The sequence below is a fragment of the Talpa europaea genome (genome assembly GCF_964194135.1).
Source record: "Talpa europaea genome assembly, chromosome: 16".
In the NCBI taxonomy this organism is placed as follows: Eukaryota; Metazoa; Chordata; class Mammalia; order Eulipotyphla; family Talpidae; genus Talpa; species Talpa europaea.
Window position 1 is genome coordinate 1,087,528 of NC_140084.1, and position 137,682 is coordinate 1,225,209.

General features: G+C 65.6%; 4 protein-coding genes across 4 annotated transcripts; 1 reads left to right on the forward strand and 3 right to left on the reverse strand.

The window, feature by feature from the left end:
• Window positions 1-29,556: 29,556 nt before the first annotated feature.
• On the reverse strand, window positions 29,557-30,546 carry FOXL1 (forkhead box L1; the record flags this gene model as incomplete). The annotated part of the gene is made up of 1 exon (XM_084256776.1): window positions 29,557-30,546. One exon carries the CDS (start codon window positions 30,544-30,546, stop codon window positions 29,557-29,559), a length of 990 nt encoding a protein of 329 aa, XP_084112902.1.
• An 8,015-nt stretch (window positions 30,547-38,561) lies between these two features.
• On the reverse strand, window positions 38,562-40,046 carry FOXC2 (forkhead box C2; the record flags this gene model as incomplete). Its single annotated transcript, XM_084257749.1, has 1 exon — window positions 38,562-40,046. The coding sequence occupies one exon, from the start codon at window positions 40,044-40,046 to the stop codon at window positions 38,562-38,564; it is 1,485 nt and encodes a 494-aa protein (XP_084113875.1).
• A 9,869-nt stretch (window positions 40,047-49,915) lies between these two features.
• On the forward strand, window positions 49,916-58,339 carry MTHFSD (methenyltetrahydrofolate synthetase domain containing; the record flags this gene model as incomplete). Its single annotated transcript, XM_084257951.1, has 7 exons — window positions 49,916-50,014; window positions 51,179-51,292; window positions 52,646-52,759; window positions 54,475-54,565; window positions 55,504-55,616; window positions 55,779-55,904; window positions 57,764-58,339. Exons 1-7 carry the CDS (start codon window positions 49,952-49,954, stop codon window positions 58,337-58,339), a joined length of 1,197 nt encoding a protein of 398 aa, XP_084114077.1. The 5' UTR covers window positions 49,916-49,951.
• A 13,827-nt stretch (window positions 58,340-72,166) lies between these two features.
• FOXF1 (forkhead box F1) lies at window positions 72,167-74,720 on the reverse strand (the record flags this gene model as incomplete). The annotated part of the gene is made up of 2 exons (XM_084257753.1): window positions 72,167-72,327; window positions 73,718-74,720. The coding sequence occupies 2 exons, from the start codon at window positions 74,718-74,720 to the stop codon at window positions 72,167-72,169; spliced, it is 1,164 nt and encodes a 387-aa protein (XP_084113879.1).
• Window positions 74,721-137,682: the final 62,962 nt, after the last annotated feature.

Below are 137,682 nucleotides of genomic sequence, written 5' to 3' on the forward strand. Positions count from 1 at the left end.
GACGTGAGTGCTGTGCCGAGGACAGAGATCTGACCCTGGATGCCACAGGGGACCCTGGGCCCGCCTGGATGCAGGTGGTGGGCAACAACTTGCCACACCTCTTGGGTGGTCTGAGGCCTGAGCAGCCATGGAGCCCACGCCCTCAGGAGCAAACCCCACATTGGAGTGGGGAGCTGGGTGTACCTGGCTGCCGACCCCTTGGTGGGACATCCTAAGGTGTCGCCTCCTGAGTCACCATCTGCCCCGGGACAGCACAGAGGCCACAGTGGTAAGCTGTTCCCGAAGGGAACCTGAGGGCTTTCCTTGCTCCCCACATATGCCCACGGCCACATCACAGCCTGGCTGCAGCCTCACGGCCACGTCACAGGCGGCTACAGCCCTGCCGCTGGCCAAGACCACGTCACAGCCTGGCTGCAGCCCCGCAGGCAGACCCACAGCCATGTCACAGCCGGCTGCAGCCCCGCGGGCAGGCCACACACAGTCTCTCCACGTGCCCGCCCTGCTGCTTCCTGCGGCGCTCCCTGCCCTGCAAAGCCTAGCACTCAGCAGGGGTGAAGAGGTGACCTGGAGCTACATGAAAGCTGGCACAGCAAGCCCAGGACCCCCAGATGCTGCTGCGAAGGCCTGCATGTGCCAAAAGCAGGCCACCGGCCTACCCAGACGGGCACCCCCCATCACGGCCCGAGCCCCACACGCCTGCAGGGCCCAGAGCCCCATCCCCATCCCTCCTTCCACCGCTGAGCCCGGAGCCGGCGTCCCTGGACGGGGTTCAAACATCTTTACATTTTTATCAGCTTTTAAAAAATGGAAGTTAAAAGTCTAATGGGATTGCCGAGCAGAGATTGAGCGGTTCCAGGGGAGGAAGTAATACAGGATAAAAAGGGGGTGTTTGGTTTCAAAGGCTTCGAAGGGAAAGTTGGAGGAAGCGTGTGTCTAGAAAGCGCTCGCGCTCCGAGTGCAGGCTCGATTGTGGATACCTGGTCAGAAAGAGAAGGGGAATGTCAAGTGCAACAAGAAAGCAGGCTGCCTGCGGGCTTCCACGCGGGAGGAGTGCGCTGCTCATCCTCACGGACGCGGAGGCCGGGCGCCAGCGGCACACGTGGGCGGGCGGCCATGCTCAGCCTCAGCCGCGCCGCGCAGGGCCTTTCCACCTCTTTTGGAAAGTCAGCTGAAGGGCTGGGGGCCTTCGGGGTCTCTGGCTGGGAGCGAATGTTCTGTCTTCTCTGCCTCGTTGCTTGACAGGAGAGTGGGGGGCACCGGGCAGGACCTGCCGTCTCCGGTTTCCAGGCTCCGTGCGCCTTTCATCTCTGAGCCCCGGCCCCTGGGCTTGGGGGGCCTTGAGGCAGTGAGACGCTCGCGGCGGCTGGCCCGGGCCTGCTAATTCTGGCCTCTCCCCCGGGAGCCTTCCTGCAATCAGACAGAAACGCCTTCCTCCTCCTTCCTGAGTGTGACACACAACAGGGACGTTTCTGTCCTACTTGATGTGCTGCGCGGCGCTGTCGTTCCTGCAGACCGGTTCCCTGGCGGGGCGGAATGCAGACTAATCCCCGTGCTGAGTGGCCCCGTGTCCCGAGCTGGACACGGCCCATGTGCAGACCGGCCTCGGCGGGCGGGGGCCACGCGGAGCTGCCAGGCACGGAGCGCTGGCAGAAGATGGTGAGCGCTGACCTGCATTTTTAAAAATCCTACAGATATGGCAGTAATGGTCACAGTAATGAAAACAGACTGAAAAATGTGCCAGTCGCTACCTGCCAGCGCCGAGCTGCGGGTCTCACGCAGGGTGGGCGGCTCATCCCCAGGGGGCACACGCAGGCCTGGCCAGCAGGCCGGGCCCACCCGGGGAGGGGTTGGAATCACCCTCTCCTGTGAAAACAACTACAGAGATGCCGCGGCTCCTGGAAGGTCGAGAAGCTTCTCTGGCTCCACAGCCCAGGACTTCCGGGCAGTCGAGATCTCAGGCTGGTGCCGCTGAGGGGCCAGAGCAGGAGGCGGGGGGGTGCGTCTGGGTGGGCTCGACCTCCCAAACCATGACGTGGGAACCGGGACCTGGTGAAATTCCCTGGAGGACTTTTCCTGCTGGGGGAGAGGGCCGAGGCCCAGGGCAGAGGAGCTCGGGGACTCCAACGCGAGAAATTGGGAACCCCGCGACCCGGGCAGCATGGACACTGAAAGCCCCCCAGAAGCGATCAAAGAGAGGCCAGGCCGAGCCAGGCCAGACCCCGTAAAAAGCCCCATGGCACAAACAAGGGCGTCAGCGCCAACTCCCAGCCCTGCGGGAAGCCAACCCAGAGCGTGCCCTTGCAGCAGGCAGGTACCAGCTGAGGCGGGGCGGCGGCCACCGTGGGTGCCCCAGGGTTAAGTGGGCCACGCGCGCCACCACACCAGCACCCCCGCCAGGTGCCACCGGTCCCGGGGTGTGAGCCTGGCGGTCCCGACCGCCCCCGCCAACCCCGCCCGCCGGGAGCCCGAGCGGCCCAGGTCAGGACCCTCCAAGAAAGGCGCAGCGGGAGGGGGAGGGGCGTGAGACACCCTCAGCCCCAAACCAGCCCCCCGACCCCCCACCACCCCCGCCGCGGCAGGGTCAGCGAGACGCGGGCAAAGGCCAGGCCCGGCACCAGGTCAGCAGCCGCGGACCAGGCGACACCCGCGCCGGGAGCATCTCCACACGCCGGGGGCATCTCCTCGCTGGAGGACAGACGGGGCGAGCAGGACGGAGCAGGAACGGAACTGCCGACGGCCGGCGCGCGGCACAGTGAGGCGAGGTCCCGGGCCGGAGGCCGACAGCGAGCGTCACACCGAGGCCGAGCCGGAGGAGCCCAGCGGCCATCCCGGGGGAGCCAGACGGTGCTTAAGCGGGACCGGGCGGCAGAGGAAAGAGCTGCGGCGGGAGGAGAGGCGACCACAACGCTTGGAAGAAGAACGCGCGTCCAGACCAAGGGAGATGGGGAAACTACGAGACCCACCGGCCTCACGTAGAGGAGGAAACCCGAGACGCCGCGGGCTCCCGGAAGCGGAAGGAGAGGAAACAGGAGCAGAAACATTATTCAAAACTGAGAACTTCCCAGACCTCCAGGAGGAGTTAGACGCGGGAGCCCGGCGGGCGCCCGGATGCTCGTGCGGACAGACCCACGCCGGTGCCGGCCCAGCGACACGAGAGACAGCGACGGCGCGGCGGGACGCCGGGAAAACATGGCACACGGCGCCGCGTCAGGGTCCCCCCGGACGTCAGCCCGGCTCTCCAGGCGCGGCGAGGGGCAGCACGCCCGGAAGACACGCGCTCTCAGCCGAGCACTCCCCGGCCCGCGGGGCCGTCCGTGAAGCCCGGAGGGGCCGGGCGGGTCCCCCAGACGTGCGGCAGCGAACGAGTCCGGCACGCCAGCCCGCTTTCCAGGTCCGGCTCGAGGAGCTTCTCCACAGGGAACGAAAACCTGAACCGCCTCAGCCGCGGACGAGCGCGCGGCCCAGCCCCAGGTGCGGGGGGGTGGGGGGCAGAACCAGCAGCGCCCAGTGCCGGGGAGCAGGCCCAGGCATCGGGACCCCACCGCGGGGACCCTGGGAGGCCCCCGGCGCCCGCCAACCCCGTGCCCAGAAGAAGCCCAGGGAGCGGACGCGAGGCAGATGCCCGTCTGGGCCCAGGGCTGCGGGGCCGGCAGCCCACTTTCCCGGCCGAGGCACAGGGTTCTGCTCACGAGGGGAGGTGGGCTCCACTGGACATGCCCCGGGGCTGCCCCCCGAGTCCCAGGTGCCCCAGGGTCCACTCCGCACCCCAGGACACGAGGCTCCCCTGAACTGCGCGTCTCCACAGGTGGCCAGCAGCGGGGAGCGCTCCCTCGCAGGCAGATGGGGAAGTTTGCAGCCACACCTGCACCTGAGGGTGCAAGCGCCTCGCTCCCTGCCTCCCACGGTATGGACCCCCGCGGCCGAGGCGTGAGCGGTGTCGCCCCTCACGCAGAGCTCCCAATCATGTCTGGAGGCAGCTTCTCCCCCCAGGAATGCTCTGTCCCGAGAGCAGCTCGACGCAGAGACCCAGGGGCGGAGAGCAGGGGCTGGCCACAGAGAAACCTGGCCGACGGCGGTCACCAGGCGGCCCAGGCGAAGGTCACCAGCACCTCGTGTGGCTGAGGCGCCTCCCTGAGATCCACACCCAGCGGGGACACAGCACTCACACCTCTGTGAACTGCCAGGGCCGCGCCAAGGCAGGAGAGCTGGAGGGCTCGTGGCGCCCTGTGCAGGATGCGTGACGGCGACTCGGGCCCCGGGGCTGGGCAGGGAAGGGGCTTTGTGGGAGACGGGCTGGACCCAGAGGCCCGGGTCAGCCAGCGGTGGCGCGCGGCGCCGGCTTCTTACTGTTGAAAAGGGGCCGTCAGTCCAGGGGTGACGTGGGGGGTGAAGGGCACGTGGGGGTTCTCTGCGCCAGCTCCGCTCCAGACGTGGCGCCTCAACACGAAGGCAGCCCCGGCCCCTCGGCCAGGGAGGAGCGGCGCACGCGCTTCTCTGCTGGACAACTTGGCGCACGCCTCCTTCCCTTCTCCGACGCCTGCTCCCGGCCACCCCAGCCCTGAGCCCCGAGCCCCAAGCCACAGCCGGCCCCTCGGCCCAGGAGATCAGACCCCGGGGCTAGCACAGCCCGCCGCCGAGCCCCCAGCTGGCACCGCGCGTGCCCACAGGAAGTCATCGACCTTTGATTTAACCCACAAAATGGGCGATTTTACCAGCTGCGAACTTAAACCATCTCCATCAATTTTAAATCAAACAAGGAGCAGCAACATGCTCCCTGGGGAAAGGACTCGGACCCCGAACCACATGATGACGATGCAGCATGGATATATTCGGGGTGTAGACGGAAGAGATTTAAACGGGGTCTCCCCTGCTCCGGCTTCAGCCACTCCTCAGGAGTCTCCACCCCTCTCTGCCTCGTGCACCCGACGGCATTGAGATCACACGACTGGCGCTTAGAAAAGAACACTTACCTGCCCAGGCACTGCACTGCTGGGGACATGGCCCAGAGGAACTGAAAAGCAGTTCGCGCATGAACATTCAAAGCAACAACATTCACAATTGCCGAGCAGCGGAAACAAGTCGAATGTGCAGCAACCTGGGAGTGGATGAGATGCAGCCACGTGGTGGAATATTACGCAGCCACGAAAGCAACCAAAGCATTGGCACAGCTGCACCCCGGATGCGGCGCGCAAACATTGCGCCGACTGATCCTTTAAATTGACGGGTTTTGTTTTGTGAATTTCACCCTCCCTGTAAGGAATTTCTATCAATATTTTTAAATATGTGATAAAACCAAAATAACAGTCCTTCACAGTGGTGTCTCGTTGACATCAAACAATCGAGACCAAGCTAGTCAAGGGCTAAAACTTCTCGGTGCACAGACGTTGCCTGTCCAGTGTCCCGCCGCCCTGCTGCTGCGTGGAACCACCCCGAAACGTAGGGACCTCAAGCAATGACGACATTTGTTTTACTCACCAGCCTGCACGTCCAGCGGGCACCGAGCGGCATCTCTGCACTCACTCACGGGTCTGCAGGGTGGAGGGCAGGCCCACCAGCAGGTCCTCTGTCCCCCCAGGCACTGGTGGGGGACAGCAGCGTGGACGCCAAGCGCAAGCCCGGGAGCAGCGCACCTGCCGTGGCCATTTCCGGCAGGGCCTGGCTGCCCGTTGGACCGCCTTTCCCGACGCGGCCTCGCCCTCAAGCTGTGGCTCCCGGCAGTCTCGGGTGCGCGGGCACAAGAGCGGGGAGGGGGCGTCCCCGGGGATGAGAGGGGAGCCGCAGGGTCTCGCCGGCATGTGCTGCCAGCAGGAGGCAGAGCAAGAGGAAACTGACGCGGTTCGGGGTCCGAGCTGGGGGCGGCCCTGGGCTTTCACCACGGACGTAGCCGCAACATCCCCACTCTCTCCCCGAAGGAGCCTTGGAAACGTCCAGCAAACGCCCCACCGTCCACAGCAGCCTGCCCGTCACAGCGGCCATGGGCCACGGGCCCCGGGGACGTCTCTCAGCCGCCAACTGGGGACAGACTCAGCTGCAGACGCCCGTGTCGCCCCCCAGGCCACTCTCTCTTCCGGAGGGAGTCGGGGGAGACAGCGTCTATCCAAAGCCGCCTGCGTTCAACGCAGCTTCTGGGTCTGGGATGGAAGCTGCTTCCTCCAAGGCCAGGCGTCCTCTCAACAGGCCGAGGGGAAGCGGGTAATGACGCTGCTCCCCAATTTCTGTGACCTCACCGGCGGGACCCTACCCGTCGCCGGGCCGGGACAGGAGGGCGGTGGTGTCGCGCGCCGCCATGCGAGGGCCGAACCTCGGGGACGCAGGAGCCGCCCCGCCGCCTGCTCACCGTGAAGGCCGGCCCCTGGGCCCTCGCGCCAGGCTCGCTGCAGGCTGTGCCCACGCCGAGCCCCTCAGCACCCAGGCACCAGCAGGGCGGCCGCACCGCGGGCTGGAAGGCGCCTTCGGGCCGCTTGAGCACAGAAGCCGCCGGATGGCCACGGTGGAAAGGAAAATGGTGACGGCCGTTGCGGTCCGTGCCGCCCTCCCCTGCGCCGCAGAGCGTCGTCCGGCCAGGGCCAGCTCACCGGCGGCTCCCGAGAGGTCCGAGGCGCTCCCCGGGGCCTGCTTGGCTTCACCGTGTCCGCGCCACAGCGGGTCCGGCCGACGCGGGGCGTGGTGGGGGACGGGCCGGCGACACGGAGCCGGAGCACATCCTGGGCCTTCAGTCCCCACTCGGCACCCGGGGCCTCTGTCCCCAGCCCCTCCTGGGGGGGGTCCTTGCTTCCCGGCTGGGCCCTGGAGCTGGGTGGGGCCTCCAGAAGACGGCGCGGGAGGCCCCGCGGTCCCGGCCGGCCCCCTCCTCCCCCTCCTCCGGCGCGAGCGCCCCGGCCAGGCCCTGGGTCTCTCCTCACCCGCGCGGTCCCTTGCCGGGCGGTGGCGCCGTGGACGCCAGGTCATCCGTCTGGGCCGGCTTCTCCGTTTCTGCCTGCGGGCTGCACCCGGCTGCCCGGGGCGGCGGCGGCAGGCGGGCGGCGCGAGGGGTGAGGCAGGACGCGCCAGGTGAGCCCGGGGTTCGGCGGAGGCGCCAGGTGTGCAGTTCTGCGTCAGGGGCTGCGGGAGGAGGGGCCGGCGCGGGGGAGGCCGGGAGGCCGGGGCCAGGCCAGAGCGCGGCACGTCCCCCTCCTTGGGTCTGTGAGCCGCCTTCCTCTGCTGGAAAATGGAGGCTAAGTTGCCTGCTCCCACCTTAGCCCCGGGGCTCCCCTCGGGTGACTCTGTAGGTAAATAAAAAGTATCAGGCTTTCCTGCCCTCCCGCCATTAGGAGAGTTGATGGAACCCTGCGGGCCTGACCGCATGCCCCACGGCGGCACCTGGAGCAGGGTGTGGGCGTGCGTAAGTGGGTGCACCTGGGCTGAGAGACGCGAGAGGAAAGCAGAGAAGCCGAGACCACCAGAGAAGGCCGGAGAGCCCAGAACGAGGGCAGACTTGCTGGGGGCTGGGAGGCCTGCCACTGTACCCGGCACCCCTGCCTGCGGTGCACCCAGTAAAATCCCAATAAAAGCCCAAGATTCCCGCTTCCCCCATCTGATGGAATCATGGAAAACCCGCACTGTGCCCTTCCTGCCGCTACACTCTAACCCCAAGTCAGGGCCTCCCTGGGGGCGCAGGGTTAAGCTGCCCGCAGCCTGCAGCACCAGTTTTGTAACAGGGTGGTCCCCAGGAAAGGGGGAGGTTCCCTGCCCCACCCAAGGGAGGGTGGAGCTGAGCAGGGAGAGGAGAAGCTGCAGAAGAGACTGAGGAAGGAGCAGGATGGAGCCAGGAGACCTGGAGGAGGCGCGTGGAGCCTAGAGACACGTGAAGAAACTGCACTTGTTTTCGGTCGTGGACTGGGTGACACAGATGTGGGTGAGACCCGTGGGGAGGTGACCATGGCAGCTTTTATCTGGATGTTGATTTTGCTCTTTTCCTTCCGGGCTTGTCCGGTTGTTTGTGACCCTTTTCTGTGGGTCCCCACTGGAAGATGCTTTAGACTTGTGGCAGGCTTTGGGGCCTTGCTCTGGGCCGATCCCATATGGATGGACTTTTACCCACGAGGGGACGGGTCACTTTGGGTGCTTCATTCAGAAACTAGACTCTTTGCCTTTCCTGTATTGTTTCCTAGTTGTATTAAAGATCCTTCCCCTTAAAGTCTCCTATGTTTTGTGCTGATGCGGCGGATGGCAGAACCCATGTAGAACAGGCAGGTTTGCGGGGTTTGGGCTGCCCCTCTCCCTGTCCTATAACAGTTTGACCCCGGCCAGGGAGCTGGCCGCAGGGCGCAGCAGACTCTCCTGTCTCCCGCTGCTCCCCTCAGCAGTGTGTGTCAGTGGATCCCCACTCTGGGGATCCCTTCTGCTCCCCACTCTGTCTCTGATGAGTCCTCTCACCCGCCCTGCCTACACCCCAGTTCTTGTGCATAAATAAATCTTTAAAAAAAAAACAAACCTAAGTCAGATGTTCATGTTCCTGCTCAAAACCCCCACAGCTGCCGCTTCACCCTGGGCAGGACACTGCAGGGTCCTGTAGACCCCGGTTCCCCCTGCCACCCCCCAAGCTCCTCGGCTCCATGCCCACACCACGGCAGCCCAGAGCTGCAGCCCACTGCCAGCCCAGGACCTTGGCACTAGCCCCCCTCCCCACGCCCTCCGCGTGCCCCTCGCATCCAGCTCACGCACCCTCTCCCGAAAGGCTGCGTGACTGCTCTGTCAGACGCCGCAGGCCCCTCAGCCTGCTGCTGCTCAGAGCTTCTCCGCTGCTGGCCATGGCGATGCCCGCGCCGCCCACTGCCTGCGAGCCGGAGTCACCGATAACCGTCAGATCCGCGTTTGTGGGGCGAATCCCACCCCACGCCCCGGGGACGCTCTGAAGGTGGAACTTGTACTGTGGAACATGGGGGTCTTGGCTGGTGCCCCCCAAGTGGTTTTTCACGGGAGAAGCTGTGGGCGGCCAGGCCCGGTGTCCGCCATGACGTGACAGAGGCGCGAGGTCCACACGAGGGCGGGCTTGGCACGTGACCACAGGCGCTTGAAATCACCTGCCGGGAGGGCCGGGGCCTCGCCAAGTGCCACCCCCCACCGCCCGTCTCAGGTTCCGGCTCCGGCTCAGGCCCCCACCCCGGAGCAGCCCGGCCCCTGGGGCGCAGCTGTAGGTGGGGGGCCAGGCGGAAACACTCCGGTCAGCACCCAGAGTGGAAAGAGAAGCGGGCAGCTGTGAGGGACGCCCTGAGTGCGGATGGGAGTTTTCTACTCCTGACGGCCCCTGCGGGCGGGGGGCAGCTCCCCAACCCCGTGGCCACAGGGGCCCACATGCCCCAGACTGCACGCTGGGGGCTCCCAGCTGAGCCCCGGCCCCACAGCGCCTCCATCCCCCAGAGGGGCACGAGCAGCCGGAGCGCCCCCGCAGGCCCCAGAGCCCGCGCATCCAGGCACCGCCCCCCCCAGCCCCGACCGCCGAGGCGCAGTCCTGAAGCCAAGCTCCCCGGGGAGCGTCCACACCCGAGGCGGCCTGCAGGGTAAGTGGAGGGTCAGGCTTTTCCACCCTCCCGCCCGCGAGATGGCAGGGGAGCCCCGTGAGAGTGGAGACTGGCCGGGGCTGGGGCCTCCCGGCCTCCCGGCGCCCCTGCCTGTGCGTACCCGGGAAAATCCCAGCAACGGCCTGCAAACGCCACGAAGGGCTCCGGGGCGCCTCCTTTGCCCGTCTGCTCGGGTCCCAGAGCCCCTGCTCCGTTCCATGCCGCCGCGCACAGCCGGCGCGGGCCCTGGCGGGGGCTGATGCCGCACCCCGCGGAGATGGTCTGTGCCCTCCCGGGAGCCTCGGGTGCCTCCTCTGCCGTGGGCGCCACCCCGGCCTTGCCCCAGCAGCCACCACCGATGGCTTTTGCTTCTTCTAGAATCCCCAGGAAGCGCTGCCCGCGGTGGGCAGTGGCGCCCGCCGTCCTGCAGCCACAGAACCGTCGTCACTTATAGCAACTGTCACCGCAGAGGAGGGTCCCCCCAGACTCTGCTTTGGGGGGGTTTCCAACTGGGGGCTGTTAACAAATAAGCCAGCCTGGGCATGTGAACACCAGCCTGTGTGGAAACATCCTCCGTGTCCCTGGTGATGCCTGGCCTGAGGCGCGGACGGGCTCTTGCTCTCGCTTGGTGAGAAGTTGTCGAGCTGCCCCACGTCTCGCTCTGCCCACATGTCTTCAGGGTTGTGCCGGGGGCCAGCTCCCCCAGGGCCGCGGCCTGATCCCCTGGGATTGCACCGTGCCCTGTGAGCAACATGTCGGACCCTCGGGGTCTGAGCTTTCAGCAGAGCCCCTGTGCCTACCTGGCTCCAAGGGCGCCAGACGTTCGTCCACCCGAGCCAGTTACTCCATAAACCCACAAGGACCTTTCTTTCGGGCAGGGAGGGGAGTTCCGGGGTGGCAGGCCCAAGGGACGTGTGCAGCGAGCCCTGGGCCCAGATCCCTGCCCTCCCGACAACGGGCTGCGTGGCCCTGAGCAGGTCATGCAGCCTCTCTGCGCCCCAGGAGCCTTATCGATGAAAGGCTGTGGATCCACTGAAGCCCACTGCCGAGGAGCAGCGGGGAGACAGGAGAGGTCTGCTGTGCCATGTGGGTAGCTCCCTACCCACATGGGCCGTGACCGAACTCAGGCCCAGGCCACAGTGGCTGGTGGTAGCTTGACAGTGCTGAGACTCAACCCCTGCGCCACCAGGGAGGTCTCCACTCTGTCTCTGGTGGATCCTCTCACACACACACACACACACCCCCGGCACCTCTGGCCTACACCCCAGGCCTTGTATGCATAAATAAATAAAAATAAATATTAAAAAAAATAAAAGGGAGGGGCAGGCCAGCTGTGCCATGACCCACATGGAGACGCAGCGGACGCTCAGTCACTGTGGCCGGAGTGACCAGACCTCATTCCCTGGTGGCGAGGGGAGCGGCCACGCGGGCTAGTTGATCAGTGCGGGGAGCAGGGGTCATGAGCTGACCTCCAGGCGCCACCCCACCCCATCTTGCTCTGCCAGGATCCCAGGATGTTCCCAACAGATAGGGTTATGGGGGGTGGGGGTGCAGAGTGTCAGACCGCTTGGCAACCCCCTTCCATGAGGCGCTGGGCTGGGGGTGGCCTCTGACATCTAACTGAATTGGAAGGGGGGGGCTCTCCAATGAGCTTGAGCAGCCCTGGTGCAGCTCCAGCCTCCTCTTCAGGGGTTCCTGACCCTGGAGGGGCGGCAAGCCCCAGCGGCACAGCTTGGGAATCCGCACTGATCTGGGGTCTGGCGTGGAGGGCTTGGTTGAGCCCCAGGCTGCATTTCTCTCAAGCCCCAGGCGGTGCTGCTGGCACAGACCCCGTGTGACCATCGAGGTTTTAAACCCTGGCTAAACGGAAGGATTTCCTGGGGAGCTTGCGGCCTCCATCAGGGGCGACAGGCTGTGAGTGTCTCGGGCCCAGGAGCCCTGAGGGGGATCTGACCGCTGCGAGAGGCGCATTCCAGAGGCTCACTTGACAGTCGGCAGCTTTGACCCACAACTGCGGGGCCCTGGACCAGATGCTCTGCTCTCAGCCTGCTCCCCAACTGTGTGCGCGGGGGTGCTGTGTGTCCTGCGGCCTGGACGGGGCTTTGGACTCGGCCAGGGCAGCAGAGATCAGGGGACCACAGTTTTCATTCATCTGGGTGGAGAAGAGGACCCTGTTTGGGGCACGCGGAGGGTCAGAGAGAGGAACAGGGACTCGGGACTCGTGCCCGCCCCACCGTGGCTGCGCTGGGCCTGGTAGAGAGGGACGTCGTGGCCCCAGGGCCCAGGGGGCCCTGCTCTGCCCTGCCCGTCCCCCTCCTGGGGGCCCCAGAGGCTTATCTAGGAAGACGATGGGTCTGCAGGACAGCCAGCTCCTCCCAAGCTCTGGAGTCAGAAGACGGCCTCCGAGTCCAGCCTGCGGTGTGGCCTGGGGCAGTGGCTTAACCTCCCTGGGCCCCTTGACCCGCAGGGACCAGGACTGAAAAGGAAGCTCCGCTGTTGTCGGCTCAAGGAGGCACTGCGCGTCCACACAAAGGTGGTTCTTTTGAACGGCGCTGGCTTTCGTGAGACGCGTGAAGGAACAGGCCTGGCAGGGACGGTCGGCACTAGGAGAAATTGAAAGGAAAACAGCTTCACCTTTTCGGAAAACACCCAAAGGCCTCAGGGGAGATCTGTTTCCAGCTGCGACAACACTGCCCCACACCTAGAGCGGGCAGAAAGGGCAGTGCTCCCAACAGAGCCCCGAAAACCGCCTCGGGCTGTTGGTGCAGAGATGGGCTCCTGCCTCCAGGAAGTCTGTGATCCTGTCTGACCAGACCTGGGGGGTTCCCGGGCCCAGGATTGTTGGGACGCGGCCCCACCGTGTCCCTGCTGCGAGACACGCTGCGTGCCTGACAGCCCCGCTGGGCGGTGGGCCGGGCCGGGCTGTTGGCGCCAGGACGGTGAGTGCTGAAATCTCGAGACGGGCTCTATCAGATGGTGCCGCTGCCAGCCCTGGGCCGCGTGCACCGAGCACATCCCAGCAGCCGCGGCAGAGATGGGCGGGCAGCTAGGACAGCCGTCAGCCGGGGAGCTGGTCAGGCGGGCCCTCAGGCTGGAGGAGGCGTCCCCCAGGTGAGTCAGCATGAGTGGTGGGAAGGAGCCCCGGACAGGGCGGAAGGCTCCAATTCTGATCATGTCCCTGGCCCGGGGATGAAAAATCAGGCAAGGAATGGAAAGTGGAGGCCTGTGGTGAGCACACATGCAGCTTGCCAGCGCCCCGACCAGAATAGGTGGATGGGCAGAGACAGAAGTGCTAGGTGGATGGCTAGACAGACAGAGAGCCGGGTGGACAGACAGAAGGACAGATATGATCAACAGGTTAGGCAGACGGATGGACGAACACACATGATGCAGACCAGGTGGACGGATGGGTGGGTGGGTGGGTGGACACCTGCCATTTGGATGACCCAGCAGGCCGACTTGACGGATGGACAGAGAAGCAGACAGACAGGAAGCTGGGCAGCTGCATCATCAGAAGGCGACAGGGGGAGCGGGCGGGTAGATAAAGTCACAGGTGACGTAGATGTGGACACAGGTGGAGACCGTGGTGTAGACAGACTTAGAAACAGACGTCTGTCCTGTCTTCCTCCCCTTCCGTGCCTCTCGGTGGCCTTGTGTTATTTTTGCTCGTGCTCCTGATCCTGCTTCCTTGTCAGCTCCCTGCAGGTTTCAGGTGCATCTGGTTTCTCCTTCCGGCTGAAGGGCTCCTGTCCACGGCTCCTGCAAGCGAGGGCTGTGTTGATACACTCCAAGGGCTCTTGTTTGTCTGGAAAAGTCTTTATCTCTCCATCGCGCTTGAGCGGTGACTGTGCAGAGTGAAGTGTTCTTGGCTGCCAGTTTTTAACTCTTGGACTCTGTGAACAAAGTGGCAGCTGCCAGAGGGCAGGGGAGGCCGGCAGGGAGAGGGCCCACTTGGCCGAGGTGTGGGGCTCTGGGCTTCTGCGGCGGGGCTGGCAGCGGGGGTGGGTGCATTCACCCGGCGTGGGGCTGTTTTCCCAATGACCACGCAGATAGAGTGAAGACTTGCGGGGGGCTGGGAGGCCTGCGGGCCTCCGGCCCCCCAGCACCCCTGCCTGCCGTGTACCTGGTAATCCCAATAAAAGCCTGCAAAACCACTGAGGACTCCAACTCCTCCTTGACCCGGTCTGCTGGGTCAGAAAACCTGCCCTGTGTCCTTCCTGCCCCTACGCCGTCACGCGGGGAAGAGGATCGCAAGCAAGAAGTGCAGGAGAGTTCGCCTCCTGCCCGACGGCTGTGTCCGTGTGCCCGGGACGTCCCACGAGTGGGCCGGAAGCGGCTCTTTGGGCGAGCGCCAGGGCACAGTCGGGCCCAGCCCGCCCACACTCAGCCGGCCGGCTCTGCTCATGTCAGGGCGTCTGCTCTGGCCACTTGCTGGACAGCGTGTCTGAACCCCGGGCGGCGAGGTTTGTGAGTCCCCTCAGGACCAAGGGGTTCGAGGCCCCAGGGACCCGCGGCCAGGAAGCGGCAGGGCCAGGGAGCGCCTGCCCGGGTCTCAGCTCCAGCGCCCTCCTGGCCACCACGCGCCACGCGCAGCAGGAAGCCCCAGGGCCTCGCCAGCTCCGCTCCGGGACCGCCGAGTCAGGATGGGAAGCGCCTACTCCGCGTGTCCGCGGGCGGCGTCAGCTGCGCCTGGGCGGGGCGGGGCGGGGCCCGCAGGCAGACGAGCCTGTAGTGGCCACTGCTCTCGCCCAGGTGCGTTTCATTCTCGCGAGTCGACTGTTGGTTAGTCAGTGGAGGCCGGCGAGGGAGGAGGCCGGGGCGTTCACAACACACCGCCAGCCCTGCAGCTGCCCCAGGCGAGGCCCGCGGGGGTGGGAGCTGCAGGCAGTGCCGCGGCGGGGACGGGTGGGGTGGCGGGGTCCTGAGGCAGGCGCGAGGCAGCAGGGGCGGGGCCGTCCCGTGGGCCCCCTTCATCTCGGCCAGTGGGCGCCAGGTGCCATCCTCTGGGCTCAGCGGAGACCAGAGATCAGGTGGGTCACAGGGGTGAGGACTTGGAGGCTGTGAGCCTGGCAGGTGAGGGGGGTTCATTGCGCACCCACACACTCGCTGCATGGGCTGAGCTCCCGCCGCGGGCCGCCGTCTGGGGTATAACGCCCCCTCAGAGAGGAGACCTGGGGGAGAAGGCCTGGAGGGGCAGGACGCGGCGGCAGGGCCTGCCTGCGCTCAGACATGCGGCCAGCAGCTCCTCCTCTGCTTGCTCGCAGCCCCCCACCCTGCCCCGTGCTCTGGCCAGCAGCACCTGGATCAGGGTCCCAACCCGCCGGTGCCCAGGTTGGAGCCTCCGGCTCTGCGCGCGCACGAGACGTGGAGGTCTCCGGGCCCTTGTCAAAGGGCGGACTGCGGGATGCCGGGCGAGGGCTTTGTTCCTCGAGGATGCTCAGGCCCTGTGCGTGCACACGAGGCGAGAGCTGCCGGGACAGGGCGACTGCAGGGAGCGCCAGCCCACGGGGAGGCGATGGGGAGAGATGGGGCGTCCTCACGAAGGGGGGATGCCGCCCCACGCCGGGGGGGGGGGGAACCGCGCTGCAGCAGGGCCCAGGAGCCTGGCGTGACTCGGAGGGGCCGGCCCAGGGCACAACCGTGAGCGCAAGGGAGGCGGCCGCAGCAGACGGGTAGGCAGGGCCCGCTGGCCGGAGCTCAGGCCGGGGCACTGCTGGGGGCTCAGGGGCCCTGCAGGGACGCCCCTGCTTTCCAGGGCACGGGGTGTCTGTTTACTGCCTCTGGCTTCGTCCCACGAAACCCGTTTTCTGCCCTGGAGGCACCGAGGCAGGGGAATCGAAGAGTCTGAATTATGGCCATTTCCTCGTTGTGTTTGTTTGTCCTTTTAATTTCATGCCGAGGATCACTTTGAAGCAAACTGGGTCAGGCTCTGAGTGGAACTACAAAGTCCCAGCGAAAACTATTTTTTTAAGAGCCTTGACTAATCAGAGAGACATATCATGTCTCCACAAACGCAGCGAAGACTGCACAATAAATCTTCTCTTCAGTGGAAAAACACGGGGAGATGAAGGGCCGCTGGTGACAGCGGGCGGGCGGCGGCTTCCTTGGGGAGGGGCGCTGCCGGGAAAGGGCCAGGGAGCTTTCTGGGTGGTGGGACAGCCCGATCACCTGAGGGGGAGGTGCACGCGGAGCGAGCCCCCGCCTGGGGCTTCTGTGCTTCCCGAAGCACGAGCTGCGGCCCTGGAAGTGTCCCCGGCGCCAAGGCCCGAAAGGCCAGGAAAGAGGCAGAAGAGGGCCCGGGGAGAGCCGCCGAGGGGCGCAGACCAGACGTCCCGTGCTGAGCGTGGACTGAGCCCCCCCCCCCCCCGCCGCGGGCCAGCCCCCGTGCCCCCCTCACTCCACAGCGGGCGGCAGGAGCCCCAGGCTCCAGGGCCTCCGAGCGGCACAGCGGGGGGACCGCAGCGGAGCTGGAGGCGCAGGCTGAGCTGCGGAACGGGCCTCCCCACGGCCGGAGCTCAGCAGACAGCGCCCAGCACACCCGCCCCTGAGCCATGTTCTCGAGGGGTGGACGAGCCGCCCCGAGAGACAGTCAGTGTGGGGACAGCCAGCCAGGCCATGGCGACGCACGGCGCAGCGGGATGCCTCCCCGGAGAAGTCGCCGCGCCCGGCACAGGCACCTGCCCTCCAAAGGAGAGCGTGCGGGCGCAGACGCTGACTGGCCCAGAGTCACCTGCCCAGGCTGGACCCGGTGCAGGGTGCAGGGTGGAGCCCAAGGCAAGTAAGTGCTGGAGCACCCCTGGCCGCCAGCCAGGCCATCTCTAGTCCCGCCAGCAAAGATGGTGGCTGCCTCTCTCCTTTCACCCAGCCCCGCTGCCTGCATCTCTTCGTTTTAAAGCTCCAGAGGGATGTGGGGGGTCAAGAGGGGAGGAACACCAGCTGGCAGGGAGGGGAGGGAAGACACGCGTCTTCAGGAGCACGGAGGAGACGGTGGACGCGCCGGCGTCATCACCGCGGTGACCCTGCACATCCACATCCGCCCTCTCTGCTCCCGGCTGCAAACAGGGCAGCGGGCGGGGGGCAGGGCCCAGGCAGGATGAGGAGACAGCGAGGCCGGGCCACCTCCCCGCCGGGCCACTCCCGGAGCGCGGTGCTCACCACGGACGCCGGCCCGTGAATAGTCCCCTCTGTGTCCACTCACGCTTTTCATTTTAAAATGTCTCAAGGGGCCTCCCTGGTGGCGCAAGCGGTTAAGACGTAACCTATGAAGCAGTCCGCAGCTCCGCGGCACAAGTTCAAGCCCCCACCGGGGAGCTGCCCACAGGGCGCAGCAGACCTCTCCTGCCTCCCCGCTGCTCCCCTCAGCAGTGGATTTCAGTCAGTCTGCCTGTCCTGCTCCCCACTCTGTCTCTGGGGAATCCTCTCACCCCCCCCAACACCTCCAGCCTGTACCCCAGTTCTTCTATGCATAAATAAATAAATCTTTAAAATGTCTCAAGGAAACTTTAAGGGTGCAGCCCACAGAGAACTGGCACCTCCATCACTAGCTGAGATACCAAAAGCAAAGCCTCGAGGCCAGCACACTGACTGGGGCGGCGAGCAGGCCGTGGGGCTCAGGGAAGCCCACGCTTCCAGGCCACTGGTAACCTCCAGGCTTGTGATCAGGGCCGGGCTCTTTGAAGAGTCCCCATGTTTGAGGGGAGGCTAAGTGGTCAAGGCCGGATGACCCTGGGCCCAGGTAGCTTCAGTGCGTGTAGCAGCTTGCGGCGTGGGGAGCTGCAGGCGGGCGTCTGAGGCGCGTGTTTGTGTTTTAAACCTCACTATAAAGTTCGCCATAATCCAGACTTTAAGCAGATCATTAGTTCCTCCATACGGGCCTCGGCACGGAGCCCGCATGGCGTCTGCCAGGTGCCCCTCGGGCAGAGCCATGGGCGAGGCCCGGGTGGGGTGGCGGTCCTGAGGCACGGGGTTCCCCGGTCTCCCAGGGGGGCCTCACAGGCTCTGAGAGGCAGATCTAGGCCGTGTCACAGCCGCTGAGAACTCACAGCTCTGGTTGTCAACCGAATGCGAGCCGCGCTTCTGCTGGAGCTGGTTCAGGCTTGGCAAGAGGCAGCATCTCGTTTCAAAGCCGGGAAGGGGAGACTTTAAAAGACTCAAAACCCAACTCTGAAAGCTCCTCGGACCTCAAATAGCTTTTCTGAAACAAGGTTTGGATGAGTTAAGAGCAAATGAATCAGAAACATATGGATTAAATTCCCCTTCAAATCCACATGGGTTTAGAAATGAAGGGGAACGGGACTTGGCAAATACCTTTTCGGTTTTATCAAACCCCAGGCATTTTAAAAACAGCGTGAGATGGTCAGCAAATCCCAGATGCAGCGAGTACGGCTCACGCTGATTGTGGGGTGAAGGAAAGGGCCCCGCTGAACGGGCGGCGAGGCTGGGGGCCCCCAGCAAGGCACACGGCTGCTCCTTCCAGGTCAGGCCCCAGGGCCGAAAGCCAGGCCTGCGGTGCCGGTGGCCCTGAGGCCCGAAGCAAAGGGCAGCACCCTGTTTTGTTCTGCCCCCGCTCCTGGTTCCCCCAAAGGCAGTCAAGGACCCCTCTATCGCCCGACATAGGACCCCTGCCTCTGGCTCCGGACAAAAGCAGAGGCCGGTTCTGAGAATCAGGCCTGGACACTAGTGGGGAGTCGGTGGCCACGGTCTGTGAGGGCCTGAGCCCCGCGCAGAGGCAGGAGCGTGACAGCGGAGTGGCGCCGGCCCTCACAGACCAGCTGCCTCTGCGGGCTCTGCGGGCCAGCGAAGGGCTGAGTCCAGAGGGCACGGGGTGGGGCCGGCCAGCAGCCCGAGCCCCCAGGCCACGCAGGCTGCCCCATGGCCGCCAGGCCTGAGTGTCCTTGCGGAGGGCGTCCTGCAGTGCTGTGAGGACGTCGGGGGCCAGCCCCGCTCCAGAGAGCACCCACTCTCCTCCTGGCTGCCTCGGGGGGCTGGGGGCCCACGTTTCCTGAGAAGCTGCCCATGATGGTGAGCGTGGCGGCAGAGGCGGGCTCTAGGGCCAGCCACCGCCAGCCCTGCACACAGACCTGTGAGGGGCCGGGCTCGCTCCCCAGTCTCCCCGTGGCCCCCGGCTCGCCTGTGAAATGGGGGTCATGGTGGCTCCCGGCGCAGGCGCCGACGCAGACTCAACCGGTCTCTACACGTGGGGCTCTGGCGGGGGCTGGCGCAGGAGGCTGTGCCTACGCTGGCTGCGTGAGTGGGTGCGGAGAGGTGACCTCATCCCACTTCCCCCTCTGCACCACCTCGGCACTCACAGCCCACCGGAGGGAAGACACGGCCGAGGCACTGCGAGGCAGGACTTGCTGATGAGCAGCAGAGCCAGATCTCCAGTCCAGATAGGGCTGGGTCCAGGGCCACCTCAGCCCCGGGCGCCTCTCCTCCCAGGTGCCCGACTTGGCAGGCAGAGGACAGGCTGGCTGGCAGCCCGGTTGCAGCCCACGGTCAGCTCCGTGCAGCAAACAAGCCTCGCCAGTCACGGCTGAGCACAGGCCAAGGGACGAGGGTGAGGCCCGCACCGGGCCCACTCGGCCACCTCCCCTGCTCATGTCCAGCAAGAGCTCGCCTGGCCCCTGCGCCTGCAGGACGGGGCCACGTCAGCCCCTCCCTGGTGGACTTGGGGAAACCAGTGACAGGAGGCTGTGAAGCCCCCCGAGGGAGCCTGGCAGAGCACCAGCCCCACTGCTGTGGATGCACCACCGCGCTGCTGCCCACGACTCCCGCCCTTGCCTGCAGAGGCGCCCACGGCCGTGACACCATGACCCAGCCTCAGGGCTTGGCTGCCTCCTGCGCCTCAACTCTGTGGTGATCCCAAGTGCCCAGGGCGGTGACGGGGCCTGGCCAGAGCCTCTCTGCCCGGGATGCAGAGAGCTGCGGGGTGGGCGGGCGGGGTCAGCTCAGCACTAGGTCTGCCTCGGGGCAGCCAGGCCTCCCGCAGCCCCTCGTGTGGCACAAATGGCTGCCCCGAGCGCCCTTCTGGATCTGACACTGGACACAAGACTGATGTCCCCAAAGATGACGCCAACAAGAGCTGGCGATGCCCTGGCCCAGCCTGGCGGATGCAGACGTCTGCCTCGGTCCAGCTGCTTCTCCAGCCCCGTGGCCCCGTGGGGAACCGGGCCTCCACGGAGACCCCGCCTGCTCGCCTGGGCCACGCTGAGCCAGGAGAGCGGTGCCCCACGGTGCGGGGCCGCAGAGGGCACACCTCCACAGGCGCTCGGGCGGCACGGCCGCCCGCACCCAGGCCCTGAGACGCCGCGCGGCTCTCAGCGCTGCGCTGTCCACGGGAGCCGCTCGGCCGGGCCTCGCCGAGGGGCATCTGCGGGAGCGGGGTTCCGCTTAGCACAGCGCCTGCTGCCCCTGCTTCTTTCCTCGGCGCCTGCGTGCGCGTTCTCCTTGGCTCCCCCGGAGAAGAGGAACAGATGCCTTTTGAAGTTTTTATTGATGAACGAGCCGCTATAAATAACCTCGCGGCAGCCGCCCCATCTCGGCAGTTTGCTCTGGGGTCCTGGCAGCCGAGGGAGGGGGCGGCTCACGGCAGCGCGTCATGAAACGGCGCGCCGGGCTCCGTGCTGTTCAACGTAATCTTTACAGATGTGAAAGCAGAAATACAACTGTTTTAACAGCTATTATTACATATTGCTCGGCTAACGAAAACAGAGACTCGGGGCGCTCGGAGACGCCGCTGGGGGGATGCGCGCGGCGCGGAGCAGAGAGCAGGGGTGGCGGCCGGCCGGGGGCGCGGTGGGGGCGGGCTCTGGCCCAGAGTCCCCTCTGCCTCCCAGCGTCGCCCACACACACATATATCACCACACGCAGACACATGCTACCACACACAGACACATACAACCACACACAGACACACAGGCATACACAGGCATACACACACATATACAACCACACACAGACACACACAGGCACACATACAGACACACACAACCCCACAGGCACACATACAGACACACACAACCACACACAGACACACACAGGCATACACAGGCACACACACACACATATACAACCACGCACAGACACATACAACCACACAGACACACACAGGCACACACAGGCACACACACACATATACAACCACACACAGACACATACAACCACAGACACACACAGGCACACACAGGCACACACACACATATACAACCACACACAGACACATACAACCACACAGACACACACAGACACACACAGACACACAAACAACCGCACACCCACACAACCATACAGCCACAGACATACAGCCACAAACACACACAACCATACACACAGTCACACACACACAGCCACACACACACAGCCACACACAATCCCAGCCGCGCACACACACTCGCAGCCGCGAGCATGTGGCCGCACCGAGCGGCGAGGCCCGCGCAGAATTCCCGGCGCTGGAGCTGGAGGACTTTCCTGCTTCTCACAGCCGCCTCCGGCCCCTCCCGCCGCCACCGCCCGGCCTCCAGCGCACCCTTCTCACCGAGGGGATGGGCCACCCCGCTGGAAACCCCGGGACTCCAGAGGTCGCCCCTGCCCCTGGGAGGAGGCAGAGGTGAAAGGGGCCCCTGGGCCTCGTCCGCAGCGGTGTGGGTGTGGGGCCGTCCCCCTCTCGGAGTCTGTGGGAGGCCCCTGCTGCTCCGGTGAGCGTGTTTCTCAGGCGCTGCGGCCCACACCCCTGCGCTGCGGCCCACACCCCTGCGCTGCGGCCCACACCCCTGCGCTGCGGCCCACACCCCTGCCCTCCAGCCCCGGAGCCAGGAGCCCCCACTTGACCCTCCTCTGCGTAATGTCATGCCTTGGGGAGTTCACGCGCCTGCTCCCCGCTGGGGTTCCCGCCAGTGAAACCGGGCGATGGCCCGAGTGCTGGCCCGTCTGGGAAGGGACGGGATTGGACAGAGAGAAGTCAAAACATTTATTTTAAAAGCTCAGTTGGAGACTGTGGCTTACGGCCGCGGTGAGGGACAGACGAGCCCGCTAGCCAGGGACGGCTCCGGCCCCGCCGCCCCCACACAGCTGGAAAGTGTGTGACCCGAAGGGGTTCGTGCCAGGGGAAAGCGCCAGGCTGGTCCCCGGGTCCAGGTTAATTCTAACCACGCCACCAGTTGTTCAAGCCCCACAGGCTGCCCCTGGGCTGAGTGCGGGGAGGGCCGGGGAGCAAGCCCACGGGGAGACACCCCAGGGGGTGAGGCGCCTTCAGGAGAGGATGCGTCCCTCCGCGAAGACCGCACACTCCCAGCGCTGGGGCTGGCTGTGCTGAGTCCAGGGGGAGACTCAGGCATCAAGGAAAAGGGGACCCCCGCTGCCTCTGGGGATGCTGCTGGGTGCTTTTTCTATAGGGAAAAAGCAGAGCAATAAAAACTGGTATAACCTCAGCTCTCACAGAGTCCACGCCTAGTGGGGGGCCCGAGGGGCCAGGGGTGACTGGCCGCAGCTGGGAGAAGCGGGGAGAGACTGCAGGGCTGCCCGGGGGTGAGCAAGACAGCGGCGCCCAGGCCCACCGGATCCGCGCCCCCGCATGTGGAGGCGCGTGCATCGAGTGTCGGGTGCCTAAGCCAAACACACAGCGGGGTTCAAAGTCTTTGAGGGCTATGGAAAGTGCGAAGCCGCCCAGCGCCCCATATACCCTGCTACCTGTTGAAATGACTCTGCCGGCTAGTGGGGCAGATAACAGTGTGACTAAAACTGACCTGGGCTTCCTTTTGTAACGTGGCCGCTAAAAGTGCAGCCACTCTCCGGCTCACAGGCTAGGCTGCCGGGCGCCCTGACAGAGCGGCCCCCCGGGGCTCTGTGCTTGGACGCCCAGAGTGGGGAAAGGGACAGAAATGCGGCTCCTTCCCTTGGGTCTCAAGGCGGAGGTGATAAGGTCCCCCCCTGGGTGCTGTGGCCGCTCGCCCGTGGAGACCGAGCCTGCGCCGCGCGGTGCTCAACAGCACCCGGCCTCAGCGCGCTGTGCGCCAGCACCGCCCAGTGGGGACAGCCTGCCCCAGCGGAGACCCCTGCCAGGGGCGGCCAGCCCCGGGGTGGGGGGCTTGCAGGCAGGCCTCCGGAGGGTGCTGGGGGGGCGGGCGCGGCGCGGGGCGCACACAGACAGGCTGCGGTTTGAGCCCGGCCTTCCTCACCGCGCGCAGTGGACAGGGCCTCGGCCAACCCGACCTCTCACGCAGCCAGGGAAGACGGGCGCAGCCCCCAGGCCCATGAAAGGGCGAAATAGGAGGGTGCGCGCCGGCCCCGGCCCCCAGCGGTGGGAGGAGAGGGAAGACGGCCTGGAGGCCCGTCCGCAGCCATGCGGCCCCAAACAGACGCTTCCGTCTCTTCATGCCAAGCGGCTTTTCTAAACAATCCAGGCTCTTGACCTCAGCCTTCCCTTACTGGCACTGAAACCGCCGGCCCCCAAACCCAGCTGCACACTACAATCGCGGGGAGGTTTCCAGAAGGCCATCCGGGAGGGGCCCAGGGTAAGTCGTCTTTGGAGACCCCTGAGGACCCCAGGGTGAGGCCGGCAGAGACCCACAGCCTAACGCAGCCGACCCCGCGGGGCACAGGCGGCCGGCAGCCGCGCCCGGCGGCTCCAGGTAGGCAAATAGGTAGAGAGTGGACGATGCTGGACAGACAGGTGAGTGTGATCAATGACTGGTGGGCAGCTGGACAGCCGAGAGCGGGGTGGAGGACCGTGACAGACACAGGCCTCTTCTCCACTCTCCTTCCGTGGCAGACCGTGAGCAGTTAAAGCAAAAGGACGGTGTCTCACAGGCGTGCCTGTGCCCTGTGCTCCAGAAGGCGCTGCGCAGGGCTCTGGGGTGGTGGTGGTGATGCTAGTGGAGGTGACACTGCTGGTGAAGACGATGGCGGCGGTGAGGATGGTGATAGTGACGATGGCGATGGTGGTGACAGTGGTTGGGGTAGCACCGACGAAGCAAAAACCCACAAAAATCAAAACATATTACAAAAACGCACTCATAAAACGTACCGGAAATGACCTTTGGGGACACCGGTCCCGCTCTCGGAGCAGGCGGCTGCGGGTGACGAGACCACGCGTGCGTTCTCTCTTTAAGACTTTTTCAAGTGTCCCGCGTTTCTCACACGAAATCATAGAAAGCCCCCGGGTGGGTGTCTGAGCGGAGGGCACCCCCACCCGGCAGAGCGGACACAGAGGCCCCGGCGGAGAGTCTGTCTGACCCAGGGAAACTGCTGGGGCGCGGAGACGAGAGGGCGTGAGGAGCAACTGCTTCCTCCGCTCGGTGGCCTCAGGAGCCGCTGCGCGTGTACCGCGGCCCGCGGGCTCTGTCCTGCCTGCAGACCAGCCTCGCCCGGGGCTTGTACAAACACACGGGTCAGGCCCCACCACGGCCAATCCGACTTAGGGACCAGGGCTCGGGCCTGGGGGTACAAGGGTTCCAGGTCATCCCAGATGAGCCCCCTCCTGAGTGGGCTCCCATCTCCGTGGGGTCTCAAGGAACACCCGAAACAACGAGCAGAGAGCAAAAGTGAACCACTGGCTGAGGAAGAGATGCATTGCTCTTGAGCCCCACCTCCTCACGGCCCTCACTCAGAGCCCGTGTCCAGCGCCCCCAGGCCACGCTCCACCTGGACCCGGCCCAGCGAAGCCAAGGAGAAGTGGCCTCTGCACAGGCACCTCGGAGATCCCGTGGGTTCCGACCTAGACCACCCCGCAAGCAGGTGACGCGAATGTGGGGTGTCCCAGCGCACAGGAGGCTGTGCTCACACCCCGCTGTGGTCTGCGAAGGGCGCCACAGCGCCACGCTGAAGAGAGCGCGCTACGTACGGGCCGGGCCAGAGCGGGTCTTCAACACTGTCCGGCCAAGGCGCGCCCACCTGAGCCAGCAGCACCTGGCGGGCGCCTCTTACTGGAGGAGGGTCTTGGAGGAAACCGGGAGTCTGGGGAGTGCAGGGAACGGGGTGCGCCCACGCTGGCCCCTGGAGCCCAAACATGAATTATTCATCGCCCACCCCCGGTGCTCACTCAAAGTCCAAAAATGTGGGAAAGTTTATTTATTTCTCCAAAACATTCCTGATTTGTAATGTGCTTTCTAAAAATGTTCTAGCTGACCAGCCCCTGCTATATTTAGCTGCAGCATTTAAGAGAAACGTTCCTGACGCTTTATATGGCAGACTGTGAAAGGCGAGCTTGAGGAAAAGCTGCTTTCCGGCCGGTCTCTCCCCTGGAGAGGGGGAGCTCCGCGGCCTGCGGGCCTGGGGCGGGAAGAAAGGAAGGCCTGCAGCCTTCAGGGGGGCTGGGTGGTGCCAAGGAGGAGCCCCCCGAGTGCCTGGGCCTGGAGACAAAGCAAGGGAAGGCCCAAGGGGCTTTGCCTCCAAGGGGATGGGCCCGTCTGGGGAGTCCCTGCCTCCCCTCCCCCCGCCCCCCCACCCCGCCCCTTGCGGGCCCTGCTTTGGTTGTTGGTTTCACGTTCAAGGGCTGGAGCATCTAAGGAGAGGGCACCCTGAGGTGAAAGTGGACCCCAGCGCCCGGGGCTCCTCTGTCGCCTCCAGCATGGCCAGGGACAGCCCCGACGGCTCCCATTTTGTTCCAGAACTAGCAAGTCACAAACGCGCTCCCCAGCCGGCGGAGTTTGGGCCCAGGGCAGGCCTGCGCAGCGGGAGCCGCCGATGCCCTGTCTGTCTCCTTCCTCCTCACTCGACTGTCTCTGACAAGGGCCGGGACAGGCCTCCAACCTCCGTCCCTCAGAGAGGACGGCCAGGCGCGGTTCCAGCCCTTTGAGCTCTCTTCTTGCCACCGCCGTGGGCCGGGACACTGAGGCCAGGGAGCTGGGCTCTTGGCAGAGGCCACACAGCAAGGGCAGGGGTGCCAGCCTCTGCCTGGGACCTGCACTCACACCCAGGCTGATGGTCCCTCCCCACGTCCACCGGGACATCAAGTTACTGACAGGCCATGAGTCACAGCGTGGGGGACAGGGCACGTGCCCGACGGCTGCAGCATCAGGCTGGCGCAGAGGGCGCAGCCCCCAGCACGAGGTTGCCCATCACAGCCCAGGCCTGGCCCTGGGGGGCAGTGGCTAGTGAGGGTCTGGCCTGTCAGAGGCCACAGGCGGGACCCAGGGTCCGTGGCACTTTCGTCATGCTCACGTCATGCCGTGCTGCAAAGGACCTGATGACCTTGAGCGGGTGCTGCCAGGGTGCCACCCCCTGCACTCCAGGGGTCAGAGCTCCCTCCACCCTCCCAGGAGGGCGTTGCCCAGGGCCAACACACCAGGCAGGTCCCACCCCTGGACAGGGCCGGAGGGCTCTCTCACCAGCCCGGGTGCCCATCCCGGAGGGCCGTTCAGTATCTGCCCATTGGACGCTACCCAGGGGTGCCCTCACTGAGGGACACGCCCCGTGCAGTGGGCCACAGCTCCTGCGATCACTGAGCCCTGTCCAGTCTCAAGGGTGTGGTGGCAGGGCCTGGGCAAGTCAGCGGAACCAGACCCCGCCTTCGTGGGGCCTCAGCTCAGTCTCGAGAGCCCGGGCCCCTGGAGGCCAGATGCACCGGTGTTGTCCAGGGCTTGAAAGGCGTGGCCAGGGAGCTAGCGCCCTCCTGCCCCTGTGTGTTCTCAGCCCCTGGCTCCCTGCAGGGCCCCCGAGGGACCCCACGGCTTGGGTTCCCTGTAGCTGGATGTCCAGCTCCGGACTGTGGCTGCATCCACACTTGCCCACACTCACTCTGGGGCGCCCTTCATCTGACTCTCCACCAAGGCCTTGTCCGGAGGTCCAGCTAATGGCCTTCTGTTTCCCACTAGGACCCCGATTCTGGCGTGAGAAAAGGGGGTTGGGACTAAATCTTTGCCCCATTGCTCCCCCCACTGCCCTCCCTCCTTACTGCCAAGATAAAGACACCCGAGCTGCACCCCAAAACAGGTCCTCACCCCCAGCCACCAAGCAGGGGGCTCACTGAATCATGCCCTTGGTTTCACTGGCTGCCACGGCATACGCCTGGGCCTGAAGCCCGCTCTGGCCTACGCGCCACATGTTTGGTTTGCTAGTGTGACTGGCATTTGGAAGCCATTGGAAAGCCCCCCCCACCCCCGCCAGTTCAGCCCACACCCCACCACTCCCTATTGCCCCACTCCAGGTCACTCTACACACTGATGGTGCGTGTCTGGCCCTGCAGACCCCGGTTGGGGACTCGGGTAGGACAGCCCGTAGGGACAGACGCCTGGTATCTGGCATATTTGTAAAACTGCTTGGAACTTAGATGAATAGAATTTTACATTTCCAACAAACGCGTGTTCTTTCTTTCTGCAAATGAGCTCTGTGCACGGCCATGTGTACCTGTGACTCTCGAACAACCTCTCCTCTGTGGAAGCAAGATGACCCGCCGTGAGAGAGGCCGTGGCTCCCAGGCTGACGTCACCACGTCCGGCACGAGGCTCCCTTTCAGCTGTAACAATAACACCATGTGCGGCCGGTTCTTCAGCCCACACGTGGATACACTGACCACACCATGTGAGGCCACAGGGACTACACGTGGCTTCCTGATGGTCAGCGACACGTGACGAACGGAAACACATCCTCCTCAGACCCGGCGGACATTTGAGACCTGGGAGGCCATCAGCGCCCACGGGAGCCTCTGCAGAGCGCTCTGACCTCGTGGGGTTGGGGAGGGGGTGGCGGGAGCTGCTCCTTCCACAGCCCAGGGGGGTCCCTGCACAGCCCAGGGGGGTCCCTGCAGTAATGCAACATAAAACCCAAAACTGTGCCTGGCTCAGAGCACCCAGAGACACAAGCGTGGCAAAGTGTGAACACCGGGGTGGTCTGACAGGGTTCAGCACTGCAGTTGAGTCTGTCTCCTCAATATGCAAAGAAACATGACTGTCCGTGAAGCCGTGTGTACAGACACACACATACCCACGTGCAGATGCGTGTCCACGCTCACACATGCACGCTGCACACACAGACCAGCAGCCCTGCACCTCCACGTGCCCCGCGGACCAGACGCCAGTTCACGTGAGTGTGTGTGTGTGTGTGTGTGTCTACATGTGCGCATGTGTGTGTGCATGTGTGTGTGTGTGAGCTGACAGCAGCCCAAAGAGCATTCCTAGGAGACAGATGAGAGCACAGATTCGCTCCTCAGGCTGTCTCAGAGGAAAGTGAAAACATCCTATTTGGCAGAATTTTCCTTTCCCCTTCTGGCCGTCAGGCAGCACCCAGGACTGTCTGGAGGGCCTCTGCCCCTGCACTGCCCTCTGTGCTGACCCTCCCTCACAAGCCAAAGCCCCGAGATGTCAGGGGCTGATGTGCACGCCCAGTTTCTGCTCCCCGTGGCGCCCGCTGCCACCCCAGCCATGCATCGAGCCAGTCCCGAGGTGGTGCCAAACCAACTTTATTCACAGAGGCTGAGCAACTGGTGGCTGCACAGCCGGTGACAGCCATCGCCCTCAGCCTGCGTCTCGGTGGGGTCCCATCAGGTCCCTGAAGCCAGGAGGCGCTGGGCCCACGCGCTCCGGCCAGGGCGCAGACCTACGTCACTGCGTCCCTCCGTGAGGAACATGGCGGCAGGGCCGCAGCTCCCGGCTCTGAGGAGGGGCCAGGAAGTCAGCTCTGCCACTAGTAAATGAGTGTGAGCGCCCAACCGGCCTTCCCGGCACAGCAGCCCCAGGTCTCCGGCGTCCAAGTGTGTGCTCATCCGTCTGCATGTCCTGAAACTGTTTCAAAAGTCACCCGGAAGCCCTGCTCGGGAAGCCATGGCCGAGTACGCAGTCTTCCCACAGACAAAGTCAGAGTGACCTTGAGGTTATCAGATTGCAGCACCCCCAAGACAACCCAGACAGAGATACCCTAAGATGTTAGAGGCGCGACCCCGAAGTTCCAAGCGCGCTGGGCCGTGGAGACCTGGAGTGTCCTCACAGATGCGTGTGGCGACCCAGCGCCCTCCTGGGGCTTCCCGGCAGGGCTTTGGGAGCCGGGTTTGTCAGGAAGCCCCGCCACAGGGCCCGGTGTTCTTGGGGCCCGGGGAGGGGGGTCCAGCACGCGCCCACAGACCCTGGCTCTGCAGCAGTCTCTGTCTCCCGCGGTCCGCTCGCTTCGCCCAGCCTCCTCGGCTACCAGGAACCCTCCACTGCGCAGTTCCGGAAATCGGAGCAACAGTCACACCTGGCTCTGGGACAACAAGGCACTCGGCCCTCTCGCTCGCCTGAGACACCCCCCAGCACGCACGCTTCCGTGTCCCCTGAAAACTGATTCCTTAAAACAACAGCCGGAGGCGATAGCGGCCACCGGGCGCGAGTGTGCCAGGGAGCACTCGGCGCTGCCAGGGGGCTGCCATGGCCTTGTGAGCACACGTCGCTGCACAGACGCCCGCGGCCGGAAAACGGGGGCCCCACGCCAGCCAGACACAGCCCTCTGCGGAGGCCGTACAGAGAACGAGAGACTTCTCTTCCCTCTAAAGCACAAGCGTGGTTTTCAGGTTTCACCCGGACGTTGGCGGTGAGTCCGCACCAGCCCCTACGTGTCCCAGAGAACCTGCAAGAGGGTCCCCCTCGTGTGGCCACGGCTGGACTTCGGGGCAAACAGCGTGGACGCCCCTCACCCCACGGCTCAGGGCCAAGGCCTGGGGCCCAGGACAGCTCCGGCAGCTCCCGGCCGGCTGCGTGTGTTCCAGGCCGGCCGGGCCGCCTGGGTGGGCACGCAGGTCCCGCGGTGGGTAGCGGAAGATCAGGCAGCTGGGCTGACCCAGGGTCAAGGAACTCGGCTGCTGGCCTGGCGGCAGGAGGTCTGGGGTGCCTGGAACCAGCCGCAGGCAGGGTCTTTAACTCCCCAAGCTCCCTCCGGGTGGGGAAGTTCACTGGGGCCTCCGCCCTCGCCCTCCTCGCAGAAGCTGGCGACACTTTCCAGGATGCCGGGGCGCAGAGGAAAACAGTGTCTTTGGAAAAACTGCGCGGCCCCCGCCCGGGAGCCCAGGTCCCTCTGAAGAAGCGGGGACCCTGCAGGAGGCGGCGGGGCCCCGGGCTTACTGGAAGCGCAGCACGGCCTCGGGGAGCTGCAGCGGGAAGTAGGACAGGAGAGGGAGCCCCAGCTGGTAGAAGCCGCCCGGCACGTGCGGGTCGAGCATCAGCGAGGCGTGGAAGGGTGGAAGGAGGCTGGAGGTGCCGGCCAGAAGCGAGGTGCCCCGGCAGCTGGCCCCCAGGAGGTCGCCCCCCGCAGCTGTCTTGCGGCCCTGCGCCCCCGCCAGGATGCTGTCTATGCTGAAGCTCTTGGCCTTGTCGGAACTCTTCGGGGAGCGGCGAGAGACGGGGCGCGGCGGGGGCCCGGGGCCATTCACTGTGCGCGCCGGCTGGCCCGAGGCTGCGGCCGCTGCGCTCGGGGAGGCTTCCTCCAGGGCCCCGGGCCGCGGCCAGGGGAGGGGCGCCGGGGGAGAGGAGCCTGCCTGGAGCGGCGAGGGGTGCGCGGGGGCTCCCTCCTGGCAGGTGTGGGTGGGGGGGCCGGGGGGCCCGCCCCGGCTCCCCGCCTCCGGCTCCTGCAGCTCCGCGCGCACCCGCTTGGCCTCGGGGGGCCCGGGGCCCGGCCTGGGCTTCCTCTTGCGGCGCCGGTAGTTGCCGTTCTCGAACATATCCAGGCAGCGCGGGTCCAGCGTCCAGTAGCTGCCCTTGCCGGGCCGCCCCTTCTCGCGCGGCACCTTGACGAAGCAGTCGTTGAGCGAGAGGTTGTGCCGGATGCTGTTCTGCCAGCCCTGGCGGTTGTCGTGGTAGAAGGGGAAGCGCTCCATGATGAACTGGTAGATGCCGTTGAGCGTCACCCTCTGCTCCGGCGCGTCCTGGATCGCCATGGCGATGAGCGCGATGTAGCTGTAGGGCGGCTTCTGGGGCGGCTCCGCCCGGCCGGCCGCGGCCAGCGCTGCGGGCGCGAAGGCCAGGGGCAGCCCGGGGCGCTCGGGCCCGTACAGGTAGAGCATGGGCGGGGCGGCCAGCGCCGGCAGCCGGGGGCTGAAGAGGTGGCTCATGGCGAGGGGCGCTCGGGGTTCGCGCGACCTGGCCACGGGCGCCTTGGGGACTGCGCCCCGCGCCGCAGGGGCCGCCTGGGGAGCCTCCGCCTGCCCTGCTGCTCTCCCCTGCAGCTCCGCGCTCTGTCCCTTCCTCGTGGCTTTAAAAATGTTAAATAATTGTTGTAAGTTTGCTATTATATGTTGACTTAGTGCTGGAAAATAAATTGTCTATGATAAACAGTCGTTGTGTTCTCAGCCCACCCACATTAATTAAAATTTCATTGCCGAAAAACTCCAAGCTTTTCCCTCCACGTGTCTTCTCGACACCAGCCAATCCGTTTCGGGGCTAGTTCTTCATTTGTTTATAGAATTAGTCTGTTGATAAGTCCGCCCACCCAAGTTGAATCAAGCTGTGTTTATTTGGAAAAATTTCCGGGCACCCAATATATAAACGCACTGATCTGATGTTTGAAATATCACGTCCACCCCTTGACGCTGTGAGCACACCCAGTCAGCCGGCAGGATGTCGGCGGGGTGGCTCTGCGCCGGCCTGCTGGGCCAGGAAGGAGCGGTGGCGCGGGGGTGCCTCTGACCTGGGGGATCCCCGTAATTCTGGGGCCGCCCCGCAAAATGTCTTTCCTTGGCCGAGGCTTGAAATGAGAAGTGACGATGGCATGGGTAAAACGCCTGGAGGTCTTTGCGAGTTTTGGGGGGGAGGGGGGGCTAGCCAAGGGGGTTGAGCGCCTGGTAAGGGGAGGACGCAGCCTCTGGGACGGTCCTCCCGGGGCCTGCAGGAGCTGGTGCTCTCTAAGGGCGCAGTATCCCTCAGGGCAAGCCTCCCCCTGGGGGCTCGGCTGGACGGGAACTCCGAGCGCACACACAGGCTCAGGGGAGCCGAGAGAGCGTGGGGTCCCGGTCCACAGCTGAGTGGAGGGAACTTCCGAAATCAACCCTTCGGGAGAGCTCAAGGGGAGAAGCAGGGTCCCCGCGCGGGGCTGAGGCTGCGAGCAGGAACGCCATAAAAGGGGAGCTTGGCAGCTGCCCCGAGAGCTGGTATTTGTGGATGCGGGTCTCTTGCTTTATATTCTGCGCTTTCCTGTTTATAACCAGGAGGGGTTATAACAACTTTACAAGTGCACGCAGCTGGCCCGTGATTACATTAAGCATTTGGGAAGCCTGCTTGTTCCCCCACCCGCTGGGCTGTAAGCAGCCCCCCACCGGAGGCTCATGCTGCATGGAGCCACGTCAAGGTTTGGACCACACGATGCCAGTTCAGAGGAGGTGTCTCTCCCCGGCCCGCAGCGCTGGGGAAGGGGGGCGATAGCGTGACTCGGTCCTGTTTACAACCTCTGCTGAGCATTTCTCAAAAGGATAAAAAACGCTGGGGATAACTGCATCAGTGCTTCATTGAGTGAGTGCTGCAGGGACGCCAGTGGGAAGAGGGAGGGCGAGGACAGCAGGTGGGTGCAGAAAGGCTAGGACAGCCCCAGGGTGGAGGGAGAGGCGCTGCCCACCCTGGGGGGTCAGGGGGGTGGGCTGGCCGCGACAGGGTCACAGGACAGCAGCTCCCAAGGACTGCTGGCAAGGGCTGGGCACCCGCCCCAAAGGGAAAAGCCGGGAGAACCCCGCTCCAAAATGGGGAAGTCATTGCTGTGCTGGGGGAGTGCCCGAGGCGCCCGTGCACTGCAGGGGTCTGGTGAGTTAGAAATACCTGAGGAGTCTCCCTCTGGGTCGGAAAACCGGTTTGGGCCCCGGAAAACCGGTTTGGGCCCCGGTGAGGTGTGAGCGCAGGGGCGCGGGGACGCCGCGAGCCTCGCTTAGGCAAATGGTCCAGCGCCGCCTGGCCCCAGCCTGGGGCTCGGGGTGCCCTGGGGCTGGAGCAGGCCGGGGCTGTCCTCTCCCGGATCCCCGGCTCTCACTGGAGCCCTTTTTGACCCTAGGATGGAGAAGATCCCCAGCGCCACGCCCTTGGCCCGTGTGTCCTGCAGACCCGGGGTCATCCAAGCTCTGCGGACCCACAGGCTCAAGTTGGGGTCCAGCTGTGCCCCCAGCCTGGGCCGGTTCCAACAGCCCCGGAGCGAGAGACGGCGGCGCCGGCACCCACCCGCGCGAGCGCGCCCCCGCCCCAAGCCGCCCGCAGCGCCCCGGCGCGCAGCCCGGCGAGCACCCGGCTCTGGCGGGCGGCGGGGCGCGCGCGGCTTATAAGCGCTGGGGCTCAGCCCGGCCCGCGCCCCGACAGCAACAGGCAGCGCCCGAAGTGGGCCCGGGCCGGAGTGGGCGGGGGCGCGAGGCCCTGGGCGGGGCCCGGCGCCGCGGGGAGAGGCCCCGGCGCGGCTCGGCCGCGGTCTGGGCGCGCGTCCCCGCGAGGGCCGGGGGTGCCCGCGGCGGAACTCGGGCACGGTGCCCTGCCCCGCTGCGGCGCGCCGGCCCGGCCCCGGTGCCCGGCGAGGAGCGCAGGACTCGGGCCCGGGAGGCGCGCGCAAGGGGGGCCCCGCGCCGGGCAGATTTCCGGGGAGCGCAGGGAGCTCCCCGCGCTTCCGCGCCCCATGCGCCCTCGTGCGGAGGCTCCGTCCGCCGAGGACGCGCCGGGGCCGGGGCCGGGGCCGGGGCCGGGGCCGGGGCCGGGGCCGGGGCCGGGGCCGGGGCCGGGGCCGGGGAGGGGCGGGCGGGGGCTCTGAGAGGGCCCCGCGGGCTCAAGTCTCCAGCGCCTTCTGCGGAGCCCGCGCGCCTCCCTCCCGGCCGCGGCCGCGGGAGCGCCCCAGACCCCGCGGGGTGCGCCGGGGAGGGGCGGGGGGAGACGCCCAGCGGCAGCCGGCTCCAGACTCGCCGCGGGTGAGGACAAGCGCCCGTCCCTGAGCCCCGCGGGGAGCTGTGCGGGCAGCACCGCCGGGCACGAACCTCCTACCCGGGGCCCCGGGAAGAAAGGCCGAGACGCGCTGCTCCCCCGCCTCCCCGCTGGGGCGCAGCCCCTTGCGTCCCGGGAGGGGAGAGCAGGGCGGGGGTTGACAGGGAGCCGCCCTCGGGGGCTGGGCGGCTCCGGTGAGGGCCGCGGGCAGACGCTGTGGCTGTGCGGCCACCGGCTCCTGCGCTGGGGCCCAGCGGCTGCCTTCGTGACAACCACCTGCCCGGGACGCGAGTGAGGACAGCCCGGGCCACAGAGGCCGGCGCTGCCGCGCGTGGGCCCGTCCCGTGGGCCCTCCCAGGGCAAACGCTCCCTCGTGGGAGCCCGACGGCCACTGTCAGAAGCAAATCTGTCCCCCGCCCTGCCACGCTGACGGGAGGGCGCGGGAGGCTACGGGGAGCGCAGGGGCCTCGCTCCACCCCCAGCTTCCGAGCCCCGATGCGCCCTGCCCTCCTCACCGCCCTGTCATGGCCAGGGGCAGACCCGCCCGGTTTACAGATGGCGAAGCCAAGGCTGGGCACCGAGCAGCCCAGCAGGCAGCGCAGAAAGACGGGCTCCTCCCCAGCTGGCCCAGGCAGCAGCCGGCTCTGGCACGTCTGGGCGGCACCGGGAGAGGGGAGGGTGCAGGCAACCCCAGATCTCACACCCCCGGCTGTAACACAGAAGACCCCCTTCTCTCACCCCTCCTCTCCTGGGTGGGGTCCTTCAGCAGGGAATCTGGGGGTCGGGGAGGAACCGGAAAGGTGAGGTCACTGGCACCCGCTGCAGCCTGGGGAGCAGTGGGGGGGGGGGCATGTTCCAAATTGCTGAGTGCTTCCTAGATCCCCTGTGCTCAGAAATGCCGCGCAGGGCAGATGCGGTGCGGGCCTCCCCCCACACCAGTGTCCCCTGATCTCTGCTGGTAGGGGAGACCCGAGAACCCCTTCTCCTGTTACCCAGCTCTCCGGTCCTAACAGCCACCGAGTCCTTCCAGGGACCAGGGTTGTCTTGGTACCGCTGGTTCCTTGACCCCCAAGGTGACCCTATTCAAGGATCCTGTTGCTCTTCAGTTGACAAACGGACCAGGGTTTATGGTGGCCTGGAGGCAAGGGAACCCCGTGGGCCTGTCTGTAAAAGCTGAGTCAGAGCCTGAGGATTCAGCTTAGAGAGCCAGCTCCCCACTGGGGAGTCCCTGATAAAAACCACAGGAAGGCAGAGCGCCCCAGACTGAAAGGTACTGGCCAGCACCCAGGGCCAGTGGGCCTGGGGTCTACAGGGCCCCCAGCCTGAGTGGGCAGAGGCAGCACCAAGTTGTACCCCAGGCCCTGGGAGGGGGGAGGCCCCCCAGGGCTCCCCAGCCCCACTCCCTTCGAGGCTCTGGGATGCCAGCCCTCTCCAGTTCCCGGGGCTGAAGCACCAGGAAGTCCCCGCTCCAGCACCCCGAAGGCCAGAGCCAGAGGCCCTCTCCACTCCACGCAGCCTGACGTCCCGCCCGCCCGCCCGCCGCCTCAGCCAGGCGAGGGCTGCGCCAGGTCCTCTCAGGCAGTGGCTGTCCCCAGCCTTCCCCAAACTCCCAAGAAACTTTCCACCCCTCCTCACATGCCGATGTCAGAAAGCAAACATCTCAAATGCCTTGGCGAGCCCAGGCCTCGGGAGTTAGGCCGGGAGAATGCGCGAATTCTCTCAAAGTTTGGGAAAGCATTTCAAGTATGTGGCGCCAAGGGCAGCTTGACCCTGCGTCCAGCTCACCTAGGGGCCGGCCACGCAGGCGGCCTGCGCCCAAGGCACCCCCGTCACCCAGGGGCACACCCAGGACCACGCAGGCACCCGCCCGAGGCGCTGCCAGGCGCTGCCCCGGCTGGAGAGGGACACCTTCTCTCCGCCCTCCCCCCAGCCCTTGGGCTGCGGTTATGACTGAAGTCCCTGGGGCGCCCTGACCCACCCACGACCTCGGTTTGCATTTGGGGTGGGGGGAAGGTGAGAGGAGGGAGCATCCTCCACCAGGATGCTTTTCAGGGGACCTGGAAACGCAGCTGTGTTCTGAGCACAGCTTACAAGCCTCTCCTGGGCCCGGAGGCGACCCCCAGGCAGTCTCTGGGTGACAGGGAGGAGACGGACCCCCATGGATTGGTGAGCCAGGTCCGAAGCTCCCAGGACCCGGGGCTTCTCCAAGACCGGACCCCAGCGTTGGCGGCACGAGAGCAGCGAGGGCAGGCGTGGGCTGCTGGGGGGCCTGGCCCCCGCCTAGCCACTTCCCAGGTGAAAAGCCTGCTGTCCACGCAGGACTCGGCTCTTCCGGCCCGAGCACAGCGCTCTGCACGCGGGGGCAGCAGGTTTGCCCGCTTTGAGCCTCTGGGGACGGACCACCAGGCAGAGCAGCCAGGCAGGGTGAGAGGCCTGCTCTGAGCCCCCGGGGCTGACCAGAGGCAGGGCCACCGCCACCACAGCCTCGCCCGGGCCCCGAAGCTGCGGGACACTTGCTGGTCAAGGGGTCTCTCCAGAGGTGAGATCTGTCAAAACCGGACCCCTTTCGGGATGCAGCCCCCCCAGCTAGGTCCTCTGGCACCCGCCGCCCGCTGGCCCGGCCCGGGAAGTCTCTGCCTGCTGTTGGGGTTGCTTTCACTTTATTTGCAGTGGTTTGGGGAACTGCCGAGAGCATCTTCTTGGGTCGGGAGGAGCAGGCCGCCCCCCCCCCCACAGGGCCTCAGGCACACTGCAGTCGGGCAGAGAGCGCCAGACTGGCCCTGCAGCCCGGACGGGGTGTTCCAGCCCCTCCATCCCGGCTCCTTCCCTCTCCCCGAAGGGCCTCTGAGCCGGGAAGCGAGGGGCAGCCTCGACTCCCACTGGCCAGTCTTTGCCTGAGCAGCCCAGGACGGTGGCCAAGCCTTGTCCGAACCAGCCGGGGGGTCGCCTAGCCACCCCCCCCCCAGGACCAGACCCCGGGAGCCTCTGGGGTTGCTGCAGGTCCGGCGCTTATCGGTTTCTACCGCGGCGCGCCAGGACCCCTTGCAGCAGGGAAGCCAGTGGTGGAAGAGTCCCAAAGCACCCGGCCTGACGCCCCTCTCTCAGCCCCAAGGCCAGCGCTCCCCCGCATGGCCTCCACGGGGTGGGGCCTTCTCAGGAGTGAGGGTCTCACCCCGCTGAGGCTCCCTGCCGAGCTTCGGGAGGACGGGGCAGCAACCGGGAAGGCGAAAGCCAGGGACCACCCCTCTTCGGCTGTGGAAACAGCGGGCAGCAGGAGCAGAGGGGCCCCGGCCAGTGCCGGGCACCTGGTTCTGCAGCTCCGAGAAGGCCCGGCTCCCGCGGCTGGTCTGGCTGCACCTGGTGGCGCCCGGGGCCTGCTGAACACCAAGCCCCGAACACCAAGCCCCGGCCCGCCGGCTTGGGAAAGGAGGGACGCGCGCGTCTCTGTCTCAACCCCGGGCACCGCCGTGCCGCACCTATGGGAGACGCGCTTATGCCCAAGCCTCACCCTTTGCTGCTTCGGCGCTGCCAAGGAAAGGCGCGGCCAGAAACAGCACATGGCGGGAGGCCACACCACCAGCCGGCAAAATCGCCTTTGGGGACGTGATCAGCGCCTGAAACGGGAGGTTCGCAGGGATCTTCACCTGCCACCGTGGGAATCTCACTCCCAACTGGGAGCTCCGGCCCCCAAATTGGCCGCAGAGACCAGCAGGGGAGTTGCGGTTTCAGCGGGCGGGAGGGAACGGGCAGTAAAGCCAACGCCTCCCCCTACATCGCAGGCGGGTCGGCCAGTGTCACCGGCCAGCGTCACCGTGAAACATTTGAAAGAACCATCTAAATTAAGAAAAATAACCCCCCCTACCAAATACACCCCCGCCTAGGTCTTGGAGGGGGGGGGGTCTTGCGTTCTGAACACGCCGCAAGGTATTTTTGACGGCCAGTCGGGCCTTAACCTATTTTCACTGCAGTAGGAGAAAAAATTGGAAACCAAATCAAGATGTGAAGAGCCCTGAAGTCCACCGCTGACCGGTCCCCGCCAGGGACGGGCGTGAGACGGGACCAAACCGCCCATCCCTGCTGGACCTTCGCCGGCCCCGGTCCAGTGTGGTTCTGGAAAACCATCCAGCGGGCAAAGAAGCCCGCGTGGTAGGAAAGGGAGGGACGGCAGAGCCGCCCGGTTTGCTCTCTCCCCTTCACCCCGAGGCCAGGACCGGGGCTGCTGGACATGGAGGTGGACGCGCTGTTCACTTTGACAACTGCCGTGTTTTCCGCATTGAGCAAAATGCGCGCCGCCGCCCGTGAGGCTGCAGGGGCCTCCAGGCAGGGCCGGGGGCGCAGCGGCGGGGTGGGCGCGCGAATGAACTGCAGGCCTTTTCTGTCACTCCCAGGGCAAGGGCGCCTCGCGGGCGGGCAGCCACGGGCCTGTGGGCCTCTGCGCGCTCACCCCCCTGGCAGCAAAAATAATCAAAACAGGTGGGCCTGTAAACACGCCTCGTTTTTTCAAAAAACGCAAGAAAGCAAAGACGCTGGTGGACCCGGGGCAGGAAAACAGCAGGGGTTTATTCTACGGAAGGCACAACCAGGAGGGCCGGGGAGGACTCGGCGGCGAGGGGGGGTGCGCACGGCTGGGTTTTTTTTCTCCTGCTGGGAATGCCCTGGGCGGGGTCTATACAAAACCATCCCGCTTGGTAAATAAGAAGCATCAGACACTTGACTTCTTCACCCTCCTTCGGCAACAAAAAATAAATTACTCTCTTGGCTTGGAAGGCCCCGCCGGGCGCACGTCTGTCCCGGGCGCACAGAGGTGTCCGCGCTCGACTGGGCAGCCAGAGCTCGGGCGAGAAGAGAAGCGATCGATCCAGTGACCTCAACTTTAAATATTATATTAACGGCTCTGAACAGCGAGGGCGCGGCCGGCTCGGCACCCCGGTGGTTGGCACAGGCGCGGGGAGCGCTCAGGCCCCCGGGCCCCGGGGCGGGCCGCAGAGTCTCCGCGGGCGCGCGGCGGGGTTCGGTCCATTACTGAACCCCGAACCTCCCAGCGGTGGGGAAGCGGCGTCGCGGGAGGGGCTGTGGAACCCGCGGCCGTGCGCTTGGGTCGCCCGGCCCGGGGCGGCTTGTCGGGGCGACCTGCGGCCCCCGGGCCCGGCGGGCTCTCGGTCCTCCGGCCCCGGCGCGGCCCGCGGGGTCAGTACTTGGTGCAGTCGTAGGAGTAGGGGGCGGCGGGGCGGTAGAGCGCGGGCGCGCCCCGGTAGGGCAGCTGACAGCTCGCGCCGCCGCTCGCCTGGGGCTCCCCGAGGCCCGCGCCGTCCGCGCCCAGCCGGTGGGAGCCGAACACGTCGCGGACACCGGGGAAAGTCTGCTGCGGGGCCGCGAACGTGTGGCCGGGGAGGTGGCTCAGGTCCCCGCCGTGGCCGAGGTACCAGGAGGCCGCGGGGGCCCCGGGCGGCGGCGCCGGCGCGGGCGGCGGGGCGGGCGCGGGCGCGGGCGCGGGCGGGTGGTGGCCGCCGAGGGGCTGGTGGTGGTGGCCCGCGGCGGCGGCGGCGAGCGCGCCCTCCTGGCCCGCGGCGAGGCCGAGGGCGCCCAGGGGCGAGGCGGGGCCGCCCGGGTGGTCCGAGAGGGCCTCGTCCAGCGCGGGCGGGACGCACACGCGCGCGGGCCGCTCGGCGCCGGTGTAGAGGCTCAGGGCGCGCACGCTGCACTGGTAGCCGCCCGCGGCCCCGGGCTCCAGGCCCTGCGCGCACGGCGGGCCGTAGGCGGCGGGCGGCGCGGCGGCGTAGGGCAGCGCCAGCGGCGGCACCGCCAGCCCCGCGCGCCCCGCCGCGGGGCCCAGCTCGCCGCCGGCCGGGGACGCGCGCAGCGCCATGAGGGTCTCCACGCTGAAGCCGGGCGCGCCCGCGGGCGGCTCGGGCCGCGCGCCGTCGGGGGAGCCCGCGGGCGTGGACGCGGCGCTGGGCGGGCTGGCGCGCCGCGCGCTCTCGGGGCTCAGCGCCTCCACCTTGGCGACCGCGGGCAGCGCGGGCGACGGCGCCTCGCTCTTGACCACCACCTTCTTCTCGGCCTCCCGGGGGGCGTCCGCGAGGCGGGGCCCGGCCGGGGCGCCCTTGGCCGCGGCGGGGGGCGGCTCCCGGAGGGGCGCGCGCTCCTCCTTGCCCCTGGGCACGTCCTTCTTCTTGAAGCGCCGGCGCCGGCGCAGGAAGCTGCCGTTCTCGAACATGTTGTAGGAGTCCGGGTCCAGCGTCCAGTAGCTGCCCTTGCCCGGCTTCTTGTCGTCGCGCGGCACCTTGACGAAGCACTCGTTGAGCGAGAGGTTGTGCCGGATGCTGTTCTGCCAGCCCTGGCGGTTCTCGCGGTAGAAGGGGAAGCGCTCCATGATGAACTGGTAGATGCCGCTGAGCGTCACCCGCTTCTCGGGCGCGTGCTGGATCGCCATGGTGATGAGCGCGATGTAGCTGTAGGGCGGCTTCACCAGGTCCTTGGGCGCGGCGGGCGGGGGCGCGGGGTAGGGCGCGTAGGGGCGGCCCGCGCCGTAGTGCTCGGCGGCGCCCGCGTACACGCCCACGGGCCCGGGCGCGCCGCCGTAGGCGCCCGGCGCGCGGTAGTAGCCCTGCTCGCCCAGGTAGGGCACGACGCCCAGCGCGCCGGGGTCGGGCACGGAGTAGCGCGCCTGCATGCTGTCCGGGCGCGGCGGCGCCGGCGCTCAGCGGGCCGGGCGGGCCAGCATCCCGGGGCGCCGTGGGATGTGGGGACCCGCGGAGCCCGGCCCGCGCGCGGCGGGGCGCTCTCCCGGGCCGGCGAGTCGGCGGCCCCGCGGGCCAGCGAGCCGGGGCGCGCGGCGGCCGCCCAGCGAGCCCGGGGAGGAGGCGCGTCCCGCTCGGCGCCGGGAGCAGCTCCGAGGGCCGCGCGCCGAGGCCGGCTTTTAGCCGCGGCCCCGCCCCGCCCGCCGGCCAATCGCGGCGCCCGGCCCGGCGCTAGGACCCCGCGCGGCCCCGCGAGGGCGCGTCCCGCAGGGGGGCTCCGGGCACGCGCGCCGTGGGCCGCGTCCCCGCAGGCCCCCCGCGACGGCGGCGCGCGGGCCTCTGGGGTCCGCTTCTCCGGGCGCGCCGCGCGCGGCCTTGCGGGGTGGCCGGGAGCGCGAGGGGTCCGCGCCCCGCCGTCCCCGAGGCGAACCCCCCCGACTCGCGCGCCCGCAAGGTGGGGCACACGCGGCCATCCTGGCGGGCGGGGCCGGGGTTCCCGCAGCTGCCCGAGTTCCCGTGCCCCGGGCGCCCGGCCTCGCGCTCCCGCCACAGCCCCCGGGGGTCTCTGCGGGGCTTCGGGCCTCCCGGGCTTTCGGGTCGCCGGGCTTGGGGTGCATCAGGTCGCCGGGCTTGGGGTGCAGCGAGTCGGGCCCCGGGGCTCCACGGAGCACGGGTCTGCGAGGCAAACTTTTGCGGACACCCCCAGAAGTCGTGCTCGGCTCCGGGGCGCGCCCCCGCGCCTCCCCCGGGCCCCACGTCCCTCCGCGGCTGCGCCCACGGCCGCGCCGCCCCCAGGACGCGGTGCTGCCGCGGGGCCTGCGGGGCCGGGCGCGCGGGGCCGGGGCGCGGACACGACGCCCCCACGTCGGCCTCCTTTGCCCCGGCTCCCCCCAGCAGGCGCGGGGCGCGGGGCGCGGATCCGGGGTGCCGGCGTCGCCCCCGACGCGCGCGAAAGCAGCGCGTGCTCCCGGCGTGCGCGCCCCCCGCGTCCCCACGTCCCCGGGCTCTCGGGGCGCGCTCTGGTTTTCCTCCCGCTCGAAGTAACGCCCGGCACCAGCCCTCGCGCTCGGCCGCCCGGGGGACCCTGCCCCGCGCCCCGAGCCGGCGGCCGCGCGCAGACCCGGGCGCACCCCCGGAGGGAGCCGGCGGGCGCAGCAGCCTCGGCGGAGCGGGAGAAGGTGAGCGGGACTCTGTCCCCCCCCGCCCCGGGGCCGGGTCCTGGGCCCGGTTCGGCGGAGACGCGCCCGGGGATGGACCGCACGGCCGCGGCCCGCCTTCCACCGCCGGGCGCGGAGTGGGGCCCCGAGGGCCCGCGCGCCCCGGGAAGGCGAGCGCGGACGGGGGACGCGGCCGGCGCCCGACCCGCGCCGCTGGCGCCCCCTGGCGGCCCCCGCGGCGCGGCGCGACCCTGGCGGAGGCCCGGGGGGGCCCGAAAGGCGACGTCCCGCGGAGCTGCGCGCGGCGCCCGGGTCCGCTGGAAAGCAGGGGTGACCCGACGCCGCGGCTGGGGCGCAGGACGTGCCCTCTGGGAGACTCGCGGAGATGCCGGGCAAGTAAAACCCGGCCCCGGCGGCAGAAGTCCGTGGAGGAAAACCCAGAAGGATCCCGCCCCGGGGCCGCGGAGCAAGCGGCTCCCCCAGGGGTCCCGCCAGCGCCTTCCTGCCCGAGGGCGGGGGGGGGGGGGCTCGGGGCCCTCCCCAGAGCTCCGTGAACCGGCTGCGGCGGCCCGGCTGTGGAAGAGGGGGGCTGTCCGAGGCACCCCTGGGCCATTCTGCCTCCGCAGCAGGAGGGAGCGAGGGCCGGGCCAGGAGCCATGTCCCCCCTGGCTCTGGCCCACCTGCCTGCTGCCTCCAAATGCTCCCTCTGGCTCCGGCGCCCGGGCTGTAGGGAGGGGCCGCACGGGGCGCTCCAGGCCTCCCGGAGCCCGCGGCACCGCAGGACACGGTCCCAGCACAGCGGGTGCCTGCTGCAGGCTCGGCAACCGGCCCCCAGAGAGTCTCCTTTCCAGAAGCGGCCAGGACAGCTGCCGGCCCAGCCTGGCCCAGGGGTGAAGGTGACGACCCGCGGGAGGCAGTATCAGCAGGCTGGAAGGTCACACAACCGACGGGTCGGTCTCTGGGCCCCAAGTGCCCTGCCACGAGTGGGCACGACACAGATGCCCGGTTCAGCGACATGCAGGGAGCTGGAGGGCGGTGGGCGCAGGCCGGAGAGGCAGGCCGGCGGCTCATCAGCTCCGCGGGAGAGAGAGGTGCCGCCACACAGGCTGCCTCCATGACAGGCGCAGCCAACAAGACCCCGACAACCAGGGCCGGCCGGGGCAGAGGGGGTGGAGCGGGGCTGCTGCCGCCCCACGGAAGGCGCCTGGACCTACCTCGGAAAACTGAGCACGAAGGGCCCGGTACCCGGCAAGCCCAGTCCGGCGCCTGCCTGGAGGACAGGGCCCCAGCAGCTCCAGAGCGACAGGCCGGGAGCCGGAAGCCACCGAGGCCGCGGCTGGAGGGCGGGAAGGGAAGAGGGGCCCGTCGACCGCGGGCGACGCTCGGCCAGGGGAGAGACAGGGGCCCCGCCACGCAGGGAGCAGGTCAGATGGGCAGGGTGGACACCGGGTCGTCCCATCTGCGCGCAAACCGCAGCTCCACAGGACGGCCTGGCGAGACGGAGCCGGCTCTGACCTAGAGGACGCCGGCCACTCCGGGCGCCTCTGACGCCGGGTCAGTGGGGAAAATAAAGTGGTCGGACGGCGCCCCCAAGGGCCTGCCGGCGCCAGGGCGGATGACACGCAGGGGCCTTGGAGGAGGAGGGGGTTAAGTGACCAGAAGGGCATCCGAGGGCCCGGGACGTGGCCTCCTCGCCTTGGGGCCCGGTGACGGCACCATCCTGTGCCAGGTGGCAGTCCTGCAGTGTGACGCCGGACGTGGTCGGTGCGAACACGTCCTTGTTGTCGGGAGGAGCCGTCAAAATATTCCGAGCTGTGACTCACTATCTCTGCGACTCTTGAAAGTCTGACCAAAGGGGGGGCGGGGGGGGTGGGCTGTGAGTACACCCCAGGCCCCGGCGAGGGCGCTGCGCCTGCAGTTCTTCTGGAAGCCTGACAGTTTCCCAAATTAAAAAAAAAAAGGAAAAATAATTCAAAATTACAATTAGAAAAAGGGAGGACACCTTGGTTACTCTGAGCATTGCAGAAGGGACCTGAGGCCAAGCTGCCACCCTTCCCTGGGTGACCTCATGCAAGTCCCCTCCCCCTTTGTTCTAGACGTTTCTGAAATGTGACCCTGCACAGCCACGGAGCGTGTCCCGGAACCGAGGCTGTTAACCAGAGCGCGGCGGCTGGCGCGGGAGCTCACCACCTCCCCATCCCAGCAAGGCCACAGGCTCCAAGGCCAAGGGGCCGAAACCCAACATGGAGAGGCACAGGTCCCGGCGGGGACAGCTGTCGCTGGGCCAAGTGGTGGCGGCGGAACATGCAGGGGACGGCGCGGACCGGCGCTGGGCGTGTGCTGGCCTGCAGAGACCCTATCCCCGCGGGGCGCCGTCCCGGACACGCACGTCCCCCTGGAGAGTGCACCACGGCAACCCCACAGCCCGAAACGACAGCTGCATCCAGCTGCCGCGTCCCTGCCTGGCTCACAGGGTGCATGGGTCAGTCAGAGGGGGTGACGCCCACCCACCACCGCACACCCGGTGTGGCCATGACTGCACACGGGGCCAGGGCTGCTGGCGCCCTAAAGAGGTGGTCACGGTCTCTGCTGCCTCTTTAGAAAGGAGCGGAGACACCGAAGGTTAAACGAGGAACGTGCGTATGAGCGAGGCAGTCGGCGGGGAGAGACGCAGTTTCAGAAGTGTGCGCGCGGACTCGAGCCTGCTGGGGGCCCTGGGCTGCAGGCCGGGTGGGGTGTGCAGCCCATCGGGTGCGGGCCGTGTGTGCCTGCGTCACAAGGGAGGCCCGGGGGCTGGATGCTCCTGCTCCTCAAGGTGATAAAAGCCAGGAGGGCCCCTGGGAGCCCCAGCTTGGTGTGCCCACATGGGGCTCCCATGCCAGCCAGCGGCACTCTCCACATGCATGCCCTCTGCCTGGCCCCTCGGCCTCGGTGCCTGCTCACCCCAGGCCTCCTCTGAGGCCTCCCAACCACCCATGTCTTTGGCCCCTCCCTGGCCGGCCCCTCCCCGATGCATCTCCGCCTGGTCCAGTATCTCCCCGTCTGTGCCGGCCTCGCCAGTACCAGGATGTGGGCAGCAGAGAGGCCTGGCCGTCCTGCTCTGTGCACACAGAATGAGTTCAAGGAGAAGGGCCCCGGGCCCCTGTGGTCCAGCCAGTCTGTGCAGCAGACATGGAACCGGCACCTCCAGGCCACCCCCACCAGCAGCTGGGACCAGGCTTCACTCCAGCCGCAGCGCAGGGGCCTGTCTGCCCTCTCCCGTGCCCCGCTGCCAGAGGAGCGCCCAGCCCCGCAGCTGCCAGATGAAAATTTGGCATGAAAATCTGGCATGAAAATTTTGATCTGCAAAAACTGGGTGTGGGTGGGGAAGGGCACTTCTGGGAGGGGAGACACTGCACAGGGAGGAGGCGCTGAGTGACAGGGATGGAGTCGGCAGGGAGCAGAGGCCCGTGTGGCAGGGGGAGACGTCTGCGCTTCCACCGGTGGGGCCGGGGAAAGCCGTGAGTGCTGGCGCAGACACCCAAGTGGGCTCCGGTGGGAGGAACGCAAGGAAGAGGGGACGCAGGGGAGGAAGAGATGAGAGAGGGGAGGGGGAGGAGGGGAGTGAGGAGCAGGCACAGGAGCAGGAGGGGACAAGGAGCCGGGACACAAACATCAGAGCCCGGGCCGGAGACGAGCGCTCGGTCCCCAGCTCCGGAGGCCGGGTGTCCTCGTCAAGGCGGGCAGCTGGCCGGCGGGGGGCGGCTCCCAAGCTCAGACATGGCTATGTTGGCCCAGGCGGGAGGGGTGACATGCGCCCTGTGGCTCTGTCCTCGGGCCGGTCACCTCCCAAGGCCCAGCTCCTAACACAGCATTCAGCGTCAACGTAAGCGTGACCTCCCCCCGGATAAGGACGCGTCCTCGCAGGCGTCCTTGGCGCCGCCAAGGCCCAGCCGTGCGGGGAGGTGGGGGGCTGTGTGTGTCTACACCTTCCTCTCCATGGCCGTGAAGCTGCAACAGCCCTGAGCCAGTTCCCAAGTGGACAGGCAGGCGCGGGGCCCATGGGTTACGGCTCGAAAAGCTCCCTCTGGTGGAGAGCCCGCCGCCGCCTCCCGCGCCGCCTCTTTCGTGGCTATTCATTCTTTTTTGTTTTAATAACGAACATTTGTTCACTGACCAAAGGGCTGAGCCTAAGGAAACCGACTTTGGAACAGCTGCACGTGAAGTATCTGTGTGAGCAGCCGCTGAGCACGGAAATGGGAGAGGCGCGTGGAGGTGTGTTCGCCCAGCAGGGCCTGGGCGTCAGGCGAGCTCACGCTGCCCAAAGTGGGGCTGCGGTTCCGACTCAGATGGTAAAATTGCGGTTTGAGTTTTTCTGCCGTCAGCTCTAGTTTCTCCAAACTTCTCTCCCAACAGGCATGAAAACCGTGTTTTTTTCAAAGCGCTCTCAGTTCTTCGGCGCGGTCACTATGGCTTGGTCACTGCCCCACTTCTCAAAGAGCCCTTCTTGCACCTGCTCCTTCACGTGTTCGTCAAAGCCACCGCTGCTCCGCAGCCCCGCCTTCCTCAGCTGCTGAGCGGTGGCCTCGGCGGGCACAAGGGCACGCAGAGGGCAGCGGGCAGTCTGGCATGGAGCGGCGGCGTGACTATTCATTCTTTTGTGGTGCTTCCGACGTGAAGGCCCCCCCCGTGGCGGTGCTAAGGGGAAGGCCCTTCCTTCCAGGGCCACCCGGGGCCCACTGTCCGTCTTCTGCGCTCGTTTCCTGCTTGCTCAGCTCCGTCTGCTGAAAACACTCTCCCTGCCCCACTGGGCTCCTGCCCCGTGGAGTGTCACGGGACTGTACCGGCTGGACTCTCCCATTCCAAGGGGCTGAGGGCGCGTTTTGTGCCAGCCCATGCTGCTTCGATTGCTGCGGCTTTGCAGTAGAGCGTGAGACCAGGAAGCACGATCCACTGGCTTTGTTCTTGTCTTGGGATCGCTTTGCTATTCAGGGTCTTTGCGGTTCCCCGAAAACTTTAGAATCATTTATTTTTGTGCAGGATGCTTCTAGCATTTTGATGGCACCTGCATGGAGTTAGATGGTTTGGGGTTGCGTGGCCATGCTAACTACATTCCACCTCTGGGTAGACAGCCAGAGACAGGGTTTTGAAGAGATATGTTCTCCCAAAACTGAGAAAATCCAGGGGATCGGTCTTGACCTAGTGGGTGGGTCTCACCTGAATGGTTACAATATGACCCAACAGCAGACACATGAGGAGAAACAACTACAGAATTTATTTATGACAGGGAGTGCAGACAGGGAGGCATAGGGCTGCACAAGGCCAATGCAGCCTGTCCCACCTGGTGTCCGTGTTGCAGGTGGAAGTTACCCAGAAGGGGCAGGAGCTGGAGACCCCTGTGTGAGAGAAAGCCGGTGCAGGCCTTGGGTGCGCAGGGTGTGGCAGCGAGGTTGCCCCTCTTACATTCCCATATGAGGGCTTCTCATTATAAATGGATAATAAACTATCCATTTTTTGCCTTATTTTTCACAATATGCTTGTCAGTTGGTGAACAGATCAAAAAGATGTGGGATATATTGGGACAGAATATTATTTGGCCATGACAAAGGAGGACACTCTCCTGTTTGCAACCACAGGGATGGACCTTGAGCTCATTGTGCTCAGTGAGATAAGTTAGACAAAGAAAGACGAAGAGCGCACAGTATCGCTGAGGGGTAGAATCTAAAGAGTCAAGCTTGCAGAAAGAGTAAAATGGGAGTTACCAGGGATGGGAGGGGGAAGATTAGTGGTGTCTGAAGGTACACACGTACAAGTAGTGAATAAGCCAAAAACCTAAGGTCCGGTGTAACAGACAGCAGCTTTGTTCTGTGACCTTGCCATGGGATCCAGCTACAACAGCCATCACGTAGCACCACATATAAATGCGTCAAAGTAACCGCTACCTTCTATGTCAAACGACTCAGTAAAATAAAACAGCCACTGGGGGCGATTGTCCCCTGTGTGCCCTTACCTGGGGATGTGCCAGGCTGTCCATCTGAGGGACTTGGCCAAGCACCTGCTCTGTCCTGAGCTGGCTCATTGAGTCCTGCACACGCCCTGCTGCGGGGCCAGGTCAAGGGCTTAAAACACTCCTCAGCGCTACTGCCTTCCTGAAAGCGGAGAATACGGGGCGCTCTGAGGCCGCGTCATAGCCTCCCCCGCAGGAAAGCAATGCTTTGGACCTTTGCGAGCCTGGTGAAACACGCGGCTCCCTCGCGTGGAACCAAGACAGCGAACGCCTTTACCCGGCCAGGCCCGGGAGGGAGCTGGGGATGTGGAGCCGGGGCGGGCGCGGGGCGAAGCCCCTTGGGGGTCTCGGGTGGGGGTGGGGTGCAGCCGTGGACCTGGTTCTGTGACATTTTTGAGTCGGCTTCCTGGAAGCCCGCGGGGTCGCGGCCCCGGTTGCAGGGCGCACCTGTACGCCTCCAAGGCGCCCGGCCCGCCCGGGGCACGCTACCGGCTCCGCTCCCGACCGGCACTCACCGTGCCTCGGCCCCCCAGGGCGCCGGCGGGCGCCACGACGGCGCGGGAGCCCTGACGTCACGCAGGCGCGCCGGGCCGGCAGCCCTGACGTCACATGGGCGCGCCGGGCCGAGCTACGCACAGGCGGGACCGAGAGCGAAGAGCGGGCGCTGGGACACGGCTTGTTCCATGAACTAGGGGCGCGCTCGGGGCGCCCCAGTCGTCCCGCTGCTCCTCCTCTTTCGGCCCGCGGAGTCGCAGACGCAGGCGCGCGCTGGGCCGCTCCCTCCAGGCGCGGGCGACGCCCTCGGCCCCCTTCAGGCCAGCGCGCAGGCGTGGCGCGGGCGCGTGGCGTCACCGCGCGCGACAGTCTCCGATCCGCCCGGGCTCGCTCTCTGACGGCGTCGCCATGGAGCCGTGGGCGGGTGAGGGGCGCGCCAGGGTCCGGGTGGGTTTCGAATAAAGCTGCCCCGGCACGGAGGAGGAGGGCGCCGTGTGCACGCGCCCGTCGTCGCCGCTGCCCGCGACCTCCGCCCCCCGGGGGACGCTGCGGCCAACAGCGGGGGCACGGGCCGGCCGGAGACCCTCCTGACCTAACGCGCGCGTGCCCACCGCCTCGCGAAAGCCTGGTCCAGGCCGGGCCCGCTGCGGGCGCCGGGGAGACGCGTTCCGAGCCCCCGGGCTTAGGAGGTCACCCTCCAGCGGGGGCGAGCTGTGATTGATGGCGGGTGGCGGGCGGAGATGGTGCCCAGTCCTGGAACTCCTGCTGCGCCCGGCGCTGCACGGCCGGCGTCCACTCCGCCCTCCCACACGTGCAGCCCGGGACCAGCGCACAGCCGGCGCTGATAACAAGGGGGGGTCATAAACCTTTGGAGGTGCCTGCTGGGGGCCAGGTCTGAGCTCAGGGCCAGAGGTGGAGGAGTGAGCGAGGCCCCGGCTGACCTGACAGGCGGTAACAGAACAGAGTTCAGGCTTTTCACACATTAATACATGTCGCTTCTTGTTATCCTAATCATCTCCCATGTTTTCCTAACTTTCCAGGGGCAAGTTCCTGCCCTTTCCTTTTATTCTCCCCCTCCGCTCCCAATTAGCCCATTGCTTTATAAATGGGAGCCATTTAAATGTGATTAATCAACCCTCCCGTGGCAAGGGCCACAGTGCCTGTGTTCCTTGTGTGCACACAGCATCCTGCAATGTGTTGGCGCCGCCTATGGCCTCGGGGTTGCCAGTGAAAGTGATAAATGTATTCACCATACAGGTGGGCCTCTAATTGCTTCTGTCTGGAAATCCAAAGTGTCGGTGCTCTGGGTTCCTGCAGGATAGACATCTGTCTGCCACTGACCACTCAGGGTGCTTGTTGGAGGAGGTGGCTATGCTAGAGCTGAGTGCAGTGGTGGGGGGCCAGGGGAGGGAGGCGTGAAGCCCTGACGGGGAGATGGACCCACAGTGCCCGAGCCACATCTGAATTCAAAGTGAGGAATAGGGTATGAAGCTGGACAGTCAGGGCCTCACTCAGCACCTCATGACAGGATCCCCAGGGTACTAGAGCAGAACTCACGGAATGATTAAGACGCAACTATGTGAAGGTGCTGGTGCTGTGTTTTCACCGCTTCACTGAAAGCTGCTTTTTCTATTTCTCCAAGGGGAGCACATGGTTAATGTAAATTTTGTGAAGACTGCCCCAAATAAATACAGGCTATCTGCTGCCTTAAAATGCGTTTACAAAGTTGGCTATAGGAGCAGGGATTCCCACACTAGTAGCAGGGGCTGCCGCTGCTCATCCCAAGGAAGAGCTGGTTTACAGAACACTTGGGCAAGCTTGACAGCAAGAGTAGACGCATACAGATGGGTGGGCTGGGTGCTACTTGGCAGTGCTTTGACTGCTGTGGAACACGGGTGCCGTATTCTGGGGTGCCTTGTTCTGCTACAGGTTAGTGAGACTCGGTGGACACTTGGGTGGTGTTGAATTCATCCCGTTTTGCACATTAGTCATCTGTCACGACTCCTAGCCCTGACTTCACTGTAGAGCTCGGAAAGCCCAGGCTGCAGTGCGGCGTGGGGAGCGGAGGGCACCGAGGGAGCAGGCACGCCTCAGGGCCTGGGGCCGCAGGCGCTGGGAATGGCCTCCTGCCTGCTAATCCGTCGCGCCTTCCTCGTTAGGTATCTCCAAACAGGACATTCGTGAGCGAATCTGGGACTACATGGAATCACAAAATTTAGCTGACTTCCCCCGACCTGTCCACCACAGGATTCCCAACTTCAAGGTACTTAAGCATGCGGAAGGAAAGCGGGAGCCCCCTAGGCGAGCAGCATTAGCAGCAAGCCATGGCTGTCTGCTGCGGGCACACTGCAGTTGGGTGAACAGCAAGCAGAGTGAGAAGTCCCAGCCCCCCCGGGCGGTGCCTGGATGCCTGGTGCTTGAGGCTTGCTCTCCGCACCTCGGCCTGCGGGGTGGGGTCCGGGCGGGTGTGCTCTGCCTACTTTCGAGACCCGGTAGCATGTGAGTCCTGCTGGAGGCGAGTTGCCTCCCAGTCCTCAGACCCCATGTCCTCCATCGCTAAGGAGGGGTGCTCGGACAGAGAAGCCCCCCCCAGCACCGGAAAGAGGAAGGCCTTGCCAGACCCCTCAGGGCCCTCCCAGCAGCCGTTCAGAGTGGAAGATGTCAGAAATGCCTGCTATGAGGACGTCAGTAGGAAACAGTCGGCTTTAGAAGGGCGGCCGGACACAGCTCCCCACTGCCGGCATGCGTGCTGTCTCAGAGGACCAGAGGGGTCTTGAAAACACCCGAGGGCTCTGCCAGGCCTGAAGGGCATGACCCGTTTGCTTGCCCACCCCAACCTAGGCCGACTCCTCCCCCAGCCTGGCTTCTCTGGAGCGAGTTCAGGCCCTGAACTGGGTCCCTTTGAAAAACTTTGGTAGGGTTTTTTTGTTACTACTTTCCTTTAAGGGCTGCTTATTCCAGGGAGAGAGAGGTTCGTGAAGCGCAGGGAAAAGATGGGACGGGCTGCACAGAATCAACAGAAACACCCTTAAAAAGGAGTCGTGGCGGGGGCGGAGGGGTTCCGCTCAGTGGGAACCAGCCACTTCCTCATTGGGCCCTGGTTACGAAGGCACGCGCTGTCCCTGAGGGCCACCTGGCCTCATGTCTGTGCTCTGCACGCGTTCTGGAAGGGCTGCTCTATTTCAGCAAAAAGTACTGGGCGAGGCTGGCCACCTCAGCCCCTTCCTCCCCTGCCTGCCGGCCCATGCCGACCAGCGGGTAACCGGCAGCTGCCTTTACACAGGGCGCCGCTCGAGCCGCCGACCACCTCCCTCGCTTGCAGGCGTTCAGAATGGCCAGAACCATTAAAGTCAACCCCGACGCGCCCCAGAAACACGCTCGCTTCTTCGTCCTGGAAGTAAGTGCTCTGTCTGTCTGCCTTGACTAGGGTTCCCACCTGGCCGGCCAGAACCTCCAAGGCCTGGAAGTTTTTTCCAGGTCGCAGGAAGTGAAAGTGGACCCTGACAAGCCGCTGGAAGGCGCCCGGCTGCTGGCCCTGCAGGTAACCCCAGGGCCCGAGCCAGCGCCGTCTCGGGTGGCCGGGAGGGCACGACCCTGTGTGTGGGGCGGCGGCCCTGGGTCTCGGCTGTCCAGCTGCCCCTCGCATTTCCACCCCCAGAGGACAGGGGCCTCGAGCGTGGGCCGGGACTCGCAGGAGAGAGGCTGCAGCAGGCCCGCTTCCTTCTGCTTCACTTGTAGCGTCCTAACTTAGAAACTAGACAGCCCGCGGGTGAAGATTCTGATAAATGAATCTCCCAAATATACAAATCAGAGCAGTATTTCACAAAAACATGGGCTCCTTTTCAAGAGAAAGAAAACATTCCCCCCACAGTGACTGAATCATTCTAACTTGACATAAAAGGTGGATGCCCCCAATTTGCCGTGGTTTCAACGCTCACGCTCTTGTGTGACACCAGGGTTGGCCGTGAACCAACAGCAGCCCCCAGCCCTGGCGCACTTCACTGAGGGCCTCGGGAACAGCCCGCAGCCGACGCCATACAGTGCTCGGGCCAGGCCCCCACAGGCGCATCTGCCTCCTGAGATGCCTGCGTGGTGCAGGGGCCAGGGCGGGCAGTCATTGCCGGGGGCGGGCGTGTGGGACCTGCTCTGGTTCTTGCAGCCTCTCCTGTGGGGGAGCGCTTGGACTGCCAACGGGGTGAACTCCAAGAGGGACCCCCGTTTTGAGCCTTCCAGAGCAGTTTCTTGCCGGCGGTCAGTAGCACAGGCCAGTGCACTGGCAGTGGCCGGGCCGCAGCGGAGGCCCCGCGGTGCGCGGGTGTGACCCATGAGCCACCTCCCGCCGACGCTTGCCTGCGAGGTGCCTCGCCCGCCACCTCGGCCCGCGTGTCGGCACTGGCGGTGGAGCCGGGGTTCTGGCCCCGGGTGGGCCTCTGGAGCCAGCTCTCGGCCGCGTGCGGTTCAGGGCCATGCCCTGCCAGCAGCCCCTCCCGGCAGAAGCAGAGTCCCCGCCTCTGAGGCAGCCGCCCGCGCCCTTCCGGGCTCCAGCCTGAGCCTTGCCCGGACGGGCTCTGTGGACAGAGGCGCAGCCACAACCAGGCTGGGGCTTGCGAGCACAGACCTTGGTGTGGGTTTGCTGCTATTTCTGACCTTTAGGGTTCGCGTGGCAGGCGAAGGAGCATCAGGGCGCCGGGCCACATGTGTCCTCCGGGGCGTGGAGCCGCGGCTCCGAGAGGAACTGGCCCCCGCTTTCTGAGCTGCGCCCGCCTGCGAGCCGTTTGCGTGGCACACACCTGAAAATGCAGGCACGCAGCTCGCGGCCCTCTCCAGAATGCACAGCCCTAGGCCTCCCTGTTCCACCTCGTGAGTGACCGCTTGTCTCTTTTATTTTTTAAAGAGCAAGAAAACGTTGTTGGTCCCAACACCACGCCTGAGAACAGGGCTGTTTAATCGGATCACGCCGCCCCCCGGGGCCACGAAGGACACCTTGAGGAAGTGTGCCACCTCCCAGGTGGGTGCCCGCCACCATGTCGCCCCCAGGAAAGCACCAACCAGGCCCCGGCCAGTTCTAACAGCAGCAGACAGCGCGGAGGTGAAAGCTACTGTCACCAAAGGCCGACAGGCCGAGCTGCTGGAGCACCCACGGCCCAGCTCCAGGAGCCAAGCTGGAAGCCCGCCCGCGTTCCCACGGCCTGGCCACTCGGCTCCACTTCTGGTGCCCCAGGCCGGCCGGCAAGCTGCAAATCGCGGGTTAACACCAGAGGAGCCGCTAGTGGCCCTGTGCTCTGGCGCCCCCTGGTGTCCATCTGTGCCGGAGCTTTTCCCAGCTGCGCCCAGGGGTCTGGAGCCAGGGCTGGGTGGCATGGGTTGGCAGCTTCAGAGCCTCCCTTTCCCTGGGACTAAGGCCCGGGTCAGGCGTGTCTGCCCCCTGCCCCCCCAGTTCACCCCCCCACCCATGAACGGGGCCTGATCCCACACGCACCTCTGCATGTGCCAAGGCCCAGCGTCCTTCCAGGCCACTCCCAGGGCTGGGCTGGGCTTTGCTAAAGGCTGAACAGCAGATTGGTTTTGTTCTGTGTCAAACCCGAGAGAAGGCTCAGGCTCAGGGACCCAGGGCAGGTCTCAGGCAGCGCGTCACTCCCTCACGACGCAGAGTGGGGAGTGGCGCAGGCGTGCCTGGTGCAGACGCAGGCCCCGATGGGGTGAGGGCTCGAGCCCCAGGCCCCGTGGCCGGCCGCTGCCACCGCACCAGGCCGGGCTCCCTGACCTCGTCACTCGCCCCTCTGCTGGCTCTGATCTCACAGTGCCGGCCACGGGCAGGCAGACAGGCCTGACTGCGCCCCAAAGGACAGGCTGTGGAGACCCGGGGACCCCTCGCTCACCTTCCCTCTGCTGGACCAAGCAGTAGAGGCTGCCACGTGAGGAGATAGGAGTCTGGCAGGGGGTCACAGCACAGAAACCCCCCAGGGGCTGCTCACCCGGGCTGCCGGCAGGGCCTTTAGCACCATGGGGACATGTGCCGGGCCCGGAGCTGCTTGCCTGGTGCCTCCGTGAGGAGACAGGCTTTCCCAGAGCGGGCACCCTGGGCAGTTCCTGTGGTCTGACTCGGGAGACCCCCACCCGATGCACATACTGGTCCTGTGAGGACTTGTCCCAGCCCGTGGCCAGGTCTGAGCAACACCCAAGGATCGACCACTGAGGCTTGCTCTGCGCAGCGTCTGCCCCGGCCCCACAGACCGGCCTCCCCGGGCACTCGGTGCTGCTGCCGCGCTGTGGCTAAAGAGGACGTGTCATAAGTGAGGTGCTGTGCGGACGGGGACGCCCCGTATCTCGTGCTGGCCTGACGTGTGGCTCCCCAGGTTGCCCCTGCTGCCTGTGAGGGCACAGCTTGCCCTCTTCACTTCCACGCCTGCCGCCGGGTGGGAGGAAAGCCCGCGGCCCGGTCTCCCTCGGAGGCCCAGCCCGTGACCCTGAGCCTGTGCTGTGACCTCAGTGTCCTCTGCCTCCCGGACAAGCTGTCCATCACACGTCGGCATCCTGCCTGTTCACGCTGGCCGTTCCTCCCAGCATCTGTTCTGGGAGAGAGACGGTGGGAGCACCCCCTCCTGGGTGCTGAGCCCCGGGCTTCCCCCCGCTGAGTCTGTGGGGTCAGGGCCCTGGGGCCCTGCCCGTGAGGTAGGGGTGGGCGCCCTGCCCCGGGGCTTCATGGCGCGTCTCTGTCCACAGGGAGTGAGGAGCTACAGCGTCCCCCTGGGCCTGGACGCCAGGGTCGCCGTGGACCTGGTTGTGGTGGGGTCTGTCGCCGTTTCTGAGAAAGGTGAGAGTCGCCCTCGCCTGCATCTGCCCGCTCTGTGCTCGGCTGTCTGGGCGCGCCCGCCCCCACGGCGCATCTGTCCTTCATTTGGGAGGCCGCTCAGCCCTCCCGGCCCCCGGCCCCTCCACAGTAGCAGGGGTTCTAGGCTTTGTTTTTGTCGCGAAGCGACCGCCTCCCGGACAGCACGGGGCAGGCCGGGTCGAGCAGCCTCCACGGGCACAGGCTGCCCAGCCCGGCCCGGCCCTGCGAGCGCCGGCTTGTGTGCGGGGCGAGGGCCCGGGGGCCGGACAGAGCTTCTGCTGTCTCTCCGCGGCCTGGTCTCCACGCACCCACGAGGGCCTTCCGTGGTCGGGGGCGCTGATGCCACACACTGGGGCCTCGCAGGAGCCCGGCCTTCCACTGCTGCCCTCCCGCCCGCGAGCGCCTCCTCCCGCGCCTGTGATCCCGGTGGTGCCCCAGGGTCTGGGACCCAAATCTCACGAGGCAGCGCCGGGATCTCACGGGATCTCCTACCCATCGTGGTGGTCCTGGCGCTGCCTCGGCCCTGCCCCTCAAGCCCGGGGCCGCCGGGGACCCGCGGGACAGGCGAGGCCACCTTCCCTCCCGTCTCCGGCTTGAGCGTTTTCTGTTCCACCCGGGGCCGCTGATCGGGAAGAGTCTTTCCAGTGGGTTCTGCTCTTGGCCTTCTAGAAACCAGCCTTCCGTCGCTCGTCCCCGGGCCCTGCTCGCCTGACTGCTGACGCGCTTCCTGTGAGGAGCCCGAGCCGCTGGGCTGGGCTGGGCTTACCCGCGTGACGGCGCCGGCTGCCTGCGGGGCCGCCGTGCCGTCTGCGGAAGGGCCGGGTGCTGCTCCAGGGGTCGCCTTCCACAGCGACCCCATAGGGCGCGACTCCGGGGTGGCCGCCCACACCCCGCAGGCGCTGACCCTGCGTTCTCTTCAGGCTGGAGAATCGGGAAGGGAGAAGGCTACGCGGACCTCGAATACGCCATGATGGCGTCCATGGGCGCGGTCGGCCCCGGCACTCCAGTGGTCACCATCGTCCACGACTGCCAGGTGCCTCCTGGGAAGCCCCTCGGGGCCCTGCTGTGCTCCGTGGGGAGGTGGGTTCCGGGTGGGCGGTGGCGGCAGGCGGACGCTCCGGGCTCAGCCTCCCCGCGGCGGTTTGGGGAGAGCCTGACCTGAGCGGCCCCTCAGCCCTGCCCTCCCTCTGGGCAGGTGGTGGACATCCCCGAAAGCCTCCTGGAGGACCACGACCTCAGCGTGGACTACATCCTCACCCCCACGAGAGTGGTCGCCACCGGCTGCCGGCGCCCAAGGCCCACGGGAGTCACGTGGTCCAAGGTGGGTCCCCGGGCCTGGACGCCCCCTTCCCTAGTGGGGCGCTGCCCTCGGGCCAGGCCCAAGTCGCCCGCGCCCAGCTTAAGAGGGATTTTCGAGGTCTCCCTCCTGTGCCCTGTCCGCGGTCAGGCGAGCTGAGGGCGAGGCGACAGCTGGCCCCGACCAGGGGCCTGGGGGGCGCGAGGCGGAGCCTCTGGGGGGAGGCGCGTTTCTGATTTGCTTGACCTGGCGCAGGCTCGGGGGCGGGAGTCCGGGGCTGTGCGTGGCCAACGGCCCGGAGGGAAAGCAGGCCTGCTGGCTGCGGCTTCTAACTGAGTGGCCGCCGCGGCCGGCCGGCGCTGCTTTGCGCTCGACGACTGAGCAGCAGGACTGCCAGCTCTCAGCGCCCACGACGCAGCCAGCCTGCTCGTGCAGCCCGGCCCGCCGGAGCCTGAGGGCAAGGCGGTGCTCCCCGGGCCTTTCCGTGGGCTGTGGGACGGGATGGAGCCGGTGCGCCTGGGGCCGGGGGCGGGGCGCCCGCGGAGGAGCGACATCCAGCCCTCACACCTGCCCGAAGCCCCGGCTGCTCTTGGAGTCTTGTGTAAGGGGAGCCCCGCAGGGCCAGCGTGGGGGCTGCCGGCCCATCGCCCAGGCCTCTTTATCGTTCTCCAGCCGACTCCCTGGGCTGGGGGTGCCCTCGCAGGGGCGGCGTGCCCTGGGAGGTGCCTGCGCCTCACGTGGTGTTTCAGTGGGTGTCTGCTGCCCACGTGGGGGGGCCTGGCCGCAGGGGTCAGCTTTCCTGAGAGCACCTTCTCCTGCCTGAGGGTGCCCCGGGGCTGAGCCCCCCGAGGGGGCTCGTGGCTGGGCCTTGTGACAGGCTGTGCAGACTGGACTGAGCCCACGGGGCCCGGCTTCTCTCCTGACTGTGGGTGCAGCTTCGAGTTCCCCGGACTCTCCAAATGCCGGGTCTAGCGACTTGCGGTGCCCGTAAGGTCTGACTGGGACCAGCTGGCGTCTGCTTGTAGCCCCAGCCCCAGAGAGCACGCGGGCCTGAACTCCGCGGGGTTGGGAGCGGGGTCGGAGGGAGGGGCTGGCTGCGCTTGGGGTTTGCTTTGGGGCTCCTGGGACCCCGAGGCTCCGGGTGCTCCCGCTGCCTTAGCCACCTTGATGCCTCAATTCCAAGGCCCAGCGGAGGCCGGGTGGGCGATGTCTTGCCTCAGAAATGGGACACACAGGCTGAGCCGTCTCCGCACCCCTCATAAAAGGCTTCCAGAAACACCCGGTGACACAGCAGGCGGAAAGCCAAAGGCGCCCGGCGTGCAGAAGCCGTACGCAGCCGAGGCGCTCGTCCTCCGTGGTGCCCGGCCCTCCGCGGGGCCGCGGCAGGGGCGTGTCCGGAGCCGGGATCCCGGGGCTTGCCGCCGGCACTGCCCGCCGCGCTGGGGCAGCTTTGCCCCGAGAGGAGGCGGCGGTCCCTGCGTCCCCTTAAGACCCCACCTCGCCTCAAGCAGAGGCTGCCAGGCGGGGCCGGTATGAAGGCAGAAGTCCCCCCTGTTCAGGGGTTGTCGTCGGGCGACCCTAACCCCAGTGACCTCAGCTCTTCCCGGGCTGCAGGCCTTCCTGCTCCCCGAACCTCTGGGCGAGGAGACAGCAGAGCCTGTTCCCCCGGCTGCCTCAGCGCGTGGGGGGCCAAGGCAGGCCCCGTGCCCAGCTCCCTGCAGCCGGGAGGGCGCAGAGCTGCTGGCTACCAGCCAGGGGCCCCTCCCGGGCGGCCGGGCCCACCGCCAGCGCCACGCCAGCCACAGCTCCTGTTCTTGCCGGGCCGGCGCGGCAGCCGTGGGCCCCGGGGCTCCCCAGAGTAGCTGCGGCTGCTCCCCTTCCAGGTCAGCGGGGAGATGCTGGGGAAGATCCCGGTCCTCAGGAGCCTCCGGCAGCGGGAGAAGCAGGCTGGGAAAGACGTCGCCCTCCGGGACGAGCGCCGGCACCTTCCGGAAACTCACGGCGGGGAGAAGGCTCCCTCGAGTGCAGACGGGAGACCCCGGGTCCCGGCCCGGCCGGAAGTGGGTGCTGCGCAGGGTGAGGGTGCACCCTCTAGCCCCAAGCCCCCGCCTGCCGCCTCTGTTTACGTGGGGAACCTGCCCCCGGGTGCCCGGGTGCGGGAGCTGAAGTGCGCCCTGCGGGAGCTGGGCTCCATGCCCGGGCGGCTCACGTGGCAGGGCCCGCGGGGCAGGGCCTTCCTCCACTACCAGGACCAGGCCTCGGCGCAGCAGGCCGTCTCTCGCCTGCAGGGCTTGCACCTGGGCGCCAGCCCCCTGCGGGTGGCACTGGCCAGGCCGCAGAGGGCCCGTGGCCTGGAGGGCGGCTGCGCTGCAGAGCCACACCCTGACCTTGGCCCGGCTGCCTCGGACGCTGCGGCCCCCGTGGGTCCTCCCAGGCCCAAGGAGCCGCCGCTGCTCTGAGCTCGGCTCTTTGTGGGAAGTCGGGGCCTTCAGTCTTTGACCTGACGGGCTGGCTCTGTCCTGCTGGCTGTGGAGCGTGGCTCGTCCCCCAGCCTGCCTGGTGCCCCCGGGGTCCTTCCAGCCGCCCGACGGGCCGCGTCCTGCCTGAGCCGGGCCCCCCACACACGCGCGCACTGGCCCACCCTGGGTGAAAGGTCAAATAGGCGCGGCGCGGAACCCGCCCCTCAGCACCTCAGCTGCGCAAGTCTGAGAGGGGCCACACCCCACAAGGGCAGGCCTTGCCCACCCGACTAAGGCCGTGGTCCAGGCCTCCAGCCTCCCTCTGAAACACACATTTCCCCAGGGATTGACAGCAAAAACCACATCCACTTTGGAGGACAAATCTGTCCTTAGATGTGGTCCTTAGATGTGGCAGCCGCCCTCCCTGGTGGCCAGGGGGTCAAGCACAGCACTGTGAGGCTGTCCGCAGCCCCTGCAGCACGTTAGATCCCCGGCCAGGGAGCTGCCCACAGGGCGCGGCAGACCCCTCCTGCCTCCCCGCTGCTCCCCTCAGCAGTGTGTTTCAGTGGATCCGCCTGTTCTGCTCCCCACTCTGTCTCCGGGGAGCCCTCACCCCCCCCATCTCTGGCCTGTACCCCAGCTCTTGTATGTGTAAATAAAATCTTCAATAAAAAAAATCTGCTCATTAAATGGAGACTCCTTCCCCAAGTTGTCATGGATAAAATGGGGGCGGGGGGGGGGCTGCGCAGGTGCCTCTCATGTCTGCCTGGGATGGCCCAGGCCGACTGGCCACCCAGTCCGGGGGTGCTGGCCACCTGTGTCCCGGCCCCAACCCTCCAGAAGGCGCCTGGGGTGACTTGGCTGACCTGCAGAGCGCGCTGCCCGAGCCGGGCGGTCTGCCGTCCCTCCTGCACCGCCCAGCGAGCCGTCCGGGCAGCCTGCCCCGTCACTGCAGAGAGTAGCCCGTCTCCAGGCCGCGGGCTCACAGCGAAGCACCCGCGCGGCCCCAGCCTTCTCCCCGCCCCAGGGGAGGGCCTGCCCGCGAGCCCGTGGCTGCAGCCCCCCTCGAGTCTGCCAGTGACCCCAGGCAGCTCTGGGCCGCCCCCCGGGAGGGCGCCCAAGAGGAAGCCAAGGCCCAGGGAACGGGCAGGGCTGAGGGCGGCACTGGGGGTGTGCACGGCCCGGACGGTCTCCTGCGCCCTCGCCACGAGCTGCCGGGGACCTTGTTTCCAAGGTTCTGATTCGGGACAACCACTGCTCCGAGCAGGACGGAGACTCCAAGGCTTCGGGGTGCTGTCTCGTGCCCGGCAGGAGCCTCTTCACAGCCAGCCTCGCTCAGGCGCGCCACAGGGGGTCTGTGCGGGTGGGCAAGCAAGCGGGGCCGGCAGCAGGGTGGGGACGGGGACTGGCTGCTGGCCCAGTGGGCGGTGAGTCCCACTCGCCTTCTTGGGACTGGCCCCCAGCTGTGGGGAGCCCAGGCACCCGTGGATGCCCGGGAGCGGGTCCCTGGGGGGTAAGTAGTGGGGGAGCTTCGGGCTTTTCCACCCTCCCACCGCACATGCGCACTCAGCCAAGCAGCATGGCGTGGCGTGGCATGGCCTGGCGTGGCCTGGCATGGCGCGGGGCAGCGCGGTGCGGGGCTGAGGACGGAGAAGTGCGGTGGCGTGGACGGAGGTGTGTGGCGGAGCGCGACGGAGCACGGCGACGAGCGGCGGAGCGCGTGAGGACCCCGACACGGCTGCGAACAGGGATGATCCTACCGGGTGTGGGTGGCTGCGCTACACTTGGCGTAGACGGCAGGTCGGTTCAAAGCAGGACGGCTCGACGCAGACAGGTATGGAGCCCTTTGACACCTGGGGAGAGGTTGAGGGGCGCGGGCCACGAGCAGATGGTCCTCGTGGCCAGCCTCTCCCCCAGGGGGCGCTTCCCAGGAATGGCCAGAGGGAGACGGATCCCCGGGGCATCGGAACAGGCCCCGTGCGAAACGGGAGAGACGCCGGAGAGACACGGGGCCCGCGAGGCGGCAGCGGCCGTGGGCTGGGGGTTTCTCGCAGCCCCGTGAGAGGCCAGGCAGAAGGCGCGCGCCAGAGTCCAGCAAGGACGGGATGAGCGGCGGGAAGAGGTGCGGGAACCGCAGCAACGTTTGAGGATTCTGGAGGAAGAGGTTCGGAGACGCCAACCCCCCCATTCCGGAGAGGCCAGACTCCCCAGCAGAGGAGGAGCCGGAGGCCGGCCCTTCGCCCGAGTCGCAGCCGGGGGTGGCAAAGCAACCTGCGACTCGGAGATGCCGGACTCCTGGAGAGGAGGAGGAGGCTGGTCCCGTGCCCCGGGCCCGCCGGTGGGGACTCAGAAAATGAGGTGGCAGTGGCCCATGGCCCCAGGGGGTGAGGCTGCTGGGCCACCACACGTGACGGTGTCCCACGTACCGACCACACGCCCAGGAGGAAGTGGCGGACTCGGGCAGACAGTGCCGCCAGAAGCCAGGGGCGCCCTTGGCAGCCTGGCTGCTGCGTTTGTGGGACCCGGGGTGGATGGGATTATCTGACGGCGCAAGAGGTGCAGAGACTGGCCCCCGTGACGTCACACCCACCCTGGAGACAGAGGCTGCAGGACGGCCGGCGGTACGGCCAGGGCGACCACACCCTGCTGGGATGGGTGACGGCTGCCGCACGAACTGTGTGGCTGAGGCAGGAGCCGTGCCGGGGACAGCGAGCAGATGGCAGACGGACGCCGCGCTGGGACAGGCGCTTCGGGAATTGTGGATGCGGCAGGCCATGCGCAACGTGAATGCCCGTGGTCCTGATGGTGACGCTCACGGGAGGGATGAGAGACTTGGTATGAAAAGGTTCCCTCTTGTCCGCATTTGGATCCCTCACGGCAGTTCTAGCCCCCTACGCGGGACGTCAGTCCACGACGTCGCCACAGCGAGAGCGGGCCGGGTGCAGTCGAGAGCCGGCACTCGCAAGCTTGGGGAGGAATACGGGCAGTTGTTGAACAGTCGAAAGTTATGCCGAGGAGGGCGTGAGCCTCTTGGCATCACGGAGCCTGCTAAAGTTACCTGTAACCAAATGTGGACAGGTGTAGTGAGAGCAGGTGTAGACCGCACTAACACCCACGCGAAGCCCAGGGCGTACTTGTTGGAATTACGGAGCAGCTGCAGGAAGCCCAGAGGCTCGCGCCCATGAGAAGGACTGCTGCTCAGGGGAAGCTTGGAAGCGTCAGGCCTCAGGCACGCGCCCTGCGCCTGCAAGACCACCTGCTGCCAACCCCGTCCTCGGGCGATCACTTTCGAATAGGGTGAGGGCCAAGGAACCCGTCCACAGGGGCCGGGCAGGGACCAGAGGCCACATGTGGAGCCTGCCATCCACTGGCCCCGACTCACGCGCAAAGAGCTTTGGCTTTGGTAGACACAGGAGCAGAATGTACCCTGCTCTGTGGAAATCCAGGAAGATTTCAAGGGTCTGATTGTTACAGTGAGGGCTGTGGAGGCCAGAGTGTCCAGGTGACAGCAGTGAGACTGTCCCTGGGGATTGGGCCATGACCCCCGAAGGAGGATAAAATACATGTGTCGCCCATCCCGGAGCACGTCCTGGGGGTGGATGTGCTACGTGGCTTATGGCTCAAGACCACAGTCGGAGTTTCACCCTGGAGTGCGTGTGGTCAAGGCAGTGGTGCGAGGACACACCAAGCATCCGCCCACACAACTGCCAGTCCCTAGGCGAGGGACTAATACCAAGCAGTATCGGCTGCCTGGAGGCCACAAGGAAATTACGGGCACCATATCAGAACCGGAGAAAGTGGGCAGCGTGCGTACTGCCCACAGCCCCTGCAACTCGCCGGTGTGGCCAGGAAGAAGCCCGATGGCTCCTGGCGCATGACAGTGGGTTATCGTGAGTGAAATAAGGTAGTCCCCCCCCCCCCTTGCACGCTGCAGGGCTTCGGTGGCAGACTTGATGGATAGTCTGAGCCATGAGCTAGGCATTTTGTCGCCAATCTGGCAAATGCTTTTTTTCCTGACAGCTATTGCTCCAGAGAGTCAAGACCCGTTTGCCTTCACGTGGGAAGGCCGGCAATGGACATTTACTGCTCCCACAGGGAGACCTGCTCAGCCCCACTGTGCCACGGGCTGGTGGCAGCAGATCTGGCCCGGCGGGAGAGGCCATCACACTGCGTTTGTATCATTACACTGATGACATTTTATTGACGAGTGACTCTTGCAGATTTGGAAAAGGCAGCGCCTCTCCCGTGGCCACCCCTGAAAACATGCGGCTGGGCAATCAATGAAAGCAAACTGCAGGGGCCTGGACTGTCCGTTAAGTTCTTGGGGGTTGTTTGGTCGCGTAAGACAAAGGTTATCCCTGATGCTGTCATAGGTGAAGTGCAAGCTGACCCCACTCCAACCACAGGGAGCAGCTGCAAGCCTTTCCGGGCCTGCTGGGTTACTGGAGGGCGTTTATCCCGCACATGGCCCAGCTCCTACGACCCTTGTATATGTGGATACGTAAGGGGGTCAGGTGGGATTGGTCCGCTGAGGCAGACACAGCATTTGCAACAGCCAAACATACTACAAAGACTGCTCGGGCCTTGCAGGTTTTTGACCCAGCCCGACCCTGTGAGCTCGATGTGCATGTGACTCAGGAAGGGTTCGGGTGGGGACTCTGGCAGAAATCAGAGAGGCTACGGCAGCCCATTGGGTTCTGGCCCCAGCTCTGGCAGGGGGCTGAGGTTAGGCATTCCTTGACTGAGAAACAGCTGCGGCGTATGCAGCCTTACTAGCCACTGCAAGTGTAACTGCCTCAGCCCCTGTTGTGGTGAGAACCACCTACCCAGTAGCCGGATGGGTCACAGGCCTGGACGACAAAGCCCCGTAGTGGCACTGCTCAAATGCCCGCTCTGGCGGAGCGGGGGGCCTACCTAGAACAGCGCTGCACCCTGTCAACTAGCCCCTTAAGGGCGGAGTTGCAGGAGGTCCTTGGTCCGGGGACGTATGTCAGTATGGAACCCCCTTCAGAGGCCTGTGGGGAAGCCGAACCTGAAGCTAGTCCCTACGAGGAGGGGCGAGCACCGATTGCAGCAGAGGCCTGGTACGTGGACGGCGCCAGCCGGGGCCAGCCGGCCTCTCGGACAGCGGTGGCTGCACACCCGGAAACGGACGCCATTTGGTTTGAAAGTGGGACAGGACAGAGCAGCCAATGGGCTGAACTGCGAGCGGTGTGGATGGTGGAGGCCCGTGAGCCTCCCCCTCTAGTCATCTGTACTGACGGCTGGGCTCTGGGCAGGGGCCTGACCCTGTGGACTTCCACGTGGAATCTAAATGACTGGACAGTCGTGCATCGGCCGTTGTGGGGCCAGGCCCTGTGGGAAGATCTATGGGCTCTGGGGCATCAGAAGCAGGTGACGGTTTATCCTGTCGCAGGACGTGCCCCATTGGCCTCACCAGGCAATGATGAGGCAGATGCCCTAGCCCGGGTGCGCTGGCTTGAAACTGCTCCGGGGCGGGATGTTGCACGGCGGCTGCAAGGACGCTTGCTGCACGCAGGGCAAAAGACAATGTGGGCCACTGAGTGTGCCTGGGGTCTACCTGAGACTTTAGAGGAGGTGCAGGCTGTGAACAATGTGTAGTGTGTCCCAGGACTCACCCCGGGAGAGCGTTTGCATCCACAGGCCAGGTGTTGCGGGGGCAGGGGCCTCGACACGCTGGCAGCTTGACATCATGGGGCCACTGCCTCGCTCCGACGGACAGCAGTGCGCGGTCACCTGTGTGGACACGCTACCGGGTTACTGGCAGCTTCCCCTGCTCCACATGTGGACCAAAAGGCAGCTCTGGCGGCACTGGCACGCGTATGTGCTGCAGATGGACGTCCGCTGGTAGTGGAGAGCGACCAAGGGACACATTTTACAGGTGCAGGGTGGCGGCAGTGGGCCAGGGACATGGGTGCTGAATGGAAGTTTCACGCTCCCTATAATCCCAAAGCTGCAGGGATCATACAGCATGCACCGGCCACTGAAGCAAGGGCTGAGGGCTACTGCCCCCGCTCTGACGCTGGCCGGGTGGAGCCGACGTCCGGGGACGTGCTGCGAACACTGAATGAGAGGAGCGGGAAGGGGGCTTGGCTCCAGGGGAGGCGCTGCTGCGTCGTGCCGCTGCTCCCATCCAAGCGCAGATACGAATTCCGGAGAGTCTGTTAGGGCCTGGTTTGGAGAGCAGGGCGGCGTGGTAGTGCCAGCCCCGACCAGAGTGGACCCAGGGCAGACTGGGGGCTGGGAATGGCCCTGGACTGTGAAGGCGCCCCCCATGCGCCGGGTGGCTCTGATAGGCCCTTGGGGTCGTGGCCCGGAGGCCAATTTACAAGGAACGTCAGGGGTGACGGCACCGTGGCCGCCGCGGGTGCGTTACCCGCCTTGGGGCGGCAGATCAGCGGGCAGTCTTCAAGGGGACATTCGTGAGGACTCAGTGGCTATTAGGAGCTCTCCACGCTTGCAGCATGTGGCGCCCTCGGATGCCTCTTCGCTGGCCAGGCGAGTGTGGCGCTCACGACCCGGAAGGCCGCTGATGCCGGCTACAATGTTATCCTCGGACACAACATCAGCGTGTATGTTGCCAGACGGGAGGGCTCGCCCACTGCTGGCTCCAGTGCCTTCTTCCTCTTTCCGCCCCCAGGAGAGATGCCCGTGGTTGTGTCGTGATGGACTGTCCGCTCTCGGGGGCCGGGGCTGCGGGGGTCTGTGTCTGTTAAAGGAAACTTGCAGGTACTTGTATACAGACGATGGCGCAGGACCCCGAGGGGGTGGGCTGTGGGGTGAGTGGGGGGGGAAGCGTCAGGCTTTTCCGCCTTCCCAGCGTGCAAGCGCGCTCGGCCAACCGGCCTGGCGTGCATGGCGTGGCGCGGGGCAGTGCGGTGCGGGGCCGAGGACGCAGGAGCGCAGTGGGGTGGATGGAGGTGGGGGGAGAGCGACGGAGCACGGCGGCGAGCAGCGGCCGGCCGGCATGAGGACAGCGTGGCTGCTGGGACGGGAACGATCCTACCCGGTATGGGGCGCTTGCTTGAGTCCCCCAGCTCCAAACCCAGCCCGCACCCCCACACCGCAGCCAGGAGGGAGCCTGACCTGGCTGTGGAAGTCTGGGGCGACATGCGGGAAGGACACAGTTGGCGCCCCAGGCCGGGGAGCGCACACGCCTTGCTGCCCTGGCCACAGCGGCTTCTTCCTACCTCGCAGGCACGACAAGCGAGGGCAGGGAGGGGCAGCCCCCGCAGAGCGCCCAGCCCCGAGCTGGGGGGCTGGGACCCTGCTCAGCTGACCTCCCGCCCTCCTTGGCTGGAGCCCCCCTTTTGGCCGCCATGAGAAGCATGGGTCCCCCAGGCGCAGCCGCAGGTCCGCTCAGCGCGGAGGCTGCAGGGGCATCGGGCAGCTCCGGGGCCAGCCCTGACCACCCTGTGGCTCAGCCGCTGCCCCTGTGAGTAGCCCCATGGGGTGGCTCTGGCCTGTGGCCTGAGATCGCCCCACACTTTGTTGCACTTTAGATGAGACTGAGCCACGAGGGCCTGCCCCCCAAGCCAGCGGGCAGAGCCCCTCGCGCCCCACCGGCGCCCCCGCCTCCCCAGGCTCCTCACACGCATTTCCTCAGCGCGTGGGGGTCTCCAAGCAGGGCTCCCAGCACCGGCCCCTTCCCGGACGGCCCCTATTCCCGATGCCCATAAATACAGAGGCTGACCGGAGCCCACGGATGCGCGGGGACGCACTGCGCTGCAGGCCTCTGGGGATGGCACTGACCGCTGCAGGTGGACGCCCTGACCCGGCCACGGCCTCCCCCGGGGACAGGGTGGCCTCTGGAGGATGCTGACGAGGGCCAGGAGCCCGAGGCCGCCCCCAGCCCTCCGCGCACAGGGCCTGAGCCCCGGGTGCCTCCTGGCTGCGTGTCCTCGCAGGGAGCTCGCCCCCTGGGCCTCGCTGTCCACCTGCAGGCCTCTCACGGAGCCCGGAGCCCGGGTCCACTGAGGCCTCACACAGAGCCTGCAGGGGAGCGCTGCTGCCAGGACCGGTCTCAGGGCGAGGAGCAGGGCGCGCCCCCAGCGCTAAGCCCTTTCAGGCGACGGGTCCTGGGGGGGGGGGGGGGGGGCAGGGCCCGCTCCCCCAGGGCTCCACCAGCTGCCCCACCCCCACCCCGGCATCTGTGACTGTGGGAGGCGCCCGGGCTCAGCACCGCGTTCACGTCCTCAAGTTTATTTTACCTCAACTTAGGAGATTACACGGATTCGCCAGCCCCCCCCCCGCCCCCCCACCCCGCCCAAAGCCGGCGACCCCCTCACCGAGGCCCGAGGCCTGAAAGCCCAAGGGGTGGCGGGTCCACACGCGCCCTCAGGCCGCCCCGAGCGGGAGGCGCGCCCGCAGAGGGACAGCAGGTGGCGCTGCCGGCCCGAGAAGCCCAGGTGGGCGCAGGGTGGGCCGAGCTGCCGCCCTGCCCCGAGGCGGGGCCTTGCGCGCTCTCCAGGGAGGCCCACGAAGGCCCCAGGGCCGACCCGCGTGCACCCCGCGAGCCCCCTGCCCACGTGCGCCGAGGGACCCAGAACGCGCCCGCGGCGTGTGGCTCCGGGGATCCCCGAGCACAGGGCGGCTGCCATCCGTCCCAGGGAGCCAGGGCCCCGTGCGTCCCGGAGACCAGTGCCTCCCTGGCGGCGGGTCACCGGCCTCGGCGGGGTGCTGGGGGGCGCCTTCTCCCGGACGCCCCCCGCTGCCATCCTGCTGACCCCGGCCCCCACGGCTGGCCGTGCTGGGACAGTCTAGTCGGCGGCCGCGGCCCCACTGCCTTGATGGGTGACGCCTCTCTAAAGGCCGCCCCAGGGCTGGCCCTCTGTCCAGCGCCTCGCGGGGCCGCCTCCGGGTCTGGGCCGAGTGGCAGACACGCTTTGGGCCGGGGCCCTTGATGAGACCGATGCCGTCTCATGCTCATGGGGGGGGGGTCTCCTCTGCCCGCCCGCCAGGAGCACCGGGGAGGCCCGCAGGTCAGGAACCCCCCCAGCCCCCCGCAGCCTTCTCTCCTTAAAACAGCCCAGAACGCTAGGAAGATTCCAGAAGCAGAGCGGGATGGCGCAGCCACATGTCTTGCCCCACCTGCCCTCTCTTGCCTTGAGCTTCGACTTTTGTTTGGGTTTTTCTCTGCTGGACTAGGGGGAGGGGGCCAAGGAAGCAAGGCGCGCCTTCCCGGGGGCCACCGTGGCTCCCCCCGAAGTCTCAGTCCGCTGTCCCCGAGCGGAGGTGAACGCCAGCTGGGGCTCGACTCCCCTGCGCGTCCACGGGAGGGGCATGCCCAGGTCCAGCCCTGCCGGCCGCCGCCATGCCGGGCGCAGGCCAGAGGCCCACAGAGGCCGCCACAGACCACACGGCAGCGCCCTCTCCGCTCACGTGGCCGCCGCTGGGGGAGGACGCGTGTCCAGGAGCTGCAGAGCGTCTCGTCGGGAACATGGCACGGGGGGGGGGGGGGGGGGCGGGAAGGCCGGGTGTGACCCAAACTCTCCGTCCCCAACGGCACCTGGAGCGAGTCCCCTCGGCTTCGGGGCTCGGTTTCTGCCCCTCGACATCGGCAGTGACCGGCTGACCCAGGGGGGCAGCTGCGGGATTAACGGGGCCGGCACAGAGAGGGACCCCCACGCCCAGCAGGCAGCGTGCCCCGAATCCTTGGCCTGTGCCTGGACCGGGGCTCCCGGTGTCCGCGTGGCGGCGGGCAGGAGGGGGCAGCAGAGGCCTGGGCCGGCCGCGCCTGCCTGCCTCCCAGGAGCCCCGCGGAGGAGGAAGCGCAGCCTCGGCCACCGCAGGCCCAGAGCACTGGGAGGACTGCCCGGTCCGGAGCCCCAGAAGCCCCGGGGGCCCCAGCGCTGCTGCCCCAATCTGTGGCTTGAGCAGACCCCCGAGTGTTGCAGACGGGGGCGGGAGGACGCTGAGGCCCCCTCAGAAGTGAAGCTGGGGGGGATGCGAGGACTCAGAGACAGTGGGGAGCAGAGCAGGCGGGTCCCCCGAGACACACGGCTGAGGCCTACGAGTTCTCCTATGTAAAAACAAAAATGAATTAAAGTTTCGGAACAGTGAAGCCGCTGGACTGGAGACCCCCTCTAGCTGGCGGCTGGGGGCGGCCCCGGGGCCAGGCACTGGCCCTGAGAGCCCAGCTTCTCTCCGCAAGGGAGGGCAGGTCGGGGGCTGTGCCGGGAGCCGGGGGCTCAGCGCTGCCCACACTGAGCAGTCACACGGGGCCTCGAAAATTTAGATCCTTCGCCTCTGAGGGCGCCACCCCCACCTCCCCACGCGACGCGCAAGCGGCAGCAGAGCCCCAGGCCCGCGGGGAGGCGGTGGGACGCGCGTGGGTCCCGGGGTCACTCCAGCCTCGGTGCGCGGGGTCAGGCGGGCCTCGTGCTCCTGCCCGGCATGCCGCCGGCCGCAGCCCCCACGGCCCCCAGGACGGTGTCGTTGAAGACGAGAGGCGAGAGGCGCAGAGGAGCCTGCCCGCCCGCGCCGGCTGCTGGAAGCTGCCCGCCAGCTGGCGGAAGGCAGGTGGGGCTTGTGGGTGTGCACCCCGCCCGTCCCTCCAGCCCCAAAAAGAAAAGAGGACAGTGGGCCGAGGGCTCCTGGGTGGGCCAGGGCCCCTCCAAAGCCTGGCGCTGGGGTTCAGGCAGGGCCCTGGGAGGGCGCTCGGGCCCGCCAGCCTGGAGCTGGGGAACCCGGGGCAGTGGAGAGCCGCCTCTGCCGGAGGGGCTGGGGGCTGCAAAGACCCGGGACGGGGGACGCCATCGAAACCCAGGGACTGTGGCTCTGCCCCTCCCAGCCGTGGGCCTTTCACGCAGGGGCTGTGCGCCTCTAGGGCATCTGAGCGCCCTCCCAGTCAGGTGTGCCGGCCGGCGGCCGCAGACTGACTTCCCTGAACGAGAAAGAGAAAGATGTCCGTAGAGCTCCCAGCTTGGTGCCAGCTCAAACTCCTAACCCGCCCTCGCTGGCACGGTTCTGTGGAGGACGCCGGGGTGGGATGCGCCCTGTGGCCCAGCGGGAGCCGGGCCGAAATGCCCCAGAGAAGACCCGGCCCAGGCAGTCAGGTCTCAGCCCCGGGGCAGGGAGGCGGCAAAGACTCAGAGGAGCGAGTGACCTGCCTGCGTCCTCTGCCCTTCCCAGGCTAGCCTGGCCCTGGGCTCTCGGAAGAGTGTGCTTTTCTTGGGTCCCCAGGCCCTAGGGCAGGTCTGGAGATGAGGCCAGGCCCGCCGGTGCCCTGGCGGCTTCCCGCACAGGCTCCTCTGGGTGCCTCCCACAGAGGCCGGCCAGGGCCTGGCACAGGAGACCCGGCTGAAGCGCAGGCGCCATTGGGGAGCTGAGCAGGAAGCCGGGGTACACGGCCGCCTGCTGGCCTGGCACCCCCCCCACCCCCGGGCGCCAAAGCCTCACGCTCAGGGCCCACGGGGCCTCTGGGCGCCAGGGGGCAAGGGAGCGGGGGCTGCGCCTCTGTAGCAGGAGGCCGGGAGCCGCCGGCTGGGCCGGCATTGGGTTTCTCCTAATCAGCCTCGCTTCCCCAGCCTCCGACCTAATTGGGGCACAGTCTCAGAGGGGGCGGGGGGGGGGGGGGGGGGCGGAGGCCGTGCTTCCCCGCGCTGGCTGTCGGGGGTGCCCAGCGGGCAGCAGCCCCCCCGCTGTGTGGGCAGGACCCAGCCTTCTCCGTGCTGGGAGCTGCTCCTGGAGCGCAGGGCCGGCGCGCCCCGAGCCCCCAGCCCCGTGCTCCGCGGCCCAGACCCCGAGGGGCAGCGTCCTGGCCTCTTCCTGTCCCCTTTATCTCGCCTTTATAGACAGCTGTTAGTTCGGGGCATTAATTGCCCGGGCGAGTTTATTGATAATTTTGATGTAACAGAGCACCGGAGAAATTACCCTCACGTCCAAAATGTCAAATTTGAGAAGAACCAGGTTCAGAGGCTCACGACCCCGCGACGGGGACTGCGGTGGGTCTCCCGGAGGGTCTCCTGGAGGGCGCGGAGACAAAGTGACCTTGTTTGTTTGTTTTCCTGGGGAGCGCGGAGAGGGGCCGGGACAGGCGGCTAAGCCCGAGCCCGTCCCCCGCCCACCTGGGTGTGCCCAGGGGGAAGCGCCGACCAGCACTCCCCGCCGGCCTCCCCGCTCCCTCGGAGGGCGCCCACCTGGGCTTCGGGGAAAACCAGAGAGCGGACGCCGGGAAGACGGAAACCCCGAAACCCCGCAGAAACCCTCCCCGCATGGCACGACTCGCAGCAGCGCAGAGACGGAAAGGCCCCCAGGAACTCAGGGGCCCTGCTGTGGCGAGACATTTAAAAATCGAATTTTCGTAGGAAACTGGACGTGCCCGGTCCTGCCTTTCCTTGAACTGCTTGGTTATTTCCTTAGAGAGAAAAGCGGCATCGAGAGGGCAGGGCCCGCTTGAAAAATGGAAGCCAAGAGGACACGGCCACGCTCGCCCGCCCGACCGCCGTCGGGGCGGAGGGAGAAGAGGGAAGAGGGACAGGACACGGGAACGTGGCCTCAGGGCCACCCGGGCCTCAAGCCTTGCGTGAGACCCTCCCAGCGTGCGGGCTTGGGGGGCGGTTCTGCCACCTCAGCCCCGGGCACTCGTTGTAGCGGATGCGACGTTGAGGCCACGTACAAATGTTATACATTTTTATTTTTGTTCTTTTTTTTTTTTAGGAAAAATTACACAAAAGGCAAAAACATCCTCAAATGGTCGTTTTATACAGTGCAGAAGGAAATTCAAAATACGTGTCACAAACGCTGCGCCCCGGCAGCCAAAATACTACGGGGGAGGGGGGCCGGTCCCTCATTTTATATATATATATTTATATAAAACATATGGAAATTTGTTTTGACACAGATCGGACTTCGTTCAAATTTACAACGGACAGCTACAAAAATTCTCCGCGGCAAATATTGCCAACCAAGTCACGCCATTAATACTGACAAACGGAGGAGCCGCTGCGGTGTCGCGATTACCAGGGAAGAAGTAGAATAAATAACAGGATGAACCTTGCTATAGAGTTTTACAAAGTGCCTTAACCTTCCCGCGTCTCCGCGGTCCCGAAGCCCGATCCCGGGGCCCCGCGGCGGCGGGTCTCCTCCTTCCTGGCCCGGGCTTTACAGCAGAGACGGGGGAGACGCCGGCTCCCGTGAGAAAACGGCCGCCGGAGAATCCAGGCGACACTCGGAGCAGAGCTAGAAAGACGCCGCGGAGGCGCGGGCCGGGCCGGGGGAGCCCCAGCCCCTCCGGGTCTCCCACCCCGGCCGAGCAGAGCGGTCTGGGCCCCGGGGCCGCCCCGGGCCAGGCCGCCTCAGGTGGGCCGGGGCGCGCCCCCCGCGGACCCCTCCCGCGCCCGCCCGCCGAGGAGCCGCCGCGCCCCAGGCGATCTTTCCGAGAAAATTAAAAATAAGATAAATACTCGCTGGAGAGTGAAAGGGTCTGACAACGTGGCCTCGGGAGCTCAGCTCGCCCTCGGGCAGCAACCCGCTCCCGTGGCGCCACGGGCGGGGAGAAGCGAGCGCAGCAGAGTTCTCCTTCGGACACCGAGGGCTTCCCCCAGCGCAGCACCTTCGCGGCCGCCCCCAGGGGTGCAGGCAGCCGGGCCCCTCCGGCCGCCGCGGTTTTAAGACCTCGGGAGGGAGGTTCCGGGGGAGGCGCCCGCCGCCCGGTCTTGCCCGGTCTTGGCCGCGGGGTTCCTTCTCCAATAATCCGGTCGGGTGGGGTCAGACCCGGCTCTTCTGCTGACGGCTATACCTCGAGAATAAAGCAGTTCCCGGCGGGGCGGCGGCCCGGCCGGCGCGCCGGAGCCCCCGGCCGCCTCACATCACGCAGGGCTTGATGTCTTGGTAGGTGACCTGCTGGTGGTAGTAGGCGCCGCCGCCGGCCGAGTGCATGGACGAGGACGCCATGGTGTTGAAGGAGAAGACGAACTCCTTGCGGTCACACATGCTGGGCGACTGGGAGTGGTACCGCGGGACGCCTGCAAGGCGAGGCCACAGGGGAGGGAGCGAGAGTTAGGCGGCGCGGGGGTCGAGGCGGAAAAGCAGCGCCGACTGCGGACTCGGGCGCCTGCCCGGCTCCGGCAAAAGGCCCCCCGCCTCCCGTGCCCTCCTGCCGGGACGCCCCGCGCGCACAGCCCCAGCGGCTCTGAAGGCCCAGGGGCGCCGTGTGTGCCCCTGGGGGGAGGGAGGAAGCGAGGGAGGGAGGGAGGAGAGACCCCCGCGCCCGGGATCCCGGCGTGTCCGGGCCTCCTCTGGGAGGATGGGGCCTCTCTCCGGCCTGGGGGTGCGGGGGCTTCCGAGGATGAAGGGGACACGGAATGAGAAGCGCGGAGGCCGGCCAGAAGACGCCAGGGAGGCCCCAGCGGCCTCCACCACCTGGGCAGCCCGAGGCCTGAGCCTGGCGCAGGGGCGGCCTCCTCCCAGCCCCAAGACAGCCCAGCCCGGGTGCAGCGACAGCCCGATGGGGGAGCTGGGAAGAGCAGGGCCGCGGCGGAAGGAAGCATCTCTGGGAGGACGGAGCCCCCCCAGGGCAGCTGGAGCCTGGGAGTTTGAAGCCGCCCAGGCAGGGCGACCCGTGGAGCCCGTCAGGCCGTCAGGTTGGACTCCTGTCCCCTGCAGGCTGCTGACAGCTGACCCCAGCGGCCCCTGCCTGGGTCCCCCCAAGCTCTTTCCAGAACTAGGCCCACAAGCCTGCTGGAGGCCGCCACACGGGGCACTTGGGGAGGGGAGGCTCCGCTTCTTCCTTCTCAGAGGGCAGGGACAGCGGGCAGCTGGAGACCCGAACCCCAGGACGGAGAAACAAAGGGCCTCTGGGGCCTGCAACTCTGCGCCTGGCTCCGGGCCTGGCCACAGCGGGCCTCGGTCACCACAAAATGCCCCCCGCTCAGCCCTCCCCGGGTCCGGCTGGCTCCCTGAAAGGCCCGAGGGCTGAGCTCAGAGCGGCCGCCCAAGCGGCCTGGGGCCTAGTGCTTCCGTCCTGCCCGGGCAGGGAGCAGGCGGCTCTCCAGACGCCCACTGGGCAGCCCCCGGGGAGGGTGTCCCGGCCGGCCAGGCTGGGGGTTCGGCTCCATCCCCAGCCTTGCTGAGGCGTGAGGACTGTAATGGGCCGAGGTGACTTAGACTATCGGGGCCTGAGTCGCCCCGGGGAGGACGAGCCCACCTGGGCAGGCTTGGAGGCCAGTGTCCAGGAACTGAAACCAAAATAGAGAAACAGGGCGCCCGGGCCTAGGCCGGCCGAGGGCTGCGCTCACTCCTCTGAAGGGGCGAGGGAGGGCCAGGGGGACACCCCTGGAGCCAGGGGCGCACAGAGGCGCTGCCCGGCTCCCCCGGGGCCGGGCCCGGGGCCGGGGCCTTGCGCGCCCCACTCACCTTGCAGCTCGGCGGGCGCGTTGTGGCTGTTCTGGTGCAGGTACGGCTGGTCCAGGGAGTGCGTGGAGAGGCTGCCGGGCAGGGGGTTGGCCGCGGGGTTGCAGGGGGACAGAGGCTGCTGCTTGATGTAGGAGGCGCCGCTGTTGAGCGCGGCCGAGGCCGCGGGCGGCCAGGCGGCGGCGGCCGGGCCCGAGTACACGGCGTGCGGCTCCATGACGCCGCCGGCGGCCGCGGGCAGCAGCGGCGAGCCGGGCACCGAGCCGTCGTGGGGCGCGTACTCGCCGGCCGCCGCGCCCGCGCAGCCGCCCATGTACGCGTGGCCGCCGCCGCCGCCGGGCAGGTGGGGCACCGCGTGGCCGTGGCCGGGCAGCGCCACGCCGTCCACGCCGCCCGGCAAGTGGCCGTTCATGACGCCCAGGCCGCCGTCCAGCGCCAGCCCGCCGGGCGCGCACGGGAGGCCGCCGGCCGCGCCCTGGAAGCCGTAGGCGTCGGGGGGCAGCGCGTTGAAGCCCAGCCCGCCCACCACGCCGTACACGGGCTTGAGCGCCTGGCACTTCCTCCTGAAGCCGCGCGGCCGGCGGCGGAACGAGCCCTCCTCGAACATGAACTCGCTGGCCGGGTCGATGGTCCAGTAGTGGCCCTTGCCGGGCCGGCCGAGCCCCTTGGGCAGCTTGATGAAGCACTCGTTGAGCGAGAGGTTGTGGCGCACCGAGTTCTTCCAGCCCTGGTAGGCGCCGCGGAAGAACGGGAAGCGGCTCTGCAGGAACTGGTAGATCTCGCTGAGCGTCAGGCGCTTGGCGGGCGAGCTCTGGATGGCCATGACGATGAGCGCGATGTACGAGTAGGGCGGCTTCTCGGGCCGCCGCACGCCCGCGCTCGCCTTCTTGGCCTTGGGCGGCCCGGCGGCCGCGGGGTCCATGGCCGCGCCGGCCCCGCCCGCGCCCGCGCCCGCGCCCGCGCCCGCCCCGCGCGGCGGCTGCTGCTTCTCGGGCGCCGCGGACATCGGGGTGCTGCCTGCGCCGCGGCCGCCGCTGCTCTGCGCCGCGCCGCGCCGGGAGGAGCAGGAGGAGGAGGGGGCGGGGGCGGGGGGGCGCGGGCCCCGGCTCTGCCGTCACCCGCCGCGGGGCGCGCGCCCGCCCGCCCGCCCGCCCGCCCGCCCGCGCGTCCTCCCCGGCGCCGCACCCGCGGGCGCGGGGCTCGCGCGCCCCCGCCCCCCCGCCCCCCCCGCCCCCCGGGAGGGCGCCGGCCGGGCAGCCCCTCGCCGCCGGGCTGGGGGCGGCGCCGCCCCCGCCCCGCGCGGCCCCGGCCCGCGGCTCCCGCGGCTCCCGCGGCTCCCGCGCGCGCCCCCGGCCGGCGAGGACCCCCGGCGGCGCCCGCCCCCCGGCCCGGCCGGCCCGGCCCCGCCCCCGCCCGGCGCCCCGCCCCCCCGCGCCCGCCCCGCCCCGCCCCGCCCCGCGCCCGGCGGGAGACGCACCCCGGTCCCGGGCCTTCCCCGAGCGCGCGGCCCGCGGGCGAGTCGCCCCCGCGGCGGCGGCGGCCGCCGGGCCCCGGCCATCGCGGCGGGCGGAGGCTCCCGCGAGGCCCGCCCACCCTCCCCGCCCCGGGCCGGAGCCGCGCCCGGGCTCCTCGGACGCGCCCAGCCCAGCCGCGCGCGAGCGGACGGGCCGCGCCGCCGCCGGGCCGGGAAAGCGAAAGCGCCGGCGCCGCCGGCCCCGCGACGGCCGCCCTCGGGCCGTGCGCTCGCGCCGCGCCGACCTGCGCCCGCGCACCCCGCGCACCCCGCGCACCCCGCGCACCCCGCCGCGCGCGCCGGAGCCCGCAGGCGGCCCGGCCGGGCCCGGACACGCGCGCCCCACGCGCGCCCCACGCGCGCCCGCGCCCCGGGGCAGGTCCCATCCCGGCGCGGCGCGGCCCGCGGGAAGTTCACACGCGCAGCGTCGACCGCAGCGGAGTCCGCGCCCGGGCGCTGGCCTCGTGCCCTGCGGGCTCGGCCTGCCGCCTCCGCGGGGCCGCCGCCGCCCGCCGGCTCCGGACGGCAGCCCCGGGCGGCCTCGGGCCGGGGCAGCCCCGCGCGCCCGCCCCGCCCCGCCCCGCCCCGCCCCGCCCCGCCCCGCGGCGCCAGCGCGGCCGGCCGGGCCCCGGCGCAGGACGGCGAGGACCGGGCGCCCCGGCGGGCGCGCAGGCACCAGGTGAGCGCGGCGCGAGCGCGGCTGCGGGCGCCGGCCGGGCCTGCTCCGCCGGGGGCTGCGCCGGGCGAAGGGGCCGAGGGGGCTTCCGAGGGGCTTCGCGGCGACCCGGGCGCGCGGCGGAGAGGCTGGAGCCGCCCGAGCGCGTCCCGCGGCGCCTTTCAAAGCCGCCGACCTCGCCCGCTTCCCCGGCCCCCGCCGGCCCCGCGACGCCTGCAGCCTCCCTGGGAGGCGCCTTGTCGCCTTTGGGGCGCCTGGCACGTCCGCGCGAGGAGCGGGCGGCGCCCCCAGCGGCCTGCGAGCGGCTGCCCCCCGCCGGCGACTCTGCCCGCGAGGCCCGCGGCCGGGGCGCGGGGGTGCGCGGGGGGCCGCGGGGGTGCGCGTGCCCGCGGGGGCGCGCCGGCCACTCACCCCCAGACCCCCGGGCCCCCCGCACCGCGCACGGCCCCGGGGAGGGCCTTCCCGCCAGCACCCCCCACGCGGGCCGGGCGCCCCAGCCTCGCACGAGCGCCTGTGGGCGCGGAGGCCCCGCACTGCGCATTCAGGCGGGACACGCGCGCGCGCACCCGTCTCTCCTCCCGCGGTTTTGTAGTTTATTATTTATCGTTATTATTGCTTTTTGCCAAACGGCAGCTGCGGGTGAGCGAGCCGGGCCGCGGAGGCGTCAGGGGCGCGCGCCCAGGGAGCTCCCGCGAAGGGGTCGCCGCCGCCAGCTGCTGAGCACATCTGGCTCCTGGAAGTGAGGCGGGCCGGGGGAGGCTCAAGCCCTGGCGGCGCAGCGTGTGCACCCTTGAGGCTACCGGATTGCGAGAGAGCAGCACCTCCCTTTTCCAGAGCCTTCCTCCCTGCGGGGAGGGGGTGCCTCCAGACTAGGGCACTATAGAGTATTAAGGGGGGCAGCTGTTTGCAGCTGGCCGTCCCCAGTGGAGGGGCTGCAGCGTCCACTCCGGGCTAACGCCTGCCAGTGTTGCCACCCAGCCACACTCCGCTATCCCCTGGTTCCCTGGAGCCCTCCTGTACGTTTTGGGGGTGCAGGACTTCAGCCTTCCTGAGGAAGGACAAAGTTGGGGGGCTCCACGTAGTTCCTAGGTACCCAGCCGGCAGGCGGCAAACCAAATTTTGCAGGGTAAAGACAACAGTTCTGCTGCCCAGAGCCAGGGGCCTCAGTGGCCCCTCAGGAAGACACGGCGGGTGGGGGGGGGGAGGCTCCCCCAGTCCCTAATTTCCACCTAGGTCATAAAGGTGGGGGTGAAAGCGCGAGAGGAGGGGGACGCGTGCCCTGCCCTGTGATTTGGAGGGACCCCCAATCCCGTGGAGAAGCACAACCAGAGCAAGCAGGTCTCTTCTACATGTCCAGACACCAAGCTCCTCGCTCTAAGACGCCCCTGAGCCGCCTGCCCACCGGTGCGGCACCTCTGGGGTGGGGGGAACCCAAGTCCAGCGAGGACCTGGCACCAGCCAGTGCTGCCAGGCCGGCATCGCTGCACCTTCCCTTTCTCCCCTCCCAGATGCTCCAGATTGGGGGGGGGGGCGCAGGCTTAGAAGTGCTGTCACCCCCATCCAGAGAGTCGCAGGCTCAAGGGCACCCGCCCCCTGGTGCGCTGACGGTGCTAAACGATACCCAGGACAGGAGCTCGCTGGCTCCAGTGCTGCTGATCAGTCCCGGCCACCACCAGGTACTGACCGCTGTGTAAATAAATACCCTGTTACCCTTTCTCTGGCCTGGGAATCCCTTTGATAAACTGTTGAAAACCACACCCTGCCCTCCCCCAGCACCACCCCCCTCCCCAAAGGCATAACCCTAGCATCTTCGGAAGGATTTCCCGGGTCTCGCCACACCCCTGGAGTCTACCCACGAACCCGAGACCTCCCTTCCATGAAGCCAGGACCCTGGCTTCTCCACGGACACCCTACAGATCAGTACTATCCCTCTCACTATAGGGGGGCTCAGTAAAGTTACCCCAGGTTCTAGGTCACACCACAGAGCCTGGCTGTAGGAAGGGGTTAAGCCTGGCGGCCAGACCAGGGGTCTGCAGGGTTTCAGGCAGAGACCCCATACCTGCAGGCTCTGCCCCTGTTGCTGCTGCACCCTTTCTGATTTAGTTTCTTGGGGGGGATGTTGGTTGCTTGATCCCCGCCCCCCCGCTTTGCTGAGATAAAACTAACAGGCAACACTATAAATGTAAGGTGTGCAATGTGTTGATCGGACACGTTTATATGTTGCAGAAGGTCAGCGCAGGCCACCCCGCCCCCGTGACATTAGTGTGTGCTGAGCACATGGAGACCCGCTCTGGGCAGCAAGCACATGGCACGGCCATCTGCCCGCGCCGGGCACTGGTTTCTTGGTCTGAAAACGGGACGGGTAGTGGCGCCCCTCAGAGCCGGAGGTGCCTGGCCCAGAGCAGGGAACGGTGGCGCAGAGACAAATCCCCAGACTTCGGGATGTGGGCAGCGATTGCCCTTCTGCTAAAAAGGTCCGTAGAGACTCGCCCGTCCCAAATCACCCCTGCCCAGCAGTGCCGGCCCCAGGAATCTCAACATGGAGGGAGGGGGTGTAAAAACAGACACGCCTGCGACGTCTCCCACTCCGCAAGCCCAAGGTATTTTTACTGGCTAATTGCTTAAGTGAAGCCGCCCGGGCCGAGAGCGCGCCGTAACCGGAGCAGGGAACCAGATCCCGCTCGGATTGTGCCCGGCTGGCGGCGGGGAGGGGGCGGCCGGCGACCACCCACCGTGAGGGCAGCGCCGTCCCTGCTCTGCGTTAGCGCCAGGCCCGCGCCGCCCTCGCCCCCACTCCCTCGAACGCCTTGGAGGCGCTAGCCAAAGGCAGAAAAGGTAGGGGGCTGGCCCCGGACCCCAGGTGGGTGTGGGGCAGCAAGGGCGGCCTCCTGGCCTGGCTGCCTCCATTGGGAGGCTGCAGGGGCGGGTGTGGGGAGGAAATTTGTGGGTGAAAATTTTTGGCCCCCGGGACAGGGGAAGAAACGCCAGGGTCAGGAGAGGCACGCCCCCGCTGGGTGGTACCCACGTGAGCTACACTACACGAATGCGGGATGCGTTGAGGTCTTTCTCTGCGAACCCACCCGAGGTGCCCAGGCACACGCGCATTTGCACTCCGTGGGGGAGGGGGCTCCCGCTAGCTGGGCAGCGGGAGGGAAGCCCCTGGCTGGAAGGAGGGCCACTGGTGGACTGCCTGTGGGCTCCACAGCATCCAGAGGGTGTGCAGTGTGCAGGCTGTGTGCACAGAGCAACCTGGGGGTGCCAATAACACGAGCTTTGGATGCAGGACACTGCAGGCGAGGCCCGGTACAGGGCTTCTCCGTGGGCTGGTTTCAGAGGCGTGGGGGTCACGGTCTGGCGTGCGGTGTCCAGGGCACCAGGCCTGTGCACTCGGCATCGGGGCATAGCTGGCGGTGCGCGCCACACAGGCTGGGCATGACACGAGGAATCTGGATACAGACTGTTACAGACTGCAGGTCACACGATGTGGTACCAGAGACTGTTACAGGGGGGACACGAGATATCGGGTCTGCACCCCAAACGTCAGAAATGCAAACCACCCGTTTCCCGTGCACACAGGACATCACAGTGGCATGATGCAGCCTGTTGCCAGGAGAGGGTCTCTGGGCACCTAGGGCCACCCCAACTCTGCAAGGCGCGTGCAGCAGACCAGGCTGTGTGAAAGGAGGCTGTAGGGAGCCCGAGGGTGAGACAGAGCATGTGGCGTGGGCCCTGGTCATGATGCGTGGGGGCCTGACTGTCCTGGCCAGGCACCTCAAGGTCACGCTCACTCGGGAGCCCCCGCTGCGACCCCAGAAAACAGGTTCTGCTTGGAGCGCAGGGCTCAGAAAGTGGAAGAAGTGACCCTCCTACCTTATTTCTGTAGCACTAGAGTGACTTTCATGCCCTGTGTGGGGCTGGCAAGGGCGGGCAGCCCTGGGCTGGCAGGGAGATGGGGGCCTGTGCCTTCTGGGTAGGTCTTCCCGAGGCTGTGGGCAGACACGGTAGACCTGTGTGCAGCCGGCCCAGAGAAGATGCAGAGACGCGATGGCCCCAAATCCTGGAGCCCTAATGCCTGGGCGTGCTGGGGCCCCGGGGAAACTCCTGACCCGAGCCGTCCTGCCACATTTTGGGGTGCTCTCCTATTTGTGCCCCTTGCTGCTCAGCTACACTCTGGTCCAAGGCAGCTCCACACCCGCCCTGGTCAGGAGCAAGCAAGACCCTTCATGGGGTGCCCCCGGTGAGGAGGGGTAGGCAGCACCCGAGGGCGTCGCCCAGTCCCACCACACCCCCTTGGCACAGGGCTGGGAAACCCCACCTGCGGGGACCACCAGGGCCACGTCGGGGAAGCAGGTGCGAGGTTCCCCCTGCACCCGGGCCTGGCAGTCAATCTCCCCTGTCAGCTGTGCATTAGAGAGAGGGGTTCAGATTTGGGTCAAGGGAAAAAAAAAAGGCCCTGCCTGTGTGGCTGCGGCCGAGCTCGCCCGTCCACTTGGCCCTTTTACCCGAAAGCGCACATTTTCCATGACGTTCTTCAGTGAAATATTTGACAACATCGCAGCCCAGGAATTCGCAGCTCTCTTCCCTGTGAGATTTTTGGGAGTTTCTGGCATCAGCAGCGCAGGCTGCGGCAGGGAGCCCCCCAGGCCCCAACGAGAGTGTCCAGCGCCTGTCCGGGGGCCTGGCCCCTCAGCACCGCTGTCTCCCCACAGAGACGGGGCAGCCAACGACGTACTGTTACCCCTGCCGGACAGCTGCGCCCGGCCTGGCCCGGAGCTCCCCGCGGGTGCGGGTGCGGGAGGGGGCGATGGGCTTCCAGACTGTGCTTCTGAGGGAAGGATCCCCGGGAGGGCCACAGAGTGACCCCAGAGGTGCAGCTCAGAGAAAGAAGCGGTGGCTCCCGCGTGCTCAGAAGGCGGGGGCTGGGGAGTGGGGGAAGATGCTCGTGGCTGGGGCTCCGAAAACAAACCAAAAGGAAAAGGTGGATTTCATTTCTCTTCTCCACTTGCGGGAAGAGGGAGTCAGCGCCCGGCGCGGCTGGGGGGCTGGGGGGCTGGGGCTCGGAGCTGGCAGCGGCGGGCACAGGCCAGTCCTTTCTGACCAAGAGCTGCGATTTGGCCCAGGGCGGCCAGGGCGGCTCTCAGGCCGAGCCTCCAGCCTCCCGGGGGGCAGGATGGTGCAGACTGTGTATTTAGAGGGAGAAAACAAACCCCCTGTCCCCTCCCCCGCTGACTTGGGCGAGGAGGCGGTGGGGGGAGGGTGCCGGGCCCGGGGCCGCCCAGACCACCCCCGCAGCTCCCCAGGCTGGTTTGGGTCCTTTTGCCCCAGCCGGGTAGCAGGGCAGCTGCCCGATGCCCGGGGACTTGCACTTGGCCGCGTGCGGACTGTGTGGTCCGGCGGCAGGTTTCTGCGGATGGACTGAAGAGCCGGCGGGGGTGGGGGGGGGCAGGGGACGCTCACCGCTGGGGCACAGAGATCCCGCCCCCAGGGTGCAGGGAACCTTGCTCCCGCCGGGAGACACGGAGGGCCCCCAGAGACACAGAGTGAGACTGGGGCTTCCACACCAAGGTGAGCGCGGCTCAGGGAGAGCAGACGGACAGACAGACAGGCAGACACGCGTGGAGGGGGACTCCTGCCTGCTGGGCTGGGAGGCAGCAGTGCCTGGAGACAGCGGCTCAGGGCTCAGCACCCGACACTCCAGCCTCGGGCACTGGGGCCTGCCCCAGGGGAGGCTTCTCTGCCCCCGTTTTCCAGGGAGCTGGTCCCAGAGCTCACCCCGTCTGGCGCCGGCCTGAGGGCCAGAGCAGCAACCCCCAAGCGCGTGTGCAGGGTCTTGGCGGCGAGAGTGGCGGAGGGGCAGGCGACGCCCCTGCGAGCCGGGGCTCTATGGCTAAACGGGCACATAGACCCCAGGCGGCGAGGGGCCAGGGCGCCCCGCTCCAGCTTGGCTCCGTCCTGTGTGACCGAGGCCGGGCCTTGCCTCTCTGCACCCCCGTCCCCTCCTCTGCTGGTTGAGTCGTCAGCTTCCCAGTGCCTGTGAGCCCTGGGGGCCACACTAAGCCCGCTGTGTCCCCGAAGAGGGGGTACCTGGGCCTGGCGACTTGGCTTGTGGCGAGGATTCGGCTGCGTGAACACAAACGGGGGAGTCACCTCACATGCGGCTGTTATGAGTCCCCCGCTCCGGGGGCTCGCACCCTGGGCGGTGCAGGTAGGGGCAGCTCCAAGCCCACACCAGCTTCCGGGAGGAGAGTCTGGGCCGGAGGGCGCCTCTGGGCCATCTCTGCTCTGAGCGACTCCCTCAGCCTCGCCAGGGTGCTCAAGTCTCGGTGTGTCCCCGGGCCGGCCAGCCGGCTCATGCCAGCCTCTCCAGGGCCCGCAGAGCCCCCCTTCCTGGTGGGGTGGCAGCCAGAGCCCTGGGCCAGCACCCGCCCGTCCCTGCCTGCGGCGTGGCTTCCGCAGTGTCTTGGCCTCTCAGAGCCTCGACCTTGTTTGCAGGAGAGTGAAAGGAAAAGTGTCTCCCTGCAGGGCTCAGCAAAGGGCACGGGAGCACCGCCCCGGGACAGGGCACCCTCAGAGCCTGCTGAGCGGCCGTGCTGTGGGGTCAGTCCTAAGAGACTTGCCGCCCTCCTCCTGAGGGCCCTGTGGGGCCCCAACTCTGAGCTGCCACAGGCAAATCCAGTGAGACGAGGGAAGCTGGTCACCCCCTTAATCTCGAAGGCCAAGGCGCTGCAGTCAGTTCTACAGCACCAGTCCCCCAGCCCGCCTGCAGCTTCCCGCCACACAGCAGCAACCTACACAACCCCCCCACCCCCCCCACACACACGGTGGTGGTGGATTCCCAGGCTTCCTGGGAGGCCCCACCGGCTCCCACCCTTCCCGGCACTGCTCCCCAAGAGTCCAGCTTCTGGGAATAGCAGGGGTGTGCTGGTGAGGACGAGGCCTGAACACCAGCTCTCCGCCCCCGCGCTGTCTTGCTGGGGTGCAGGCCCTTCCCAGGGGGCTCACAGAAAACCTGTCGGGCTGCTTTCTGGGGCACGAACTTGGGGAGAAGGGGGTCCGGGAGCAGCGCAGACCCCGCGCAGCCCAGCTTAGCTCCCTGGGGGCAGAGGAGTCCTCGACCCCGCCAGGAGCCGACCTGAGGGAAGTCCCGAGTGCCCCGCGGGGGGTTCTCATCACCCCCACGCTAGGAGAGCCCTTTGCAATGTAAAAGCCACGCTCCCCACCCCGCAGCGCCCTGCCCCTAGCGTCTCCAGTGCAGTGGGGGGACACACAGCGAGGCTCACACCTGGTCCTTTTATTTGGAAACTGCGTCCGCCCCGCCGCGGCACACGCTCTCGGAACAGCCGCGCCACCCTCAGCCGGCGGGCTGGGATTTACAGTGTCCTTGGTGGGGACGCGGCTTCTCACACGCCCGCGGCTGCTGTGCCGCAGCGCCAATTCATTTTTATCCTGGGTATTTTTTTTTCTTGATAACAAGCAATTAATTACCTCAAAATCCTACCCCGACGTTGGAAGATGTACAAGAAACGACTGTTTTTAGACGAGTAAATCCCAAAGTATTTGAAACATTTTGCTGCATCCTCAAGGTCAAAATCGACCCTTTTATCTGACTTCTGCCCTCACCTCCCTTTGCTGCGGCAAAGTCTGAGAACCTGCAAGGGCCAGGGGGCAGCGGTGGCGCCCGCTCCTCCGCGCTGGGCTGAGACCCACTCCGTTAGCCTGAGAGCTCAGCGAGGAACCTCTTTTTAAGGAAATGTCCCTACACCCCCCTTCAGCGCCTGCCCCACGTTTTTCTCTGCGGATTTTGCAAAACAGCGTTTTTAAGGACTTTGCATTTCTAAGGACTTCGCTAAGGCAGCAGCCTCCCCGCGGCGGCCTGCCCCAGCCCCCTGCCCCTCTTCTTTGGGGTCCCCACCTCTGTTTTGGGGCCACCTAGACTCACTCTGGCTTTGCCGGCCGCCCTGGGGCCGGGCCCACCCGGGCAGAACGCGCTTTTCTCCCGGTGGGACCCGAGTCCCCTCCCGGCGGCCCGCCCGGCCCGGCGCCGGCTCCCAGCAGCTCCCGGCGGCCGCGGAGGCTCGGGCGGTCTCGGCTGCGCGCTGCTCGCTCTGGTTCTGCGAGGAACAAGCGCGCTAAGCTGGTTAGGGCTAATGATGGGTTCTGCCTGCGTGAACGGGTGTTTATTTTACCCTGACTGTCCGGGGAGGGGTGAGCGCTGGGGGCTGCAAGGAGCGCTGAGCTGCAGCTCGGAAACCCCTCAGACTGGGGAAGGAGCTGGGGCAGCCGGCACCCCTCTCACTGGCCAGGCCTGCCTCAGTGGGCGCCCAGGAGTGGATTCTCCCTGCGGGTGGCGGCGCCCAGGCTAGCAGAGAGGCTGGGGGCCTGGGCCTCAGGAGGGGGGGAGAGGAGCCTCCTGGAAACCAAGTCTGCAACAGCTTCCCGCGATGCCCCTCCTGATCGCGGGGGGAGTGCCCAGTACTGGGCGCAGCTGCGGCCAGGCACGCCGAGGGAGGAAGGGTCTCCGTACTGGGCTCCGGATGCAACCTCGGCTGCCGCTAGAGGGTGATGCCTGGATCAGAATGTAAAGTCCTTGAAGCTGGGGTGCCTGGAACCGGGTTTTTCCCCCCATACTGCAAAATCGGGAACTGCACTTAGAGAGCGAGATTGCTTGGTCTCGTCTCTAATGGAAATGGGAGAGTGGACCCCAAAGACTATGCAGCGGCGTGGGTGGGGGAGAAGCACGCCAGAGACCCTCTCCCCAAAAATGCCCACTGCGCGCAGCCTGGGGCCCGGGCCACCCAGGAAACCTCCAACCCGCCTGCCACCTGCCTTGTGCCCCGCAGTCCGAGCCTGCAACCGAGCCCCTGGCCCGATTTCCCCTCGGGGACCCCAAAGCCATTCTGGTATTTGATTGGGGAGACGGGAGAAAGGGCAGGAGCTGGGGGTGGGGGTGGAAGAGTGCCGACCCAGCAGATCTAGGGCTCGGGCTGACCTCGGTGAGCTCTGCTTGGGGCGCAGCCGCAGGAGAACCCTAGCAGGCCCGGGGTTCCGGGCACCAACGTGAGGGCAGCCCCAGGTCACCCTCTGCTCGAAGGTCTCCACAGGCTGAAGAGCGCTGCACCCCGCGGGGTCCCTCCTTGCCTGCCCCCTCTGCCCAGAGAGTGCGGCCCCAGGGGTGCTGGAGCCGTGTGTCCAGGCCCGGCTGTCCGGTACCCCCGTGGGGCATCCAGCCCCCAGGAGTCGGCGGGTCCCAGCTCGCCCTGGCTGCGGGGGGGGGGGGGCACTGCTCCTCCCGCATTTGCGCCCAGGGCCGGGGGGGCGGCAGCGCGCAGGTGAGGGGCGCCCCGAGTGCCCCCCGCCAAGTCAGCAAGCAGCGTAGCTGGAATTTGCGTTGACAACTCAGCACCTCAGTCGGGATCCGCCGCCGGGAGCGGAGCGAGGCCTGCGCCTCAAAGCCGCGCGCAGGGGCCCGCACTCCCCGGTGCCCCGAGGCCAGGGGCCGGCGGGTGGGCGAGGCGGGCTGGTGGGCTCTGGGCTCCTTCCCGGCGAGGTAGGTGGCCGTGTATATTTTTGTTCAAGTGGTGTTTATGTTAATGAAAAAAGGATGGAATTACAAACAGCCCGCCGAGCTGCGCCCCGCTCGCCGCGCTGGAGTCCCAGGCCCAATCAGGGGGCCGAGCTGCCTCAGACCTCCAGCAGAACCCCCTGGGCTCCCCTAACTGGGCGAGGCTGTCTTGAGGCCCCCTCCCATCAGGAACTGTTGGAAACCACCCGGCCCCCACCCCACCTATCCAAGGCGCGGTGGAAAGTCAGGTTTCTGGGTAACAAAAAGCCTCACAGAAGTTCTGGGGGGGTCTGTTGTTACAGAGCACCCCGCCACTGCACGACCATGGATTCACTGCCTCCTCCCTCCCCAAGAGGCTCCTCTTCCCTCTTCTCTTTATTTTCCAAAATAACATATTCAGCCAGGGCTTTGGACATTTGCTTCCTGGTCCCCACGACTCTCTCCTGGGGACAAGCAGCCGGGGCTTTCCATGGCCGCGCCCACTGCCCGGCCGGCCGGCCCGGGAGGGAGGAACGTTCCCACACAGCCACCCGCTCGGGCGCCCGAGCCACCTCCGAGGGCTGGGAAGGGCAGGTGCGTGTGTGGGGGGGGTTGCTGCCTCCTCTTTAGGTAACTAAGAACCTGGGATGGGAAAGGTGGGGCCACACTGCAGGCCGGGAGAGCTGGGCCTGGGGAGAGGCCCCAGCCTGGCCAGGGCAGAGGACTTTGCCTGGGCTGGGGCTCCACGCCCCATATGTCATCTCAGCCCCAGGGAGCCTCCTCCAGAGAGGCCCCAGCCCCTGCACACCTCTCCGGGCGTGAGACACAGACGAGCAGGGAGCAGAGCATCAGCCAGTGGGAAACTCAGGGCCTCTCCGCAGAGGACAGGGCCCGGGGGTTCTGGTTTCCCGGGACACTCCTGCAAGCCTCACACAGCTGCTTGTGTGGAGAGGGCTCCACTGCTCCCCGGCCCTTCCCACCCCCCAGCTCCATCTCTGGTGAGCAGGTCCCCGACTTCTAACCCGGAGAGCGGGGAAGACAGCGGGGTTTCCCTGCAGCCTGCTCCGTCACCAAGCACAGATGCTACCCAGACAAGCTGCGAAGGCTGGCTCACCCGGCGCCAGATGCCACCCAGCACCCCAGCAGTGCAGGGGTCCAGGGCACAGAGGACACAGAGCTCTAGCAGTGGGGCGGCAGGCGAGGGGGGAGATTCTGGCAGATCCTCTCCCTCTGGAAAGAGAGCTGCCCCCGGGAGGCGCTGGGGGTTCAGTGGGGTGTGCACCCAGGTGGAGTCAGATGGGGAGGGGGCGTCGAGAGGGCTGTCCCCCATCCCTGTTCTGCCACCTCTGGGCTCCGTGTCCCTTCCTGGGGGCTGGGAGTTGGGGCGTCAAACCCTTCTCCCTGTTCCAAGCCAGGTGATGCAGTCAGTTAGGGGTTCTTAAGCCCACATGGAAGGGTCTTGAGATGGGGGTGCAAGTCTAGGCATGGGTGCATTTTTGGGAATCGCAGCTCATCCCTGAGGCACTTCCTCCCAAAGGAGACCCACCAGGACCCGTGCTGGGCCTCAGCCACAGCTCTCGCCCGTCTTTCCGAGGGCTGCCGTTTGTCAGCCGTGCGTGCCGCTGGCTCCCTGGGCAGGCCTGCGGCCGTGACACTGAGCAGCGGAGACAGGTGCGGCCTACACAGTGCCCCAGACGCTGCGGCCTAAACCTGCCCGCCTCTTCCCGGGCCCCAGGGGTCCCCGGCACCAGCCAGGGGAGGCCTTTTGTCCCGCAGAGGCACCGTGGTTGCTGGTGTGGGCCTGGACCGGGCGCACTTGCTCCCGAGCCCTTTCTGGCTTGTCCCCCCCACCCCACCCCCCCCGTTTTTCTGCCTGTGCTGTATTCTCTCAGCGGCCTCCAGCAGGTGCCGTCCTCCTCATGCCCTCTGCCCGCCTCCTCATCCCCTCAGCTCCGGCACCCCTGCCAGCAGGGCAGACCCTGGGCGAGTGTCAGGCCCTCCGGAGTGGCGGTGAGGCCCATCCAAAGGGAGCCGGCACCTGGCTGGCTGACCTTGCCCCGGCCTGCGGGGGGGGGGCAGTGGCCTTTCCCCTGGGAAGGTTTTGGGCAGCGGCGGCTGCATGAAGAAAGTGAGCCCTTCGGAGCCCGCTCGGGCCTTAGCCACACGGAAGGACTCCCGGGCCGGACTGACCTGGGGCTCCACCGGGCTCCTGAGCCTCACCCGCCCCTGCAGCTGGGCACCCCGGGAGCCGCTTTCTCCTCCAGCACCACTTTCTCCGGGCTGGCCCACGCCAGATGCCAAACCCTGACCTCGCTTGGGAGCTGGCAGAGCCCCTGTGCCAGTCCCCGCCGTTTATCCCATCCTGCAATTAAGCCCGGGGTCGGATACCTCCTTAACAGCGCTATCGGGCCAGTGGCTCATTATGGCGTATATTTAGCCATAAACTACGGGTTGCAGCAAGGAGAAGATGAAAATTATTGTGTTCTGGGAATGAATCCTTTTAGCAGCAACCAGAGCTGCTATTTACCAGGGGGAACTAAGTACAGGCTCGGCTCCCAGGCGACCCAGGCAGGACTGGCTGAGTTTCCAGGCCCTTTCCGGTTCCTTGCTTGCTGGGGGTCACCCCAGGATTCCCAAAGGCGCCGCCTCGGGGCACGCTGGGCCACGCAGGAGCAGCAGCGCTGAGTACCAGCGCGCAGGCTCCCATGGCCGTGTCTGCCCCAGTCCCACGTCCAGCGCAGCCGCGGCCCCGCCGCCTGTCTGCAGCGCGCGCCTTTCCCCGGGGGGGGGGGGGGGGGCCGGGGCCAAGGGGCCTGGCGCTCGTGGGGCGATTCTGCTTCTGCTGTGCCGCCTTGGGGGGGTTCCCTAGCCTCTCGGGGCCGTAGCAGCCTTGTCTGTGAATGGGGGGAAATCGAGGCTTCTCTGTGGAGGCGCAGAGCACGGCCCAGAGACTAAGGGGAAGGGGCGGTGCGGAAGGGCGTCCCGAAGGCTCTCGGGAATGCAGATGACGGGCGGCCCAAGAGCTTCCTGCCAAGGAGCACGGGGAGACGCGGGTCATGAGGCGGCGGTGGGGCCGCGGTGCCTGCCAGCGTGGGCAGCGTTTCCCCTTCCTTGTGCGGCAGGACCTCACCTCTGAGCACGACCGGGCCTAGGGGCCCAGATGGGGCGTGGCACCCAGTGGGAGCTCCACGCAGAAGGTGGCCTGCGCCGGCCCGCCCTGCCCCCACTGCTAGGTCTTGGGTGTGCCCTCTGGAGCTAGAAGCTTCCAGACACACTGGGAGGCTCAGCTTCTCGCTGGCGGTGCTGGTGGGTGGAGACTGTGTGTGGCCCCTTCTGCCACCTGAGGATGCAGAGAGAAGCGCCCTCTGTGAAGTGGGAGCTGCCCTCACCCTACAAGCCCCTGCCCGTGCCTTCACCTTGGACGTCCAGCCCCAGAGCTGGCCCGCCCCGCGGCCAGCACACACCCACGCCGTGTCCCTGGGGCCAGCGCCGGAGCCCTCCTTATGCTGCGCATCTGGGGAGCGGCCCCCACGCAGTGCTCTGGCTGGCTGGCACCTGATGGGGGCTGTGCATGGGGGCGGGGCGGGGCTGGGGGCGCGTGGGGGGGGGTGGGCAGCTTCCCCACTGCTGCTCCATGTGCCCAGGGCTGAGCCTGCTGAGCTTGAGACGTTACCCTGCTGTCTTCTCTTTCAGAGCTCGGCCAGGACAGCAGGATAAGTCGGCGGGTGTGGCTGAGGACGGTGCCCCAGACTCGGACCTGAGCCTCTCCCTGTACCCCAAGGCCCTGCCTATGGCCCCAGCTTTACCGACGGGGTGGATGGACTTGGAAGCACGCAGACGCTTGCAGTCTCTGGAGACCTGGGCTCCGGCGCCCCCACCATGTCCCCAGGCAGTGAGTGGCCAGCCCCCATGAGGGACATGGGCTCCCTGCTGGAGGGAGGGTGGGCCACGCTCAGGGAGGACAGCCGGGGCCATCTTTGGAGCTCAGGAGGGAGCTGGGGGTTGATGCCCCTGGGAGCAGCCCTCTCTGGTGCTCTGGAGAGTGATGCGGCTGGGAGTACCCCAAGACTGAAGAGTTGCCCTGGGGTCCTTCTGACCTGACCTCAACCTCTGCATTAAGGTCTGCCTTTTTGGGTGTGCTGAGCCACGAGAATCGAGCCCCCAGACTGCATCCTGCCTGCCTGCCCTGCCGCGGCTTCCCCAAGGAACCCCCTCGGCGGACGGCGGTGGCGAGAGGGCCCAGACCAAACCCGGACCCCGCAGACCAGCCCGCTGAGCAGCAGCACCCCACCGCCTGGCTCTCCCCTGTGTCCGGCGTGGAGCTGTGAGGATTTCATCGGCCTGGGGCTGGGGACGACCAGGGGCTGTCGTCGGGGACAGGGCCACGGCCAGGGCCCCTTCCTGTGCTGGGACACTGCGGGGAAGGAAAACCACTAAATGGACAGACTCGGCCACGGGGGCAGATTCTGAGCCGCGTGGCCCCGCGTGGAGGCTGCAGCACGGGGCCCCCCACTCCCAGGTGCAGACAGTGACATGCGGCAGCCAGGGGGGCTCACCGCTGCCGGCCTGCTGCTGGCCTCCCCAGGGGCATCCCCCGAAGGTAGGGGGGTGCAAGGGCTGCTGGCCCTGCCCCCGGGGGATGACCAGTCCCCAGAGACAGCGCCTCCTGGGACGGAAGAGACGCGTGCCTGTGGTCCCGCCTCCGCGTCGGTTTGGGCAGAGACCGGAAAGAAAGAAGAGTTTTCAAGACGACAAGGCGGACCCTCGGGAGGCCCGGGACAGGCGGCGGCGAGGGAGGCAGATGCGCGGGCGCCCCCAGCTGCAGGCTGCGGCGGGTCCCCCAGGACGGCGGGGGAGCAGGCTTCTGCCCGTCGGCCCCGGTCGGGTCGCGTGCTCCGCGGCGGCCGAGGGAGATGCCCAGCCTCTCGGCGGTGTGTGCGTGCTACGGTAAAGACGCGGCGCTGCTGGCCCCGGCCGTGAGCAGATGCCTTGGCGGTGCCGGGAGGGGGCGGAGAGCTCGCGACGCCCCGTGCGCTCGCGAAGATAAAAGCCCCAGCCTGCGCAGGGCTCCCCTTGTTCTAATTATTTCATTCCTTTAAACAGCAAACAATGCGGCCGAAACACAACAGAAATTTCTTTTTCCATGGAACAAACAGAAAGGGTTCAGCGATTCGACGGGTAAACCAACCCACCAGCGTGGAGGCGGCCTGGGTCCTGCAGCTTGGGGCTTCGCCCGCTGCGGGGGGTGGGAGAGGGAGGCTCTTCCCAGAAACGGGCTGGCGCCCCCGCCCACCGCAACGCCAGCTGCCCGGGCAGCTCCAGGTCTCACAGTCTCACTGCCGTGGGGACGCCCGTGACCAGCCTTCTGCATGGCGTGAGCAGCACCCCCATGTCTTTGAAAACCCCCAACTGTGGGAACCCCATTCTCAGAACTTCCAGAGAGGGACCCATTTCACCCTGCCCCCCGAAACTTCGGGAGGGGTGACTATCCCCACCATTACTCCCACTGCCCGCTCTGTGGGGGGCCGGGGCCCAGCAGGCGGGTCACTCCCACAGAGCTGCTCCCGGGGGCTGCAGCTCCCGGCGCCCGCCGCACCCACTGTTCAACTGGGGAGGGGGCAGCAGGGAAGGGCGAGGCTCGGCAGGAGAGCAGCCATGGACTCACCCTGGACTCTGCCCCCACAGGCCTCGGCCCCTTCCTTCCTAGCCAGCGCTGCCCGCTCGGAGGGGCCGCCCAGCCCACACCCCCTGGCCGTCCCGTCGTGCTGTCTGCCTCGCGTCCCACGTCCCTCCAGCGCTGCAGATTCACTCACAAGATGGCTGCGGCAGCTCCGGCTGTCACATCAGCCCCAGGCGTGCCCGCGAGGAAGAACACGCTCTCCCACCACCACCACCACCACGTTTAGGGTGGTTTGTCGCGCAGAAGCCCAGGCCTTTCCCCAGCACCAACGCCTGTGGCGCTCTGTGTGGCGGGGGGAGAAGTGGAAACCAGGTTTCTAGAAGGCTCATGTCTGGGAGTTTGAGACCCACCAAAATAGCCTACGGCTCACAGGGGAGGGTTGCATTTCTGTTCTCAGCAAAACTCGAAGGGAGGCAAGAAAGGCTGGGGTGTGGGGCAGAGAGCAAAGTGTCTTCAGGGGGTTACATGTCAGAGTTAGTTCCATATCCTGGCAAATGTGACTTGCAATCACTCCATCTAGCTCAAGGTACGGGATTTATCTTCAAGTTAAGGCACCAGCTTCTACGACGCATGTGCACGTCTGGGAAAGTGTGGGCATACGCTCTTTCTGAGCTGTGTTCTGGTCGGACTTAGACAAACATCTTAAAATTAGGCGCCGCGATCAAGTAGCTAGGAAACAAACACAGTCTTCCTTTGCACAAGGCAGTGCAAGGTGGCCCCGGGGCAGTCCCCTGGAAGGCCTGCCAGCAGCCGAGTATGCACCTCTTTCCTGTGACACTGACTCTTCGTCCCTGCAGTGCCTCTCCTGGCCAGGCTGGACCCCCTCGTTCTGGGCAGCTGTGTCTGTCAGGTTCCAAACCAGCGCTCGAAAATAGCTGCTGGTTTTTACAGAGCTGTCTCTGCAGCAGGCACTATGCTGAGAGCTCACGTCAGATATTTATCCTTATTTTATTTGAGAGAGAAGCATTTACAACATAAATTCACAGAATATTCAACAAGTAGCAGCTTGATTAACAAATTTTGTCCTGTTGCACAGCAAAACATCTAGACAGGGCAGCCCGCGGGGTCTGGATGATACCTTCCATTGTTTTGTTCAGTCAGGGAAGACTTGCCTCAAGTCCACAACATGGCTGCAGCAGTTCCGGCTGTCACATCAGACACAAACTACACCGGTGAGGCAGAACACCCGTGCACACATGCACACACACTCCTTCTCTCTCTCCAGAAACGCTTCAGAGGACTTCCACTCAGGAGCTATCGGCCAAATTTGGCTCATGTGGGCACCCATGGGTTGATTCGGTGCCTCATCAGAGCCAGTGCTGCTTCGCTGTGGCGGGATGCAGGTGCGCAACAGCCCAGCATCTGCCAGCAGAGCTGTGCTGCTTCTTGGGGCACATGAAGCCAATGCCCCAGCACCTGGAGTTCTGCACAGCCCCCAGCTGCCCTGTGCCAGCCGGCGGCAGCCGCAGGGGACATCAAGGGCGCCGCAGCATCAGGGGGCAGCTGCGGTCATGTGGTTGTCATAAATCACCTTATTTATGGCTAACAAGCTCATTCTTACTCATGGCCAAAAAAACAGCAGTCCGTACTTCATGCCCTTTACATGACGGGAGCGAGGCCCCGGGGCGGGGCTGCACCTGCTGGCTCTGTCCCCAGCAGTGGCATCCCGCTGCCCCAGGGTTAACTGGGGGTGAGGGTGGGCTTGGTTCTTAGGGCTGGAGGCGGCTGGGCGTGGCGGCGGCAGGTCTGTTAGACCCCTACTGAGGCGTCCAAGAACTCTGGGGCTGGCAGTGAAGACCTGGGCCACCCCACCCCGCAAAGTTCCATGCGCCGTCTTCCGCAGCGAGAAGAGATGAAACTTCCAGGTGGCGAGACAAACAGCCTGAGCCCCTCTGCCGCGCCCTCCTCTGGGGGCCACGGCTCAGCCTATCCACTCGGGCTTCTGAAGGGCCTGGCTGGCACTCTGAGGTTTCAGATAATCATGCTCCAAGTCTCGGTTTGCAAAAAAAAAAAAAAAAAATATCAGAGCCTCAGGAAATCTGTGGCCCCAGCCCCAGCCAGTGCCCCCCAACACCAGCGCCCCTTCTCCGGAGAGCTGGCCCTGCCCAGGCATCGGACCCATGCTGCCGGGCCTGGAACCCCTCACCCATCCGGCAGGAGGACTCGGTGCAGGCCTGGAGCAGCTTGGGGGCGTGGCCCATGGAGGAGGCAGGCTGAGAACCCACAGCCCCAGCCCCACGCTCCAGCCAGCGGCTCATGCCACCTCGGCCCATCGCAGCTCGTCCCTGCGGCAGACTCGGGGTGACAGCAGGGTGGGACACACACCTGGGGGTGTGGCCCCAACCCAGAGCCCTCTTCTGACAAATTCGTGCTCCATTCCACTCCGGGGGAGCGGGGCATCCTCGTCCTAGGCAGGGCGTAGCCCCTCTGCTCTCGCTGGAATGTTCTGGGAATTTGTGTCTGTCAAACACTTGGGAGACACATGATAAGGATTTTTAAATGCCAGGTTCTATTTTTTCCCAATCCCTTATAGATTTATCTTTGGGGTAACCCTGAGATAACCAAAACCACCCCAACTTCCATCCCACTGGAGCAAATAGAAATAATCGCTCCAGTGGGTGTTGTCGCCTGTCCAGCGGCAGGGAGGGGCCCTGGGGTCCGCAGGTCTGCACAGGGAGCCTCATGGGGTCGGCCCAGAGGGTCGGCAAGGCCTCTGCACCTGGCAGGCACCAGCTCCAGCCCAGGCCGCCGGGGACCCTCCTCAAGTGTATGCGCCTCTTAGTCTCGGAAAAACTGGACGAAGGGACGTGCCCGCGGCTGCAGGTCTGAGTTTCATCCTGGCGTCGGCCCCTCGGGGAGCCCTGCCCCAGCCAGCCTCCTCGCCCCCGCCTCTATCCCGGGGTTGGCGGCTCCTGAGGCTGAAGCCTGGACACTGCTGAGGGAAGGACACTGGGCCTGGGGCGCGGGAGCCCCTCCACCAGCCACGGCCACCACCACAAAATCGCTCCCTTCCTCCTGCGCCCGCCCGCAGCCCGAGACCCCGACGAGAGCCCGTCGTGGCCCTCGCCACGCAAAGGGGGCCTTTCAGGCTGGTTGCGAGAGGGACGCCAGTGGCTTCGCCCGGCCGGCCCTGGCACCTGTGCAGACCTGGCCTCTGCTGCCGCGCACCTTGCCATGGACCTCATCGTTGACCTTGTCGCGGCGAGCACCGGGCCGCTCCCGAGCAGACGCGTGAGAAAGCCATGAGCACGCCGCCGGGGCGCGTCCTCGGGAAGGGAGTCTGCACTGGGGGCCGGCTGGGGGCCCAGCAGTGCTGACAGCACCCGACAGAGCTGGACGGGCTGCAGGCGCGGGGCAGGGGCACGCACGCTCTGTCCTTCCGGACTGCGGGGCACGGACCCACCTGGACAAGCAGCAGATCCAGAGCACCCCCATCCTCGGCCGCATCTCGGGGTGTGCGGGGGAAGGATCGAGCCGCGAGTGCTCGCAGCAGAATAGGCCGCGGTGTGGTCAGACGGGGCTGCGGGCCAGGCCCCAAGTGACCGCCCGTGCACTGGCTGCCACGCCCTCGCCCTGGATAAAAGCGCTGCCTCTATTTTTCACTGTGCCACGGTTCCCTGAGGGGCTCACCCCGCGGGGCTGCTGCCAGCTCCGTGCTCCCCAACAAACGGGCCCTCATGCGACCGGCGGGCAGGTGGGCTGCGTCCAACGCCAACGAAGGTTTGGGTGCGGTGACAGATGGGGTCATCCCTGGGGACGTCCCGCTTTGGACACACAATTTGCTACCAAAAAAGCGCCCTTCCTCCCGCTGAACTAACTCGCGTCGCTGCGGAGGCCCAAACGGAGGTGGACCTGTGGGTCCATTTCTGGAGTCCACAGCTGTTCCATCCAGCCCTCCCCGCCGGCCCCATGCTGTCCTGGGGACTGAGCTTACGGTTGCGCAGCAGGAGTTCTCCGACTCTTTCACCTTCTTCATGTTGTCTGGGCAATGCTGGGTCCAAATCTAAACTTTAAGAGTTAACTTGTCATTTCTATAAAAAGCCTGTGGGGATCTTCTTTAGGGTGGCGCTGGCTCTACAGAGCAGTCTGGAGGCGACCGGTCATCTTCACACTTCCGGCTCGCGTCTGTGACTACCCGTGGGGTCGCGGCGCACCCGGCTGCTCTAGGAGAATGCCCAGACTGGGGGCTCACAAGGCTCCGACATTTACTTCTCGCAGCCCGGGGGCTCGTCTAAGGTCAAGGCCCGGCAGACGCAGGGGCTGGTGAAGCCCACAGCCCGGTTTCTGGATCGCTGGCTGTCTTTGTGCTGTGTCCTCGAGAGGCAGAAGGGGTAAGGCGGGAGCTCTGTGGGGTCTGCTCCTAAGGGCACTAATCCCACTTGTGGGGGCTCCACCCTCATGCCCTGACCACCTCCCAGAGGCCTCCCCGGCTGACACCAGCACTCTGGGCCTTAGGTCCGACATGAACCTGAGAACATGAGAACACTCAGCCCGCAGCACCCATCTAGCTCCCCATGGATTTCATATCCCTTTCTCTCAGCCACGTCTCCTGATTCTCAGCAGAGGGCCTGTGCCTTTCCTTATCTTTATCCTAGGTACGCGATGCACTGTTTGTTATAAAAGACAATGATTTTTGATTTTACTTTGCTGCTCTCTGTTGCTAGTAGATAGAAGTACAATTGACTTTCGCATGTGGACTCTGTGACCTCTTAAAATCAATTATTGATTCTTGCAGAGGTGTGGGGTTTTGGGGGTAGATTTCTAAAGTTTTCATACATAGGCATTATCACCTGTGAATAAAGCAGCTTTATTTCTTCCTTTCTAATCTTTATGCCATGTGTCTTTTTTTCCTGCTGTGTCTCATAGCTTTGGTCAAATGTTCGTAGCGCTGATAAGAGCAGACATCCTTGCATTGTTCCCAGTCTCTCAGGGAAAGTGTTGAATCACTAAATATGACAGGAGTCCTAGTTTCTTTCTTTTTTTCAAATCAATGACCATTATCATATTCCTGAGGTTCTTTTTTTCTTTTTTTTGGTGACATTAGTGTGTGTGGAATTTTGACAAATGTAGAGAAAGCATTCATTGAGGTTATGGGAGAACTTTTCTTCTTTATTCTATTAATGTGAAATACAATAATTAGTTTTTTGATTTTTTTGGGGTAACGATTTATTTATTTATGCATACAAGAGCTGGGGTATAGGCCAGAGATGCGGGGGTGGGGGGGTGAGGGGATTCACCAGAGACAGAGGGGGGAACAGAATAGGCAGATTGATCGACGTGAAATACAGTAATTTTTGAGCGTTGAGCTAACCTTGCCTTCCAGAAACAAACTCACTGGTATTGCTTATTTGTTGTATTGCTGGATTGTTTATATGTTGCTGGATTCAACTTAGAATACTTTGTCAAGGATTGTTAGTTTTAAGAGTAATGCTGGGCTATTCCCTCATCAGGTTTGTATATCAGCATTAGGTCAAGCTCAAAAAACATGCTAGGAAGTACTCTCTATTTTCTGTAAGAGGTTTTAAAATGCTGATATTATTTCTTCCTTAAACATTTTATAGAATTCATCTCTGAAGATGTCTGGGCGTGAAATTTTCTCAAGGGTGGTTTTTAATTATAAATTAACTTCTTTAGATGGAGGGCTGTTCAGGGTTTATTTCCTCTTTCTTTATTTGGGTAACTTACCCAAATATTTCTCAAGGTGTTAATTACCGAATCACTTCCTTAAATAGATCCAGGGCTAGTCAGATATTTTATTTCCTCCTTCGTTAGTTGTATTTTTTCAAGGAATTTCTTCATTTTATCTCCCTTATTGAAATTATTGTCCTCCATGTCCTCATATTTCCTTATTACCGCCCAAAGGGTCTGTGGTGATGCCTCATCTTTCACTTCTTTTCTCGATTTTTTGCTTGGTTACTTGAATTAGAGGCTTATCAATTGTATTGTTTCAAGGAAACAACTTTTGGTTTTCAATTTTTCGGTTGCTTGTTTTCTATTTCTTTGATTTCTGCTCATAGTTTTATGATTTTGTTCTGTTTACTTTGTATTTAACTTCTTTCCCTAGCTTTCCACCATGGATGTTTAGACTATTAATTTCAAACTTTCCCTCTATACTAACACACACACACACACACACACACACAAATTTAAATTTGCCCTGGAAGTTCACTTTAGCCACATTTTATAAAATGATGCACTTTCATTGTCACTCATTATGAAATATTTTATAACTTGTCCTGTGATTTTTTTTTCCCTGTGATCTCGGATTATTTAGAAGCACATTCCTGAAGTTCTACGTGTGTTGGGGTTTCTCGGGCACCCTGCTGTAGTCGGTGTGACCCAGCCCCCCCCCGTGGCCTGAGCACACAGTCAGCATGGTCAGGCCTCACCAGAGTTTATTTCACGGTGTAGTACCTGGTGTCTCGGCGGACAATGCCTGTGTACTCAAAAAAAGGTGAGGATTCAACAATGACTGGGTGAGCATTCCATACATTCAGTTAGGTTGAGATGGTGGATAGTGTTTTCAAATCTCTGATATTTTCACTCATTTTGCTTGCCTACTCATTCTGTTGCCTGAGAATGGGGCTTTAAACTCTGCAATTATAGCTGTGGATTTCTTTGTTTTTCCTTATTCTAACTTTGTTTTTCCTTATTCTAATAAACACTTGCTTTGTGATATTTTGAAACCATTATTAGGTATATACACATTTACTATTCATATAAATAAACATACTAACTATAATATATACAATACATAATGCACACACATACGTATATACCATATACACATACTGCATGCAGATATTACAGCACATGTATGAACATGAATATCTGCGCAGCACATGCACATTTATACAGTATAATGGCTCAACCTATCTCTGTATTCTATCTGCCCAGTTTTCAGCACCCCCTCCCTCCACCCGCTTAGGTCCTTCCAGTGCTTCTTTTTGCACATGAAAGAACATGCAAATATATGTCATTATTGTCCCTACACAAAAGCTAGTGCAAGCTATGTACTCCTTAGCAATTTGGCCTCTTCCCATGGTGCTCCCTGCCCACCTCCTTATAGTACTCCACCGTGGCTGTGAAGCCCACCCCTGGGGACATCTGGCTGGTCACACACCCGAGCCGGGCCCAGTGCTGCCGCTCCGCCCGGCCTCTGGAGCTCTCTTTCCTCCTTGCCCACGCTCTACACACCCGCCCAGGAGCTAGCCAGGCAAAACAAGCTCCCTCTCTCTTCTAGAAGCAGCAGAGAGTGATCACAAACACTCCTCAGTTAACACGTCTTCCTCCCACAGGCAGATGCCTTGCACGAGGGTCCTCCGTCCAGGAGGGGCAGGTATGCCCTCGTGGGCAGCTACCCCCCACAGCCAATGGCCAGTGTTTGTGAAAACAGTGATGGCATTTTGCAGCTACTGCTTCAGGTGACGGTACTACAGTCTAGCAACAAAAGTCTGGGCGTCCCAGCTCTGCCACTACTTTACTGGGTGCTTTGGGGCAACGACTCTGCTTCGACACGGGAAAGTGATAACACATTGTGGGGTGCTTATTAGGTATTCAGTGCTGCCCTTGAAAGCACTGCCTGTTTCATCTGGCTTACTTGGCAGCATGAAGAGGGGGTCACATCGCTTTTCCCAAGGGTAAGGCTTCCCAGACAGAAAGTGCTGAGGCCCGCCCACGCCACACGGCTCCGCAGATTACCAGCTCGTCCCCTGCAGCCTGGGCCACATCATCTGCGCGGGCTCAACCCACCAGTGAGCACAGAGTGTGGACGAGGACCTGCTGCCTCACAGGTGCCCACTAAACACTAGCCTGTCGCCATGACTGGCCAGTGGAGCTGGAATAAGGCCAGTCTTGCCCAGGTTGGCAGGAGGGGGCCCTGGAGACTACCAGGCCCACCTAGAAAAGCCAAAGGTTCAAACGAGCCCTCTGGTTTTTAGAAGCGTTGGGTCCACAGAAGCAAAGTGGGGGAGCAGCTTCCCTGGGGTCAGGTGGGAAACGCTGGTGAGTGGGTGAGCTTGGGTCATCCTGCGATTCCGAGCCAAGCGGGCCCCCCTCCTGCCCACGCGCCTCCAGGACCGCGCCAGCGCAGGACGCCGTCAACATGAAATGTGCAAATGATTTGGAGTTCCTTTGCTTTTCTTTGCAGCAAACAGAGAAGCTAAGAAGTTAGCAAGCTTGTTTTGGCAGAGGAAAAAACACAAAATGCCCAAACCACAGAATTCTCAAAAATATTGCTAAGCACTAATTTTGTTAACATGTTACACTGCCCTCGGATCCAGGCGATCTTGTTCTCCGGCTGGAAACGGTTCCCCAGAGTCATGTGCTCCCAAGTGCGCCCTGGGCCTGTGGGACAGTGAGATGCTTGGCCCCTGCCTCCCTCGCTCCCTCCACCAGGCCGAGCAGGGCCACCGGGGGTGTCAGCGCGGGGCGCCCGGGGGTGCAGGTGGCCTGGGAAGCCCCGGCCGCCTCCAGAGCTTAGCGGAGACCCTGAGCTTTGCCACCCTTGAATATGGTCAGACCCAAGGCTGCACCCGGGGGCGTCGCCAGCCCGGGCCCACCTTGGGCAGCCACAGGCTCTGAGGTGCTCATGTCCTGGCCGTTGCAGCGCAGGGCCGCCGCCTCAGCGCGCTCGGTGACCGGGCACGTAGGAGAGCGTCCCCGTCGGGAAGGTAATGAGTCACAAATGCTATTTCGACGGTTTTCTTTGAAAGAAATACACATAACCCAGCCAATTTTAATTAAAGATCTTGTTTTGTAATCAGGCAGCCACAAATGAAGGCAGAACCGCTTTCATGTGGCACCACACACACGGGCCCGACGGTCCTCCCGTAAAGGCCAGGGCGGCGGCTTTTTCCCTTCAAATAAGAAAACAGTTCGTTCTTCACAAACGGGGGTTCAACAAAAGCCGCCCTTCGCGAAGCACAGAATTGCGAACCGCCCCACTCCAACTTGGAAGCCATTCGTTGATGTCAACCCAATCGGAACGCGGGCCGGCCTCACACGCCAGCCGCGCAGGCCTGCCCTTCCAGACCAGCCACGTGAGCCCGGCTTTTTAAGTGAAAACTGCCAGCGAGAACCAAATAAACAGACCACAAGTACATCTAAAGCACAAGCAGCTGGGACATGACGGCAACCCCGCAGAGGTGTATCTCTGCAGCCGAGCGCTGAACGTTGCTTTGAGGGTTAGTCCCGACGACGGCGGAACTGAAACGCCTCCCTCACCGTGGCCCCGGAACCCGTGAGGACTACAGCGCTTCCCGCTAGACGTGCATGTGATCTCACAACCCGCCAACGGAAGAGGCGTGTGGGGTGGCCCGGGCACACCAGCACACCCGTTACTGAGAGTGCTGAACCATCTGTGCCAAGGGGGGTGTTGGGGTGAGCGTCCGCAGCCAGCCTGCTGCACCCCGCTGCTGTGAGGAGGCCCTCCTTGCTAGGGAAGGCTCCGCGGGCAGTGCTCATCTTGAGTCCTCTTGTCCCCCCTCAGCACAGGAATGCCGAGAGGACGCTTGGGATGACCCGGGGGGGCGCAGGCAGGATGGGGGTCATGTTGGCTCCTAGGGGCCTCTGGGGCCTCTGGGGGTGGATGACAAGCAGCGCACCTCGCGATGGGGCTGTACCGCACAGGTGACGGGAAGCCAGAAGACGCTGGCAGAGTGCAAATGTGGGCAGCTCCTGCCATTCGAGAGGTAGGGGTCAGGCTGGCAGCCCGCGCTGCTGCAAGGAGGACAGGTGCTGGGTGTGGGGTGGCCTCACAGCCCTGCTGGCCGCAGATCCCACCCGGCCCTTCCCCGTGTCGGAGCTGGCCTGTCAGTGTGCGTGGGGCCGTCTGGACCCAAGGAGGAGACCCTGGCCGGCAGACAGTGGACCCAGCAGCCCTTCCAGTCCCGAAGGCAGGGCCTGAGGTCTGCTGCAGCTGGTGCAAGAGGAGCCCAAAGTCCTGAGAGGAAGGTGCTTGCCCCCTTGGGCCGCTGTGGGGGAGGCAGCACGGGCAGCTGCTCCTTCAGTGCTCTGGGGGCGCCGGCTCTTCTGTCTGACGGACCCAGCAGCGAGACCTCTCTGCCCAAGGCCACTTTTGCTGGTCATGGCCACGCCAGTGCCAGCCACCACATCTGTGTCCCAGGCAGCAGGGAAGAGGAGCTCAGGGGAGAGGCCGGGGCCTGGGCCCCCCGCGCTACTGCTGTCCAGAGGGAGGCCACCGGGCTGCTTAGTCTGACGGGCCAGAATGTCACGCGTGGCCTCGCCTGCTGTGAGTGAGGCTGCAGAGGCGACTGTCATTCTGGGGGCCATGTGCCCCACTAACGGGCCGGTTTCTGTGGAAGGGAGGCGGACGACAGAGAGGGGAGGAAGCTGCCGCCCCCCCATCTGCGCGGTGAGCAAGTGGCTGAGCCGAGGTGGCAGCTCTGGTAGGCTCCGCTGCCAGCCGGCCAGGGAGGCTGTTCTGACGGCGGCGGGCAGGGGCGTCAGGCAGCCTGGGCTGGCAGTCGCGGGGCTGGGGCGCGGAGCCCGCAGAGGTCGCAGCGCTGGGGACTGACCCCGGTGAGGCCCGAGCGCCTCCCCTCTGCCCCTTCCCAAGGGCCGGTGGCCCTCCACTCCCTCTGGGTCGGGCCAGCACAGCCTCAGCAGGTAGCCCCGCCCCACCTGCTCAGCCTGCACCCCGCGTCACTGGGCCAGCCTTGCAGAGCTGCAGAGGGATCATCTTTTACAACCCAATTAGCAGCAGACCCCCCAGACAACAGGAAGACTCCAGGCGGTTGGCTTCCCACAGCCAGCAACCCGGCAGGCGGGAGGCAGCTCCTATCTGCACGGAGGGCAGGAAGGCACAGGGAGGAGGGGCAGGGAGGGGCGGGGAGGGGCGACTCCATACTCTGGCAGGGGATGGAGGATGCTCCTAAACTTGGCCAGACCAGGGCCGGAACCACCCACACACTTCCCCAGCGCGGCATCCAGCTGCGAAGCCTTACGCTCCCCTGGGGCCTGCACACGCAAGGGCTGCTGCTGCCTCCTCTCCCAGCTAGGAGGTGACGCGGGGCCCTGGTCCGCAGGCCCGCCTCACCCCAGGTAGCTGAGGGGGGACTTTGCCGGGAGCGGGGGGGACTTTGCAGCGACTGCCTCCAGGCTCCCCCTTGGGCGGGAAGGGGAAACCGAGGCTCAGAAGCGGCACAAGCTGTTCAAGGTCCCAGGACAGGTGGGGCCAGACCCCGGTCCTCTGGCCTTCCAGGCCACTGTGTCTGGGTCCCCGGGGGGGCTCTGGTGCCTCCTGCCTGCCTGCCTCACCGGGCGGGGCAGAGTTAGCCCATTTCCCACGGGGAGGCTCCAAGTACCTTGTTTCACAACTTCCTCCACCCTGTTTACATCGCGGGAGGCGCTTTGGTGGGGGGGCAGGGTCATGGGGGAAATGCTTTCCTTTGGTTGGGGAAACCAAGGGATGGGCAAGCTGGTGAGCGGCCTGCTGGAAAGACTCCCTCAAACCCGAGACGTCCCAAGCTTGTCCCTGGCACCAGGGCTGCCCCGGGGCCAGATGCGCCCACCTCTGGGGCACTGCTTCTGCACCCCGGGGCGGGCTCTCAGCTGACTGCCGGCTGCCAAGTGGCAAAGATGGCATCACCGACAGACACTCCCATGAGTCCCAGAGAATGGAGTGACCCCAAAATCAAGAGTGAGCCGGGCTGAGGAGGCCAAGCCTGGCTTCAGGTGGGACGGGACCCGGGGCAGCTGGAGGCAGGCCCGAGGGAGGGGTGGGGTGACGTTGCCCACCTTGTGCCCAGACCCTTCTTTTTTCAAATTTTGAAATCAACTGCAAAACCTGCTTCAGACCCGCGCATCCAGGCGCACTGCACCGTAGCTGCTGCCCACCAGCCTCCCCGCCGGGACAGCCTCTCACTGCAAAGGGGCGTCTGGGGCCCTGGCCCCGGGGAGCAAGCCCCTCTGGTTGCTCGGCCTGATAGCTGTTGCATTTGGAAACAAATGACACACTTTCCTACATCTGCTCCAAATTTGCATTTCAGAAATGAGAGCACTTAGTTATGTGGTATTGCATGGCGATCGGGCCGGGCCTCGCAGCGGGGAACTGATTGGCTATTCTGCCCCAAATAAGAGGAGTTTCGAGCTCTTTCCAGGAAATGGAGTGGAACACCCAAACTGACATCCAATATTAAATATTATATTTGTATCGTTGTTCTGTAGAGTTCCCTGGCATGCCACATCTGGGAGCGAAATTTATAAATGGGGAAACTGAATCCCTGGTTAGAACGATGCTCATCAGAGCTAAGAAATTAGGGTATTACAGTGTACACTCCAAGCCCGGCTGCGGAGAAAGGTAGGGCTATTAAAATATGATTAGCTGAACTGTATTTTCTCTCAAAAATGTCATACACCATTAAAGTTGAAAAGACTTTGATGCAAATATCCCTGGCAAAGGCTTTGCCTTGTCAGCAGCCAGGGGCTAGGGAATGTTCTCTGCAAATATACAGTCTCTCAGTGAGGGGCTCGGGGGCTCCCTGGGCTCCGGGACAGCCGGCCCCACGAGGCTCCGGTCTGGCTGGCTCGTAGGCATCGCTCTGAGGGACGTTTCAGGCCGGGGCTGCTTCAGAGAAGTGGGGGGGTCAGTGGCAGGCCTGGGTGAGAAATTTAAGGCAGTGCCCTACATCTTGATAGTCCAGATAAATTAACATATTGGTATAAGACTTACAAGCAAAGTGGCAACCGATTGGCTAATGCCTGACCTGTTTTTGTAAATAAAGTTTTACTGGGACCAGGGCCAAGATTCGGGGTGGCAGATGAGGCAGGGCTGTGCCTCGAGCAGGGCCAGAGCCCGCCCTTCTTTCAAGCTGGCGTTTTGCTCATTGTGGGTCTGTGGTTTTCATTTCAACTTGCACGAAGGTGTGCTCTTCACCAAGTTTTCTGGTTCCCTTAAACTCCGCGAGTCTGGCAGACCTCCAGTCCTCACCCTCGCCGGCCGGGCGGGGTGGCTTCGGGTCGTGGCTCCAAGGCCACATCCTCCAGCCGGCCCCGGTTTCAAGCTTTGCCAGTTGGTTTTCTGAGTCAAGCCCCACTCCCCACCCAGGAAATCGACACCATCCCTGCCCTGTCTCGCCCCACTGGACAGAGCAGAGCTGTCCCTTCTCACTGCGGTTAGAACGGATGGCAGGGAGGCAGGGGAGGGGGCCTCTCTGCAGGGTCCCCACGAGGTCACTACGCAGACCCCGCAGCTCTGGTGGGCATGGCAGGCACACGCAAACCTGCCTGCATGCGTGCTCCAGGGGGCCGACCCCCGTCCCCCCCAAATCCCCCCCCGCTGGCCCATGGACCCAGCACCAGGCTCAGCTGCTTTGGGTTCCCAGTGGACACCGCTGAGGGGGGTGCTCTGTGAGCTGTGGCTCAGCTTGTGCTTTGGAGGACCACAAGCACCCTCAGAAGTTGGGCCCCAGGGCGGCCAGCGCCTAGGCTGACCCCCCAGGGTGGGAGAGGGTGCCCTAGACCTGGTGGGTGGCAGACCCAGGCCCCGTGTGTCCGGACACATCACGTGACTGCTCCTGGACCCTCAGTTTCCTGCTGCACTTGGTGGGTGATGAAATTCGCCTCTGCCCTGGCCTTGAGCCTGCGGTCAGGGGCCCTGCAGATGCACAGCCAGTGGCCCTCTACAGAGGTGGGGTCACAGACACCCCACGGCTGTGGGTAGGTCTTCAGAGAGGCCAGTCTGGGTCGTCCCCTCATCCTCCCTGACTGGACGAGGCCTCAGGCCCCAGAGGGGAAGCTGCTTCAGCAGGTCTGCACTGGAGCCCCAGGCGCCACACTTCCAGCCAGCCCCAGGGGTGCTGCTGACGAGGTTGGGGCCCCACTTTTCAAAGACTCTTCTAAAGGTGACTGGAGAGGGGCTGGGGGAGGGGCCTGGGGGCGAGCAGGGAAGCACATGGCCTCCTTTGCAGGGTACACTTCCACTGGGGGGGTGGGAGGGGTGCCCGGAATGCAGCTCTCTGCTCCCTCCTGGATAGGGGGCAGCTCTCCAAGTCCCCCCCTACTGCGTTGCCACGGCCAGGGCAAGGGTGTTTATCTTTGCTCCCCACCCCCCTCCACTTATCATGCCAACTCCTGCCCCAGACCATCCAGATCCAAATTCTGGGGTGACCTCAGCCACTTCCAGCTTGGAGTGCTCTGGCCACCCTACTGGAGCCGGGACTGAGAAGCGTCCAGCTGGAGGGTCTTTCCGCGCAGACCACCCACACCGCCTCCACCGGGAGGGGTGAGGTGCACAGGTGAGCCGGGCCGCAGGGGGTCGCCACTGGTGAGCAACAGCACTTGCCCAGAGAGGCCCCAGAGCAGGGAGGGTTAGCGAGTCGGTGAAGAAAACGCTATCTGGCGACATCGGGCAAGACACTGAGATTCTGTAGGGTCGGCTTCTCCTTCAAGCCACGAGGGCCTGGAAGGGACCCAGAGGTAACAGAATTGACCACACTGCCCACTCAGGCGCAGACCCGGTGGCCGTCAATGCCCCCCGAGAGGCCCACAACCTCAGGGCAGCCCACTCCTCGCTGGCAGAGGCCTGGCCTGGCATTGCGGCCATGCCCAGTGGTTTCTACGGCAACCCACATCCCCCAGGAGCTCTGCCCGCGGGAAAGCTCTGATGTCTGCTGGTCACTGAGGCTCGTTGGTGGAGGAGCCGGGCCTGGGGTCGCCTGCAGGCTGTTTGCCTCGGCCTCTGGTCCTGACGGGCGCACGCAGGGCGCAGGACACATGTCACTGGCCACCGGCCTTTCAGCGGGCAGTCTGGAACCGAGAGCTGTAAATGTGCCCTCAGGGACAGGGCCGATGTGGGCCAGTGGAAACCAACAACAATGCCTACTGGAGATTCACTTCGTGCAGCACTCGCCTAGCGCGCCCCCAAGGTGACTCACAGTCGTTATTTGCTGTTTTTTAAAATTTTAATTAATTTTTTTTACAGGCATCAGACTTGGCCTCTAGGGCGCAACCTACCTAGCCCAGTGCCTCCATCCAAGGTGTAAGGACGCAGCTGGAGCCCCTCTGCAGAAAAGCAGCCTGTTGCGGGCTCAGAATCTAGACGTTTCTAGGGGGATGAAGAGGGAGGTCTGCAGGGAGCAGGCGCTGCAGGACAGATGCTCGGGAGGGACCAACCTCATCTTGGGCTGGGTCTGGGCACCCCGCCCCGCCCACCGTGAGGCCCGCAGTGACTCTGCACTCCCCACGGGCCTCTGCTCGGCTGTTTCCACATGGCCAGTAGGGAGACGCTCAGACCGGGAGGTTGACGGACCCACCTCCGCTTGCCCAGGCTTACTGTCCATGCTGGACTCCGCTGCCCAGGCTTACTGTCCATGCTACCTGGCACCTGTACCAGGTGCCAGCAGCCCTCCAGCTGGCCGTCTCTCTGTTCATCCCTCAATACATCAACTTTCAATTTGTTTTCTGTCACCCCTGAGATCATGCTGCGCTCATGACACAGGACTCACTGGAGGCCCCCGGGAACACGACGGCCCTGATCCAACCCTCACGCGGCGGGCGTGGCAGGGCCGGTGACCCCGGCCTCCCTCCCCCCTCCACGAATGAAGCTGCTTGCTTCACGCACTCGCTTGGTTTCAAAGCGCTGAGCGTGCCTCCGCCTCTTGTTCTATTATTGGCTCTCCGCCCACCTCCCACCCGCCCGCCAGCCCGCGCGCAGTCTCCCACCCTGTTCTCCCATCCAGCACCACCTACTGCCCCATGAGCCCTCCTCTGCCCTCCCCGGGCAGCACACGCCTGCCCCCGCTCCCTGCCGGCAGAGAGGCCCGGTCCCCACTTAGTCCCCAGGACAGATCCCCCGACGGCACTATTGTTGCCTTTTTGGCCATGGGAAGAAACTGAGGCACAGCGGCCCATCAAGGTCACAGCTGCACCGGCAGTGCCTGGGCCTGGCCCAGGCCATGGACCACCCACACCAGGGCCTGGGGCTGCTGGGCCCGCCCTCCCGGGACCTGAGCCCAGTGGCGCGGCCTCCTCTGTGTACCAGGGACCTCGGAGTGTGACATTGCCTGCCCTGGTGACTGGAGAGACCCAGCCCGGGCAGCTGGGTGGGCCTCCCCGTGTCCAGAGCCAGCGAGGTCGCACTGGGGCCTCTTCCTGGAGGCAGCGTGCCCCATCCATCAGCGTGTCTGGGAACAAAACCGCATTTCCTGTGTTTCCCAAAGCTGCTGTGGAGGATGAGCAAGGTCCCCGTCATCCTGGTCCAGGCACCTCCCCGGGGACAAACCACCCCAGAAGTAAGGGGCCGGGTTGGCCCGGGATGGCAGGCCGGGCCAGGCCCCTCCACAGAGGCCGTGATCCTGGAGGGTGCCCGGCCGCCCCTCGCAGGGAGTACTCAGCAAGGCCCCCTTCCTCTCGGGGGGCCACCACCATCACCCCACTGCACAGCCAGGGCAGCTGAGGCCTTTCCCCAGTCACATGCAGGGCGCGGGCAGGCGTGAGCGCAAACATTTCAACCGCTCGGTCACACGCCAGGGCTGGCCAACAGTGGGGAAACTGAGGCTGGGAAGGAGCAGCCTGCCCGGCCAGTTGCCAGCTGTGTGGGGCGCGGGGGAAGCTGCTCATCCCTGGGGCTGGCAGCTAGCTTTCCTTCTTCCCCCAAAGCGCAGATTAAGACCCAGCGGCCGCCCGGAACTCTTGGCGGACGTCTGTGGTCAGCTAAGAGCCCACCAGGCTGGTCGGTGCCATTGCGTCAGGGCGTCGGTGGGGCCCCAGGTGTGTGCCCCGTAGCCGAGGATGGCTGGGCAGAGAGCACCTTGGGCAATCCAACGACGCGGAGGTGACGGGGGCCCCGCCTTCAACCCCCCCCCCATGCAGGGCTACCCAGGCCTGGTCTCCGTGGTGACCAGGGGGATGCCTGCACCGCGCTGGAGCCTCCACCACCCCCAGCGCCTCACTTCCTCGCTCTGAGCAGAGAAAGCTGCAGGCTGACGGAGGGCAGGGGCCTTCGTGCGAAGGGGCAAAGAAGAGAAGGTAACGGCAGCCACAGACCCACGTGTCTGAGGTGGGCAGCGGCTACGTGCCGCAGGACACATCACCCTCTCGCAGCGGGGCCTGGCCTGGGACGCTCAGTAGCTTGCCTTGGGCGTGCACCTTAGCTTGCCCCCGGCAGAGAGCCCGCAGCTCCGCTGAGGGTGTGCCTCGGCCCTCTCCCGTGCTCCCCAAGTCATGTGTCCCAAGCCCCCACCCACTGCCAGCTCCCATGCCACCAGGGGGCTGCTGGGGCCTTTAGGGACCGCAAGGGGCCTTGAGCCCAGGCCCCAGTGCCTCTGAGCTAGCCCAGGCCCTTGAGAAGCCTCGGCAGGCAGCCTGGCCCGGTCAGGTCTGGGCAGCTGGGCCCTGAAGTCCGGAGGCCCGAGAGGAATGAGGTGGGGATGGGGAGCACCCAAGGCCCCTCGGTTCTTTGCATGAACGGCCCAGCGTGCTCTTTGGGGAATCCCACTCGGTGCTCGGCCAGCTGCTGGCCTGCAACCGGGGTGGGGGGTGCTCTCCTGGGGTGGGGGCTGCTGACCCTGGCTGAGGCCACGGCACCAGAGGGCGGGACGGCCCCTCTGCCCTCCCCCCTCGGCCCCTCAGCGCTGCCAGGCTGCAGAACGGGCCAGCGCGCCCTCAAAGGGGGGCATGTGCACCAGACGGCGCCTCCCCCAGCGCAGGCGCGGGTGTCATAGGTGGACAGTTGCCCGAAGCCGACCTCCCTGCACCCCGCACAGAACAAGCTGGCCCCAACCGTGACTCCTGCTGGGCCTCTGCGCCCAGCAAGGATGGCCCTTCCATGAGGAAGCCTTTATTCATGGGGTCTGTGAGACCCGTCCCCGGCGCCCCCTCTTTGGGGTCCTATGGACTTGTTAAAGGCGGCCCAGAGAAGCCTTGGGGTGGCCACGTTGGCCTGGCCGGGTCACCAGATGGCCGGGGCCGACACTGCCCCATGTCGGGCTGGGCGGGAGCTGCGTCTGCCGTGGGCTGGGGCAGGGGCGGGCCGCTCAGGCGGGGAGGAGAGGGGCCCACGAATAACCCCCTGACCCTCCATCTCTGTGTTTGGGTGAACATAAGCCTGTTTACAATAAACCGCAGGGAGATTTTTCAGCCTCCCAAATGGAACAAGGGTTATGTAAGCAGAGGGACCTCACGCCGGCGAACACCTGCTCGGGGGGCCAAACGCCGAGAGCGGGAGAGCAGCCCTGGGCTGACTCATGACCAAGTTCAAGAGGACACGGGTCCTGCTTAGCAGGGGGGCGGGGGCTGCTGAGAGGCCAGAGCGCTTCCTGGGGCTCAGCTGGGGAAGGGAGGGAGCCCCGCCCCCGCTCGAGCCCGGAGCAGCCCTGGACGCCAGAGCCCACGCGGTTGGGCCCTGGCTGGAGTTTCTGGACTACCTGGCGTCCTCCCTCTTCCAAAGGGAGCCGGCGCCGGACACGCAGAGTCCAGTCACGGCAAGGAGGAAACCAGGAAATCATGCAGGGAAAAATGAGTCAGGGGCCACTCTGTCGGCGAGTGTGACAGCGGCCGTGACGACAGCAGGGGCTTGGCGAGCTGCGAGGAGACACAGCTTCCACGCGGTCCCGTGGGGCTTGGCGTTGGGAACCCAGTCGTGATGTGCGGGGACCCGAGAGGCTGCACTGAGGCCCGTCCAGGGGAACCAGGCCCCATGGAGGGCAGCCAGCCGCGTGGGGAGCACTTGAGTGCGGGCGCATTAGCCTGCATTAGCCCCCCTGTGGCTAAGCATGTCCCTGCAGCAAAGGCTCCCGAGGGACCTGGCCCTCCGGAGGGGGGCACCCCCACTGGGCACTGGGTGACAGCTCACAACTGGGTCCCTCTGCACGGATGTGGGCCAGAGGGACAGGCTACCACCAAGGGAGGGTCCCCTTTCCGAGGACTGCCCAGAGGGAGTGGCAGACACCCCCAGGGACCGGCCCCCACTCAGGACAGCACAGGTTCCAGCAAGCGCTCCCAGTTCCACAGACCGAACCATCGCCCGCCGGGGACGTGGCTCTGGGCGGGCCCCGCCAGCCTCCACGTGTGCTTCCGCCTCCGAGTCTGCTCTCCCGGGCCCCAGCTCAGCTGGTCTCTCCTCCCCCTGCTCTGCTGGCCAGGAAGAGGCTGCCGTGGGGAGCAGAGCGGGCGCAGGAAGGCGCCTGTAGGCCCTCACACCGTGGACCCGCGCGGAGCCGGAGCACAGCTCCCTCTTCCTCCGAATCCTCTGTCACGCCACAGGCCCCCACCTCCTCCGGAGCCTCTCGTCCCCAGTCCCTACCGTGTCGGCCCTGAGAACGGGCCTCAGCGCACGCACGCCTCATTTAACCCGCAGACAGCTGAGCGAGGCTGGACTCGCTCCCCCGGGGGCTGCCCGGGCCTCACTGTCCCCCCTGAGTTCTGTCTTCTGCCAAGTCTTCGCAGCCGTCTCACACCAGACAGTTGGGCTGTACCCATTCAGAGCCCCGGGCACCCCGCTCCCCCATGCCTACCTCTCGCGGTCCGAGAATGTGCCAGGCACACAGCCCCAGGGCCTTTGCACTTGTTGCCCGGTGCCTAGAACTGAGAACTCTGGCCCGGAGTCTTTTGCTGCGGGTCTCCCCTGCTCAGGGCCAGCAGGAGGGAGATGGAGGAACAGGGGACAGGAGGTTGGGGTGCTGGGCACTAACAGCGGGGAGGCATGTCAGCTCCTGAGGCTGGTGGGCCAAGGGGAAGGGACAGTCTTGCTGAGAGCAATACCCATGAAGCTCTCGCCGTGGGGGGCACAGCCACCTCCAGAGGAAGCAGGAGGGAGTGGGGAAGCAGCCCTCCCCTGGGAGGTCCCAGCAGGAAGCCAGAGGCCAGGGGTCTGGGCCAGGCAGCCCTGCTGACCATCCTATTTAAAATGACCCCCTCTGGCCTTCCCTCTCCCTTCCTCATTAACTTGACTGTGAACCCATCACCACCGACCGGCATCCTCCTGGCTTGTCCTATTTACTTTATTATCACCGCCCCACCTCCATTTAGGCTCTGTGAGGATGGGGTTCCTCACCTCCCCATGCTGTACTTTGAAAATCAGCCTTCGAGCCGCCAGCAGGAGAGAGCTGTGGCCACCTGTGCACACCGCACAGTCACCGCATGGCTGCTCCGAGGGCGGGGACCTGAGATCTACAGAAACCGAAACCGCCCCGCGGCAGGGCCTGCTGGGGGTGCAGGCACGCGGCGTGCCCTCGGGGGCTGTGGCCAGGCGCAGGCCTCGTGTCCCGCCGTGGAGCCGAGCCTGGCTGACCACCGCCCGGAAGCTGGCATCCCGAGCCTGTGAGAGCAGGACCCCACGGCTCTGCCACAGCCGCTCCCTGGCTCGGTCGACCTCATCCGCCATCAGCTCTGTGCGGCTCCCAGGAGCAGGGCGGCGTTTACCCGAACCCCTCGGTGCTGAAGTCTAGAGAGACATCGCCGCGGCGGACATCTCAGAGTTAACCTCCGCACACATCCTTAATTATTTCCTTTCTGTAAATCCCTAACAGCAGGGAATTCAAGCCACTGTTTATTCATTCTTGTAGTATGTTGGTAGCTCTTGCTAAATCGCCTTCCAGAAGGGCTGATCAAATCTGCACTTACAGCCGATCAAAGGTTCCAGGAGCTGTGTCTGAACAAGAGCAACGAGGCTGGGAATCTTTCCTAACCAGGGCTCTGATGACCTTAGAGGCTTTATTTTGTCCACCGAGATTCCACCAACGCTCCAAGGAGGGATATTCCAACCACTGAGGCCGCCGAGAAGGAAGGGAGGCGGGGCAGGGGAAGCAGGACCAGGAGGCGGATTCCTGCACAGACTTCTTGAGGGAGGTTCTTCTGTAGACTTAATTGCTGCTTTTTTTTTTTGAAAGATTTTCTTTTATTTATTCATACATACAAGAGCTGGGGTGCAGGCCAGAGGTGTGGGAGGTGAGAGGACTCCCCAGAGACAGTGGGGAGCAGAACAGGCAGCTCTACTGAAATCCACTGCTGAGGGGAGCAGCGGGGAGACAGGAGGGGTCTGCTGCGCCATGTGGGTAGCTCTCTGGCCGGCTGGGGATCGAACTCGTGCTGCAGAGGCTGCAGCTTCATAGGTTGCATCTTAACTCCTTGCGCCACCAGGGAGGCCCTGCTGCTTATTTTGTCTCCCAGCTTATGGGGTATGAGGCCAGCCTTTACAAGGAAGGGAGGGAGCTCACCCTGGCGCTGTTGGGGTGAGTGACAACCGAGAGCCCTGAGCGACCTGTCTGAAGCTCTGAAGAGGGCTGCAGGGAGGAGTGTGGCCGGGACTGGACATGACCTCCTGCAGGAGCAGGGCGTGGCTGTGACCTGGCAGTGCCCAGCCCTGGGGTTCCACCCCTCACAGACCCTCCTGGCCTGTCACACAGACAATTTCCAGAGAGCGAGGAGCTCCTTGCTAAGCACAGTGAGGCAGTGAAAGGCCACGTGACACCCAGCTTTGGGGCCGGACAGACGTGGGGTCAAATTCCATCTGCAAGCAGCAGCTCCTGGGGAGTTATCTCGCCTCTCAGCTTCAGGGGGGCTGTGGCCTGTTTCTGAGAGCTGTGACCCTGACAGGTAACCGACCCCCAGGCACACGCTCGGAGTAATGCCTGCGCTGACCTCCACCGGACACTGAGAAGGCAGTGGGCGAGGTCCAGACCCGAGCCGTCCCAGCGGTGGAGACCGTCAGTGGCAGGCGGCGCTTTTCTCCGGCATCCAGAATCTCCCCACTCAGCTCTCCCAAGGAAGGGGACGGCCTGAAAGCCACACTGGGGAGAACACTGAGATCCCCACAGGAGACAGGGCAACTCCATGACCTGGCCAGTGGGGGCCGCAGCCCTGCAGAGGGGCCTAGGCTGGGGGGACAGACGCGCCCAGAGCCTCGACAGCTGCTGCCGGGGGAGGCGCGGAGGCTCCTTCCAAGAAAAGCCACCCAGAGCCGGCATTTCTTCCGGGCTGTCTCAAGTGCAGCAAAACTATGAAATGGCTACTAATGTTGCAGTTTTCATACATTTTCCCCCCAAATCACACAGGACGTTCTCAGAGCAGTGTGTGTTTCCGTAATTGGCGTGCGCTCCCCAGACAGCCGTTCAGCCACCTTGAAAATCTATGTTTTCTTGACCCGCGACCCTGCTCGGCTGCCGGGTGTCTCTCGACGGGTCGCGTCCAGGAGGAAAACAATAAAAGCAAATATATAACAGCGGAGGCCCGAGGTTAATGTCTCTGACAAGATGATGTTCCTTGAGGGACTGGAAAGCACGTCGTCCCGGAGGCCCCCGCCCGCCCCCGTCTGCGCGTGCTGCCTGCGCGTCTGCGAGCTCCGGCCTCGGCCGCCTCTGCTCCCTCGAGCCCCGGGCACTCAAAGTCCCCCGTGGCGGATGCGGGCTGCGGGGGAGTGGCAGGCTGAGCTCCCGCCTGAGGCGCTCCGGGAGGAGCCGGTGCCGCACGGGCAGGCCAGGGGACGCGCCGCGGGGCCGGGAGCCCTCCCCGCTCAGGCGCAGGCATGGCAGTGCCCACCCACCCCTGGACCTTGGGTCTCGGTGGCACAAAATCGGGGACTGAAACACTCATCTCGGCGAACAGCTGTTGGCGTGCCGGAGTCCAGCAGCCGGCTCTCTGGAATCTTGTCAGCAGTTGGCGTCAGGGACGCTCCATCACGCCTGGAGGGAGATCTGATTTCTCGAGACAGACCCGGCCTGGCCCCCACATGCTCCCCACCCGCGGTCACCCGGCACAGCGGCGGCACAGCCAGAGCATCTTAACGTACCTGCGCTGCAGACCAGCGGCAGGCCGGGCGTGCGTGGTCAAGAAAACATTGACAAAGGTGCAGGGAGGGCAGGCGACTCCGGGGTGAGGCGACACCGGGCCTCCAAGGGCGCCCGGCCTGAGAAGTGTCAGCCACAAGAATGGGGGGCCAGAAGGCTGCCAAGGCCTGGCAGACAGAGCTGGACCCCATCTGCGCAGCTCAGAGGTCTCTGGGAACTTGGGTTCGGCCATTTAAAAGGCGCTCTGGCATTGGTGTCCCCGCGCCACCAGCGCCCAGCCCAGGCTGCCGTGGGGCCTGCCGCGGCCCTCGCGTCTGACAGGCTGCCCACGCTGCAGGCCCCACACAGCCAGGAGGCCCAGGACCCGAGCCTGAGACTACGAGGCAGAGGGAGACGTCTGGAAAGCTCCTGCCTTCCTAGTGATGGGGAGGGAGCAATGGCGCCAGCTGGCTGGCACCTCCTGCTCCTGCTCTTTCTGGAACGCACAAGTCCCATCTGGAACGGGGGCCGCCATTTTGCAACCAGGAGGGAAGGTCTCAGGCGTTAGCTCTGGTAACACCACAGCTGAGACTCGCCGCCGGCAACCACCCCCTCCTGGCCCTCGCGCGTGCAGGGCCCTCCACCATGTCCCTCCGCGGAGCTCCTGTGGCCTGTGTCTGTCTCCTGGGGAGCACAGCGGTGGCGCACAGTAGGCACCCAACACACAGCAGGTGGATGAGCGAGTGAATGGCTGGATCCAGCACAAGGCGCTGGAAGGCGAGCAGGGGCCGCCCTGGGGACTCCGGAGCTGGTGGGGTCACTGGGAGCGGGGGAGCGGGTCTTCCCGGGCCGACGCAGGCCTGTCAGCACCGCTCTGGGCAGCCTTTGAATTGGCCCATCCCCTCGGTCAGCAGGTCTTTCTATAAAAGCCTCTCCCGCTCCCTTCTCGCTGGAAGCCAGACGCACACGGTGTGCCCCCCGGCCGGGCCGAGGCTTGGGGGCTGCCCCCGCGTGTGCGGGGGGTGGGGCGGGGACAGAGCCAGCCCCTCCCAGGCAGCTGCGGGTTCTGCGGGCTCCCCTGGCAAAGCCCTGGCTTTGCCGTGACCGGCCCCCACAGGTCTGCTCTTGACTTGCTTGCCTTTGAGCCGAGTCTTGCTCTGGATGATCCCCTCTGCGTCTTAATTTCAAGTGCTCAAGTCTTGAAATTTAAGAACTGCTCTCCTTCGGCACCAGAGGCTTCCGGACAGAATGGAAAGTGCCTTCCAGACCCCAGGCCCAGCAGCAGCTCCTGCTCCCAGGCACCGCCCCCGGGTAGAGAGGGCAATTTTAGAGCTTTCAACCACTTTCCTTGGCCTCTGAACCCCCACCTGAGGCGCAGAAATGAATTTTTCGCAGGAAGCCTTTGATTTGGGGGCCGGGGTGTTTGAAGTTCTCCAGAGCGGCCGTCGGGCAGCTGGCCGGGAGAGGAATGTGGCGCTGTCCACGCGGGGCTGCCCCTGAACTGTCCTTGACGTGGGAGGGGGCAGCCCAGTGCCCTGTGCTGGCGCGAGGAAGCGTCCGCCCGCCCCTGAGGAAGTGGGGTCTGCTGCAAAGCACCCCAGCTTCCACCCCTCCCGGAGCCAGGAGGGGAGCCACTGGGGCCTGGGGTGGTGCTCAGCCGGCCGGGGGTGCTGGGGGCCAGCGGGTGAGCAACGTGTCTCAAACGGAGGTGCCAGGAGAAGGGAGGCGGGTCCCCAAAGCCGCAAGGTCTGCCCCCGGCGGCGTGCCCACCCGACCCCTCGGCCCGCCGGGAGGGGCCACTACACCCCCTGGAGTTCCCACCTGGGGTGCCTGCCGTGACCCCAGGGGCAGCCTCAGGGAATGGAGGTCAGTAACCCAGGCTGGACGCACACCCTCGGGTCCCCCTCACTCCACGGGGTCCAGGGCTGTGCCTGGCCCGAGCAGCCGCCAGCAGGGGCAGGGACTAGGAAGCTGCTCTCGCAGAGCCCCGAGGCTGTGCGACCTTCTAACTGTATTTCACGCTTTGTCTCGCTTTCCCAAGTGGCAGAGGGCCCCTCCGACGCCACCCTGCCAGCAGAGGCCGCGCCCACGACACCCCAGCTGGTCTGCAGGGGGAGATGGCTTCCGAGAGGCTGACGGAGTGATGAGGCTGGGAACGAGCCCGGCCAGCTCAAACGTCCACCTTGGCCCGAGTCAGCAGCGCCGCCAGCCGCCCTCGCCTGTGAGGGAGCTGGGCTGCAACGGCGGCGCCCCGACTTCCAAGGCGAGCTCCCGCAGGGTGGCAGCTCCCCGGGGCTCACACCTGCGGCCCCAGCGGCCACGCTGCGAGGAAGCCCAGTTGAGCTGCGGGAGGGAGGGCCCTGCTGCCGCCAGCCACACCACTGCGCCCTTTCTTCCAGCCACCCTCTGCCCAGCACCCCCCAGAGACCCTTCCTGAGAACCGACAGGGCCAAGGAGGCAGGGAGGGGGCTGTGAGCCCGCCCCACACAGAGCAGCGAGTCCTGCCCGCGTGCCTCTGAGGGGGCTTGACAGAAGCACCCAGGTAATGCGCGGGCAGAGTGGGGTCCCGCTGGGAAGGACAGACTTCCTTCTGTCCTCCAGAAGGAAGACAACAGCTCCGGGGAAGACGGAGAGGGACGAGGCGAGGCTTGTCCACAGGAGGACGCCAGGACGGCCAGAGCCCCGAGGCGAGGCAGCCCCAGGGCTTCCTCCAGCCGCAGGGGCCCCGTCCGTCCACGAGGCCGCTCCGCGTGTCGCCTCAGACGGGGCAGCCCTGGCACGGGAGCAGGGGTGATTCCGTGGTTGCCGGCTTGAGCCGCCAGAGCCTGGGGTGATTTGTGCCCAGTACCAGCCGGCTGGGAGCCCCCACCACCTCAGCGCCCAGCAGGCAGGAATCATGGCGCGCACGTGCCGTGGCCTCGGTCTGCCCAGAGCCAGTATCTGCTGGCCAGCACCTGGCCTGGCGGCCCCTGTGCCAGGCCCACCCCAGAGAACAGAGACCTGGGTGCAGAGAGCCAGGCCCCCCACCCAGGAGCGCCCTGGCGTCCGCTGCCTGCCTGGCCCGGGCGGAGCCCGCGTGGTGATGCGTTTCCTGAGAGCGGCACAAACAGGAAAGTTGGTGCCTGAGCGCTTTTATGGGCACCGAACACGAGGTTTTGGAGGAGGGAAGGCTGGACGCCAGACAATGCGTGTGGACTGCTGGGCACAAGGGGAAGCCCATCTGCTTTTGCGTTTAAGTGAGACGCACAATTGGGTGGACGTTACAGGCATCTGCGGTGGGGAAGCTGAAGACAAGTCGGCCTTGAGTCCCGGAATGTCCCTTGCAGAGCAGGGGCCCCAGGAGCAGCGGCAGGAGCCTGGGGACTTTGAAGGGTCGTGGCACCACCCCCCAGGCAAACGCTGCCTCCCGCCCGAAGTGGAGGGGCCTACAGAATTTGATCTGTCTTCTGCGGGCTCAGTGGGCACAGTGCAGGCTCACAGCTGGTGCCGGGGCTATGTGCAAAGGCCTGGGTGAGCACCCAGCTGGGGCATCCGGCTGTGCCCCGGAGCCTGGGAACCTGACTGAGGAGCAGGGGCCGAGAGAGGATGGACCCATAGCCAGGCCGACCTGACCCCATCCCTTCTGCGCCCCCAGGGAAGCCCTGCTGCGTGGCCGCCCCGTCCTGTCCTCCGTCCTCCGCAGTGTCGCAGTGTCCGTGCGCCCTTGGATTTGCTGAAGGGACCCAGCGGCTGCCTCGTTGCCCGGGGGAGGCGCATCTTCCATTTTCCGCTTCAGAGCTGGGGGGCGGGGCCGCCACGCTCCCCGCCCCTCCCCGCCCGCAGGCCCGCTCCGCCCTGAGACTGTCGGCTGGGCTCGGGGCACCTGCACGGCTCCAAGTCTACCGTGCTTCTCTGGATGCCTCTCTAGACGTGGGAGTTTGCTGGGTCAGGAACAGGACTCTTATGGCCCTGATGCACATTCCGGAGCGTTTCCTGGGGACGGCACACATCTGCGCCCCGGCGCCACAGCCAGCAAGCCCTGCTGGGCTTTGCCGTCCAGGGGTGAGTGCGCTGCTGCTAACCAACAGGTGTGAGAGGCCCGAAAACTGCAGTCAGGACCCTCTGTGTCCAGGAACAGTGAAAACACACATGCATGCACACGCCTGCACGCACACATGCACACGGACTGAGGCTCGAGCTGCTCGAGCGCCCTCAGCCAGGGCCTGCGTCTCCAGCTGCAACCACACCGAGCTGATTCTTAAAGTCACGGTTTCCACTTGTTTTTATTTATTTATTTTTCTGTGTGAGAAACGCTTTTCTTCAGCTCAACAGAACGTGGAAGTCTGAAAAAACCTCTCCTTCTGCAGAGGATGTGAGCTGGCTCCAGGCCAGCGCGCGACTTCTCCCTCGTAAATACCTCCCTTTCCCGTCAGGGCCCTGAGATAAGCCCCCAGGGCTCTGGGGGAGGCCGAGCCCCTTCCGCGTGCTGCAGACCCGGGCTGGCGCCGCGGCTGACCACGGCCCTGGGCCAGCGCCGGGGCCCTGTGGCCACCCCATGTCCAGCTCCGCGGTGTGCGCAGGGGGCGTCGGCTCCCAGTCTCGGGCGGGGGGGTTCTGCTGAAACCCACAGCAGGCCAGGTCTCCCCAGGGCCCCGTGCACCCCAGGCTCTGCCTCAGAGGCTCAGGCCTGCAGGCGGGGCCCGCATGGAAAAGATGAAAGCACCTGGGGCAGGCGCGGCCATCGCAGCCTGACGAGGGCCAGCGTGCAAATACCCGGGAGCCTCACTCAGCAGCAAGAAACCACCCAGCAGAGAGAAAGTGGGCGCAGAAGCGGAATGGACGCCCCAGAGCAGACAGTACACAGGAGCAGGCGCTCGGGTGCCTGCCCTGCCCCCGGGGAGACGCCTCTTGCTCCGGGGTGCCGGGCGTCAGGAGGGCGAGGCTGGACGTGGGCACAGCGCAGTGGAGGCTCCAACAGTGACAGCTGAAGCCCTGGGCCCAGCAGCCCGCAGGAAACAACGTGCGGCCCCCGGGGCACTGGCTCCCTGTGCTCACCGCGACCAGGGCAGCCGAGCTGCAGACACCAGGCGATCCGCCTGCCTGTGGGGGGGGGGGTAGGCTAAGGCCACGGGCGCGCCGGCACTGCCCCCTGGGAGAAGGGCCACCCGTGACGGCGAGGGGCCTGCGGGGCCGCGCTGCTGAGAGAAACAGACGCGGGCGGCAGGACTCAGAGAGCCAGACTCAGAGCAGGCGGGCAGGCAGGGAGCCGGGCGGGCGCTGCCGACAGCGGGCGTGAGCGCAGACGCCAGCGAGCGCGCGAGGAAGACACCGGCCGGGCCGAGAGCGACCACACCGTCCCGCTCCCAGTCAGACGTGGTAAGAGGGCAGAGAAAGAAAGAAACTTCCACGGCATTTTCAAGAACAGGAGGACGGAAGCCGGCGCCGGGAATGTCGACAGCAGAGGCGCGGCTGGGTTGGCGTCAAAACGGCCTGGCGGGCTCGGGGGGCGTGTAAACTACACCCGAAGACCCCAGCTGCGCAGAGACGCAGAGAAGCGCATCGCGCGTGTCCCGGGACCCAGGCCGCGCAGGCACAGGGCAGGCGCAGGGCAGCGCGAGGGACGGCCACGCCAGCACTCCCGCGGCAGCGCCCTCGCAGCAACGGCCGCCCTGCGGGGGCAGACGCTCGTCGACCTGCTCAAGGCCGCTGGACTCGGGGCTGACGCCCGCGGGGCCGCTCGGGGCCCTCCGGGTGCCACTTTGGGCGTCTCCGCGGGCCCTGCGCCTCTTCACGGGCCCCAGCCTCCCACGCAGGAGGGGCCCTGGCCCGCCCACGGCCGCTCCACCATCACCTCCCTCTCCCTCTCCCTCCCGAGCGCCCCACCAGCGGGCGTGTGCACCCCCCAGCCTGCTCCCCGGAGCCAGCCCTTAGCCAGTCCTTAGCCAGGGTGGACGGGCGGGCGGCTCTCCCGGCTCGCCCGCCGCGCCTCTCGAGGCCCCCAGCAGAGCTCGGCTGTGCCTGGGCTCCCCATCACTCCCCAGCCCTGGTCGGGACGCCCTCTCGCTGCACGCTGGTGTCCCTCAGAGCGGGACGCGTCCAGACCTCGACGCCCGGACACCCGCTGGGCAGCAGCTGGGGTGGGAGGGCTGGTGTCAGCCCGAAACTCAGCCCGTGCCTGAGCTGGCGGGATCGGGGCGGGAGGTGGGCAGAGACGGAGGGGCTGCTGGGCGGAAAGAAGGACGGGGGATGAGTGACCACAGGGCCGATGGGCACTGGTGGCCGCTGTGGGCGAGGTGGGAGGAAGCTCGGTCTCCCCAGACCGGGGGCAGCCAGGGGCAACCAACCTTGTGCAAAAGCCCTTTGCGTTCCCCCACGACCCCCCGGCCCCAGGAGGCTCCACGCCCCTCTCTGAGTGTGTCTCTGGGGTCCAGGGCACTGTGGGCCCCGCCCCTTCTGCCCGGGCCTAACACCCCAGGTCCTTATTTTGGGGACTGGAGACAGAAAACCCCACGGCACCTGGTGAGGTGTGGACGTCCAGCGTGGCTCAGAGAGAGGAGGTGAAGCCACCCCTGAAATTGGGGTCTTGCACCCAGGGGCCTGCGCGCCTGAAGTGGACCCTTCAGCGAGTTCTGGCCTCTGCATCCACCACCTGCTGGCAGCTCGGCCCAACCACGTCCCCAGAAGGCGAGCGGTTCCTGCGGGTTCACGCTGTCTGGCTGGAGGGTCTCTCCCTGAGGGCCCCGCTAAACGGAGAGGGTGGGCTGAGCGATGGCCACCGACTGCGGCGCTGGGAACAACGGCCGGGGCTGCGGGGGGCAAAGGACAACAGGCCGGGCCGGCCAGCCCAGACAGCCGGCTGACCGCAGGCTCAGAGCCGTGACCGGGGTCTGAGGGGTCGGTGTGCACTGGCTACATGGGGGAGCTTGGCCACAACTTTGCGAGATTCTACCCAGCAGCTCTGGGGCGGCTTCCCCTTCGGGCCCATCGGATGGTGACCCGGAGGCACAGAGAGGGCGAGCGTCTGCCCCGGCCACACAGCGCCTTGGCGGAGACCACGCCCCACCGCCCGCCTTGCCCGCCGCGGCGCGCGCCCGCTCTGCTCACGGCCCTTCCTGGGACCGTCACGGCCAGGGAGAGCAGGACTGGCTCTCTCCCCGGAAGAGGCGGCCCGCGGCGCAGCTGGCCAGCGGGGCGGCCCGGCGGGTCGCTGCCTTCCGGGTCAGGAGGACCGCGGGTGGGCCCTGCCTCTCCCTCCCAGCCGCACAGCCCAGGCTGCCCAACGCCGTCCTCCGCCTCCCGCCCCCGCCAGCCGCCCCGCGGCATCTCCCCTCTCGCTCAGCGACTTCGGTCTTGAAAATGCACAGGCCCACGTTCCCATACAAGGTGCTGCTAGAAACAAGGCCCCCCCCCACCCCCCCCCATCGGCCGCGGCTTCCTTCTGGAGCTTTCCCACTCGGCGGGAGTTAGGATTCGCGTCCTGCTGGCGTGGCCACCCAGGGCGGGGCGCGGGACAGCCGCAGCGCGCGGTGGCGGGAAACACCCATCCGTCCAAGCCGGTTTACCCGCAGACGTGAGACGAGCAGAAACGCGAGGGAGGCGCGCGTTAGGGTAAATTCCTGCCTCTGGAAAGAGGGAGTGTCGTAAAAACGCTAAAAGGGAAAGTAAGTATTTACGACTCAGCCGCTGGAGACGCATCTCCGGGCCCCCGGCTGCAGGTCGCTAGGGCTGCCCGCGGGTGTGGCTCGTGCCGGGGGCTCGGGGCCTGGCGGTGGATGGTCCCGGGAACGAGGGGCGGGCAGCGCGCGGCGCTGGCCTCGGAGCCTCGTCTGGCTCCATCCACTGTGCCCGCCTCACAGGTGCCAGGAGGTGACGAGAGAGCCTGGCCAGGAAGGGGGCTCTGCCGCGCAGCCCACCCGCCCCGAGCGGTCCCACCCTCTGCCGTCGCTGTGTGGAAGTCACGTGTCCCATGAGTCCCGTTTGAGAGAGTCAGACCCACTTCCTGCCACCTCGGAGAGCCCACGGCAGCCGAGGACGGGGGCAGCGACGGAGACGCCCGTTCCGCTCTTGTGGGATGGACCCCGGGGCGCTCGATCGAGGCAGGGTCCCGGCCATACCCCAGCCCGCCAGGGTCGGCGGGGGCTGGGCCTCTGGGTGGTCAGCTGGGGCTCGGCCCTAGGAAGGCTGCAGCCGCCGGCCAGCACAAGGGCCTCGCGCTCCCCCAGGTTCCAGAGCGGCAAATCCCGGTGGCTCGTAAGTTACCCGGGGACAGTTGGGCATCGCTTGACCCCATGTGACGCGAGCCCCTGCAGCCAGGGGTACTCCCGCCCTGCCCAGGCGGCGAGCTCACTCCACGACGCCCTCGCACGCCAGCACCCGCGGACTCGCCCGCCACGCGCCTCCCAGAGGCGTCTGCGACCTGACCCACGGCGGTCTTCTGCGGGGCGACCCCAAGGCCACCAGCCCCGTCATGGCCACCTCCACCGCCCCACCTCCGCCCGCGCCTCCCCAGCTCCAGCATGTCTCCCAGGCTCACCCCAGCGCCCTGACTGGGGCCACCCCGCTCAGTCAGCCGCCCTTGCCTCGCAGAGGGAGACACTGAAGCCAGAGGCCGGGGCTTCCAGGCTGCCCCCCGCAGTGGGAGCGGCCGAGCAAGAACCCGCCCCACTGCCCTGCAGAGCCCTGCCAGGAGGGCTGGATACACCCCGATTTATTTACTTTATGGCTTAGATTTTTGTGAATCCGGACTTAAACCATAAACTCCTACAATGATTGAGGGACCAGCCTTAAGGGCAAAGCCTCCGTGTCAAGCTGCTTTGTATGTGTGTGTGGGGGGCCGGCTGGGGTTCAGATGAGCCGGAACCTTCTGCAGACCCGGGTCAGCTGCCCATCTCCAAGGCAGGTAGATGGGCTGAGGCGAGGGCCGGGCACCGCCCCCCAGGGCAGACTGGGGTTCTGGGGGCACCCCCACACAGCACACCCATTTCTTTGATCCCCCCACGCTGCGGCAGCATTCGAGCCTGTCGAGTACCCTCCTTGCCCTCAAGGTGTGTTGAAAGCCGACTTCTGCTCTCAAGACTCAGTTCTGCTGCCTAAAATAATTCTCCAGGATGCTGGCAAGGGACTCGGACACTTCCTGCGAGTGTTCAATTCACATTCTCCCAAAAATAACACGACGCTGTTGACACCTGCACTTTCCAATGCTTCCTCGCCCGCCACGGGGAGATTAATGGGCTCCATCCACAGGGGCCTCTGACCCCACCTCTGAAGCCGGGGACTCAGGAAATGGCTGGCGAATCCAGATCATAATCCCAGGATTCCGACATTCCTCCTCTTGCCCCTTGGCAGCCCGAAAAATGCCCCCGTCGGGACGGAATTATGACTCTCAAGGTTTTGATAAGATTCTGAGCAGAGGACTCCGAGCTCCCAGGGAGCAGGGCGCACACGCGGCGTGAGGGCCCCGGCGGCAGCGCGGCAGGGCGGAGAGGCCGGCGGACCCGGAGGACCGGCCGGCAGCAGGGAGGACAGAGGACGGAGAGCAAGTGCGGAGGCGGCCCCCGCTGCAGCTGCGGGGCGCGGGCAGGAGCGCGCACACGTGGGAGGCGCCGGCCGCAGGGTCACCTCACGCGCTGGTGGGCGGCGAGCCCCCGGGGAGGACACAGTCGGGGCACCTTCCCGGCAGAGCCGCCCGCACCCATGGGCTCTTTCCATCCCTGCCGAGAGGTGACGGCCGGCCACCCGGCCCTCCTGCTCACTGGGGGTGTGGCTCCCCCCCCCGCCCCCCCAGCGCCCTCGCCACAGCACAGCAGCCACGTTTCGCAGGGTTTAGGGAGAAGAGGCCCAGTCTGGCCGCCGTTACTGCTTATTGCGTCTGGACCCAAAAGAATCGCATCCCCGGGCCCCCGTGGCCTCTAGCACCAGCACTGGCCGAGGCGGCGCGCAGAAGTGACGGCCACCGTCCACTGGGGCCGTTCCGGGCACCGCGGGCTGCTCCCCTCGGTCTGGGCAGTCTGGGCGCCCCTGCCCGCCTGACCTGAGCAGAAAACCTGGCCCCGAGGTGCGGCTGGCGCCCCCACCTTCTGGGTGTCTCTCAGTCGTGACCAAGACCGAGGGACGGACACCCCCGCCCACCTTCGTCCCCACGTACCACGTCTCAGTCCCGCCACCCCCAAAGCCAACCCCTGCGCACCTTGTTCCTCCTCAGCATCCAGACAGTCCCCCACGCCAAGTATGAGCCGCAGTTCAAACAGCGCCGCCTCGGGCCCTGACGCCCCGTCCTCCGCCAGACCCACAGGGACGGGCAGCCGTGGGGCCAGCCGGGAGTGGGGAGCTGCGCGTGGTAAGCGCCCCAGCAAGCAGCGGGTGCTTTTTGAGCATTTGTGGTATAAATGTGAAGTATGTCATCTGTAAATATAAAGGTAATTGCTATTTTTAATGGACTTTGGGGCAAACAAGGGAGATAATCTGGGCCGAGTCCCTTGAGGATGTTGCATGGAGGGGGCCCTGCCGGCCCACGGCTGCCCCTCATCACACGCCCCTCGGGATCCACCCCTCACCCCAACGTCCTGATGCCCCAACACCAAGGGCTCAGGCGCATGGAGTGAACACGGTGTCTCCACTGAACCCGAGAGTCACACATGGAAGCCACAGGGTCTGTGTGTGGCTGAGAGTGTCCTCGCGAGGCTGCTGCTGCACACATGCAGACACACTCACCCTCACAGTTTGTCCAGACGCGTCCCCAGAAGGCCACGCAGCCCTGGGCCGACACCTCCATGCCCCCACCCCCTGCGCCACTCACCTGCCTCCCGCCGCAGGTCCCTGGCTCGGCCCATCAGCCCGAAGGGGGCCAGTGTGTCCAGTACTTCCCGGGTCCACGTGGCATGTTGGGCTCTGGCGGACGTGAAGGCTGCCACAGCCGTCGTGGGCTCAGGCCAGGCCTTGCTGCACCCCATTCCTCACAGACGGGCCCAGCTGGTCCCCTCCACCTGCTGCAGCGCTGTCACCCGCCCATTGTGCACAGGTCACAGGTGCTGTGGGGGAGCCGCCCGGGCCCCCTCCTGCTGCCTTGATCTTCGCAGCACCTGCTACGGCCTGACTTCTGGAGGGCCGGGGGCCCAAGAAGTGTCCTGGTGGGGGGCATTCGCTCTGCTCCGCGGTGGCCCCGAGACAGTGCAGCCCTAAGACAGCACTGCCAGCGGCGTGTCCACCAGGTGTGGGCGGGGCCGTGCTGGCCAAACCCCCAGCGTCCGTGAGCAGGTGTGCAGGTCCTCTTGTGCCACTTCACAGACAAGGCGCCTAAGCTGCATGGGTCGGCCGGAGCCCATGTGTGACTCCCGGGTTCAGTGGAGACGCCATGTTCACTTTGCACGCGCCTGGGCTCTTGGTGTTGGGGCTTTGGGGCGAGGGGTAGAGCCCAAGGGGTGGGCGGTGAGGGGCAGCCGTGGGCTGGCAGGTGTGCGTGGCCCGAGGGTGCCCTGCAGACCTGCTGTCCAGCACACCCACCAGGGCCGCTGCCCCGGAGGAAACCAGGACCCGCCAGGCTGCCACTTCAACACACCGGCTTCCTCGGAAGTTCCAAATTAGTTCTGAACGCTGGGCCGGGTAAGCTGAACTGAGCTTTTTTTGTAGTGATTTCCAGCAGCGAGGGAGAGGTCGCCATGGAGGCCTATTAGCAGGAGCTATTGTTCGGCATCTCGGCCCCAGGGCTCGCAGGAAATCCACAGCAAGGTGAAGGCCGAGGCTGCCAAGTCTTTGAAAGCAGTTCCTCCTCCGCAGCTCCTCACCGGAGCCAAGTCCACCCAGACTTCCCGGGCACTTTCTGCAGCACAAAGAGAGAAAACCGTCTGGGTCAAACACAGCACCGTGCCCGCCATCCCACGGAGGCCAAGGTGCTTGCGGCGCGCAGTATGTGAAGCCGCAGAGCACCCCTGGGCCGGCGTGCACCCCGGGACTGGGCGGGAGGTTCCCAGCACCGTGGGGACTGGTGTGGCGCGGGCCGGCCGGCGGCAGTGCTCAGGCTGCGTGGGGGCGAGCGAAGGTCTGGGGGTGGGGTACCCTCTCCCCCTCCCTCCCGACCCGGGCTCATTGTCGGCTGTGTGGCTTGGAGTGCAGCTGGCTGCGTGGGGCCCCCTCCACAGCCCACAGGGTGCGGGGTGGCACCTCTCAACAGCAAGCTCCAGGCCGACAGGGTGCCCAGGTGGAGAAATCCCGCTGTGTGACAGGCGCCCGGCTCCCCCTTGGGGTGCATGGGAACGTTCTGCAGACGGACGCTACTCCATGGACAAGGGGAAAGGCAGACCGTGTGAGATCTGAGGGGCTCTTTCATCCTTTCCAATCTCTTCAAATAAAAACCGTGTATTTTGCTGCAATCAGTTAAAAAGTGCAAAAAAAAAAAAAAAAAAAAAGAGCCGTGAGGCTGCTGGACAGGGCAGGAGCTGTCCACGAGGAGCCACAGCCCTGGCCCCACTCCTGCCCATGGGCTGTGCCCGGCCGCTCTTCTCCCTGCACCTTGGGGCCACCCTGGAGCTGACGCCCCACTTCCTTCGCCCATCCTCCCCTGGCCAACATCCTGCATCTGTGACAGAAGATGCTCGCAGCTCCAGGGCTCCCAGGGGAAGCGGGCCATGCCTGTGGCCGAGGGCCCTGAGGAAACCGCAGGCTGGCAGTACGGCTGCCCGTCCTCGGGCCGCAGCCCCCTGGGGTGTGTCTCAGCAGAGACCCCCGAGAACCCGAGGCTGCACATGGCCACGCCCAGGGGTTTTCATTCTCTAGGTTTTGCTTATCACGATTTCCTAATTTTTCCCTAAACATTTTAAATAACACACTCAAAGATGCACCGAGAGAAAGTCTCCCGGACAGGCGGGCGAGGGCAGCGCGGGGGAGGGCAGCTAGCTGGTCACGGCGAATGGGGGTGATGGGCGAAACGAGACAGCGGCTCCCCTTCATAAAGAAGCTGTGTAAAGTCCCACCCAGGTGGACTCCACGAGACAGGAAGCCAACGACCTGCCTCTCTCTGCAATCACAGCTCATGTTCCTTCTGGCACGTCCTTGATGACCGGCCACGTGGGCACCCCGGTCTGCCAGAAGCTGCAGGGGCACCCCGCGGGGGAGCAGGCAGGTAGGGAGGCGGGGTCCCGCTGGCCACGCCAGTAACACAGCAGCAGCCGGGGTGGGGGGGCGGCCGGCGCCAATCTCGGTGCTTAAACATTGTTCCTGGGCGGCTGCACTGCCCACAGAGCGCCCCTGAGGTGGATGCTGGCACCTGCCACGGACTCGTTGGGGGCTCTGGATCCCATTCCACGTAGGGAATGAGCTGGGCAAGCAGGGCCACAGTGGGGCATGGTGCCCCGAGGCGGAGCCGGGCCTGCCCCACGCTGCAGCATACCCGCCTGTTGTCGGGGAGCACAGCCCGCGCTGCTGGAGGAGCCTGCCCAGCTCTCTGTGGCCCAGCACCCCTGGGCTTCCCAGCCAAAGGAGCAGCTGCATGAGGCCGGGCTGCCACGAGCTGCCTGGAGCATTCTGGGAGCTGCGCAGCCCGCTCTCTCCTGCAGGCAGTGAAAGTTCAGCTAACGGGAAGGGTTGACTCAAGGGATAAAGACCCACCACCTCAGGGAAGAGGACTCCTGCTCTCCTGCCTTCCTGACAGAGGGTCCTGGACTTTGTAACGTGTCACCTGGGTGTCAAACAGCACACATCAGCCCCCGGGGACCTCAGCCAAGAGGAGCAGGCGGGTGCAAGGCAGGGCGGGGAGGAGGGTGGGAGGCGTGGCCGAGCCCCGGCAGCCGTCAGCATGGCCGACTGCGGAGAGGCCCCCGGCTCGGCTAGGCACTCACAGGCGGCCTTCTGCCTCCTCTGCCCACTGACTGCATTAGGCCCGAGAATCCCCCCCAAGCCCTGGCATGGAGGCTGCAGACACAGGCTGGAGAGGAGGAGCCGCTCGCCCGGGGTCACGGTGGTGCATCTGTCAGGATGGCTGAGGCTCTGCTGCAGTAACAAACAGCCCTGCCACCTGGAAGGACAAAGGTTCAGTCTGGCACCTGCCAGGTATCCATTTGGGTCTCTGGCACTGACAGCACCTGGGGGCCCTGCTAGTAGCTGTAGCTGGGGCTTGGGGGGTTCCCGAGGGCCTCCAGTCAGGAGGCCCAGAAAACATCACACCAGTGATTCGACGGCCAGTCTGGTCACTTGGGCCAGCCATGGGGATCCTGCCATGCACCCAGACACTCAGGAAGAAGAACCGGGGAGACCAGCGACACCTGTCAAGTATCCCCACTGCTAGTGGTGAGGGAGGGCCAAGCCCGAGCCACCTGCATGACTAGCGCCGAGGGGCGGGTTCCAGCAGGCGCCTTCCTGCAGCGCTACGGGCCCATCCGTCTGGCAGCGGGCACGTCCGACAGCCCTGCTCCTCCTGGGGACGGGCGCGCCTCAACGGAGCCCTACTGTCCTCTCAAGCACAGCAAACTTCCTCCTGACATGAAAACAGATCTTGTCAAGAGGAGCAGGCTCCCCGGGGAGCAGGCAGGTATTCCCTCCGCAGGCTGGCGAGGGTCAGGCTCAGCTCTGTGCCAGCTGCATGCTGGCAGGGAGGCTTCTCTCTCAGTGGGGTCAGCCAGGGGCCAGGCAGCTGCACCCCAGGAGGCCACGGAGGGGTCCTCTTCAGCCGTCCTCTGGCTGCATCACCTCTGGGGACGATCTCCCCAGGGGACTGGAGCTGCCTCCACCTGGGTCAGCACTGCAGCCAGGCCTCACCAGGTCTCACCTGGGAGAGCCGCGGAGCTCACCTGGACGTCGGCAGAAGGGGAGGCAGGCGCAGGTGTCTTGTGTCCCACAGAACCTCTGGGGAGGGCTTCCATATCGAAAGGAAGAAGAGGGCCTGCTGCCCCCCTCATCCCCTCTACCTGGTTCTCAGGGAAACCCCAACACCGATTTTGCATCCGCCCGGGTCTTCGGCCTGGCCTACTGCCTGCCGAGGTGGCTCTAGCCCCTCTGCTGCCCCGTGGCGGGTTAGCCAACTGGGGCATGACGAAAAGCCACACATTGAGCAGCTTCAAGCTTCGACAGCCATCCGGAGGCGGGAGGTCCAAGGTCAAGGTGGTGACCAGGTCAGTTCCCCGAGAGCCCTCTGGCTGGCAGACGGCTGCCTCCTCCCTGCGTCCTCAGAGTGGAAAGAGAGTGGCCGCCCCCTCTGCCTCTTCTTGAAAGGCCACTCACCCCATGCTCTGGGCCACTTCCCTGACCTCCTCTCGCCAGGGGACCCTGGGCCTGCCTGCCTCACCCCGCGGGAGGCTGGGACACCCCCCTCTGGGGTGGGGGAACACGACCTGGTCCACAGCGAGCGCTTGGAAGCGCCTGATGTCCAGTCCAAACCCCTCCTCCCCACAAGCCTCTGGTCCGGCCTCACCAAGGTCCTGCAGACACAGGACACGACCCCATTGTTCCTTACAGGTTAGCTGCTATTTCCATGATTGATTACACGCGGGGAGAGGAAGGAAAGCCAGCGCCGCTGAATTCCACCCAGGTTGATGAATAAACCTCCTTTTGCAGCCGGAGGAGCTGATGTATAGGAATGCAAATTTGTTACAAGCCAATGACCAGTTAGTTCCCTGGCGGTTCCAAATAACTCCAGGGCGCCCCAGCCTCTTCCACCAGTCCCCCTGCCAAATCAAACACTCCGTCCCCTTGCTGAGAGCGCACCCAGACACTGGGGGGCAAAAATAGAAGAGAAACCGGCCAGGGCCGCCCTCCCAGCCGGCCAGCCTCCCCGGGCAGGGCAGGAAGGCTCAGCAGGCCCCAGGCGGTGTGAAATGGTATTCATGAGCTCAACCTCCACCAGACCTGCCAACCTATTTTGGGGACTAGGGGATAAATGGCCGCTCAGAGCAGTTCCCAGTTCTCTGTATAAATGTGATTTCACACTCCGCTCAAACTGCCCCAGGAACTCGCAACAAAAAATGGGTGCTCAGACGGGCTCCCCCATGAACAGCTCCTTGTGCCTCACAGTCGGCGGCTTGGAAAGTTACTGTTCCTGCCCTTTCAGGAACGGATCCGAGCAGGCTGGCACCCCCGTGGAGGCCGCTGAGCCCACGTTCCTCCAGCTCCGTCTCTGGTGCGAGGAACCTCACCGCCAATGCTGCTCCTGCTGCCCCAGAGTCCGCCCGTTTAAACCTTTCTCTTGTCTTCCCAGCCCGCTCAAATTGCCACCTCCTCCTGGAAGCCCTCCCTGACCACCCATCCTGCCCTGTTCTCATCTCTGTCAACGTCCTGCCTCATCCTTGCTGCCCCAACAGGCTGCTCCACCAGGCTCTCTGAGCCCTTGTAAGAAGGGCAGCCTGCGCAGAATTACAGAGCAATGGTGACTCCAGCTCAGCTCACCCTGAGCCGCATCGCCAGGGCAAGCCATAAACTTGTCTGCCCCAGATCCCCACTGGTAAGAGGGTCAGATAACAAGGACGGCTGAGGCACAGGGGCTGGGCCCCAGCTCCGAGCTAGTGGTGTCCGCGTGTCGGCTCCCAGCTCTGCTGTGGCCCCCGCAGGCCCTCTGCCTCCCCAGCTCCAGAAGCGCAGGTCTCGCAAGACACTGGAGGATGAGGGGAGGGGCGGGGCACGGAGCTGGGGCAGGCCTCGCTCTGTCCAGCTTAAGGACTTGGGACACCATCTGGGGAGCCAGGCAGGACCTGGGCAAGGGCATGACCAGCTCAGACACAGTCTGGAAAGTGGGTGGGGCCTGCGACCTGGTGCCCAGGGCTGCTGGGGGAGGAGAGAGGTCGAAGGCAGAGTGCCAGGCCGGGGAGGAGGGCGATGCTGAAGGCACAGCTCTAGGCCCAGGAGGGAACACGGGTACAAGTGCCGGTGTGGGGCCCCACCCTGTCCAGGGCTGCTCCCCTGACGCTGAGCAGCCCACCCCCCAATCTGCAACATGGACAGAACAGAAAGCCCGGAGGGAGGGCCAGAGGGGAACGGGCCGGGGACTGGGCAGGAGCATCCTGGCAGGGCAGTGGCCGCGTGGCTGCTGGTATGCACACAACGGCCCTGACAGTCACTGGGCACACGGTGAGACCTAGGGGACGCCCCACATCCAAGGCCTACGGCTTCAGTGAGGCCCAGGGGAGGAACGGGCAAGGGCTGCTCCGTGGGGGGCAGGGGTGGGGCTGTGTGACCGTTTTGGGGGGTCGCTCTGTGACCAGGGTCGGGGTGAGTTTCTCTGGCTCTCGGAGCAGAGCCTGGAGAGCGGCCACATGGGGCGAGCACGCCGGGGCCGGGGGCTGGTGCGGGGCCTCTGGAAGCTGCTCCCGGCATGGGCCCTTGGCCTCAGCCACCGGGAAAACACAGACGCCACAGGAGAGCACACGCCGGGTGTCTGGGCTGCGGGAGCTGGGCGCCGAGGCCCTGGCTTCCACGTCTGTGTGGGGTCTGTCCCTGCTGGGTGCTGGCTTCTCAGAGCCCCTCCCTGCGGGGCCGTGGGTGGGGTGTCCAGCCCTCCATGCAGGCACGTGCTGGCCCTGGGAGCAGGCCAGAGGGTAGGGCAGTGCCAGGTGGGCTCAGTGCGGCTGCCGCTGGAGTGAAGGGGTCAGCCTCGCACAGACGGGAACACGTCGGTGTTTGGACACTCCCTGTGGCCCTGGGGCTGAGGGTCTGACTGTGGGCGGGCACTTGGCTAACCTGGAAGTGGGGGGCCTCACACAGCTTCTCCCCGCTGGGCCACAGGGGCTGACCACAGCCTTCTCTCCAGGGCATCCTCTCTGCTCGTGGCTCTTGTGGGTCCCAGTTCCTGATCCCTTGGCCCCCAGAGGTGGTCCTTTTTTTACACTCCTTCAGCTGTCTCCTGCCAGGCGCTGGCTGGCCACCAGCTGGCCAGCACTTGTAGGGACCCCTCATCATTCCTCCTGGACCGGGGTCTTCTCTGTGTTGGGGGAACCCCTGCCCTTGCGCTGTGAAGAGCAAGGAGGAGGAGCCCGAGGAGCTGAGGGCAGTCACTGCCCCAGGCTGTGGGGCTCCTCTGTCAGACACATCACCCTGGACCCTAGGGACCGTCCTGCTGGACGGGCCTCGCAGCCCAGACCCCCTTTGAGGAAGAAGGCCCTAGTCCCAGCCCTGAGACACACTCTTTGGGGATGTCTGCAGCAAAGTACACCTCGCCAAGGCCCAGGCCTGACTGGTGCGGCCTCCACATCCAGCCACTGTGGTCAGTCACAGGGCATAAGGCCTGGCCCTGCCGCTAGCTCGCTCTCCACGGCCCTGGAGGCCAGCCAGCCGAGCGCCCTGCGGGGAGGCTGCATCCCAAGGAACCGTCCCTCACTCACCTTCCCCTAAGCCCAATTCTGATCCCCTCACCCCGACTTCCAAGCCTGCTCCCCGATAATAAGCCCCGGCCCCAGGCAGCTCCTCAGCTTGCTGGCCTGAGCTGGAGCCGTCCCCTCTCCAGGAGGCGGTGCGGGCAGGGCCCCGGGGGCCATGGTGGGCGGTGCGCGTCCATCCGCGGAGCCTCAGCCCTGATCCTCCAGCCCCTGAGTGACGACTCGCTCCGGAAGGATCCGCTAGTAAATTCCTCTGCTTTTTTTTTATCAGCTGGAGATGTTTCTGGTGCTCTCGGCCGACTGTCTGCTAGTTAATGGCCAACAGTTAAATTCCCCACCGCTAGCCGAGCTTCGGCAGGCCTCACAGATGCCCATAAAAGGGCTGCGGGCCCCGGCCCTCCCTCACCGCAGCCGCCGCGGGCTCCTCTGCGTATTCAGATCACGCACAGAACTTCTGGGAGGGCGTCCACGCCACCTCTCCGGGCCTCAGAGGGCTCTGCTGAGCTCTGCAGGCGCCCGGCCCGTGGCCTGTGTGTGGCCCCGTCCCCGCTGGGAGGCCGCCTGCCGCCTGTGGGAACAGCCGTATCTCTAGCGTGGTCACTATGCAGCATGGGGCTGGCCCGAGGGCAGCATCTGAGGCATCTGGTCTATTGTTCGGGGTGCCTGGCTGCCGGGGCAGATGCCCCGCACACCTCAGGGGCAGCCTGTGTCTCGCTCACCCCACAGGCCCGAGCGGTGGGCTCTGGGAGTCACTCTCCTGCCCGGCTCCGCCGCTGGGCCCTGCCCTCCCCCGCCTGGGCTGCCAGAGTGAGGAGAAGGGAGGGCAAGGCCGGGCCATGCTGCTCAGACCCCCTCACCCTGCTGCTCGCCAACCCCCGCTGGGGGTCCAGGACCCTGGCGGAGCCTGTCACACGGCGGGGGTGGCGGGGCGTGGGAGGACGGGGCCAGGAGCTGCCATCACCACACCTGGGCTGCCGCCCGTGGGGCCCCGGGGCCGGGGGCTCGTCCAGCACAGCCCCGTGGGCCGCACGGGTCAAGGGGCGGGTGCAAAGCCGCCAGGCTCTGCGGAGGCCAGGGAGCGTTTCCAGGTGGTTCTGGCTTTTTGGAAAGCAACCTCGGCCTGGTTCTCCAGTTGAAAAGCAAGAAGAATTGGCCGGAGGAGATGCCATTTTTCTCCGCGACAGTGGAAGGAAGCGTTTTGACTGTTTCCAGGATGTCCGGAGCCGGCGGACGGATCCCCGCCCCACAGGCCCCATCCGCGCCGTGTGTTTATCTGCGGGGCCGCGCCTCCGGAGGACAGGTGTTCCGCGGCCGCCGGGGCGGGCCTGCTAGCTCGGCTGCCTGGAAATTGATGGCTCTGCTTGCTTTCCTGGGGGGAGCCGGGAGTTTCCCAGAGAAAGGTTCCACGGCCCGTGGGACAGTTTCCTGAGAAGCCCCGGATTTCCCCGTATTCGCCGCGCACAATGTATATAGTATTTCAACTCCGCGACTCAGCTTGGGTTTCAGAGCCGCGAGGGCAGAGTGGAGACTGCCGCGGGGCCAGAGGTGAGGCCTGGAAGGGCTCGGCCTCTTCCTCTCGCCACAGCATTGAGGTGACACTCCCTGAGGGCAGCCGCAGGCTCCTCCTCTCCCCTGGGCCCCTGAGAACGAGTCTGGGGAGGCGGCACTGGGCTGGCAAGGCCCGCGGGGAGCAGGGGTGGTGCCGCCCGTTGGGACCAGTCTCCGGCACCAGGCCCAGCGGTGCCCTGGGGACATGGCGCGAGGGCCAGTCAGCTCTGGACGGGAGGGGAGGGGCGGCACAGACCCTGCGGCACAGAGGACCGGCCGGCGCTCCTCGAGAAGGGGTGTCCCCAGGATGCGGGGCGTTTCCAGGCGAGAACAGGCCCCAGACCTCAGGACTGAGACCACAGCCTGGGGCTGCAGTTCTCAAGGGGTGAGCTGCTGGCACCCGGGGGTCAGCTGGGCTGCGGCAGGAGGCGGCGCTAACCCTCATGGCCCCTTATCTGTGGGAGAAGCTGGGGAGGAGAGCAGTAGAGGGCCCAGGGGCTATCAGAGCTGACCCTGCCACGGCTGGACGGGGACCAGCGGCTGAGATCCTCTCTCCAGCCAGCCCCCCAGTCCTGCCAGCTCCCTTCCCACCAGTGGGGGCTCCAGGGAGGGCTGTGAGCAGGTGAGGCTGGCCAGGGGCTGGAGTGGGGGTCAAATCCCACTCGCTCTGTTGCCTCATGGTTAGTGTCCCTGAGCTGCTCCCTCTAAGCCTCAGTTTCCCCACTTGTGGCGCAGGAATAATCAGAGATCCCCCACCCCCGGCAGAGTCAGGGGTCCCCTAACACCACTGGCTATGCTGAGCCCCTCTGAAAAGCTGGCCTGTGGGCCGCCCAGCGCCTCTCTTCCTCCCATCCCTGCGCAACCACGGAGCTTTAGCGACGGAGGCCAATGGCGGCTGCCTTTAGTGCCCGCTTTGCAGGCATCTTTCCCAGCCACCACACGGGAGCAGCGCAGCTGGGAGCCTCCCTCATCGCTCCCTGTGCAGCGTCTCACAGGCGAGGCCCTGGGCCAGCCTCCTGCCCTCCTCTCCCACCCCCCGCCCCCCACCCCCCCCCCTCCTTCCCCCCTTTCTCTCAGGCTTTTTAGACACACCAGGGCGGCCTCTCTGGTGCCTGTCCCGGGCTCTGCCCCATCTGAGTCCCCTCCCAGCTCCCAGCTCTCCGCCCCTCCCCCTATCACCCCTGAGCTCCTTCAAGCCCCCCTGGGCTACCAGCTGACATGCTGGGGAGGCTGCAGACCCTCGCCCGTGGGCTCCCTCACTGAGCTGCCTCGGACCCAGCGGCCGCTGAGGGACAGACCCAGAGGAGGAGACCAGAGGGAGCGCAGGCCCGGGCGGCCGGCACAGAGAGCAGGGGCTTCTCACCCGCTGAGGCTGCAGGTGGTTTGTCCTACGGCAGAGCTGGCTGAGACACGACGCTGCTCTCCCCGTGAGGCCTTTGTGGGGGTACCCTCACCTGAAGCCCTGCTCACCGCAGGCAGAAATCCTAAGTCTCGGGGGCAGGCAGACGCCAGCGAGAGCTTTCAGCCTCCTGGCTCTGTATTTCATCCACAAGTGCCCCGACGGCCTGGCAGCCACGCACGCACCCTCCCCCGACCTACTGCAGCCCCCACCACTGCTCCAGAAGGCTCTGCAGAGGCAGGGAAATGGCGGCGTGGGCTCCACTCCCGCCCCCGTCAGGCCCCGCGCTGGGGCCGGCCAAGTCACAGCCTCGTGGCCTTCCTCCACGCCACGCTGACAGGCAGCTCAGAACACTCCGGCCTAGACGCAGCCGAGCCTCCGCTGCTCGCGTGTGCTGCTCGCGAGGAAGACAGGGGCCCGGAGCCAGGCCGGCGCCTCTCGCTCTCCTAGCGATGGGGCATGAGACGCGTCTGGGTGAGCCGCGCCCCCACTGCCGAGGCCCACGGCCTCGCTGGTGCCCCGGACGCCTCCCGCCTCTCCAGAGCCCAGCGGCCCGGAGGAGCCCGCTCGCCCCCAGCCGCCGTCCCCTGATGGGCATCTCTGCGGACGCCTTCTCTCACGCTGGCACATTCACCCGAGTCACCGCCACCGTCACCTTTCGCTCTACTGGCAACCTCAGCCTCTTTACTGGGTTTAGACGTTTATGTCTAATGGGGGGCAGGCCAGTCTTTTGGGGCTCACTGGACGATGGTGGACAGGTGAGGCTTTCGGGATGCGCAGTGTGTGGATGTCAAGTAGAACACCGAGCCCCGCAGCTCCTGTGGCGCCACAGACCCGTGTCACCTCAGCAAAACATTGCCCCGAAGCTGGCTGTCCTTGCAACAAATTCCTATCATGAGCAAGATTCCTTTCCCACGTACCCCGTAACCAGCCTCTCCGGCGCACCCCGTCCTCCGCCCTCCCGTGACCTTTTCCAGCGGCTGGGCCCCCCGGCTTTCCCTTCCTGGGTCTACAAAGGCCGCACGTCACCCGCGCTTCTGAAGACACCTGCACTGAACGTGGCACCCCAGGCCCAGAGCGTCGCTCCTTTTACCCCTGCCCATCCTCCTCCACCGCCTCCACGGGGACTGGCTGGCAGCGCAGCCTTGCTGCTCTGGGATGTCCTGAGACACCTTCTCTCTCTTCATCTTTAATTGGTTTTAAGTAATTGTCGTTTTCCTGTGCCTGGGGTGAGCAGTGGGTGTTCCAGGTGCACAACTGGTTCTGCCGTTTTCATGAAATTTGGAAACATCTCAGCCGCTATTCCCTCAAACGCCTTTACTGTTCCTTCTGGCCCCTCATCCGGGCGCCCGGTCGCCTCCACACCGGGTCACCAGAGACCGCCCACACCTCTGCGGCTTGCGCCACGCGGCTTCTGCACCTCTGTTCCGCTCATGCTGCTTTTTGGATCGTCCATTCTTGGGGCTTGAGGACCCCTGGTCTTTTCGCCGGCATCGTCCAACCCCACCCTTGGCCATCTTTCATCTCAGATGTTTTTGGGTTTTGTGTCTCTCTAGGTCTGACCGGGGTCTCCTATGCGCCTCCCGCCTCTCTCCTCCGCAGGGGCATCTCTCTCCGGCTTTCTGCACTTACACCCACAGCCCAGCAACCAGTCATGTCCTCGCCCACTCACTCTACCAGCTGTGTAACTTCTGGGTCTTTTGATGAGTTGATTTTTCTCCTCATCACGAGTTATATTTTCCTGATCGTGTGCATATCGCAACACCGCGGCCTGAGTGCCAGACACTGCGGGTCTTGGCTGTTAGGGAGCCAGATTTTTTTGCCCTGTAACTGTTCCTGAGTTTTGCCCTGGACACAGTGAAGCTGTCTGGAAGCAGCTTGGCCTGGTGGGAAGTGAGCATGACAATCCCATCAGAGCCCGAGGCTGTGCCCAATCTGGGCTAGAGTGTGTCTCCCGTGATACGAGGGCAGGCGACAGACTCCTGCTCTGAGATTCGGCCACTTGTGTGACTCCTGTTAAGTCCTTCTCAGGTCAAGAGAGAGGCCCCAAGGCCCTTGTGGGCACTCACTGGGCTCATGACCAAGCAGTAAACCCAATCATGCCTTCTCCTCCCACCCCCATGGACATGACGACACAGTAGATGCCTTCCTGCCACCCATGCAGGCGACCCCTGCCACCTTTGGCCACCTGCTGTGAGGGTGTGGAGGGCGAGCTGGGATTTCTCCCAAGCTGTGGCCAGGCGGGTGGGGTCCCCTGTGACAGGACACTGCAGTCAGAGGGGGCGGCGCTAACGGTTGCTGCTGAGGCACCTGCAGACGGGCCCCCGCCACTCTGCAGCGGGGGTGTCCGTGCTCCAGGTGGTCTCGGCAGTGGGGCATCTAAAGCATCTCTCACCCACAGCCTGCTGGCATTGCACAGGGGCCGTGTCTGACTCATAGCTGGCGATTTCTTGTCCTCTCTGCTGCTCGGGATTTGACTTCATCCCCATACCTCCCCATGAGACCCTGCTCTTAGGGCTGTCACTTTGCAGAAGAGAACAAGGGCTTGCAGGGACCCTGAGGCCAGGTGCAGGGTGGGGCTGAGCGCGCCTGACTCAGGCTCCTTCGCCTTCCACCCA